The sequence below is a fragment of the Zootoca vivipara genome, chromosome 3 (assembly GCF_963506605.1).
Source record: "Zootoca vivipara chromosome 3, rZooViv1.1, whole genome shotgun sequence".
Lineage (NCBI taxonomy): Eukaryota > Metazoa > Chordata > Lepidosauria > Squamata > Lacertidae > Zootoca > Zootoca vivipara.
Window position 1 is genome coordinate 27,931,449 of NC_083278.1, and position 144,179 is coordinate 28,075,627.

General features: G+C 44.1%; 1 protein-coding gene across 3 annotated transcripts; it reads left to right on the plus strand.

The window, feature by feature from the left end:
* Positions 1–3,331: 3,331 nt before the first annotated feature.
* LPIN1 (lipin 1) lies at positions 3,332–83,179 on the plus strand. Of its 3 annotated transcripts, XM_035109829.2 has the most exons (22): positions 3,332–3,476; positions 24,813–24,869; positions 47,838–48,038; positions 49,732–49,827; positions 51,414–51,742; positions 52,291–52,398; positions 53,994–54,101; positions 58,758–58,887; positions 59,963–60,287; positions 62,065–62,158; positions 64,439–64,629; positions 66,022–66,115; positions 66,728–66,797; positions 69,367–69,459; positions 70,719–70,774; positions 72,354–72,495; positions 73,050–73,198; positions 73,905–73,991; positions 75,919–76,071; positions 76,694–76,808; positions 77,284–77,387; positions 78,282–83,179. In XM_035109829.2, the coding sequence occupies exons 1-22, from the start codon at positions 3,417–3,419 to the stop codon at positions 78,439–78,441; spliced, it is 2,922 nt and encodes a 973-aa protein (XP_034965720.2). In that variant the 5' UTR covers positions 3,332–3,416; the 3' UTR covers positions 78,442–83,179. The 3 variants fall into 3 exon arrangements, with proteins under 3 accessions (XP_034965720.2, XP_034965721.2, XP_034965722.2); XM_035109830.2 differs by lacking the exon at positions 53,994–54,101 and having other exon boundaries at positions 3,334–3,476; XM_035109831.2 differs by lacking the exons at positions 3,332–3,476; positions 24,813–24,869 and adding an exon at positions 37,825–38,014.
* Positions 83,180–144,179: the final 61,000 nt, after the last annotated feature.

The following is a 144,179-nucleotide window of genomic DNA, read 5'->3' on the forward strand; positions in this document are numbered from 1 at the left end:
TAGAGATGGGAAGCCTTTTGAAAGAAACTGGAAAAATGGGGGGGCAGGTTTTCCCCCATTTCCCCCCAAAGGTTTTGGAGGAAAGGGGGGGAAACCTGGTCGCCCCTCCCCCCAATTTTTTCTGGTTTTTTCCCTAGGCCTTCCATCTCTACTCCCAAATCTTGATTACTCTTGAATTCGAAGGCTCTGTGCACACTAAAATCGGTACTTCTGAATATTTCTCTAACCAATTTCTCTAACCCCTAACCAATTTGATTGCACCGCTAGTGGAGTAATTGCCAAATTAGGATAATATGGTGTGTGTTTTTAAGGAAAATCAAGCTGAACTTGTTTGGGAATTGTGGTCAAATACTGAACTCCACAAAGTGTATACAGTCACCATTATTTATTCAGCACTGACTCTGGGAATCGGCTTGTAACAGCTCACTATAAATAGTAACAGTAGTTATATAACCTGGTGGAAAGATTTCACATCCTTTACACATGGAGCAACAGATGTATCAATAAAGATTAGTGCACCAGTCTGCATTTCATTTCCATGATGAAATTATAATTATGGAGCTGACTTGATTGACTTAAGAGATGCATCAGGACAGAACGGACTGGGACATTTAACCAGAATCGGTGCAAAACAGAATCACAATGTGGGCATTTGAGCAGTGAGAGCTTTGACCCAGCGAGAAATCATTGCAGTTTTTAAGGATGCAAAGCATACATCCAAAGGCAGATCTCAAATCAATTGTGACATTATCCACTCTGTTACTGAAGTATTCTGCACATGCTAGGCTCTTCTTGGAAAAGATTGAGAGGTTGGAATGAGCTCTCCCAAACCTCCCAAACCAAGAGAGGTCAGTGTCTGCATATATATGCTGCTCTTGAGCTGCAAGGGAACTCTAGTAGCAGAGAGTATCTCACAGGGTCAGCCTTTGGCTTCCTGAAATTAATAGCTAAGCTGAAGCGCCCATTGCTTGCTTCTTATCAGCCTGGATTCTAAAGTGTGTGTGTGTGTGTGTGTGTGTGTGTGTGTGTGTGTGTGTGTGTGTGTCATCCAAGTACTAACCAGGCCATCTTCCCCCCCCCTCCACCTCTTCTCCCCTTTTCTTCCTAATGTCTCAACAAATGAAACTGATTTGTAAAAAAAAAGTTACATGGGGGGGGAATAAGAGAGAGAGACATTGCACAGACCTTTGTAAATCAAGAAAATCTTTAATAAAAATACATTAAAAATAAAGTGTGTGTGTGTGTTTCATGATACACTTCACCGCTTTTATTTTTCTACATTATCTGCTTTCTTCATTTGGAAATAGGCACGGTCACGGTCTGTATTGTTCCTATGTTTTTTTAACTTTGATTATGGGGTTGCTGTTTTTCTTGCTCATTTTTATTTTTGATTTTGTGTTCATGAAGAATAAGAATTTTAAAAATCTGAGGGAAGCTTCCACCCTACAACTTAGAGCACTGGAGACTTGAACATGGAGGGCGTGCATCCTCTCAGTTCAGTTAACACATCTGGGAATTGAACAGCAAAATGGCGTCCGGGCTGATTTTCGCTGAATCGGCAAAATGTCTGGGGAAAACACAGACAGGTAGGACTTTTTTTTTTTGCAGGGGCGAGGGGAGGGATGTTCCCCAACAAAAGCTCAACAACTTGGTCCAGATTTTCACTTTTGGGAATATGGCAACCCTAGCCAACAGCATACATTGATATTATGAGTGGCACTGCCCGCCCTCTCACAGTTTACAGGATTGTGCCTGGAGAATTGGCATTTATAAACTTTGCCACAGGCATTTAGACAACTATTTATGGTGTTTGGTTATCTCTACAATTACAGTAGTTGTGGTGGTGCTTTTTATACAGGCCTGTGAGAGGAATTAGAGCAAATGGGATTTTGAGGGATTTATACACCTGTGAACAGGCCCCTCAGAGACCGAAGGCCCTTTGCCTCAGGTTCATCTGCCACATTGGTGCCGGGTGTGTGCGCCATCATTATCTCTTTTTTTTTAGGGGGGACTACTTATTTTTTTTCTGTGTTGTTCCTTGTAAGAAGGAAGACACGTGGGCAGGATCAGCTTCAGAACATGATGGGATGTTACTTCTTGTTTTTGGGCACCATTGTGTGTGTTGGGAAGGGAGTTGTGAGGGGAAAGTTGTTCCGAAACAGGTTCAACAGAAAACCGAGCCCCTGTGATTCCTTTTGCTAATCCTGCTTACATCATTTCAGCAAAAATGGAAGAGGAAAGCCCAACAGCCTGCTGAAAGGGATAAAAGTAGGGTTGAGGCTGCTTCACAGTGTACACCAATGAAACCAGGAGGCTTGAGAAGTGCTTAACTTACAAGATCATGCAGATTATGCCTAAAAATATACAGATGTGCTTAGAAAAAAAATATCTCACAGGAACTTGGCTGCCTGGACAGAAATGTGATTCTTCTAATCTAGCACATGAAAATTATCTGGATACAAGTGCCCTACCATCTGAGAATTATGGAGACCCAAATTATCCATTTCTTCCCAGTAGCTAATAATAATAATAATAATAATAATAATAAATCAGCCTGCTGAGAAGCAAAAAATGGGGAATGAGACGGCTGCCAAAATGCTGTATTATGAAAATCATGGACTCCACATCAGAGCTCTGTTAGTCTGGTCTTGGCCAAAATGCTCTTGATCACTGTCAGTAAAATAATAATAATAATAATAATAATAATAATAATAATAATAATAATACAGTGAAGGGTTAATCTTTCTACAGACCACCTGAATGGACCTCAGCCCATTGGTATGAGAATCTAGGCTAAATGAAAGCATTTCTGTTTGTGAAAGGTGGTCAGCCAATTTTTTTTTGACTGACCCTATTCAGTGCAGCCACTGAAAAGCTTCTCCTGAGTATGGAGACTCCAAGATAGTTTGGGACACAGTGCTGAAGGATGGAGTGTGGGCAGAGGGATCTGGGTTTTTGTGTGTGGGAACCCAGATGCATTGCCTGATGCTAGCAGAAGTGTTTTCTGGCACTCCACAGAAGCCACCAACTGGATGAGGCAAGCTTGCACCCCTTCCTCACCCCCAGTTGAAGCGTCACTATCTGAATGGTCAAATGAGGTGCATCTTACTGGAAGCTCTTCCCCCTGCGTGTAGAATAAAGAAGAAGATAAACACCTCCATTTTTCAGGGAGGCTTATGACTTAACGATACTTGAGGCGTCAGTTGCGAAGTGAGTGTGCACCGGCTTACGGAGCTCATGTTTCTTGTCCTGGCTGAGGTTCCAAGAACTTGAGCAGGCTAAATTCGCAAGCAAACATGATCACAGGGAAATTACTTTCTCTGGATCTTTGTTGTCAACAACGCATTACTTAAAGGCAGCATTTTTTAATTCTAACAGAAGCTTGAACAGCCCCTGGGCAGAATATTTCTCTGGTAATGGAGGAAAGAGACCATCTCAAGATGCCGTCTGAAGACACTGAGTCACCTTGGTCTTGGGTAAGGTCTTTAATCTAGAGTTTCAGGAATAGCATGCTGAAGTGGGAGAAAGTTTGATTCCCCTCAGCCAGGTTTTTTTTTTAATAAAAAAAATCTGATTGTGTATTTGGTTGTCTTCTTTTTTTTTCCTGAGTAAAGATAGGATAATATAGTTGGGTGTAGTTGTTTTGTTTTTTAAGGTTTCCTCTTGGTTTTGTTTGTGATGCCATTCTTTGGGGCAAGCCCAGCTGTTGAAATGGCCCTTCCCCAAATTATATGTGGGGTAGATTGTAGTAGGACATTGCTGTAAGAGACATGCTGCATTGATTAGGCTTTATACTGTACCCCAAATTTAAAGATTAGCAAGGCCTTTCCTCACGATATTTGTACTCCTAATTTGTGGGGTTAACATTGCAGCTCTCTTTGCTCATAGAAGATGTGTACCATTCACACAGAAGGAGAACTCTTCGGAGAGCGGTTGGCCGCGCATTAAATTTTTGTAACGTTTGATGTTTTACTGTGGTTTGATAGTTTGTTGGAAGCCGCCCAGAGTGGCTGGGGCAGCCCAACCAGATGGGCGGCATATAAATGATGGTGATGATCATGGGGCGTACCCAGCATGGGGCAGGGGGGGGCAGCTGCCCTCCCCTAGAAGCAGGGCAGCTGGAGAGGACAGGCAGGGGCGCTGCCTCCTGTGCTCCGCCTCAGCCTGCTTGGCTGAAGCGAAACGGCAGCAGCAGCAAAGCTGCCTCCGTTGGAAAAAAACCTGGACCTGGACCTGGGCTAACTTCAGCCCACACTCCTTCAAGTCACAGTGAGCACAGCACAGAAAGTGCTGCCCCACAATGCTCCACGGCACTTCATTTGCATGTATTGTGGGGCAGCACTTTCTGTGCTGTGCTCGCTGTGACTTGAAAGAGTGTGGGCTGAAGTTAGTCCAGGTCCAGGTTTCCTTCAACAGAGGCAGCTTTGCTGCTGCTGCCTCTTTTTAGTCACTGCTGCCATTAAAGGAGCGGGCGAGGCAGGAGTGCAAGTGCGGGTGGCTCCGTGTGCTGCCTTGCAAACGGCCCCCTTTTCTCTGGGGGGGCGTGCACGTTGACCATGCCTCCTGGGGGGATCCTGGCCACGTCATTGCCAGCTAGCCAATCAGGTGGCTGGGGGCGTGGCTGGTATGCCCCCTAGCTTTGATCCTGGGTACACTCATGGTGATGATAATGATGATGACGATGAAGAAGAAAGGACTGCTCCTAGGTAATCATAAGTGTTGATGTTCTCCATCTCAGAGAAGTGTGATCCTCTCTATCTATGTACCATTTATAAAACAGTCGTAGGAATGTATACAGTCCTGCAGCCAGCCTTCTTTCTTAGGTGGGAGAGCCACATTTCATTTTGGGGAGGGAGGCGCATAGCACCAAGCCAGTCTCCCTGCCAGTCACAGGTGGAGGGGATATAAAGGTCAGGCCAGGGGAAGGAGAAGACAGGAACCTCCCTGCTCATTCCTCTGTGCAGACAGTGTGTTAGCTTACATAATGGGCTACGTAAGGGTTAAGTTAACAGAAAATTTAGTGTTTAGGATGTGGGAATGAATGAAGTTTAATCTGTTGAATTGTCTCACCTTTTTTGAGAGATGCCCAGAAATACCAGACTCAGAAGTTTGACTTTGCCCAGAGCTATAGTCCTCTTTCACCTGTGGTTGGACTCCGTGTTCTGATTCTTTAGGAACTTAACTGCTTTGGTAATGAGCTCCTGAGCTCGGCTTTGATACTGAATTAAGTATTTCAGTTTTACACCCCTCAAAACAACAACAACAACAAAACACCACCTGTCCAAACTTGTCAAAGTTTAGGGAAAGAAGGAGATTTTAAAATGACAAATTTTTATATTGTTTGGATTTGGGGGAGAAGAACTGCTTGATATGTGATGGTATTTAAACAAATAATCTTTCCGCTGTTAGAGATACATAAATAGAACGATCTATAGATCAGAAACTTGAATAGCAGGTTGCGTATGACCTCTCTTTGACTGTTCTGTCATATTTAGCAACACACCAACAATTCGAGTGTATTTTCACCCATATGACAAAGTGACATGCCCAGCTTTTAAAGCACAGTTGTGACGTCCAATTGTACAGGTGCTTATGCTGAAACTGAAACGAATAGCAGTGGAGTCAGAAGCTTACACGTTAGGCTTACTCATCTCACTTCTATGGGTTTTTTTCTTTGGAATGACCGATGCACAATAACATAGCTCAGTTTAAGCACCTGTGCCTCTCACTTGGTTTCTTCATTTCCATTCTGGCTCAAGAAAACAGCAAAGGCATTTGGGTTGGTCATATAATATCAAGGTTCAGTTAAAGGGCACCGTAGCCCTGGGCTGATTCATGTTCTAGGTTTAACATGTCTTTAGACCCTAAAACATGCTCTCTCTCCCCTCCCTCCCTCCCTCTCTTCCTCCTCCTCCTCCCTAACAGAATTCACAGACAGAGACCCACTCCTCCGTCCCTCTCTATCAGTCTTTGCCAACCCTCCACCCTCCAGCTGTTGTTGGATTATTCCTCCCCCCACCACTGTTGGTTGTGCTGGCTTGGGCAAATGGGAGTTGGAGTCTGAACAACATCTGGAGGGCACCAGCCTGGGGAAGGCTGCTCTGCATAACACAGAAATACCGAATCCCGATCAGAGATGACCCATTTTAGTGAATGTAGTGGCAGTGGGGTGAAGATGTGAGATGAAATCCAACTGACATTTCCACTATTTCTAAAAATACAACAACAACAACAACAACAACAACAACAGAACACAAGCTTTTAGACCAAGGCCCCATCTAGACTTTACATCTAAGCAGTATTGTACCACTTAAAACATTCATGGCTTCCCCCCAAAGTATCCTGTGGGGGCCGCAGTTTCTTAAGGGTGCTGAGCATTGTTAGGCGACCTCTGCTCCCCTCACAGAGCTACAGTTCCCAGCATGGTTTCATGAGGGGAACAAGGGTCTCCTAACATGCTCAGCACCCTTAACAGTTGCCAGGATTCTTTGTGGGAAGCTATGGCTGTTACGAAAGTCGTATGATACTGCTTTAAATGTAACAGAGCAGATGGGAACCAAGTCTGACCACTGGTCTACCTAGCTCAGCATTGCCCATACTGACTCCAGGGTTTGGGGCTGAGGACATTCCCAGATCTACCTTGAGATGCATGGAAATGAACCTGGGACTTTCTGATTGCAGAGCAGATGCTCTGTGATTGAGCTTTGGTGCTTCCACCAAACAACCACTTGCTGCCCTTTAATTGTAACCCGTGACCAGTGACGAACCTTGGGGACTGAAATTTCAGTGGCATCCTCTGCGACACCAAAATTCGGCGCCCCTCTGCCTCTCCTGCTCCATTCTAAATAATAGTTGTGGCATCCTCTGAGGTGCCCCTGAGGCTTTGCCCCCAGTGCGGCCGAACCGTTGGTGCTCCCCTAACTCTGCCTCTGCCACGGAACAGACTTCCCTACATTGGAGCTACAGGAGGGTTGACAGAGGTCCAGAATTTCCCTGACATAGCAGGGATTAGGCTGTCGGAAACAGTGTCCAGCTGGAAATCGCTGAAGGCCCGGGAAAATCTGGACGTATGACAACCCATGTCGGAAGTGTAGATTTTGGCAAATTTCCTTAAAAGTAGCTCAAAAACTTCTTTTTTTGAGATTTTGTAAAAAAAACAAAAACAAAAAACCACCCAACAATTTTTTGTCTGGATTTTTAACTTTTTGAAATATGGCAACCCTAAGCTATGGCAAAGAGTTCTTCTTTCCAAAAGATAGCCTTTGCGTCTCTTGGGAATAGGACAGCTGAGAGCTGAAAGGTTATTTATAATAGATCCGTTGTGCTGATCCAACCCACACAGTAGGAAGTATGGGCTTCTGTTCACTGTTTGTTGTAAATGACTGCCCCCACACTTAGCAGTGGTGATCACTGTGACACCTGTCGGCCTCAGCCTTATTTCAGTGTGAATTTTCGCATGGCTGACACATTCTCAAATCATCGTCGTTGTAAGATTTGATTTTCCATGGCTTAGATCTAGACCATGCTTCCTCCAGCAGAAATTGGGGTGGGGGTGCTGGACAGGTGGTTTTTATGGATTCCTTCCCCCCCCTTCTGAAAATCTGCTCTGGAGAATAGAGGAAACCTCCAGAAGAGGGCAGGGAGGGGGCTGCAGCGTTAGGGAGATCCAGTGAAAATCACCTCTTCCCCTTTTTGACAGTGGTATCGCTCCACTGGATCAAAAGCCTTCTGTGGTCAGAAGGAGCTCTTCTGCTCACAGCTAAATTTGGATCTAATCCCACATCTTTGAAAAATGGTTACATAAAAGAAAACAACAACAACATTTGCAGTTTATGGATAAGGGTAAAATGTGCTTCTATAAGACACGATTGGGGAAGTTGGCACTGGAGAGTACAGTAAACCAACCCAGCTAAAATATCACGTTCTGTCTTATGGAAGAGATATGTTTTTCTTCTGTTAACATGATGACATGCTTTGGAAGTTTAACTTGCTCCTCCAGGAACTAAGCAATTGCTCGAGAGTCCTCAGCATAGGTCCCATCAGTTGACGCCATAACAGATGATGCCGTATTGAGTTCCTGTTGCTTCAACTGTGACGACCGCAACCATTTTGATGGATCACTAAATCCTCTACTAGGAATTTGTGGGAGCAGGGAAGGTAAACGGCATTTCCGTGCGCTGCTCTGGTTTCGCCAGAAGCGGCTTAGTCATGCTAGCCATATGACCCAGAAGCTGTCTGCGGACAAACGCCGGCTCCCTCGGCCTATAGAGCAAGATGAGCGCACAACCCCAGAATCATCCACAACTGGACCTAACTGTCAGGGGTACCTTTACCTTTACCTAATGTTTATGCATGTTGAATTGGTTGTAGAGTTGGAAAGACCCCGAGGGTTGTCTAGTCCAGCCGCCTGCGATGCAGGAATCTCAACAAGATCATACGTGACAGATGGCCAGCCAACGTCCTCTGCTTTAAAAACTCCAAGGAAAGAGAGCACACCACCTCCTGAGGGAGCCCGTTCCACTGTCAAACAGCTCTTCCTGATGTTTAGTTGGAATCTCTTTTCTTGTACTGTAATTTGAATCCATTCATTGCCTCTTTCTTTTGTTGTGCCAAAAGTGCCTAACACAAACAGAAATGGTATAGGTCCAAAGGCCGATACAGACACAAGCCCCAGTCCACAGAACAAAACAGAACAAAACAAAACACTGCAAGTGACAATAAGTGAGTGAAAGGACACTGGATGAGAGGAGGGTTAACTAGTTTTGAAAGCTCTTATCCTTTCCCTCATAAGGCTTCCAGGGATTCTCAGCTTGTGTTGTGGCTGAAGTCCAGCTTTGGTGTTACAAAGCCTGAAGATGGGCTTTTTATGCCATGTCTACAGCAGTCCACATTTCATGCGAGCCACGTGGTGCCCTGTTGGTTTGCAAGTGTAATTGCTTTGGAGTTCATTTTGGGTTTGAAGCTGTGATTGGGAGCTTCAGTGGGCATTGGAATAATCTGGGATAAGGCTTTAAAGGGGGACATCTCAGCCACCTAAAGATGGAGCTTTAGTTTGGTTTGTTCTGCCTAGAAGGCACCTAACTATCTTAGAAGAGAACAGCCTGATCTCTTCAAACTCTGAGATGGCACCACGAGGCATTCTCCAGTGATCTCTATTTCTCAAAAAATGCGGGTAAGCTGGCTTGTTGTGACCTGATTTAGATTCAAATCATAAATTATTTCCTCTCTCAGAATATTGCTGTGCTGAGTGTGAGTGGAATGCTAAGCCATTTGTTGAGATTGCAGTTACTTGGCCCAAGGCTTCAGTGAATCGTTGTGCTCTCTATAGAGATGCAGGAAAATAAGGATGGTTGGGTTGGATCAACACTTGCTATTTTTCTAAAAAAAACTCACCATGATCACCTCTCCCTTGTTCTCTTAGAATGGCAATGACGTCCACCTGAGAGGTTCTGGAACTGAGTTCTGGCTGGGGGCGGGGGCTGGTTGGTTGCACCTATCCTTTAGGAAAAGGTGGATAACTGTCACCACACTGATGTATCGAAGCAAACTTGTGCAGCTTCAGTGAGAAGGAGTGTATCAGAATACTTACAGTGAAGTGTGCCATTTGGACACCCAAGCCAAGCCCTCCAATCTACATGGTGAGAAGCACCATCAAAGCTTGCAATATTTTTATTTTTTATTTTATTTTTGTATAGGTGGTACTTCTCACCATGCACATTAAAAGGTAAAGGGACTCCTGACCATTAGGTCCAGTCGTGACCGACTCTAGGGTTGCGGCGCTCATCTCGCGTTATTGACCGAGGGAGCCGGCATACAGCTTCCAGGTCATGTGGCCAGCATGACTAAGCCACTTCTGGCGATCCAGAGTAGCGCACGGAAACACTGTTTACCTTTCCGCTGTAGCAGTACCTATTTATCTACTTGCACTTTGATGTGCTTACGAACTGCTAGGTTGGCAGGAGCTGGGACCGAGCAACGGGAGCTCACCCCATCGCGGGGATTTGAACCGCTGACCTTCTGATCGGCAAGCCCTAGGCTCAGTGGTTTAACCCACAGCGCCACCTGCGTCCCTACCATGCACATTGGAGGGATGTTAATGCTGGCTATATACCAGTACTTAAGGCAATGTGCCGCTGAAAAGCAACTCCACAGCTGCATGGATGCTGGGGCCCTCTGCTTACAGTATACTCAAAGCCACAGATGGAGAGTCATGTTGTCCTAAGTTCCATTGATCCCCATAGTATGCAATTCAAGGTAGGTGTGAATAAGGCCAGAACCCGAATCAGGGGCTATCCATAACGCCATGCATTTCATAAATCACCAGGTATATCACTGTGATCAATTCCCTGAAATTCCACCAAGTATCAAAGGAGGCGTGAGGAGGGCTTGAATGGAAGTGAGAATGACTGTGGAAGAGGCAAAAAAGCTGTTTATTAATAGATGTTTGGCAGACATGCTGTTCCAATATTTCATGAGGCTGCAGAAGAGATGCCGGATCAAGTTTCTAGTTCAATTCCAATGATGCGTGCTCAATGGGTAATAGGTCAGAAGGGGTGGGGGGTGGGGTGGGGTGAACTATTTATCTTAGATATTTCACATCACTCAACAATTCCAAGCAAAATAATAGTCTCGCGGCCCTATCCTACCCATAGCTGCCAAGTTATCCCTTTTTTAAAGGGATTTTCCCTTATGCTGAATAGGCTTCCTCGCGAGAAAAGGGAAAACTTGGCAGCTATGATCCTACCCATGTTTACTCCGAAGTAATTCTCACTAAGTTCAGTGAGCCTTCATTCCAAGAAAACGGGAAGATCAACGAGAAATCAGTAATAGGTGGAAATGACTGAGCTCATCAGGAGAAATCTAAGGTGGAGCCACATAGGTAAGAGTGTTAGTGATAGAAAGTATCACATGAGGTTTAATCCCCCTTGACTGTGCACCCCTGGAACTCCAGTGGAACTCGTTTTCAAGTAAAGGTGCACATGATCGTTCTCTTAATGTTTTGTGTAGAATATACAAAATGTTGGCACCGAAGTCAAAGCCCTAAGAAGTATACATGGGTCTACATGTTGTCTCCAGCGCTGTCCCTGCAGGAGTTAATGGTCATGTGAATTAACACCACTAATTTCATTCTGTAGTTGGCTCTTATGGTTCCCTTAAAGCAGTGGTGACCAAACTTGGCCCTCCAGCTGTTTTGGGACTACAACTCCCATCATCCCTAGCTAACAGGACCAGTGGTCAGGGGTGATGGGAATTGTAGTCCCAAAACAGTTGGAGGGCCATGTTTGACCATCAATGCATTAAAGACTTTACTCTCAGGAACCATCCAGGGGGGAATGCACCCACAACGCATCACATGTGCCCCTTTCCGAGAGGTGGAGGAAGCCACTCGAACCACCCATAGGGGTGGGGCACACGGCACCTGGAGAGACGGGGCACGCAGTGCCCATAGGGATGAGACAGGATTTGTGTGCCCATAGGAAGGGACGGGACGGGGTGTGCAGCGCCCTACAGCTGGGGGGGGAGGCAGCGGGCAGACAGCGTGGAGCCTGTGGGCACTGGAGATACATGGCTTGGGCATGCTGCAGATCCCATGGTGAGTGCCGTCCGCCATTTTGTCACCCCCCTCAGTGGGGACCCCTGGGGTGGGCCGCACCTACTGCACCCCCTTGCTACGCCCCTGCCCTTGCCAAAATTGGGCTTGTGCCCTGGTCCCACGTGTTTACCACTGGAAAGTCTAATTTTATCTTCCAGTCTCAGATAATATGTTGCTAACGGAAGACTGGTGCACTGAAATTCATTTAAGAGGGGCCTGCATCATGCACGCTCTACCCAGCTGAAAACAACCCACGGCCAGCTGTCTGTGGAAGTCCACCATTGACAAACTTGCTTTTTTTTGCTGGCTGAGTTGGACTTAAAAAAACAAAGAGGTTGCCAAGATCATATCTGGCCCAATACAGGCATCAGACCAGTGTGGGTCATAACTTGCGTAGGCCTGACTTAAGAGGACTTCTGTTCAGGGTTACCTCAGGGGTGAAAATGTATTTTGCTGCTCTCTTCATACTTTGTACAGGGTTGTGAATGTACTGTGTCCCCTCACTAAAGGTGTTGCAGTCAGGAACAGCTTTAGCGAGGGAACGCAGTATACTCACAAACCCAAATATGCAAAGATATGCTAAATATACACCTCACTAAAGATGTTCTTGACTGCAGCTGCAGAGTGCAGACCCTTTGCTTGGAAATTAAACAAAGGGTCTGCTGGTTTCTCTTTAAGGTTTCCAGACTCAAAAGAGAGCAGGGCAATTAAAGGCACAGAAGTCCTGTCCACTATTGAGTCTGGCAACCTTATGGGAAGGTGGCTCTAGTTTGGAATTGTGTGTGTGTGTGTACACAATCTTTCCCCTTTTGTCCCAAGATTCTGGAGCAGTGTGTGGGCACACCCTCCCTCACTTCACATTTCCCCCCAGAAAAATCAGCAGCTTTTAAATTCTGACGCCTCAGACAACCATTAGCGCTGCCTCTTAGGCTGGGCTGGCCCTGTTTCTTCTGATAAATGTTGAGGCATCAGTGGGTCATTTTGTCTCCCTGAAGGGATTCTATTTTTAGCTACTGAGAAAAACAATTGTAAATGCTTGTTAACACCCGAGTGCTTTTTTTTAAAAAAAGCATTTGACCTTAGGAAAGAAAAAAAAGATTAGTTCACTCTCCTTGTAACCAGACCTACCCGGTGCCAGTATGTCACCTGACTGCTTCTCTGACTCACTGCAAGGGGACTAACTGTACATTTAAGGCATTATCGCTCAGAATCAAGTGGACTTCTCAGTGTAATTGCTTTACGACTCTCTCGGGTGTCATGTTACATGCATGGATGACTCCCCAACCCGTCGTGCCTTAGAGAGCTCTGCAGTTGGCTAGTAAAACTGCTGATTAAGATTTCCCAATCTCAAAGCGGCTCTCTTAAGGGCAGATTCCCGCTTGGCCTTGTTAGCGGGATAGGAGAGCTGAAAACAATGCCAATACGTATATTTCACATCCGGCAACCAATGCACCTCTTTGGTTTCAGATAGTACATGGGTAAGGTAAAGGTAAAGGGACCCCTGACCGTTAAGTCCAGTCGTGAACAACTCTGGGGTTGCGGCGCTCATCTCGCTTTACTGGCCAAGGAAGCCGGCGTTTGTCTGCAGACTGGTCATGTGGCCAGCATGACTAAGACGCTTCTGCCGCAATGGAACACCGAAACCAGAGCACACAGAAACACCGTTTACCTTCCCGCCAGAGTGGTACCTATTTATCTATGTACTTGTACTTTTTGGTATGCTTTTGAACTGCTAGGTTGACAGGACCTGGGAATGAGCAACGGGAGCTCAGCCCATTGCAGGGATTCGAACCACCAACCTTCCGATTGGCAAGCCCTAGGCTTAGTGGTTTAGACCACAGCACCAGCAGCGTCCCTTAATACATGGGTAGATGAGTCTAAAAAGCCTGGGACAGAAATTACCGTGACCATCTTCTAGAGACTATGGCAGGCTCATTTACCAGAAGTAATGTATTTTGCATTAACTCGAGAAATGTGTATTTGTGTATTTACTTCTGACCAAACTAAGCCTTCTGATGTAGATCTTGCAGTTATCTTTAATCTGTAGGATGATTTGAGTGCAGCCAGGAAGCTCACTCCTGACGTGATGTCCCATTCGCTAAAACCTTTGCTACTTTTGTTGACACTTGCTACTTTTGTTGTTAGTTGTAACGGGATGGCAGATGACCATCCCCTCCCCCTCCCCCTGGATCTCATTGAGTAAAAACAGGTAAGAATAGGTGCGGGTTGATGGCAATTTAGAATGAGTTGAGGTTGACAATACGTGTTGCCTTGGCAATTTTGAAGGAGGTTGAGACTGACAATATTTGTCGACTCTTTCCTAGGCTAAACATACCCAGCTCCTTTTACTTACTTCTGAATTCAAAATTCAGACTCATTCCCCCCCTCCCCCTCCCAAACTGGAATGTTGTAGGGGTACAACTCCCAGCTATTCTGATCATGGACCATGCTGGCTGGGGCAGATGAGAGTTGGAATTCAACATTTGGAGGGTCCTGGCTTAGGATTTCAGGTATAGTCTTAGGAGGGGTGGTGGTACAGCATTTTTTCTCAGTCTTTCTCACTTCGGAAGGGCAATGATCCCATTTGTAAACCCCACATTCTGTCACTAGGTGGTGCTCTTTCAGTATTTTGTCTGGTGTTCGGTAATGCTCTGTTCAAGTTCTGACTGAAATATTCTCTCTCTCTCTCTCTCTCTTAAATACAATAGACATCTTTAAAAATCTAAAGGGCTGACACATGGCAGCGCAGGATTTAGGGTGGTGTGGGTGGTTCCCCTGCACAGGGCAGCGGGTCTAGGGGTGTAAAATTGAGAAAACCCATAATTTAGAAATACTCATTTGGGGGCACAATATTACCAAAGACTCATGGGGGGGGGGCACAATATTACAAAAGATTACTGAAGTCCGCCTTGTACATGGAAGATGAAGCAAGCTTGTTTTCTCCTCCTCTGAAACCCGAGCTTCAGATTACAAGAAAGGAGATGCAATTTAACGTGAGGAATAACTTTCTGATAGTAAGGTTTGACAGTGGAATGGGCTCCCTCGTAAGATGGTGGACTCTCCTGCATCAGAGATTTTTAAGCAGAGGCTGGATGGCCATCTGCCATGGATGCTTTAGTTGCAATTCCTGCATTGCAGGGGGTTGGACTTGATGACCCTCAAGGTCCCTTCCAACTCTACAATTCTATTTTTCTATTCTATGTGCTGACCAGGAGAAAAAGGCCTGCCGAGTTCAGTGGAACCTACTGGGTTCAATGTAACTGAGTTCAACGGGGTGCAGCCTGAAAGTTCCTGCTTTCTGATGTTTGCTTTCCTTAACACAGTTTGCCTCTCTGCTTGGATTGTTATGTATTAACTTTCCCTGGCCTGAAGTGGTTTTGAAAACCTATTTACACCAGAGAGGCAAGGAAGCCAGTCAGCATATCTGTGTAAGGGGACATGGAAGAATGGAGTACAGTATGTAACTGCAGTTGGCAGAGGCCACTCAGTGGATTGTGTTATTTTGTTTTAAACAAGCCAGCAAAGTTGTGGTGTGCTTTGATTGGCCCGGATGAGCCACCTCCCACTTCTTAGAAGCAGTTCGGAACAGATGGCAGATACATGGAAAGAAATGCCGGGTGTGCTTGGCCATAAACTTGGAGTTCTCTTTCTGCTTGAGGAATCAATAGCTAAAGGACAAAGTGCCTAAGATTCCTTTCACATCTCAAAACCGGCCACACACACACACACACACACACACACACACACACACACACACACAAACTTGTATGACACAACTACAAAGCCCTTTTCTTTGACTGCAGCGCTCCTTCTTTTAATTCCATGAGTTGTTTTGTGTCGACTTCCGTAGTAGCAGGATTGCACCCGCTGTAGTTTTAAACGCTTTTAAATAAATCCTTTTCTTTTCTTTTCATCGCCACTGCAGCTCATTTCCATGGCGTCTCTTTTAATCCAGGCCTTGGGGGAATGTGCAAAGCTTGTTTACTTTCTGCATACAAATTTATCAGTAGGTTGCTGTTTTAACCGTTTACGGTCTATTGCAGGGGTCAGCAAACTTTTTCAGCCGGGGGCCGGTCCACTGTCCCTCAGACCTTGTGGGGGGCCGGACTATATTTTGAAGTGGGAAAAATGAACAAATTCCTATGCCCCACAAATAACCCAGAGATGCATTTTAAATAAAAGGACACATTCTACTCATGTAAAAACATGCTGATTTCCGGACCGTCCGCGGGCCGGATATAGAAGGCGATTGGGCCGCATCCGGCCCCCGGGCCTTAGTTTGGGGACCCCTGGTCTATTGTGTCTTACTGTTTCTTGATGCGTTGCAACTCACACCAGGCTGGACCTTTGGTGAAGCGCAGATAATAACTATGCTAAACGAATATAATAAATAAATGTGCCCCCCCGGATGTTAATTAACAGCTGCAAGCTAATTGCACAGAGGGTTGAGGAGGAAGTAAAGCTAAGGGTTATTTCAGGTGATGCCGATAGCATGCCCAGCCACAGAGACCCACCCCCCTCCCTCCTGGTGTGTCTAACTGCTGAGTGGTAAAAATGAATGGACACAACAACTGTCTGTGATTTAAACAGCCACAACTTTCAGATGTAGGAAGCTTTGGCATAGGCATTGCTTGGGTATTCCTCTCAGCCCCCCCCCCCCGCTGGAGGACTGAGGCATGACAGGGTCTAATTGGGGGTGGATCCATTGCAAAACGCAGGTTTACGCGGTTGGCCCCTAAATGCTGAGGGAAGCTCTATGGCCTGCTAGCCCTACGCACTTGGACAGAGATTTCCCTCCAGACCCCTCTAATGGGGTATCCTGTTAACGCCGCTGCAGGGATGAAAAACTATAGGATTCCGCCCAAGGCCTAAGCCGCCAAAGTTGTGACTAGTGCTATGGGGAAGACGAAACCTGCAGAGAGGGGGAAATCCCTTCCCGGCTCTGAATACGGCAACTGTCAGAAGACCACAGCAAAGCCCGGCTAGCTGAAAAGAAACGGTTAGAACAGTAATCAATGAAGGGAGGGGAAGGGTGGGTGATGCTCTCAACCGACTGGATGCTGTACAGAGTGGTTGGTCGGGCTAAGTCAATGGCCATGTCCCGCCCCACCACCAGGGTCGCCGCGGATTGGCTCGTTTGGTCAGTTCGATACAGTCCTGACTATGCATTCCTTCTATGGAACTGGGAGTTGTGTGAAAAGCACCAATGAATCAACCCGCACAATGCAATTATACTTAGGTCTTCGCTGCCCCAGTTGGGCAGTTGGGGCCCAGTTGGGGAGGAGAACCTAAAATGTTTCATGGAAAAGGTGGGATTTCAGATGGCAGCCGAAGGAGGAAAGGGAAAGAGAGGGCATCAGTTTTGAGCTCTTTTTGGGGAGAAGTTCCTCCTGATTCAGTGGGGGAAATCATGTTTTCCAGGGACGGCTGCAGAGCAAGTGCAAAACCGCTCGATTTTGAGGCACGGGACAAGGGGAAGTGTGGACAAGCCCTTAGATGCAAAAAGGGCAGGAAGGGAGATCAATTGCAGATATTTACCAATACACCATCAGATCTTTCTTTCTGCTTCCCTTCCTGTTCTCCCAGTTTTAGAAAGCTGCTCTATATATCACTAGCCCATCGTGTTCTCCATTGTGTATTCTGTTATCTGGAACCAGCTCTCCAGTTTTTCCTTGCCCTGAAGTCATATTTCTGTCACAATGCATCTACTGCAAGTCAAGGAGAGTCAGTGGGATCAATATGAGGCATCTAAGAAAGGGCTGGCAAATGCTGAGTCATTCAACAATTTTTCCACTTGGGCTTTATTGCACTGGCAGTTCTATAGCGCTGCTGCAGGCTACAAACACCATCTTTCCAATGACTCATAAATCCAAGGTCTTCATTACTTGAGATGCATCAAATGTTGTGACATTTGGCTCCTTGGGCAGCCTGTCAGCTGAGTAACTACTGTATATTTGTCCCTTCCTTCAGGTTCTCCCAACTGCTTCCTTAGACACAAAGGATTTTGTAATATGCTAGGCTATACTGTAGGTTTACAGGCTACATTTCCTATGTGTAATATAGGTGCGTGCAAGTCTGTCTCTGTCAGAGACTCTGATGAAAGTAAAGCCAGACTTAGGTCATCGAGTTCAAGGCTTGATGATGCTCTTGTGGGAACAAGATTGTCCTGAGTTCCTTCTTGGAAAGTCTATGAGAGAAGTGATGGGCTTGGGTGGTCCAAAAGGGAGCATAAGAAGCTTGGATGACTTTTGTGCATAATTTGGCAGATATTTGGTAATTCAATGCACTGCATTCTAGCTGGGGAAGAAATTCAAAGTTGTGTTTGGTGCCTGAATAGGAGATTCCACAGGAAACCTGCCTTTCCAAATGATCATCTTAGCATGTTACATACATCGAGAGAGGGACTGTGTGTATATGAGAGAGCGAGAGAGATTTGGTTTTAATTTATTTAAATGTGTGAATTGAATGTTATGGATTTAATATTTGATGTGAAATTATAATAAATATCTTAATATGAAATAATCAGAACATGAAGTGATTGTTAATATTTTTTCCAGAGGACCCCAATGTCTTCCCTCACGAGAAAGCTTCAGTTTTGTGGAAATCACATTTCTCAGCACATAACTTCCAAATTATTGTTGCTAATAGATGAATCCCAAGCCAGAATTAAGATTGCTGGAAGAAATATCAACAACCTCAGATATGCTGATGACACAGTCTTGATGGCAGAAAGTGAGGAGGAAGATACTTTTAATGAGGGTGAAAGAGGAGAGCGCAAAATATGGTCTGAAGTTCAACATCAAAAAACCCCAAAACCTACGATCATGGCCACTGGTCCCATCACCTCCTGGCAAATAGATGGGGAATAAATGGAGACAGTGAGAGATTTTACTTTCTTGGGTTCCATGATCACTGCAGATGGTGACAGCAGTCACGAAATTAAAAGATGCCTGCTTCTTGGGAGAAGCATCGCCGCTGCGGTGTTGGCGGGCCCGCTGGCCCTGTAGCCCCGCCCATGTTCCCAATTCGTGGCCCCTCCCCTCCTGTGCCTTGGCCACGCCCCTGAACGAGCATGGCTCCCCCCCCCCTAGTTTTGATCCTGGGTACGCCCCTGCTCAGACAACTTGCCTAGAGGATGGCCATCTCCATCTGTCCAGAGCTCAATCAATGGGTGGGGCAATGCTCTTACCTCTGTGATGTTTACAACTGTTTTAACAGGGGCTGAGAGGCATTGAATGGAGATACTATTAGGGTCTTTTAAAACTGCTGAAGACTTGTTTAGGTTTTCAGCCTCAGATCCATCTTCCTCTCCCACCCTGCTTTTCTTCCTTGTCAGCTTATTCCCAGGATACATTATTTGCCTGACACAATCGCAAAGAAACATTTACAAGGAAACTGGGAAGATCTAGACAAACATCTCTCCCAGCCATAAGCTTCCACAAGGCTTTCATACTCTGTTCATGGCCATATTTACTATCAAGTGCACATGGGCAGAAACAAACGGCTCACTGTGCTTGTTCCCAGAACAGTACAAGCTGAGTATTGACATTTGAGTGATGAATGCTTTTTGTTTCGAGTTCCTCCTTGGTGCCGTGTTGCCCGGAGATCCCGTGCCTGTGTTTTCATATCTCAAACCCATTCTTTGAAGCTTGTGTTGTTGTTGTTTAGTCGTTTAGTCGTGTCCGACTCTTCGTGACCCCATGGACCATAGCACGCCAGGCACTCCTGTCTTGCACTGCCTCCCGCAGTTTGGTCAAACTCATGTTCGTAGCTTCGAGAACACTGTCCAACCATCTCGTCCTCTGTCGTCCCCTTCTCCTAGTGCCCTCAATCTTTCCCAACATCAGGGTCTTTTCCAAGGATTCTTCTCTTCTCATGAGGTGGCCAAAGTATTGGAGCCTCAGCTTCACAATCTGTCCTTCCAGGGAGCACTCAGGGCTGATTTCCTTAAGAATGGATAGGTTTGATCTTCTTGCAGTCCACGGGACTCTCAAGAGTCTCCTCCAGCACCATAATTCAAAACTTGTAAACATGAGCAATGACCTGAGGTGAGCTCAGCTGTCAGGCTTGTCTGGCCACAATGTATGTGCCAAAGTCAGATGATACATGTTCCTCTTAGTGTGGAACAGGTTTAGCCTGAGTAAAAGCATGAGAAACAGGAAGAAAGGTCCTGCAGTCCATCTATACAGTATAAAAGCATAGGTGAGGGGTGGGGAACCTCAGGCCCACAAGCTGAATGTGGTCCTCTAGGCCACACCCCTCCCCAGGCCACACCCCTCTCTGGTCCTGTTTTGGGTTCCAAGGGTTTTTGCCAGGCTGGAATGTGTCCTTGAACTCTGATTGTGCTTCTTGCTTGCATGAATGGAGGATAAAGAGTAGCTGGGAGAAATGTGTAGGATGTAGAAAAAACTAGGCTACTATACAAAAGTGGAATTTACACCCCCTTTTGCTACTGGTCCTGACCACCACTGGCTTGTGTTCTGGGGTAGATGCTGCCAGGTTCCCATTCCAAAACACAACGAGGACTCTTACTTGAAAGCAAGGAAGAGATTTCCATTCGGGCTGATAGTGGTGAAAACTCTGCGGCGAGCACAAGTTCTAGAAGATTCCAAGGAACATGAGCAAAACAAGGAGTTCAAAACGTAACTGAAGATATGAAGCTGTCCCAACATTTCACACTGCCCTCCTGCCAAGCTGTTAAAGATGAGGCAGGGTAAGCTGACCCAAGAGTTTGCTGCGTGCCCACATGCACACTCCATTTGGATTGATATGTCTGATACCACCTATGAAGGCAATGCCTTGTTCTTCATGACAAGACCGTCTGCCTGCAGCTCTGCTGCCATCTTCTCTTGTTCTGCCCTCCCCTCTGGCTGGTCGCAGTCCGCTCCTCTCCCTGGTGAGGCTGTGTGCTCCACTGGAGGGGCAGAGGAGAAAGCCATCAGAACTACTTTCCCCTCTGTGACATCTAGAGTCACAAGGGGAGGACCAGTCTTCCAGCCCCTTATCTTCTCCACCTCCTTTTCCCTCCTCTTCCTCCTGGTCCATCTGGGGATACCAAGGGGCTCATGAGAGTTGCCCACCCACATTTTCCCTCTACCAAAGTACTGTATGCCCCCAAAGCAAAGTCTCTGAGCATGTGCATGTTTACATGTATATATTTTCTTGTAGCCATGTTAGTCTGTTGCAGCCAAAGCAACCAAGACTATACATTTTGTACATTAACAGGCTCTGGGCAGAGAATACACTAAAGGATAAGACTAGACTCAGTGATTCCAGAAACCATAAAGCCATGTTTGTTTACTTTAACCACATCGAGAAACAAAATAGTCTGGCATTCTGAGGTTTTCACTGTTTAGTGCACTTATAGATATTACTACCTTATAATTAAATGAGTCTTCGTCATCTTTTAATTTCAATAACAGCACCCTAAAGGATCCATAACTTCTCTTTAATGGAGCTATATATTGTATTAGAGAAGCAATTTTCTGTTTAATTTATTGCTCATCCTAAAAGGTTTATGGATCTCAACCCTGGTTTTTTCTGGGGTTTTTTAAAGGAATATTAAGCCATGTCTACTTTGTTGGATTCCCTCCCCGCCCCCCACGTTATCCACATGTTTCAAAAACATATTGCTAACAAAATTCACAACAATACTGTATAAGTAAATTATTGTCAGCGTGATAATCAGATCAGTTACCTCACTCACTCTGGAACATTTCTGAAACTCTAGGAATGTTATACATTTGTTCTTCTCAGAATGAAACATTAACACTAATAGCCAGGATCATTAATACAATTAATATCATTCTGCATCTAAACTGATTCAGCTGGAGTTTCAGTAATTGTTTTCTGATAAACTAATAAAACGTTAGGTAACTACTATGCCAATATTTATTCACTTACTGGCCTACGCAAGGAGAGGATATTCAATGAAACATCTTCAGAGGAATATTTAACTTTATGGCTGGCAAGGTTTGACAGTAGAATTTGGCAAAGGAATGTTTTTATTTAATTGGGAGAGATCAGTTTCCTCATAATGTAGCTGTTGTAACAAAACAAATGGATTTCTCAATGGCTATATGACATCATGTGGTCCCTACCTCATGCTCAAATAAAACAGCTGCATCAGAAATCAATAATTCAAAGAATTATTATGCCATCAAGTCCCTTTGCGTTGCCTCTCTGCGTCTCACTCTCTCCCCTTTCTTGGGTCGAAATCTAAACCTTATTTGTGCTGGGCTGGTGTCTGTGTGTGTATGAACTGGGCAGAGATGTCCCTCTGCTCAGGTCTGCTACTAGTGCTATCCATGGAGCACTCATGGAGAAGGCGTTTGTGTTGAAGCAAGAGTGGGGCATCTGTGTCAGCCCCACCCCCACGTCGCATCCCTGGACCAAACCCAGCCATGAATGCCAGTGTGTTGTAATTGTGGTCTCAACTGCAAGCAGCTGCGATGCATGGATGTCAGGGGGGTGGGGATGTGATGTCAGGAGTGGGGCCAGCAGTCCAGCTGCGTCAACCCATGAGTGCCAATACGCACAAGCAACACGTGACTACTGTCCAAGAGACAAGCTGCTGTTCAGTTTACAAAGCAGGTTGTGCCACATCGGCATGTGGATCTGTCGTGTAGAAACAAGATGCTGAGCTCTGCCCTTCTGCCCAGGTCTCTCTTGGAGACACAATACTCCTTTTGCAGTTTCTGATTCCCATTCTCTTTCAGTTCTTTCCTAGTTCACACCAGAACTTTTGATTGCTTGAGTTACTTTGTGCTGCCCATGTTCCATGTTGCATACCCCCCAACATTTCTCTGATGAAAATAGGTAGATCCTATTCCATCATCATCATCATCATCATCATCATCATCATCTTATTATTATTATTTATATAGCCACTCTGGGCGGCTTGCAGCATATATAAAGACATAATAAAATGATACAGGGCTGCCTTTGGATGTCTTCTAATGGTTATATAGTTATTTATTTCCTTGGCTCAAGAGTCGTATAACTCCATACCCTCCAAATTTCTCCAATGAAAATAGGGATATCCTAAGGAAAAAACGGGACATTCCGGGATCAAATAAAAACCAGAACAACAATAAATAAACAAATAAAACAGGGACACTTGGAGGGTCTGATGTTGCCTTTAAATCTATTTTCTTAGATCCTGTAATTATATCAGTCTGAACACGGATGTGTTTGCGCAGGTGTTTGTGAGACATAAAACAACTCGTTTATTATTATTTTTTAATAAATGAGAACTGGTACTTGGTTACAACCTGAAATCCTGTGTTCTCTGCAATATTACAGATTCAAATGTGACTGTGTGGTTCTGTATTTGAGTGTTGTGCTATCTGGATGTTATTTATAACTCTGCATTGCAGAGGAATGTCAACTGGCGTTCAACAGTGCCCTTGGGCAAGACGCCCAGCTTGTCACGGGCTGGTTATATCACTACATGAAGAAAGTTGTTTTTGAGACTGAGCATACAGTGTTGTTTTCAAAGAATTGCCATCGTCAGCCTGCTTCCAAAGGCTGTGTAATTGCTTCACGTATTGTGACATGCTGCTCTGCTGCCAGACCCAAACTGTATTGCTCCAAGCCCAGTGCCTGAGCTTTCGAAGTACATTTGAATGGATGTGCCACAGGCCCAGCACATTGATGGAAGAGCAATGTGGTTCACTGTACCTTTCAATGCAACCTCACATCATAGAATCACATAGCTGCCAAGTCTCCCGTTTCCCCCGGGAAATCCCCGTTTTCCCAGCTGTTCCTAGCTGAAAAAATGGATTTTTTTGTTTCCCCCCGGTTTATTCTGGCGCGGCGGCCATTTTGGAACTGGGCGGAGCATGCTCAGAAGCGACTTTTGATGCTGCTCTGCCCAGTTCCAAAATGGCTGCAGTGCGACTACTGGTGCGGTGGCCATTTTGGAACTGGGCAAAACAGCATCAAAAGTCACTTCTGAGCATGCTCCGCCCAGTTCCAAAATGGCGGCAGCGCTACTTCCGGTCTGCTATTTCCGGCCCGGTCCCTTATTTCTCTGACAGCAACTTGGCAGGTATGGAATCGTAGAGTTGGAAGTGACTGTGAGGGTCATCTAGTCCAACCCCCCTGCAATACAGGAATATGCAGTTGTCCCATATGGGGACTGAACCTGCAATCTTGGCATTATCATACTCTAACTGACAACTTTACATTTTTGTTTCAACGAAATAATGGGCATTATTCCAGCCAAAAATTAAGCACTATTAAGCCCCGTTGATCTAATCAGGAGAGATTTATGCACAAACATTTTAACCTCTCCTCTTGAAATCAATGGGACTGGAAAGCTCTCAGTTTGCCTGGATTTTACTCAGACCATCTATTGACCCATTGACATTTCAGCCTCTGCAAGTTGTTAGCAAAGCAACCTAATGAGAACTTGAAATTGTTTCATCAGAATCAGTATTGGTACTTCCGCCCGGTGGTTCCACTGCTGCAAGGCAGTATGATGACTTTGTATAACCATATGATGAAAGCAGAGAGCTGTTAATTGGAAGGCGCTCGGGCCCAATTATTTTCTTGAAAATATTGAGCAAGCTATTTAATACCATAGTTTCCTTGGTCTCTTTATCTACAATACAAGGTCAATGGCCACCTCTGGCCAAGTGTTGTAAAGCTCATTACAATGATTATTATTTTTTAATAAAAAAAAAACCTCTAGCATCTGCAGTTGCACACAGGAAACCTTTGCAGAAATTTGTGATGCTTTTTGTTACCCACAATCTAATTTCAGTGTGATTGTGACAGTATTTGTTTGCTGAGGCACTCTGAAATTAGATTGCAATTGAAGGCTGTGCTTGAAAAGAATGTAGCACATTTCTGAGTGCTCTTGAAATAAACAAAACAGGATTAGACATCTTTGTTCATTAGCTAAGAACTGGATGTGAGACAGACAGACAGACAGACAGACAGACAGACAGACAGACAGACAGACCGACCGACAAGCCCTGGTTGTGAACCTCTGAGAGGCATTCTGCTGCCGCTGTTTGAAACAGACAGACCTTTACAGTCCGATTCACCTGGGAAGTTGTTATGTTCTCAACAGTCATCTATGGAGAATGGAGAGGCCCTTTGCAGACACTGACTTGGATCCCAAGTGGACTTAACATTTATGCAAGGAAAGTTCCCTTGTCTCCAGCTCTCCTGAAGCAACTTCAATAAAGCCTATCTTTTTTGATTTCAGATTCCTCTGATGAAAGATCCTGGCTGGATACGAAATGTCTGGACTTGCAATCTGAATGTGAGTTATTTTTATTCTATTTGCATTGATTTCATTGATTTCATTGGCTAATGTAAGATTTGTAAGCGTTGCATTCTGTGGTTAAGCGAGTGAGTTGTACTATGCTCAGCAGATCAATAATTAGTAGATTCCACATAAAACATTATGGGGTTTTCCCCTCAATCATCTCACATTCACAAACAAGGAAGATTAGAATCTGCAAAACAGGCATGAGAAAGCCGTGAGCTAAACTTATTGCAACCCTCCATACTTAAGTTGTTTTCAAAATGAGTCATCTGTGCCACCTCATATGGTTCTTTGCATGGGCTGATTAGCTTATAGCCAACCACAGCCACTGTGTCACATGCCAGGAGGGAAGCCTATCAGAGAAGAAACAGTAGAAACAGATGTTCTCAGGTTATAATGCTCATGCTAAAGCTGGAAAAGAGCCACATACATTGGGAGGGAAATAGCTGCTGCTACTACTACGGTACATATCAGCAAATATGGACCTGCTTCAAAGGTTGATTATAAGTCAGTTTCAGTTTCTTTCAGTTTCCTGTTTCTCTTTTTCTTTTAAATAAGTTTTATTAGGGTTTATAGAGAAAAATACAAAGCTTAATATCAAATATCTTCCCCTCTTTTTATTTGAACCAAGTCTTTGATCTAAATACAGTGGACCCTCTAGTTAAGTACCGCTCTGGATACGTAACTTTCGGGTTACAAACGTGGCAAACCCGAAAGTGTATACTTCTGGGTTTCTCCGCATGTGCATGCACAGAAGTGCTCTGCATGCCGTGCGCGTGCGCAGAAGCAGCGCCTCTGCCTATGGACTTTTCAGGTTGCGGACAGACCCCTGGAACGAATTTAATTCGTATCTGGAGGATCCTCTGCCTATTAAAAACTTAAAGAAATAAAGGTGGGAGAAAGGAGTAGAAAAAGAGAAAAATAAAGAACCACCCTTTTGGCTCCCCCCCACACGACTCCACTGTTTCTGTCCCTCTACTTTCCCCAGGAAAACTCGCTCTTTAACACTGGCTCAGAACAAAAGGCAATTGGGTTTTCTGTGGATAACCATTGGCTCTGATTCAGCAGTAAAGAACAGGTTTTTGGAGGGAAATCACCAGAGCAAAAAGAAAGTGATTGGATGCAGCATTTTAAAGTGCAGACCAGTGCCTGGAAATGTGGCACCAAAGGGAGCCTGGGTGAGACCTGTGTTAGGGCTTACCCACAGTTACCTTTCCTGCACTCTTTCTGCGGACAGTCCACAATTTAAAGCTCTGTGTCCGATCCCCCTTGTGTGTTTTGTTCCAGAGCTCTCCCTATGAAAACCTGCTCTTTAAAGCTCAATCGGAGCAAATGTCAATCTGCTGAAAAAAGCCAAATTGACGTTTGCTCCAATTCAGCTTTAAAGAGCAGATTTTCACGAGAGAAGCCTGGGGTGAAAAAACAACACTTGGACACGGAGCGTTAAAGCATGGATCTCTGCCTGGACAGAATGGAGCAAAATATAAGTGTGGATAAGCCCATAGTCTGTTGCAACAAAGGGTTCTGTGGGTCTTTAAACACACACACACACACACACACACACACATATTATGGTGTAAGCATTTGTGCACTGCAGTCTACTTCATCAGATGCAGGAAAATATTATATTTGGCACACACAGCCACTCTCTGTTCAAGTCCACGAGGAAAAGGGTGGTATTATTAGCTTGTGGGATAGCACAAGTTTTGGCTTGGAATCCTAGGCACCCTTTATTTGAGAGTCAATCATGCTAGATTCCGTGGAAAACCTCTGAGTAAACAGGCACTGTATATTTCTTTTGTGCTTGTTCTTTGGTACTTTGATAGCTAAGTAATAGCTTTGGTGCTCCTAAGTAGGATTAGCAGCATCAGGAAATATTTTATTATCCTTGCCATGGGAAAATATTCCCTGGGAAAACAAAGGCTTTGCTTTAAAATGTATGAAGAAGTCTTTGCCTGGCATGCACTCAAGGTCTCCTAGTTTCTTCACCCCCTCTTTGATGTTGTCAGAAAGTATTTTATTTAAAACAAAAAGTGCAGGCTTGGGAGTGCAGTGCAAATAATAGACTGATGGCACTTGTCTGAAGTGGAAGGAAGCCACCCCAATTCCTCAATCCCTCAGTGTTACCGGTAGAGCTTTCAACAGTACTTCTGTTTTATGCACAGTTCTGAAACATGGGACAACATTTCAGCTCCCACATACACGTTATTGTATTATTACTTTCCCCGCTTTTGGGTGGGTGTAACTAGGGTCAGGTCACTGGAAGTGGTATATCTAATCAACAGATGCACCAGCTTCTCCAAAGGATCGGGGATTTTTTTTAAAAAAAGATTCATCATCACTTAAATAGAGATAGCGCCTGCCTGATATGTAATGAGACGGAGCTCCAAAGCGTCTCTAAAAACCCCAATTTGCGTTCTGTGCAGAACAGACCTGCTGATGAGATGGTATCTGCAGGAGCCTTTCTCTTGCAGAACCCAGTAAGCAGTTGGCTATATAAGGGGTGAGGCAATCTTTTTTGTATCCCAGTCCCAATTTTGTTTTAGATATCCTGGTCCCCTTAGCCAACCCTCCTAGTTTTTTCTCTCCTTTTTTTTAAACGGGAGAACCTGGACAATGAAGTTCCAATAGCTCCTCACTTTGGTCATGGCGTGTGTCATAAGCACACAGATATCCCTTAGTCTTATTCCAGCAAACGTTACATATTCTCCCATCTCCATGCAGGTGGGATTTCTTGGGATCCTCATTATCGCAGCTGCCAAAGATGGCGGCCAATCAGGCAGAGTTCCAACAGGAAAAGGAAGTGCTGAGCTGTTGCATAGCAACGCTGGCGCTAGTGTTGACGTGCTTTCTTACTGCGGGATGTCAGTGGTTCTTTTCTCCATTTTCTAGACAGGGCTACAGAAAGGGGCATGTGTTCTCAACCTTAAGAAGTCGTGGTGGCAAGTTGTAGTGGAATCGCGAGTCTTCTTGGTGTATATCTGCGAGGTATCTGAAAGGTGTCAACTGCAGCTACTGCCTGTACCAGGGATGTGGTTTGACTACAACTCGCATCATACTGAATCACTGTCTACGCTGGCTGAAGCTGATGGGAGTTCAGCATCTTCTGGAGTGCCATAGGTTCTCCATTTCTGTCTCCCCCCCCTCTTTTATCAGACAAGGGCTGCAAACCTATACAGTGATACCTCGGTTTAAGTACACAATTGGTTCCGGAAGTCTGTACTTAACCTGAAGCGAACTTTCCCATTGAAAGTAATGGAAAGTGGATTAATCCCGTTCCAGATGGTCCGCGGAGTACTTAAACTGAAGCGTACTTAACCTGAAGCGAACTTTCCCATTGAAAGTAATGGAAAGTGGATTAATCCCGTTCCAGATGGTCCGCGGAGTACTTAAACTGAAGCGTACTTAACCCGAAGTATGAGTGTCATTGGTTCTGGAAGTCTGTACTTAACCTGAAGCGTACTTAACCTGAAGCGAACTTTCCCATTGAAAGTAACGGAAAGTGGGTTAATCCGTAGGGGAGTGAGCCCCATTGAACTTAATGGCACTTAAGTAGATTTGCTACAGTGTAAATTACCATATTCCAACAGGCCTAAAGAATGTGCCAGTGCACATTCTCTCCTCTCCCCCCCCCCTTGGAATGTGACACCCTTAGGCTAAAGGGAAAGGCAGAGAAGCACTGTGGGTTGGAACCAGTTTTGCAGTTTGAATTTGGGGGAGGTGGAGAGACTGAAGAGTTTTAGGTGGAGCCAGCTAAAACCGGGATGCAGCCTGAGGTGTGCTGGGCTGTGACAGACAGGTTTTCAGTCTCCAGCTTCTATATTTGTTGATAAAGCGAATGCTAAATGTCACTATTAAGTCTTCGGGGAGGTCTTGTTCAAAATAAAACCAACATAGTAAATAAAACAGGACATACTTGCAATCCTTAACTGGACGAGGAGTTAAAATCCCATTGATTCTCTTACTTTCCCTTCCATATCTTCCTTTCCCCTCTCACTCTCATTGAAAGTACTTCTGAAAACATCATTGTCTTCCTGTGGATGATGCCACAATGAAGGCTTTGAACAATAGGGGTTTTCCTAAGGCAGGGGCAGCTGGGATGGGTGGAGGCCAGGCTTGAAGGATTTAAGGGGAGAGGGGCTGTGGTGGAAGGATGAAGAAAGAATAAGAGCTTGGAAAAGAAAGGATGGTCACCACACAAATTGGGAAGCCTACAGTAGGCTAATTCAAATGGAGATCCCCAAAGAACTTAAGACACCCCTAGTTCTCCACCCTCAAGAATACAGGTACAGACAAGCCCATCCAGCATGTCAAGTCTCCCAGTCATTATCAATTACAGGCAGATCTGATGAACTAGACCAAGGTGAGAATGCTGTTTGAAATGGTATAAAATGAGATATGTATATGTCCTTTGTTGCTTTTAAGATACAGTAGTCAGGTTTGCCAGTTTCTTTTGGGGTGATGGGGGAACCAACCCCTGTTCTTGGTAATCTGAAACAAAAGTGAAGTGTAAAAACTTGGACGATAGACACATTCTGAAAGGGCACAGAACTAAATATAGTCACCCCCTGCTCTGCTGTTGCTTGCATATGAGAATTTCTGCTAGAAAAATGCCCCCACCCCCGAAGGATTTCCCCCTGAAAATGTGTCAGGTGTGGAATAAAGCCCATTTCTAGTACCTGGAGTTCTTCCCCTCTTTTTCTGCTTGTATTTAGATATGTCCAGAGCAGAACAACCTTTGCTTAGATATGTGTTATACATGTGAAGGCTGGGGAAAAAACTTTAAATGCAATATGTTCTTTTGCATGCCATAGATAACTAGAATTGCTAACAGGTTCCTAAAAGCAAATGCTTGAGAACCTCAAGGTCTCCTTATGACACCAGTATTTGTTTCTGATGATCTTCCTTCTTCCCACTTGTTTACTGCTTCTGTCCATCTGTCCAGATTTCATTCTGGCCTCTCACCTGTTTCCAGTACTAAGGTTGTCTTTGAGCAACCAGACTAACCAGTTCAAGACATCATATTGTAACCTCCATGGCTGACCTAGCAGAACAGCAGAAATGTAGAAAGTGTGGCTGAGGGCAAATGCAGAATTTATTTGACCTATCTGCTTATGCTTGAGTTATCTATGCATCTGGGACCGTGCTGCTGGGTTATGTTAGCTGAGAAGTAAATCTCAATTGGTTGGAGCGAAATTCTGACGTTTGGCAGTCAATTTTTCAGAAGGCCTACTGCACATATGTGGAAAACTTAGCACACTTTAAGCGGGTTGGGCATGGAGCTAATTGTAAGCTCCCAGCCCCACCTGCTTCCATGTGTTCAGGATGATGCCTAAATTGTGTGCTTACCATGTGTGCTTCCGATGCATGGCAAAATTTACACACCATTTAGACGTTATGGTGAGTATGTCAATGTTGGTGAGATCCTACAGCAATCACTCCGTTTTGTGAATTTTGTGTACAGGGCCTATTAGCTATGGAGCTGATGAGTGAATGAAAGGGAAAGTATGGGAAAAGTACATGTACAGGAAGCAGAAGTTCAAGGTTGCACTCCCCAACATCTCCAGTTAAAAGATACCTCGGCAGAACTGAGAAACAGCCTTGGAGACTTGGCCACCAGTCAAAGCAGACGTCAGTAGGCTAGACAGAGGAAATCTGTAAAAGCAGTGTTATATGAAAATACTGGGTCATTGTGGAAATGGCAGGGTTTTTAGAACAGAGAACGCCTGCAGTTATTGATCAGAAATTAAGCTAGAGAAAACTTGTCTGTCGAAAATAGGTTTCTGGCTTGTGAGGTTGAACACAGCAACATTGCAGCTGACGTTCGGGGTTGGTGGCCGTACGACAGCACCCAGAGAGTAACAAGGACTGAGAGATTGGGGGGGGGGAGAGGCTTGTTTAATCTCACTGTAAACAAGTGGTACAGTGACAATAAAGTATTTCTATTTCTATATTTCTATAACCTTTTGCCAGAAGTGTCTGATTAATACAAACCTTTGCCTTCCCTCTGTAAATGAATATACTTGTGTAGGAATGATTGGTAGGAAAATGACAAAGAGTCAGCAAACAGCATCTTGAAGCGTTGCTCTCTGGGGATACAGCTACAATTCCTGGGATTCTAGCTGTCCCAGAAAGCATCATTTCATACAGTCTGAGCGTTTTATTTGATAACAGAGAAATTTTGCTCCATCAGTATCTTTGCATTTGGGAAGGGGGGCAGGACAGCGGGGGCAGTGACCCTCCCTGAATTTTAGATCATAAAAACCATAATGGAAGAATATAACAAATGCCTTGCTGGATCAGACTAAGGTTCCATCTCATTCAGCATCTCATCTATCTCATTTTCCCACTTTATTGTTCCAAAGCTATTGTTATTGCTGGGCTTAAGGTTTCTAGCTAACCTTTTTGGCTCACCACAATCGTTATGAACAAATCCAGGCTGCCCTGTGTTGATAATATTGGCATAGTGTAGTCAGCTAATGTAAGATATGAAGATAAAATTATTGCAACAAATGCTCTTAAAGCACATTAATTTTCAATTTAGTGGGCCATAAAACTTTCCTGTGTGCATTCTCCTTCCCATCCATCCATCCGAAATGGCAGCTCTACATCCACCCCTAAAAAAGAAGTCCTAAAAAAAGATTACTTGTTGAATTACTGAATCACATTTTGTTCCCTTACAAATCTTAACAGAACTGAATTCAGCAATTCACCTGCTTTATGAAAGCTAATTTAAAAATAATGCCATGGTGTCACTTTGTATAAGGTGTGTCTCCCATAGTTTTTAAAGAAATAGGCCAGCATTTTGCTCCTGTTAAAACTTAATAGCAAATCTCCCATTTATTTGAGCGGTGCAGGATTGCAACCAATTATGAGTAACACAGACCTTACCTACACTGGAAGATGCAGGTATAAAAACAGGCTGGTTCTTGGTACATAATCTGGTTTCTACCTGTTCATTAAAGCTTTTCCTGTTGTCAAGTGTTGCGAGACCTTTTACCTGAATGTGCCTGAGCGCATTGCAAAGGAAATCTCTCTGAAGCAGGCAAAATAAAACAAAACAAAAAAGAATTAGGAGTACAGGAAGCTGTCTATTTAGCTCAGTTTTGTTTACTACTCTGGCCGCCAGCAGTTCTCCAAGGTCTCGGGCAGAGAGTCTTATTGCCTTTCTGGTCTATTTTTAACTGCCGATGCCAGACCCTGATATCAGGTAGGCTCTACTGCTTGCCAAACATAATGCTGTACCATTGAGCTATGTGGCCCTCTCCTGAACCATAAATGTGATTTATCAAAGTTGATTATTTACCTAGGGACAAAATTTATGGAAGCTTCCTTGCCTCCTTCTTGACAAAAGTTGTCTTCAACTTCTGCCCTTCAACCTCTGGCACGGAAAAGTTGCATTGCTGATTACTTCAGGGGTATTGTTGTTGTTTTAAAAAACCCCACCGTGCTTTCCCGTCCTTGTTTTGTTATTTTTATTTTTTCGATGCGTGCATGTAGCTCCTCCCTGCCTTTTTGTTCCTCGGTCTTAAACAAGCGATCCTGCCCACACACATTCCTGTGAGCTTGGCCGAGAGGACATCCCTCCTCTCCTTTCCTTCCAAGATCGGCTGCGGTACAGTAGCTAGGAACGTGCATCGTCTCTCACACCATCCGGGCCTTGTTTTTGCTTCCCTTTTACACCAGGCAAGGGAGAAGCGATTGCTCAAACGCGAAGCCAGCACGTGAAAGTGAGACACTCACAGCAACGGAAGCGGCAGGGAAATGCGTTAAAGGGTCGGCTGTTAAGCTTCCTGAACTCTCATTTATTATAATGAATTTGCCATTAATCGCGACTCCTCGTCTTTCAGCCTTTTCTTTTCACCCAGACATGTGAAAGCACGATAGTAGGTGTACGATCCTGTTGGAAGAGGCGTCAGTTGCAGAAACGCAAACAAGATCGTATACCCACGACCTTGCTTTCGCGTGTCAAGGTTAAAAAACGCACAACGGACTTCTGGGCACTTTGAAGAGATCAGAAGTCTCCCCCCCCCACAACTTTTTTTTTTGGCAGGTTAAGCGATATGAACGTGAGAAAGACACCATCTTCATTAGAAGCCAAGCCCCATTCAAAACCCATCCATTTGAAATAGATATCCCTTTTTTATATGGAAACTACTGTACTGTATTCCGTTTCCATATCATGGGCGTAGCCAAGGGGGAGGGGCAGCTTCCGCCCCCCCCCCCACGCAATAACTAAAAACCAATAAAAATACAAAGCAATCTGAGGTTCTGCTCCCCTAACAAAAGCTCCCCCCCCCCAAAAAAAAATTCTGGCTACGCCCATGCTCCAGATTGGTTAAATTCCCCATTCGAATTTAATACCAGCCTGGGGACAATGGTGTTTACGCGACACGTGCCTGGGAAACTCATGCAAACAACCGTCTAAGGCCCCGCCCCCTTGCGTTCTGTCAGCTGCGCGCGGATCCGCCTCCCCCTCCCCTCCCCGGCCATCCGCGTTCGGCTGAGGACACGCCGCTCCCCGATTGGCCGCGGGGATCGCCTCAGTTCCCCTCCTCCCCGCGCTGAGTCACAGCACAGCAGCCAAGCAGAAAGGCGCTCAAGGTTCTACGGGAAGGGCCCTGCCAAGGGGAGACCCCGATGGCCAACTGCAGTCAGACAAACGTCCAGCAACCATTCATCATATTTCGCCTTTATAGGCTGAAGGAGCGCGGTAGTGATGAGTCCGACGATAAACTCGCCACGGCTAGCCCAAGCACAAATCCATAACATCGGTTTTTTACTTGGTCTTTTTTTGTTAGGGCTGCGTCTCCTTAGAACAGAGGTTTGGGACTACACCTCCCATCATGCCTAGCTAGCAGGACCAGTGGTCAGGGATGATGGGAATTGTAGTCCTATAAAAACAGCTGGCGACCCAAGTTTGGGCAACTGCTAGAACTTCAATCTGAGCATGTGCAGAGTACGTCTTCTTCACTTCTTCGAGTAGTAGTTGCAAGACTATGCACACATCTGGAGTATGGGTTGTGTGAGACAGTGCAAAGGAGGGTAGGGTTTTGACTGATGTGCATAGGAGAGGATTTTGGCAGGTGTACCTTATCGGGAAGGTTTTAGACATGAAACGACTCCAGAAATTTGCTGTTCTCCGTGGCTTCTGGGATGTGCAGGTGATTCCAGGAAAGCGACACCATTTTGAAATTAAGATATTTTACTGTAAATGCTCTTGTGGGAAAGAATATGTTATCTTTAGGTAGAAGAAACACAATCCAGTAAATAGGATTATATCTTTACTCCCAATGGGGTGACATTCTGAAATCAGGAATATATATATATATATATATATATATATATATATATATATATATATGTATGTATGTATATGTATGTATATGTATATGTATATGTATGTATATGCACGCTTTGATATTCTGGATTATGGAGCATCTTTTTTTTAATGCCTAGCACCATCTATTTAAACAAGTCAAGAAATGCTGTCACCTTGGACATAAAGCCATTTTCATAAGTGATGCAGTTTTATTGCTTATAACCCATAATTCATCACAATATAAAACAGGGGAGATGGACATATAACAAATGAGAAAAGAAATACAATTAATTAAGTATAAACCAAAGTGAAGGAGCAGCACTATTTAAACTGGATTGCATCCCTTGTGATATGCAATCTATGCACAAATGGTGCTTTTAATTGCATCTATGCCTTCCTTGCACCTGTAATTTGAATATATGAATGGCAATAACTAATAATGTACATTTGATTTCAAAATATTTCATCTCATCAACCACATTCATTAATCACACATTCTATATCAAGGCTACTTAATATAGTGCCCACCAGTTTTTCGGATGACAACTCCCGTCATCTCCAGCCAGAAAGAGCAATGGTTATGCATGATGGGAGTTGTAGTCAACCACATCTGGAGGTGGCTACCTCTATTCTGGACTAAAACATATTGTTATTTAGGGCTGGCACCAGATTGGAAAAGCTGGGGAAATTACTGGGCAGTGAGTCATGCAATATTACTTGGCTGTGATGGCAGTGTGGGCAGCTGGGTCTATATATTAATATTTTATTATTATTTTATTTAATGTGTATACCGCCCTTCATCCGGGAATCACAGAGTGCTTTACAATATAAAACTACAAAAATATATGCTATACTAAACAAAACAATAACAATAACCCTCCAAATTTAAAAGGCCGTAGATTGTCTCATTAGCCAAAGGCCTGGGAAAAGATTTAAATTTTGCACAATGTTCCAGAGCAAAGGCAAACATACTTGGTACATTCTGACCATTAAAACATTGCTGATGAAGAATTGTCGAAACAGGGCCTTGTCGTGGGATTTTTTCACTGGAATTTATTTTTATTTGCCTCACTATCATACTGGAATTGTTTCCTATTTGAATTCATCATTACATAAAACCTTTTGAAGATTTACTTGAAATTCATCTTCCTCCTGGCCCGAGTTCTTTCAATTTACTGTTTATTTCTAGACTTCACAAAGAACTCCAATTTCTACAATGTTCCAGAGCGACACAGGTTTGGGGGCGTTGTGGGAAATTACGAACGACTAGATTTAGCCAATCTGATGCTGTTCAGAGTTTGGCCCTCCAGATGTTTGGACTACAATTCCCATCATCCCTGACCACTGGCCCTCTTAGGTAGGGATCATGGGAGTTGTAGGCCAAAACATCTGGAGGGCCGCAGTTTGGGGATGCCTGATCTAGAACAAAACAAAACAAAAAACCCTCCACCCCTTGTGATAGCTAGAGTGCTTCACTTAAAGAGATATGTACTTGCACATCAAACATTTAAGCTACTCTGGGTTCTGGACACCCACATTTCCAGCAGTGTCCATCATGAGGACTATTTGCACGTAGGCCCAGGCACTTAAACAAATTACGTCATGATTTCAGTGTTTTCATATGCCAAGAACCTGATCACTCCAGTCATCCGCCATATATTCTCTGATGATCATCCCAAACATGTTATTACTGCCCACAACAGATTAGTTTCTGGCAGGAAGGACTTTAAAGTCCTTCATCTTATGTACATCCTCTCATACCAGCCCTCTGATGTTATTCCCATTTTACAGGTCAAGGAAATGTGACCAAGAAATTGCTATTTGTCAGACAGGTCTGTAGGGAATGCCCTCTACTGTATACTCCTAGCCGTAGGTATACTGTATACTGTATACTCCTAGGCCTAGGTGCCTTTGAATCAAAAACTGATTCCCTTCCAGGGCCGTCTCAAGCATGTCGGGCGCCCTGGCGCCATGGTGCGGAGATCGTTCCGGCGCCCCTGCCCTAGTGGGCGGGCGCAGTGCGCGCACACACACACACAGAGTAAAACAATAAAATTCCTAGGTCAATAAACTCCCTGTTTGAAACCCTGAGGAGCAGATACCAGATAATAAGTTTCCCCATTCAGCTGTCCCCCCCATACAATCCTTAAAATAAAAATTGTTATCAGAAGCAGTATGCAAAGAATTTTATGCCTCTAAATTTCGCGCACGAATATTAATTTTAGAACTTTAGGAAAGTGATTTGTGGTTCTCGGTGGTTCTACAAATCGAGAAGAACCACACACATTTTCAGTTCTATAAATCGAGAAGAACCACAGTATTTTCGACCACAAGAGGTCAAAACGCTAATGAGCCTTAGTAAAAGGCAGTAAAAAAGCCACTTTCTTTGAACCCACAGTGTTCTGTTCTGTTCTAACCCACTTCACAGAAGGCAAGCCAATCAATTTCTCGAAATCACATCTCAATAAAACTTTGTACTGCATGCATATGCCCATCCTTTTTCTCCCTGGACCCATCTTTCCAAGGCCCTGAGTTCTCATCCCACAACCCCTGAATCCTCCATTTTTTGAATGGTGGCATTCAGTTAGAATGGCCTTTTCTTTTCTTTACTGGTGGCATCTAATTAGAACTGGAGACTAGAGAGACAACATGGAAGAGTTCTAATTGAACCGTCTGCTGGTAATTTCCCATAAGAACTGCTCTTCCCCTTCTCTCCAGTCTGCTGACCAAATGTGCTATTTAAGAAGTGCTCAAGCATTTTAAAGAGTTGAAGATGACATGCCCCTTAACACTTGTGCGTGCTGAACTATATTTTGTGAATATCTGACACATGGCAAATATCTGCCACATGGCAAAGTGTCAAATCATTCACAAGACCACTTCCGGCAATTTAAGCATATGCATGACCCCTGAGAAAGGCAACTGAGACATAGTGATCCTTATGTGGATGAGACCAATCTCTCTCTCTCTCTTTGGCTCTATTTCAATTTGTACGAATTGAAAAATAAATAAAACAAAACCCGCAAACGACCGTTCTTACAGGAACCGAAACCGTCATGACAGACGCAAGACACTCGCAGTTTTGTTTAATGACCAAAACCCAGCTTGTTGGTTTCAGTTTGCAACCCAGAACCTCTGGTTTTGACTCTCGCAAAGCTTGCTGCGTCCATTTTATTAGGGTAACCACCCACCTGCATTTTGGGGCAATTTCACAAGCGACAGACGGTTTTTTGCCACTGTCTCAGTGCTTGCCTGTCAAGAATCCCCATGAATTTACCATGCTAGGTTGGGCCTGCCTGTTGTGGTCTGTGGCTTGCAGCAAACTCTTATGTACACGTTGCAAGATATAGCTGGAGCATAGCTGCCAAGTTTTTCCTTTCTCGCGAGGAAGCCTATTCAGCATAAGGGAAAATCCCTTAAAAAAAGGGATAACTTGGCAGCTATGCTGGAGTGGGGTCAGAAGTGGGGCAAATATAGGAAGATGCTTCCGGTAGCTCTAGCATTGGGTAACCATAACCACAGCTGTTGCGGCGGATGGCCTGAATTCTCCTTAAAAACCCCCTTCCTGCCTCCCTTCTCGAGGTCCCTCCTACAGGGCGGTTACCAGGCTGCCTCCGTGGGATGAATTGACATCCCTGCAGCAGCCTGTTTGCATACAAACCAAGCCTCTGGCCGGCGCCTGACCTGCCAGTAGCCTCATCCGAAGCCCTTCATTGCTGTGGAGGAGAAGAGCAGGGTCAAGCAAGCAGCTGTCTCTCTGCCTCTCTTGGGGAAAGTTGCTGATGTTTCTCACGGTTGACAGACGGTGCAAAGACAGGTATAAAGCCGATGAAGGATGTGGGGGGCAGGCGGGGGGGGGAAGTTAAGGAGATGGGATAAGTATTGATGGAAATAGTACTATTATGACAATTCTGCAGGCTACTGGATTTTTACCTGCACGGTGTTTTGCTTAAGATGGTTGCAATGTTTAAGCTTGGGGACAAGTGCCCCTTTGTCTCATGGTGCCTTGCTTTTTGTCTTCCTTCTGGAAAAAGTACATGTTTGTCCTCCAGGAGGACCAAAGCTCTCCGCCACATATGTATTGGATATTAATCTGCATTTTAACAAGAGCTCGCATCCTAAAATAGCCGCAGTGGGTGAAGTGGCCTTTCCCCTGATTCTCTGGGTTGATGACTTAAGATGCATTTATCGAGGGATATGTGGCGGCAAAAGGCTCTGATGCAAGACGGGGGGGGGGGGAGAAAGATACGAGTATCCCTTTGAGCATGCCTATGGTGGCAAGCGGCAAAAAGATTTGCAGGCCTGGCATAGATTTTAGGCCTCTCCGGAGCCTCGTTGGCAAGAAGAAAAGGGTTAAATGTGAATTCAGACACTCCGTCCCTTGTCTTCCTGTTTACTAAACTGCTGCCTTGGTGTAAAAAGACAGGCTCTTTTGGCCTCGGGAATGGAGAGTTGCGTGACCGTTTTGAAGTTTAAAATCAGGTTTTGTAGCAATTGTTGTTGATCTGTGAAACCTGGCTAAAAGCGTGTGTTGTACTGCCACAGGATTTTTAGTTTTGGTCTCCTTTTTATCTTTGCTAGCGCATATTCTGTTTTATTGCACAATTGTCTGATATAGATGTGCTTAGACAGTGTTGATAAGCCCAATGTTATGTGTGGGTTTTGAACCTCCGATCTATATATCCACTCCTATGGTATTTACTTTTAAACAGTGCTTTTTTTGTTGGGGTACTCAGGGGTACGCATACCCAGAAACATTTTGTGACTCTAAGTTTGGCCTCATTGAGGGGCAGTATTTCAATATGAGTAGGAAAATGAGAGTAGTACCCCTAAACATTTTTTTAAGAAAAAAAGCACTGCTTTTAAATACATTTTGTTTGGCTTCAAATGTCAGTAGAGAGACTTCATATTTCGCAGACATACACATACATACACACACACACTTGTTTATCAGTATTACCGAAAGGGATGTAATCAAAGACTCTTTAGCCCTTAGGTGAGGGATTGTTCCCAACAGTTCTAGTATAAAGTCAACTAAAATATTTCGGCATGATCCACCTAAAGTTGTCCCACTGACTTCATTTGGAAAGCACACACCGGTAATTTAACTGTTGAAATCAGTGGGACGTGGTTGTTTTTTTAAGTGCTTACCTTTGATTGGAAACCCCCCTTTTTTTTCTTTTGGGAAAATTCATGTAGAACCTGGAGATAATTTAATTTTTAAAACATTACCGTTTCCTGAATAAATCATTTGCTTCTCACTGAGGGGAAAAACAAACAAACGGGGATAAGATACCCTTTTCAGATCCTATGTTTTAATTCATTTGTTTATATTGAAATAAATTAAACCACATTAATTGGATGGTACACACATAATAAATTGTCAATGAAAATTGAAATAGGGATGCTTTTTCTGTATTTTAGAGACAAGTTCCAGTGGAACCAATGGGGCAAGTTAATGGCAACTGTTATATCCTGTTGAGAGTCTGTGGTTAGACTGGGGGACATAAGGTTCAAAGTTTACTGGATTGTTAGTTACTGTCCTGCAAGCTAACATAGCTGAGAGAGTTGTTGACATCGGAATAATGGTATTGGTCAATCTGGAATGCTGTGAACTCTGTTTTTTTTTTTTAAAAAAAATCCTGTGTTTTGATTTTTACTGTAAATAGAGTTTCTCATTGGAGATCCAGCAGGGCAGAATTCAGAAAGAATCACTACTACAAAAGCCTTTTAAAGAAAAGAATTGGGGAACTGTCCTTGATGGACTGTGCTCCTGTTTTCCATTCCAAGTGTATTTATTTAACCAATTTTTGTGGGTTTGGAGTGGCCTTCTTTGTGCACTCAAATATGACTAAACAATGCACAAAGAGCTCTTTTGGAAGCACTTGGGACCATTAGTGGATTTTGGAAATGTTTGTAATTTCAACCATGCCCATACATGCTTTAAAGGTTGTTTTTATCACATTGGGAAACGGTATTCTTGTTTGATACATGTTTTGGCTTTAGAAATGGAACTGTGCAGAAGTAATCTGGGATCTTTACAAAGTTCTTTCAGATGCCTAACTGGGCTTATTTTATCAGCAGTGTTAAGGCTTGTGGCACATCATCCTACACAGGGCCAAGGCATGCTTAGAAATAAGATAGAAATTAATTTCAGGCGTGAATAATTTGTGATCGCAGGTGCTGAGCTTTCCTCCTGGGGGACATCCTTTGCTGGAAAAGTATCTTTTTCCTTTGGTATTGACTTTTGTCTCTCTTTTTTTAAGCCATCAGAATGAAACACTCCCTCCCACAGTTAAGAAAGTAGATGCCATTTGTGAGGAAGAATTGGGCATGAAAATGGGACTAGGTTATGAGGGGTGGTGGGATCTTGCATAGGGTCCCTACTGGTGGGTCCCATGAATTATGCAAGTTCTCCACATGTTTAGGTATGCTCTTTCTATTCTGTTTTGTTCTATGGAAAGGGCGCCTGAAAACAAAGTGCTTTTTATTTGTCACATTATCTATGATTGTATTTCTAAATTCCAGACACACCCCTTATTTAACCACTGGAAAATAAACAGACTAATAACGTCTCAGTGAAAAAATATATATCTTTCTTTCTTTTAAGAATTGCTGTTGTTCCCCCATGGAGATGTCAGCTCTCTTTGATAACTGAAACAGTTCGTTCAAAGTGAGGAGACAGTGGCAATTTCAAGATTTATTACCCTTTCTTGTAAATTGAGGAGCATCCAGTTTGCTTTAGGAAACAAAAGCAGCTTTAGGAAAATGATTCCCCGGTCTTCTGCTTTTCTGCCTGTCCTCAGTATTTCTGCATGTCGGAATAGTAAAAGCACTTCCATGCTATGCTTCAATTAGCTGCTTCCTCTTTGACACAAATTGTGTTTATTCTGACATCTGAATTTGGCTTGTAAGTTTACTAGCCAAGCCAGGGCTGCAAACCATGGTTTCGTGGATCATGTGTAATGGCAAACTATGGTTTGTACCAAATAGGAATAATTTAAATCAGAATGTGTGAGAAGAGTGTCTGTGTGTGCCTGAGGCTTATTGACAAACCATGGTCCAGCTCTCCGCCTGAACCGAACCTGTGTAATAAAATCAGGTTTCCTGCCATGTAATGGTGTGGAAAGATGCTTTACACAGCACTGTCATATTGTGTGTGTATTTAGGGGGGCATTCATCTCTTGAGAGTCCCATGGACTGCGAGAAGATCAAACCTATCCATTCTTATCCCTGAGTGCTCACTGGAAGGACAGATCCTGAAGCTGAGGCTCCAATACTTTGGCCACCTCATGAGAAGAGAAGACTCCCTGGAAAAGACCCTGATGTTGGGAAAGATTGAGGGCACAAGGAGGAGACGGCAGAGGACGAGATGGTTGGACAGTGTTCTCGAAGCTACCAACATGAGTCTGACCAAACTGTGGGAGGCAGTGCAAGACAGGAGTGCCTGGCGTGCTATGGTCCATGGGGTCACGAAGAGTCGGACACGACTAGACGACTAAACAACAACAACAAAAATGTATCTCAGTGGCAGTATCCGAAGCAAACAGAAAGTCCTAAGTTTTATTCCTGCCATCTCCAGTTAAAAGGATCTGGTTAGCAAATAGTGGGAAAGACCGCTGACTGAGGCTATGGAGAGCCAGTTCCAGTCAGAAAACATGGACAAATAGCCTGACCAGACATAATGCAGTTCCCCATGTCCCATGTAACCAGCCTACATAGCATAGAAGTTCTTTGGATGACGTCTTCGAAGGACTGCCTTCTCATGACATGAGCTTGCCCGCCCACTGCACTATTCCTCAAAAGCCTTGATCTGTTTTCCACTGCCATCAGAGGTTCAACTGGATGATAATGCGTGACAGAATCTTTTTGGTTGTGGCACCCAGATTACAGAACTCCTTTACCCAGGAAGCCTGGTTGGCCCCCTCCTTATTGGCTTTTCGGCGACTGGTAAATATTTTTCTGTTTTGCAAAGTTCCTGTTTTGGATTCTCTAAAGCTTTTCTGGTCCCTTTTGTGGAATTGTACTTTAGGTGGCTCTGGATATATTTTTTAGTTCATTGTTCATTTTGTAGCTTTACTTATTATGTTTTAGACTTATGATTTAAGCTGCTTTGGGGAGGCTAAAAGGCAGACCTCAATTGATCTTGTAAATATTAAATGAAACAATATCAGTTCATTTCTGTAGGTTGATCTTGTTATCTGTTACCTGGTGATTTTTATCCTAAAGTCTTGAGTGAAGAGGGCAGAACAAACCATTGAGAAGAGCTCAAAAACCATATTGTGTCACTTTTATAAATTACAAAAAGAGGAAGAGAACAGTATGGTTCTTTCAGTGGGGTCTAATTTTCTCACTGGAAACTGCTGCTCTAAAATGTATCAAGCTACGTGCATTATCTTGTTCATCACTTTTGATAACAATGCTCACAAATTTACGTTGTTGTATATCGGGTCTAAACCTTTTCTAAACATATTTTGTGAACACTGTGAGTTGGAACGAAGCAGCTATTATGGTGGATTCTGTCAAGGCATGTGCAGCATTTAATCATCATTTTGAAAATACTCACCCAGGGAATGTTCAGAATGAAACATTTCCTTCCCTTCTGCATGGCTTTCTGAATTGTGGATAGATTCATGCTTAATCAGCTTTATTGGCAAAGAAAAGCATACGGGATAAACACAATTCAGAAGAATTGTAGAGGAGTTTGTGTTTAATAATGCAAGCAACATTGATTTTGTGGAAAGAAAACCCAAGAAGGAGAGAGTGGTGGTCACGAACTAGCGCAGAGTTAAGGATATTATTATTTTGCTCTTTCATTCTGACTGGGTTTTGCTATGTATGTTGGGGCATCTGTAACCATTGATGTGACTGCCCTTACATTTAGGAGAATTCTGTGTGACTCAGCCACACAGTGAAAGGGAGAATGTTAAGGGAGCCAAGGTTGCAGGCATGCTGTCAAAAGTACCAGGCAAAAGTGGGTTGCCAAGTCCTTTGAGAGCAGGTCTGCACAACTTGTGATCCACGTGTTAATGACTGGAGAACTCTTTCCTTCCTGATTAGCCCCCCCCCCCCACGTTGTATCTATTTTTTAAACATCTTATTTTGACCTACAGCCCTACTCCCTCATGTCTGCTCCTGTTTACTGTTCTTATTAACAAAAAATAATATTCCCCTCCCCAAAAAGCTTCATTGTGATCTACCAAGCAATACACCGTAGCCCACCATGAATTTTTATAAGCTCCATACTTTACCAAACCGTGGCTGCGAAATCAGGGTTTTCCAGACACTGGTTGCAATACATGGTTTGTGGGCCACATTTGGTTCTATAAACATGCTCAAATAAACTTATTCTGCAGAATTTCAGAGTATCCATTTTCATCCATTTTCAGACTTATTGCTGGCCTTCTCACATTAGAACTTTCACATTTTATCTGCTAAAGTGTGACGTTGTTTTTATAACTAAATCAGGCCAGTGGTCTGTCTTGCTCATTATTATTATTTTAACTGCCACTGGCTGTCCATAGTTTTTTGTTTGCTAGCCCTGCTCCCCGAGAGCCATATTTTCACATGCTGGGGATGGAGCCCGGGTTTTTAATCTGCATAGAAAGAAAGCATGTGATGTTCTATTGTGCCATGACCGCTTACCAGAGCAAGAGATAAGGACAGGCTAATCTACTGTATTTTTCCGTGTATAAGTCGATGCTTTTTGCTAAAAAAAAAAAAAAGGCAAAAATTGGGTGTCGTCTTATACACAGATAGTGAATGCAGTGGGGGGGGGGTTGCAATTAATGGCAGCAGCAAGCAGGAGATTCGCAGCGGCGATTGGGCGGGTGATTGGTGGCTGCGGCAAGGCCTGCTGATGATTGGCTGCAGCTGCGGCGATTGGCTGCTTCGGCAAGTGGGCAGGTGGGCTGTTGGTGGCGGCGAGCGGGCAGACAATTGGTGGCTGCGGTGAGGTATGCGATTGGCAGTGGTGGGCAGGCGGGTGAGCGATTGGTGGAAGTGACCTCCCCCCCCCCAAAGCTAAACAACTTAATTTCTTAATTCTGGGTTAAAAAAAATTGGGGGCCTCTTATACGTGGGAGTGTCTTATACATGGAAAAATATGGTATGTCACTTCCAGACAGTTGATATTTTGTGGGTGAGAATTCAGCAACTTACCAGCAAATTCAGGTTGCACAACTGAAGCAGAGTTGGCATCCTTTCACAACAAACCTGCTTCCCCTCCACCCCATTTCTGTAGTAAGGAAAGTGACCGGAAAATGAGCTGGAAACCAATTGCTTGGTGCAACAATACCATTACCCCTGCAAACAAACCAGAGAATGAATGCTCAATAAACAACCAAGGAGGTATAATCTCCCCATGCACTTTGTGTAAAAAACATCAGGATATATGTTCACAGGTGTGTGGAAGGGATCCTAGGAATGTATTACTGGTCACTGGCTCAGTAGCATACAGTACAGGGAGAAGATGCTACTGTTAAGGACTGATTCTCACCCCCTTTTCCCAAGTATTGAAAATATGAAAAAATGTGAACGAGAAACGGAGACCAACTTGTCTCTGCAAACATTCATTTGGGAGCCTGAACTGCTTCTGAGTATCGTTTTCGTGGCAAACGCCCATGTGTAAGAAAAGTCCTCAAGTTGCAAGAAACTTTTCCATGCACAGCTTCTTTCAGGTGATGGCCTGAAACATCCCTACCTGATTTTACAGAGCAGTTTATGCATTGTGTGAAGAAGTACTTTATTTTGGCTGGAAATTTAAAGGGAAACCCCAGATAGAAATGTAGGTTGCAGGCTGACAGAATAGAAGTAGCTCTATATTTTACTGAGTTGGTTTAGTTTATTATTAGCACTCCTGCTCTTGAGTTACCAGCAGGCAGGCTTTCTAGGATCAATCAGAACAAAATGTGTCGTGCAGACCATTCCTTAGGAATTGGGGAACGTTCCTGGGGACGTGAATATTTCACTGAGAGCTAATGCGTACTTCAGCAAGCTGCAAATGCAGTTTCAGCACTCAGAATTCCCTGTTCCCAGCACCCCTGACACTTGGCTGGCATTTACCATGGATTGAGCCTTTAGTGTGGCAGCCTTTGTGTGCTCTGTGGAACTCCTTGCTGGTAGAGGTTTGGCAGGAACCACTCCTCCCTTTCAGGCATCTTTTGAAGACTTGCGTTGTTTCAACAGGCCTTCGCTTTATGAACATTCTCTCTTCAACCAATCAGTATTTCACTGATGTTTTATTGATGTTTCTCATGAAGTTTTCATGGATACTCTTGTTGATGTTATTCATATTTGTTGCATGCCACCCTGATATATGGAATGAATGAAATGAATGAATGTACAGAATTAACATTTGGCTGGGATTCTCGTGCATCTATTTTATAACCATTAGGAGAAAGCTAATTTTGTAAATGACTCTTGTCAGGTTTTTTTTTAAAGCAATAGCAAAACATTTCTGCTATCCCAACCTGCTGTGTCATAGGTATTGGCAGAGCTGTGCTTTTGTGTTTTGTGTGGTGGGGGTAGGGTTCCCAGCCAGATTTTGATAATTATCATGACTGCTGTTTCCGTTGTTATTTCATGTGCTCCCTTCTAATCTATTTTACGATGACGTTTGCTGGTTTCAGTTTATATTGTGTTCTACCCTACCCTGGTATCGCACTGCGATGAAGCGTGGGTGAAAAATATTTTTAGCTAATAACAAAATCATCTCAACCTAACAGGTGGGCTACTACAGTGACCCTCACTCTGCAGTTGGGGAGCCGAAAGGCTGAGGGGTCCTTCGTTTAACAATGCATTTGTAGCTCACCTTTTCTTCCACTGGATGGTATTCATATTTGTTTCCCTCACAACATTGTTGGGAGGTAGTTTATTTTAGGACTTAAAGACTGCTCAGAGATCTTGCAGCGAACTTTGTGGCTGAGCAGAAATTTGGATCCAAGTCTCTCAAGACTTGCACTCTAATCGCATGGATTTACTTAGAGCTACCTAAATGTTTTAACCAGAGACTTAAGTGAGTTAATGGTTGTGGTGAGATGTGAATCTGGGACTAACTGGCTCATGTTCCTCTGCTTGAAGCTTCATGCCATGCTGGGGCATTGCTGGGCATCTCTTGAGGAATGTGGATGTTGCCTTTTTAACTTTCCATTGCTCATTGTTGTTTAGTCGTGTCCGACTCTTCGTGACCCCATGGACCATAGCACGCCAGGCACTCCTGTCTTGCACTGCCTCCCGCAGTTTGGTCAAACTCATGTTCGTAGCTTCGAGAACACTGTCCAACCATCTCGTCCTCTGTCGTCCCCTTCTCCTAGTGCCCTCCATCTTTCCCAACATCAAGGTCTTTTCCAAGGATTCTTCTCTTCTCATGAGGTGGCCAAAGTATTGGAGCCTCAGCTTCACTATCTGTCCTTCCAGTGAGCACTCAGGGCTGATTTCCTTAAGAATGGGTAGGTTTGATCTTCTTGCAGTCCATGGGACTCTCAAGAGTCTCCTCCAGCATCATAATTCAAAAGCATCAATTCTTCGGCGATCAGCCTTCTTTATGGTCCAGCTCTCACTTCCATACATCACTACTGGGAAAACCATAGCTTTAACTATATGGACCTTTGTAGGCAAGGTGATGTCTCTGCTTTTTAAGATGCTGTCTAGGTTTGTCATTGCTTTTCTCCCAAGAAGCAGGCGTGTTTTAATTTCGTGACTGCTGTCACCATCTGCAGTGATCAAGGAGCCCATGATCTTGGTTTTTTTGATGTTGAGCTTCAGACCATATTTTGCGCTCTCCTCTTTCACCCTCATTAAAAGGTTGTTCATTACGTTGCCAAATATCTCGACATGCTGAAATGTCAAGGCCGTTCAGTAGACTTGGATTGATTCTAAGTGCAGTGCTATCAACTGCGAGCCTGTCTTAGGCTGAAATCCTGTACACACTTACCTAGGAGTAAGTTACATTGTAGACTACAAACCAAGGGCCACATTATTTTCTGGTCAACTTTCTAGGGGCCACTTGACCAGGAGCAGGTGAGGCTACCGGTGAAAGCAAACAGAGCAAGTACCGAATCTTACCTTTTTTGTAGGCTAGTTCCACCCAACACTCTCTAGCCTGCAAGCAAGAAGCATGACTAGGGTTTCAGGATACATTTGAGGCATGCGAAAACACTTAAGGAGGGTGTGAAGCCTAGGGTGGTGAGGGGTGTGTGGCTCAGGAAAATTGGAGGAAATCTGATTGCCACAGAAGTCAGCGCTTTCAACCAGCACAGGGACAAGAGAGGAGGAGTACAAAAGAAGTGTCATCTGTGGCAATTGGGTTTTCTTCCTCTGTCCATTGGGGCAACTTTGGGGTGAGAGAGGAAACTGTAAGCTTTTGCCTCTGACACCATTCTCCAACAGATCTTGCAAGAAACTTTGGGTAGGGAAACTCCACAGTTCCTGTGGGAAGCCAGTAAGCTAACCAGTACTCCTCATGGGAGAGGGGGGCAGGATTTGGCCCAAGAGCCTCCAGTGACTAGAACGAAAAGAGCTCTGAAATCTTAGGTTGTTTTGTAGAATATTTTTGGTTGCTTATCTTCTGCAGTTGCCAAATCGTCTTCATGTGTTCTTCCAGATTCTGATGCTTCCCTCTGTCCTATTTTCCTCTCCAGGCACAAACCATGAATTACGTTGGGCAGTTAGCAGGCCAAGTCTTTGTGACTGTGAAGGAGCTCTATAAAGGATTAAATCCTGCCACATTGTCTGGGTGCATAGATGTCATCGTTGTCCGCCAGCCTGATGGGAACCTCCACTGTTCGCCTTTCCACGTGCGCTTCGGAAAGATGGGAGTTCTGCGTTCGAAGGAAAAAGTGGTAGGGAGACAGAAGATGTCTTGACATGTTGTTCGTTTTTTGTCAGAATCTCCCTCTACACACAATATATTGTACTGGGGGCAGGGGTGTTTTAATCCTATGCGCTCTCAGGACCACACTTGATGACACATTGCATGCACAGTGATGTGTGTTAGTGGTTACTAGAACCACTTCAGCTCAGGCCCCATAACAGCTCCCAGTGGGCCTTGCTGGCTGAGCTCTGGAAGATGCTGTCTCAGCAAAGGCCCAGAGTCATTTGAAAGCTTAAGAAGGCCAGTCAAGGTCTGGTCTTCCAGTGGCTTCCCCCACCCCACCAGGAGGGTTGGCTGAAGCCCTTCAAGGGCACATATGACATACTTCTGCAGGATTGTGGATCAGGAGAAGCTGTAGGAGAGTTGAGGCATGATGGAAGAGCCATGCAATTAGGCTGAGGTAATGTAGAAGGTGGTGCTCAGCACTCCCCTCCCCATAGTATGGTGACTTGTGAGTCATCTGAGTTTGAGTCCTTCTCATGGAGACACTAAGATGTAGATGCAGAGACAAGGCAGTGCATATATCTGTAGCTGTGGCGTCCCTGATCCAGATTGGGATAGCAGCTTCCTTTCTGGGCAAATGGTTGCTTTGACGGGGGCGGGACGGACGACAGGGACGGACGACATTTTCATCAGGAAGTGTTAGAACCTCCTCCCCAATCTTCCTCACACCGCAGTCCCAGTCTCAAGTTTCCACCCTCAGCTGCCATTGTAAAAAGGAAAGCACAGGCAAATGTCATTGCGCAAGTCTGCTTTGGCCCTCTGGGCAGATCTGTGATGCATGTGCTGGAGCAAAAGAACCATGGGAACTGGAATTTGGTGTCCTCAGCACTTTCACCAAACAACAAAAACCCAGAGAGGTGGTAATAATTGTGTGTCAGATGGGTTGTTTGCTCACAGATTCGGTTTTTTTTGGGAGGGGCAGGGATAAGGCCTTTTATCACTGGGAAGGCCACTGTTTATTTACAATACTGAGGCTATCAATGGGCAACGTATCACCTTAAGCACTTTTATGGATTCAATAGGGATTCGGTGGGCTTAAGCTTATCTCTTTCACTGTTGAAAATGCCACTTAAAATTGCTTATTTGGAGCTCAGTGGCACCTGGGACCAGGAAGCTGGTTGATGCTTAACTTTTGTTAGATCAGGCACATGCCACTGTGAGGTGTTGCCTATGAAGATCACCTGAGAAGTTACCTGCTTCAAATTGTACCCTAGCTATGAACTTGCTAGATAGATGTCATTTGATAAACCTCTATTTCACGCATCCCCAAACTGCGGCCCTCCAGATGTTTTGGCCTACAACTCCCATGATCCCTAAGCTAACAGGACCAGTAGTCGGGGAAGATGGGAATTGTAGTCCAAAACATCTGGAGGGCTGAAGTTTGGGGGTGTCTGCTCTATTTTCTCCCTCTCAGCACCTGCCCCCCTATGAAATATGGGGATAATAGCAGTGATGTCCCTTACTGGGCTGCTGTAAAGGATTGCGAGATAATGTGAAGTACTTTCATCACTTGAAAAACCTTACATAAACGTTAAGTAGGATGATGTGAATTAGCCCTTTTCACAGATATAAGAGAATGGTTCATTCACGCGATAACTCTTTTCCGGTGCTCTGCAGTGAAATTATACGTTTGTTCAAAAGTTGTTTGCCCTCCCCAGGTTGACATAGAAATCAATGGAGAACCTGTGGATTTGCATATGAAATTAGGGGACAACGGAGAAGCATTTTTTGTAGAGGAAACTGGTGATGACCAGGTAAGACAAAGATCCGCTTCCTAAACATCTTTTATTTCTGATAAATTATGGTTACAGCGCAACATCTGTAGTGGATCGTCAAACCCCATGACTGCTATGCCTTTAAGAGATCCATTATAGCAGGCATGTCAAACCTGCGGCCCTCCAGATGTTTTGGCCTACAACTCCCATGATCCCTAGCTAGCAGGACCAGTGGTTAGGGAAGATGGGAATTGTAGTCCAAAACATCTGGAGGGCCGCAGGTTTGACATGCCTGCATTATAGGGAGAAGGCTGCTAGATCTGATTTCATTTACAGTTCTCCATTTATTGCACCATTCAAGACTTGATTTACACACAGTGACAGATAGAAGAAGAGGGTGGATGGCAAAACCTAAAGGCCAGTTCACATGACCCCATTATTTCTGTAGTGATTCCGTTTGTTGCTAGGGTTGCCAGACTCAGTAGAGGACAGGGCTTCTGTGCCTTTAATTGCCCTGCTCTCTTTTGAGTCTGGAAACCTTAAAGAGAAACCAGCAGACCCTTTGCTTGGAAATTAAACAAAGGGTCTGCTGGTTTCTCTTTAAGGTTTCCAGACTCAAAAGAGAGCAGGGCAATTAAAGGCACAGAAGTCCTGTCCTCTATTGAGTCTGGCAACCCTATTGTTGCTGTTTGCATAGAGCTGTCATTAAATGGAACGTTTCCCCATCTGATTGTCGCTTCCTCACTTGCTGGCAGTAGTCATTGGCAGAGGAAAACTTGCATATTGTGAGACTGCTGACTGTATAATTGATTGTTACCTGATTGTGTGAACTGGCTATTTTTGGTAGCAAGGCATTCATTGGCTTGGCTGATTTGCCTAAAGCCAAGGTGATTGGATTTCCATTGCTTTCCTGATCTGTGCCCTGAGCATGCTTTCCCCCAAAGGATTTTTTTATATATCAAGCAGGACTTCCATGTTCCTGCTACAGAACTAGTCAGTGCAAGATTATATAGCTTGGTCCCTCTGCACAGAGGAAGGAGCCAGTTCTAGGAAGGGGAGCCCATTATGGCACGTGAGATGGGCAGGTCCAGCTCTTGACAGTTCCATAGCATGTATCTTGCATTGATTCCACGATTGAAGCTGCAATCTCATATATACTTATTTAGTCCAAAGGGACACACTTCCATGAAAGCGCGGTGAGAAAGGACTCAGCTACATTAGTAAAAAACAACAACCCAAACCAGCGATTTGAATGTGTTATAAAAATGCAACACCAGATAGCACCAGAGAGCACAAAACTTTTCAATAGTGTTTTTACATAGGGTTTTTTCCTCCTTTTGTTACAACGATTTAATTTCTGACTTATTTATAGCGTTTCCCACCCCCTGCATGTAGATCCACTCAAATAGCCTAAATGAAGTTTTATGCTTTGCAAAATTTGAAAGAGCTGCAAGGTGGAGTATTTACAAAAGCTTAACTTATGTGAAGCTTGAGGTACATTTTGGGGCATGTGTGTGTGTGTGTGATGAAGGGATAGATTAATCTTCGCAAATGTCAAAGGAAAGGAAATAAGGAATATCAAGGGAAATAAGACGCTGCTTTGTCTCCTCCCTCTTTTTTTCTAGGAAGCAATTCCGTACCACTTGGCTACATCTCCCATTCTTACGGAGGGAACAGCTCTCATGGAGTTACAGCTGAAGAGAAACTCTGTGGACAGGTTAAGAAACATGGACACTGGAAGCAGTTCACAGCTACCAACCTCTGTTTTGTCATCTGCTGTTGAGCCAACTCCTTCTAGTTGTTCTGTGAAGAAAAGGAGGAAACGTAGAAGGAGATCAGCCCACAAAATAGACACTTCAAAAAGAGATGAAAATGACGATACCACCGAAGATGAAAACATGTTCCCTATAGAAATCAGTTCCGACGAAGAAAATGAGCTTTTAGACAATACAAGGTATTGATCCTGCTTAAACTCGGAGAAGTGATTTATTCAGAGGCATTAATGTTCTTTAGGCAAATACCTATGAAAAGATGTCATGTGGATGAGAATAATTGGATAAATATGGATTTTATTCTGGACAAAGTTTTCTCATATTGCACCATGTTCCTATATGCATACTTGCTCCAAAGAGTCAGTGGATTATTCAAAAGAGAACTGAATTCATTTTAGGAAGTAGAAAAAGTTTTCATCATGAGTTCTTAGCCCAGGTGGTTAAGGAAATTTAAGGAACCGCTAATTTCTGACCACTAGAGTTGTGTTTTTTGTTTTCAACTTGTGCTTCTTACCAGAAGCGTCTGGATTTCCAGTCATTTTGAGATGACCTTTGAGCATAACAGTGCTTAGAGAAGGGAAGTAGTTTTCTCCTTGCCAGTGTTGCAATGCTATTCTAGCTCTGAACGAGAGGTTGTTGGGTTTTTTTAAAACACACACACACACACACAACAAACGAACAAACAAACAAAACAAAACCTCTTTTCCTCTTTTTGTTTGTTGATATTCAGAACATTTGCCTCTGATCTGTGTAGAGATGAAGTGATTGAGATAAATACGTCTTCAATCAATGTGCTCCCACACCACCATTCGGATGGAGAATGGTCCCCTTCACCAAGGTATGGTATTTGTTAACTGCAGTACTTTAGGTCGTCTTCTGTGCTAAGTGCCTTCGTCCAGCAAGTTCAGACACTGTGCAGCAGTTGAAGGGAGTTGTGCTCCTCCCGCACTTGTAACATTCATGAAATGATTGTATATTTCTGGGCTCGGCATATGCACACCCATACCATAATTAGGATAATCAAGCATTCCAAGTTTCATCCAGACGTTGAGCTGGTTTGTGGCCGTAACTCTAAGCCAAACCATGGCTTAGCATGAATGTGAGGGTTCCTGGAGAGAACATGGTGCTCCTTTCCTGGTCTTCCCGCTGCCGTAACGTCATTCATCCATGGTTTGGCTTGGCATGTCGTCTTGAACTTCCTTCAGGCAGAGTTCAGCTTGGTGCTATGTGCGTGGAAGCCAACTCATTGAGTGCTCAACTACCTGTTACACGTGAGTGTGTGTAACCCACTTCTTCATTTCAAAGCACAGGAAGAGGAGTAGATTTGGAGTAGAGTTTCAGGGTAAAAGTGGGTGAAAACAGTCCCTGCCTGTTTGTAGTCCAACATCTCTCCTGCAGCTGATTTGAAGTGAAAAAAGTGGGCTTTCATGCGTCTCCCCTGACATCTCCATGTGATGTTTAGTGTGAGGCTGAACCTTGTAAAACTTGTTGATCTTAATCATCCATTATTAGTTGCGACTGAACATTCTGCGACACATGGATGAAAACCCCTTCGGTAGGCTGTAGCAGTCCTGATAGGATCATGTTGATGGGAACAGAATTATTTTAACTCCTACATACTGGTTTTACGATTGAACGAGGCAAGTGGAACATGAATGCAAGTGGAACTTCTCCATTGCTGGTAATGGAAGAATAAAGAACCTCACGTGAGGTCTGCCTTCCATAACACTGTGTACATGTGAGACTTCTGATTTTTGATCATATTATACTGTGGAAGGGTACTTAATCATAATATAGGATCCTTTTACTGCGATCGTTAGGTCGTGTTTCTTGCAGACCGCTCTGATTTGGGGGCAAAAATCATACAGGTGTAGGTTTTTAAAATAATAATAATAATAATCATGCAAGGGTATTAAACTTTCTCTGTTGATTTGAAAACACATTTTCTTATAACTAAAAACACGTTTTAGCAATCTCATGCTTAATCCAGTTGATAGAGAAAGGTTAAACGGCAGTGGAGCATGTTTGTGCAACACACATATTTTAGATAACATTTCTGCCTGTTTCCTCTGATGAGATCAGTTTATACTCTTCTCCCTCAAATTCTCAATTGTTACACCAGAAGAGCCCAGGGTGGATTACTGTTTTGCATATATTATTTTAATGGTGGCTGTCATATTTGCAAATGATTGCAACCTTTTGTGTGCTGTAGTTTGGTGTCTCTCTGAATGGTACGCTGACTTACTGTACATTTGCTTATAGCGATTCCGGATCTTGTCGCTTAGAAACCCAGTTCTCTTTAAGCCGAGTTCCTTGTTTTCAAGCGGGTGGGGATGTCAGTGTGTGTCCCAGCAGCATGAGTTGATTGCAGCATATCGTGGAATAATGATGCCTGTTTTTCCCCTTCCTTTTACTACACCTCACACTGTCCAGTAAGCCCAGAATTTGCCCAGGGAAGTCCTCTCATCTTACTGTTCCAGCAGATGGAGGCTTATCTAGTTCTTGCCCTCAGCAGTCTTCTCACTATCCTGCTACAGAAAGGTAGAACAGCAACTCTCCGCAAAGTTCTCGTTTGGTTTGTTGGAATGCTGATTAACCCTTTTAACACTTTTTAACAGTTTTGCAGCCTTCCTCAGACTTGCCAAACTACTCCTTATTACTAACACAGTTGCTTGGCAGCTTTCTCCAGCTCCTGTACATCTCTCCTCCTCTTCCACTTCCTTTCCCCTTATTTCTGTTGAGTGCCTGCATTTCCTCAGCATCCTTCACTGCCAAGCCCTTAGGCTACTGTCTTATCCGACACTAGGTCCCCTTTGGTCAACCCAGCTCGAAGGCAGGTAGTTTCCTCCATGGTATAACACAGGTGTACATTGCCAATGATCTTTTGTAGGCACAGGGGCTCTGATACACCTTTGGAGTTCCCCTGACCGCAGGAGCTTACTCGTTACTTCAGTGAGAGGGGAAAGCTCCACACACGCAGGTGATATGAGCACATAACCATCCATTGCCGACTAAGCGCATGTTGTCCTCTCGATCAGGGCAAGAAAGTTGCAAGAACCAGAATCTGAGGTAGACGTTTTTAGGGACACCTAAATTCAAATCTCTCTTAAACAGCAAGGGAGTTTGGGCACTTAAAAATAGCCTGATGGTTTGCTTGCTTGTTTAAAAAATGCATGTTAGCACTTCCTGTTGAAAGTTAATATGTTGAAATATGTATTTGTTCCCACAGACAAACTGCGGTGAATAGATATATAGTTTGCTGAAAAAAGAGAGAACAGGCTCTCGAGTTATAGAGCAACTGTGCTTCCTTTTCAAAGCAAGTTGTGTTTAAAAGCGGTTCGTGTTTGCGCTGGGGAAGACCGAAGCAAAATCCCAAAGGGTGCACTGCGATACAAAACGTTGTCATAGTTTAAAACAAACAAACAAGGGGAGAATTATGTTGGTGGAAGACACAGTGATGATGGCAACCCACTGGTCGTTCTTCCTTTCACAGTGCTAGCGGAGGAAGCTCCTGCATATTATTTTTTTTACCATGCTTTCATGTACGGAGGGGAAATAAGCAGCATTTAGCATCTTCCAGTACTTTCTAAGTTAAGGGAGAAGAACAGGATGTATGACTGCGTGCCATGTTTCTATACAGTGGTACCTCTACTTACGAATGTTTCTACTTACGAATGGAGCTCCGTCCGCCATCTTGGATGCGGTTTAGATAGGATTTTTTCTATGTTAGGAATCAGCAACTAGGACAGGAGTGAGGGAACGTGCGGTCCTCCAGATATTGAGGATTATACCTCCCATCATCCTTGGTGTCTGGGACTGATGGGAACTGAATTTCAACAACATCCGGGGGCACACAGCTTCCCCAGTCCCCCCCCCCAAACTAGAGGCTCTTGAGTAATACCAGCCCTGTTTCCTCAGTAATCTTTTGAAGCGAGAGAGGTATGCAGAGGATGTGGTTGCAACAGGCAACAGGGCTTGCTGGCAACCAGTTGATGTGGGTTTTCGGGAATGTTTTGAATTAGGGTGCGTTGCACAGGGTGATTTGCATTCACAAATGTTCTGATCCCCCGGTGAGTTGCTCTAATTTTGCATGTTTATTTGACTTGCATTCAGTAAACAAAGCTTGCCAAGCTTTGACGGCACATCGTTTTCAGTTGGCATCCATGTTTGTCATTCCTGATGAACTTCTGTAATAAGATTTTTGTGTACATGGACAAATGAAGCAGCGGTCTACTTTGGGGGGGGCAGTGGCGGCAGGGGGAGCAAGGCTTGCCCCTCCATCTTTCATTCCCATCTTTCATTCCCTCCCATGTTGCTGGCTGCTGACCTATATGCTTTTTGAACTGAGGGAAATCTGTAGGCAGCTCTGAAAGAAGTTCCTTTTATTCTTGGGCTTCCCCTTTGACTTAGTGGGTCCTGTAGCATTTATAGGTTCATAATGTCCTATCTGGACAGTATGTTTTGCCCGTTTTTCCTTTTTGTTGTTCCTTTCCCACTGTCTCTTGTTTAGAAGATAACACTGTATTTCCTGTTTTATGTGATGTTGCAAAATTGCCAGGAGTAGCCTGAGGTCCTTTAAATTTGCCAGAAAGTCTGCAGAAAATACAGCCACCCTTTTAGAGTAGGTGACATTTAAGCAGTGCCTGTTGGCAATGCATACATTCTGGATATAAATTTTCCCTATCTATCATCTACCATCATCTAAAGATGTATTTATTTAACAATATGTTCATACATGTTGCTTGCTTGTAATTGCAACCTCTACAAGCAAAACAGAGACATTAAAATTGTCAGTGAAATATTTTTTTTAAAATAATAATAATAAAATCTATAATAAGCTAAAAAGAGATTCAAACACACAATGGCTGCTACATTCCCGGATAGCCTTGCCTGAACTTAGCAGGAACCAAAAAGAGCGCAGTGAAAGTTCCTGTCTGAAGTTGAGTGGGTGTATTTGGGGTAAATCAATCCCTCAAATAAACAGGTTCCAAGCTATTAGGAGCTTTATATTAATAGTGATACCTTGAACTTGGTGCTGCAGTAAATGCATAACCAGTGCAGCTTTCTGAGCAGACATATTATATGCTGACAAGGTTTCACTCCACGAAGCAGCATTCAGCACTAACTGTAGTTTCCATAGCAAGAGCAAGGGAAGCTCCGCATGGAGTGCATTGCAATAACCCAGTCTTGGAAGTCACCAAGGCCTGAACTCCCTCCTCCTGTGCATTTCACACACTTCACTCCATAATTTACTTGGGAATATCATAGTCATTGTGAATTGTATCCTGAAGCTGGAATGGGTGTGATGAGCTGGGAGGTGCATTTTCAAGGTGTGTCGAGGAGCTTAGTTTGAGGAACAGTTCCAGCCTTTTAAGGCTTATTTTGGGTCCGCTCAGCTGGGTGCCAAAATACATTAGAGAAGAACAGACTGCCAACATCCAGTTTGCTGGCTCACAAACCCTCCACACCCCGATGATTCCAGATTTCTGCAGTTCCAATGAAAACGTAATCTAAGATCACACAGAACTAGTGGATGTTCTGGTGCTGTCCTTCTCCACACAGTCTAAATGTGTTTGGGTTTTTTTCCGCCCTGGGAACCTGCTTTCTGTCAAACTCCAATTTCAAACTCTTTGAGGCAACGGGGCTGTGTTATTCGTTGCAGGACGGCTTTTAAGAAAGGGATGGTGTTCTTCTGGGGGATTGCTAATACAGTACAGTAGAACACAAACAATGATCTAATGCGTTTTGATCTAATGTACGGTAGTTGGTTGGACAAACTAGTTTGTTGTATCCTAAAGTTCTTCACTAGTTGAGGTATTGTAAGAAAAGTAAGAAAATGGATCGTTCCTCTTGTTTTGCGTAAGCACATCCATAGATTCAAGTTTCAAATATTTACATCCTGATCCTCTGGGATCAACACAGTAATTTTCTGGATCAGGACATGTTTGCACAAAAATGTTTGTGCAGGGAGGTGGGGCAATGAGTCAAAGGCTGCCTGTGTAACACCCTACACAGATTTGACACTGCATACCTTGTGTGTTTGTGTGTGTGTGTGCGCGCGCTTGTGGGAGAACTGAATCAATACACCAGTTCCTTCTCCCTTCCTTCCTTCTCATCAGTCAGTGCTGCCCCTATGCATGAAAACGTTACTTGCATAAATTGATTTTTATTGCGTTCTTTGTTTTCCAAGGCAACCGTTTCGTCCACAATCAGATTAGTGGTTCATGTGACCTGTCCATTTAGGGCTGATTCAGGCATTTCCATGTTGCAGGGCTATTCTGTGTCTCCCTATGGAAGAGAATGCACTGAGTGAATTCATGCTATAGGGGGGGGTCTAACTCATTCTGTCCCAGGATATCCTTGTGATAAGGAACCTTGGGTACCCCTTTACCCTGGCTTTGGACACCTGAGGTCTAGAATTCAAGGAGTCACCTTATTTTTGGCATTATAAGTTGCTCTTAACTGTTTTTAATATTGTGTTTCAATGTTGTGTATCCCGGCCTGGGGACCTTAGGGTCAAGGGTGGGTTGTCAATCATCGTCATCATCATCTCCTGTGGCCTTTTTTTTAATGTTATCGGAACCATTGTGTGTGGCCAGCCACATTTGCACATTACCTGTTCACAAAATGTGGCTTTCCCAGGGTTTCAGAATACTAACATAGATTAGCATTTATTTGACTTTTCTCTGCAAAAGAAAGCTATGGGAGTGTATTTGTGTGCTGGCAAACTACTGATTTAGGTTACTAAGCTTTAAACCCTAAATAAACTTTCTTGGAAGTATACATCCCATTGGAAACTAGTGGGATCCAACCCCTACCCCCTACATAGGGGTAGTGGGATTCAACCCCTACATAAATGTGCTTGGGGTTGCTTGAATATTTATATTGCATCCATAGACCCACTAAGTACTTTGGAAGCAACTTTTATATTACTAGGGTTTTGAGTCTCACAAAATACTTTGCATCTAGCTTTAAAACTGTTTTAAAAGTTTTCTTATCTAACCTCATGCTTTTGGCTGCCTATTGAACTGGGCCTGTACTGCATTTTAAGTCTGAAATGCATTCAGTATGTTTCAGTTCAGATTGCCGCTAACAATATGGCTATATAAAGCATTTCAAATTGCCTTGAGGTTGTGCTTACGTTTATTGTTGTTTAAAGCATGTCTTCTCCCATTTCCTCCCCGCTTCTTTCTGCAGTCCTTCAGGTTCACGGCCCCCAACGCCTAAAAGTGATTCCGAGTTAGTCAATAAATCTTTGGAAAGGGGCGTCCAGAAGAATAATCCACAAATGCATTGGGACTGGGGCGAACTACCTCAAGCCACAAAGGTATGAGGGGGAAACCCCCACCCTGGAATATTTTCAAATGCCTATGATAAAATAGCTTCAATCTTTCTTCTGTTTTTAGAGCTGACTATCTTAAGGTAACAGAGAACTAACTAAGATATTTTAAAGGAGGCTGAAATCATAGCACCAAAACATAACTTAGTGCTATGTGCACAATCCTTGAGCTAGGATGATTCCCTCTTCTCCTCTGGTGTGGCTTCAAAAAGTTTTAAACTAACTGTAGTTTGTCATTGCATCCAATTTATATTTTATTCATTTACAGAAATTTTAAAAAATGTACCGCTATTCATTAAAAAAAAACACCAGACATCAGAGCGGTTCACAGCAATAATATATAGAACCACACATTAAAAACCATATAAAAATTTAAAACTGGAGATCATTAACTTTTACAGAAGGATAATTTCTTAATGGTCAGCAGGTGCTTGTTGGCATAGGAAAGTTTTAACATTTAAACAGGTGTTTAAATGTTAAAACAGAAGGTGCCTGCTGAACAGCTCATTCCACGTTCTTGGTTTCTTGCCAACTTGAGGGACTACCAACCAACCAAGGTGTTCTATGGGTTATGTATGTGTGTGTGAATTCCCAGGTGGTCTTCCATCCAGGCACTTCCCAGGCTCATGCCGTCTTTGCTTCAGCAGGGTGGCTGCATCATGTGCTGTATGGGTTAGCTCAGTCAGTAGAGCATGAGATTCTTCATCTCAGGGTTTGTGGGTTCGAACCTCACACAGGGCAAAAAAAGATTCCTGCATTGCAGAGCGTTGGCCTAGATGACCCTCGAGGTCCCTTCTAACTACAGTTCTGTGACTTTGTGACTGTGCCTTGGGAAAGTGGTTTTCGTAGACACAACTATCAGACTGGTACCCTGATCAGAAAGTAAAGATTGGCTGTTTCTCCGTTTTTGATCATGCACTCGGCAGCAAACCCAGGGTTACTGCTGCTATGTATTAGTGTGGGTGTCGTGTGGGTGTCGTGAAAGTAGTGCTTGCTTTTCACAGCATCACATTTCTTCTTAATCAGGAAAGCATTATTAAACTGGTGTGTCTTTTCCCCCCAGACTGCTATTCCGCTCAGGCTAAAAGAATCCAGCTCTGTGGTGAATGTGAATCCTTCTGAAAGCACTCACTTTCGAGTCATTCAAAACAATGTTCTGGAGGATCTTCAGAGTAGTACTCCCTTACCTGTCCTCGAACAGGTGGATGCTGCGCTGACTCTGGAAGAACCTGAGCTTCGAGAAGGAACACCTGAGATAAATGAGCCAAATGTAGAAATGTTAGGGGCAGCTGCACCTCCACTCCCTGCAAATGAAGAAGTCAAGCAAGCTATGGCTTGCTTGGCACAGCCAACAAGCAGCAAAACCGATTCTCCCTCCAGGAAAAAAGGTAAAAGCTGCTTGTATGATTGCTTCTGGTTTTGAACCCAGGCACTGGAAAAGTTTAAGCAGTTTCTTAAGAGAAAAACTAATTGTGCATGGTGGTTTTTTTAAATGAGATAGTTGGGATGAAAGGAAGAAAGAAGTTTGTATTTTGTATAAGCAGCAGTGGAACTTAATTTGCAAAGAGGCTTTTGACTGAGATATGGAGGAAGAAAGGGAAATGTCTTCCTTAGATGGATCCAAATGTGCAAGCCTAGAGGGGATAGGGAGCATGGAGGGGGGGGTGGAAGGGAGGAAAACTGCAGATTTCTGAATTCCTCCCAGCGCCCCAAAACACACTGGCTGAATTGGCTGTTGCAGCGAAAGATGCACAAAATGTCCCGAGAAACTGTCATATTCCCATGGGCTCCTTTGGAGATTTTGTCAAAGGTTTTGTCACTCTACCTCAAACAGGTTCCAGAGTAGTTGCTAACTATGTGCAGACAGTCAGAAGCAAGTTTTGTTCAATTTACCAGGGCTTGCTCCCAGACAAGCAGAGTTGGAGGCCAATTTGAAGGTGGTCCTCTCTACCTTGCTTCCCAAAACTGACCTCTTAATTTCACTTTGGGTGAAATTCAGCAGAAGTTCCAAAAATGGAAGAAGGGCAAGCTTTGGTTGTGGGAATGTTCCAGTAAGTTTCCATCGCTTAAGCGTCAGGTGCTAGAGGAGTCCCTTGGTGGAAAGTCAGGCTCTGAACCTCAAAGGGGGAAGAGACTCGGTGGAAGAAATGCATGGAGATCCCTGGTTGTTGTTGTTGTTTTTAAAATGTATCTTGTTTACCTTGTTGTGGAAACTCGAAGCATTTCGCCTTCCACGCAGCTTTCTCAGGCTCTTACGTAGTCACGTGCTTGTGGAGCTGTGTCTTGCGTAAGTTCATTTGTTTACAGCTGTCTGTGAAAGCGAAAGATCTCTCGTTCTCAGAAGCATGCAACAGGATACAGACAAGTTTCCGGGATAGCTAGAACCCCAGCCCCCTTGAAATCAGTAGGAGGTTTCCTATTCTCTCTAGGTTTCTCCTCTTATCTTCAAGCAGAAATAATTATGATTGCTTGTTCTCTAATGTTCTGGGTGGGGTTCCCCCTCCCACCAATACTGGAAGCTATTTAGCTTTTATGTCATTGGGGCACATTTCCCCACTCCATAGCTGCACCCCCCCCCCCGGCTTCAAGAAAATAATAAAGAGCCCTTCTGGATCAGGCCAAAGTCCAGCATCCTGTTCTCCAGTGGCCAAACTTTAGATGCTTATGGGATGGCCTCACATGAGACCAGAGAACAACAGCCCTTACATTAATTCTAAGAACATTCCGAACCAGTTTGCATGTAAATCCAAGCCAAACTGTGACTGTGCAAATGACCAAACTGGCGCGGATGCAAAGCAAAGGCTGGGGTTTGGTGCTCTTTGTTTGAAAATACAAATTCTGCACCTGCCTTTGTTGTCTTCCCCTGCAGCATTGCCCTCTCGTTCTATATTATGTTCCATCAGGAAGGGATAACTCACATGCTCCTTCCTAAACCGAGACAAAGCCCTATGGCCAAGGCAGCTTTGATGGAGATGTGGGTTGGTAGTTGCTGCCATGAGAATTAGATATTTTGCCAGTGGACCGACTGTACATCCTCAAACAGACAGACAAACAAACAAACAAACACCAGGCAAGCAGAATCTGTGGCTTCCCCTGGAGGAGAGAAATGAGTGTTCAAATCGAGTGCTTTTTTATTAATACCGTGCTTTTTTTTGCCTTTCACAGATAAGCGCTGCCGACATCTTGGTGCTGACGGTGTTTATTTAGATGACATCACAGATATGGAGCCAGAGGTTGCTGCACTCTATTTTCCTAAAAAGTACGCATGGTATTAATTAGCACTTATAATGCATCTGTCTGATTCGACAGACCACAATGGTGTGCGCATGGATCAAGAAGCAGTTTCCTAATGGTTGCAACAATGTTGGTGGAGCTTATATTCTCCAGTAATGGTGAATGATTCATTCATTTCCCCCCATAGTATTCTTCAGAGGTTGTTTAGGAAATCAGATTCTGCCGGATTATTTGTGGTTAACTATAATTTGTTGAAGCAAGCCACCTTCAGAGCATAGTTTATGAAACTGGTTTGCTTGAAACTAACCACACCTGAGATTTGCCACAGTTTAGGATTCAGATGATACAATTAGGACAGACCTGAACATTCCTTCTCACCTTCACGAGGAAGGAGTGAGAACTTTGTGGACGGTCAGAGGGTGGTGGTGGCAAAAGGTGCAGTGAGGATTCTGCCATGCATTTAAAAAATGAGGCCTCGGTGCTCCTGAAAAACGATGGTATGCGATGATGCACCTTTATTCCTATGAATATTGTACAGGCCAAAAGATAAATCGTGCAATTGAAGCAACTTTTGTATTTTCTTTGTTTTGAATTTTGAAAGTCTTAAGGGGTGGGAAGAATTTACACATGCCACTGAGTCCCTACCTTGACCCACTGCAAGTATGTTTCTTTATGCACAGACAGTTGCCTTCATGATTACTACTATTTCTATTTCAGTTACTTTTGTTGCTGTTTTTAAAAGGTATTAACAATTAAAAACAGAAACATGGGGCAGCTGGAGATATATATGTATGTATGTATATACAGTATATATATATACTCAGAAGTCAGTCTCATTGAGATAAACAGAGCTTTCTCTCCCAGATAAGAGGGTTTAGGATTTTAAGCAAAGTTGGTACCAAGCGTACCAAACTCCGTGAAAGCTCTGCTCAAGCACGGAATTTTGCATGCGGACATCCTGAAAACATCAGCTTTCATTTTAAGTGTGCTGGCAGCGGAAGGAACCGGTTAGGCTTAAAGGTGTGTGGATAATTGCTTGGTGAAACCTCAAAAGGCTGAGGGCTTTAGAAGGATTTATCACACCTTCAAATTTACCTATCCAGCCGTCAAGGCTAGAAATGTAGCTTTTTAAAAAAAGGAGTGCTGATAGCTGATGTTCCACGCTAAGAGTTTCAGGGGTAATAATAATAATAATAATAATAATAATAATAATAATAATTAATAATAATTTATTTATACCCCGCCCATCTGGCTGGGTTTCCCCAGCCACTCTGGGTGGCTTCCAACAGAAAAATGAAATAAAATAATCTATTAAACATTAAAAGCCTCCCTAAAGAGGGCTGCCTTCAGATGTCTTCTAAAAATCTGGTAGCTGTTTTTCTCTTTGACATCTGATGGGAGGGCATTCCACAGGGCGGGCGCCACTACCGAGAAGGCCCTCTGCCTGGTTCCCTGCAACTTGGCTTCTCGCAACGAGAGAACCGCTTGAAGGCCCTCGGTACTGGACCTCAGTGTCCGGGCAGAACGATGGGGGTGGAGACGCTCCTTCAGGTATACTGGACTGAGGCCATTTAGGGCTTTAAAGGTCAGCACCAACACTTTGAACTGTGCTCGGAAACATACTGGGAGCCAATGTAGATCTTTCAAGACCGGGGTGCAGCAGACAGCTCGTGTCTCAGTCCTGATAAGTGGGAACGAGCCTGGAACCAGTGTAAATAAAGCACAATTCTGTCAGTCACATACCAAGTACAGTGGTCCCTCGACTTTACAAACTTAATCCGTTCCGAATGCACATTTGTAGGTCGAAAAGTTCGGAAGTTGAAACGCAGTTTCCCATAGGGAAAAAAATATTCGGGGAAAAACGTAAGTCGAAAAAACCGCATGTAAAAATCCGTAAGTCGAAAAAGCCGCCAGCGGTTTCCGTTTGGATGTAGAAAAATTCGTAAGCGTGCAGCAATTTGTCCCGTTCGTAAGTCGAAACCTACGGATGTCGAGTAATTCGTAAGTCGAGGGCCCACTGTACATTTTTATGAAGTTCCTCTGCTCAGAAGCTTTAACCATCAGGCGAGTTGGGGGAGCCTGTTGGGCTCCAGCTCCCATTATCCCTGACCATTGGGCCGTGCTGTTTGTGGCTCGGGGAAACTGCAGACCAACAAATGTCTTCAGGTCACAGGGGTCCCATCCTGGCTGTTGTGCACAGGCCGATGCAATGCTGGCACCAAGGGAGTACGATTCAAGTTTGGGCGTGTAAGATGAGGAGCTTGTATGGGTGTTGCAGACGGCTAAGCCAGTCTTCTCTTCTCAGTGACGAACAGGCCGCCCAGTCAAAGGTTGCGAGTGAAAATGTACCCCGCTCAGCGAACCAGTCCCCTCAGACAGTCGGAAGTTCAGGTATCGATAGCGGCATCGAGAGCACCTCAGATGGAATAAGGGACCTGCCGTCCATTGCTATCTCACTTTGCGGGGGACTTAGTGAGAACAAAGAAATATCTAAAGGTATGCAGAGAGCTTCTGCGCTTCTATTTTTTTATAATACCTCTTTGTTTTACTCCTTGGCTCCTCTACTGGAAAACTAAACAGCGACCTCTTGTGGGTGTTGTACAGCAAGGCATGAGGGAACCCATTTGGGCTGCGAACCCATTGAACTTCGAATCAACACAGATTCCTCCTCCCCCCTCAAAAAATTCTGGGCATTGTTGTTTGACCCTCACACTGTTCACACAGAAACACTTAGCAAATTAAAATGCCCAGAATTCTTTGAGGGAAAGGGTGCTCTTCGAAGGTGTACGCAGCCACCACGTCACAATGAATATTTGTTCTGCAGTGAGGATCATAGGAACCTGCCTTGCGCCGAGTCAGGCCATTGTCTACACCAGCGTTTTCCAAACTTGCGTCTCCAGCTGTTTTTGGACTACAACTCCCATCATCCCTAGCTAGCAGGACCAGTGGTCATGGATGATGGGAACTGTAGTCCAAGAAAAGCGGTTTGGGAAAAGCTGGTCTACACTAAATGGCAGCGGTCCTACAGAACAGGAAACATTCCCAGCCTTGCCTCGATATGCCAAGGATTGAACTTGGGAGTTTCTGTATGCAAAGCAGATTCTCTACTGTTGAGCTATGTATGGCCCATCCCAATTCAGGTCAAACTATTTACACTGGTCCCTCCCCCCTGTACTCAACCCTTTGGGAATCAGCAAAATGCACACCACATGCTGTATTCAACATTCGTACCGCCTTTAAAAATGCCTTTTGTATCTACAATTTGAGGGGCACGGCTGCAAAAGGCACAAATGTGTTTCCTAACCATGTCTGAAGAGTGCTAAGCTTGGGTGCATAACTGCCTTCTGCTGCAGGCCAGCAAGCCCAGTTTCCCTTGAAATCCAATCTTGGACCAGGCGTTGTGCGTCATATGTCTTGCACAGTGAATGCGCATCTGCAGCAGTGTGATTTCTCAGACAATATACATCTGCATGCACTCTTGTCCCCAAAGAGGATTAGCACTTTTTATTTTTGTCCCCACCCATGCCTGTCCTGTGTCCCAGTCAGCATAACCAGTGATCGGGGAAGATGATAGGAGTCCCAACAACATCTGGAGCGAAGGATTGATTGGTAGATTGATAAATGTTTTGGTTTTCCTTCCCACTGACGCTGCAAAAATGTGCTTGTCTGTCACCTGGCAGGCTGCAACCCTCTTCTTCGGAGCTACGCTTGGCTCCAGGGATGGGATGTTGCTGGTTGGGTGGACCTGTCTTAAGGGGTGCAGTTACCCTTCTTTGGTCCCGTTATTGTCTGCTATTCAAGCAGTAGTGACGAGGTCAGCTCTGCCATATATCCCATCACTACCTGCGTCTCATGAATTCTTTCCTCCCCGCCCTCCTCTCCCGACAGAAAAGTTCTTAGAACAAGAAGTAAGTTACCAGCAGTTTGTGGACAATCCTGCTATTATCGACGACCCTAACCTTGTGGTGAAGATCGGAAGCAAGTAAGTATAACTCAGCAGAGTTATAGAAATAATGATTTTATATATATATATAAAAAACTAGCTGAGAGTATTTGAAGCTGTTTCCATAGTTCATAGAATTATAGAGTTGGAAGTCCCCTGCAGTGCAGGAATATGTAGCTGTCCCATACGGGGATCGAACCTGCAACCTTGGCGCTATCAGTGTCACGGTCTAACCAACCGAGCTGTAGCCATACAGGAGCTTCTCCAGAGAAGTGGATCAGTACATTATCCATCTTGCTCTCAGTCTTACAGATCAGTCCCGGCGCAGATGTAACTCAATGCCACTGCACTAACCTGATGGTATTATTATTATTATTATCATTGTTATTGTTGTTATGTTTGTACCCTACTTATCTGACTTGGTTTCCCCAGCCACTCCGGGTGGCTTCCAACATATATAATAACACAACAAAACATTCAACATTATATATATATATAAATAAATAAAACCCTCCCTGTAAAGGGCTGCCTATAGACGTCTTCTAAAAGCTGTATAGTTACTTAACTCCTTGAGAAGTTGTGCATTGAGGCATGTGTTGATATTTGGCAGATAGTTTCAATAATGGTGCATCAAATGTGTTTTTGACATAGGTACTACAACTGGACTACAGCAGCTCCTATTCTGCTGGCCATGCAAGCGTTCCAGAAACCTTTGCCAAAGGTGAGATTGACCCTGGAAGCCTTTTGGGGGAAAAAAATACAGGCCACCGTACCCAAGGATATAGCAATAAATAAATAAATAAATAAATAAATATCATAGGCACTTGGGACAGTGCTGGCTACCATTCGTGAATCATGCTTTTACGTGACTGTGCTTCCCAAGCTTCAACAGACTTTGGGGAAATATGGTCCTGCTTTTTTTTTCTCCTAGTCTTCCTCTTCCTGGGACTGGGATGGGAGAAGAGTTTCTGTCCTAAGCTGTGTATGTTCTGCTTGAGACACTGGCCAGGTCGACATTTAAGAACCCTTGCAAAGAGAGTTGTAATTTCAATTCTGTGTGCCACCTCCCCCCCCAAACTCACGTGGTCGAAAATGGTCCCCAGGCTAACTGCTTCATGCATTTCAGTGACTATATTGCCTTCCTTGGTCACTGCTGGGGCTACGAACCAACATTTTCTAGACTTTGGCTGAGGATGCGCTTGCGACTTCATGAATCTGACTTGTATTCGAACAGCAAACCTTGGCTGGAACTATATATACCGTGTTTCTCAAAATAAGACATGGCAGGCTTTTCACGAGTTGATTAAATATAAGACATACCCCCAAAATAAGCTGTAGTGGGGGAGCAGGTCTGGCAAGGAGAGGAAGGCGTTTAAGCGCCTTCGGAAGAGCCGGCAAGAGGCAACAGCGTGCTTGCTGGCGGCCTTCTTCTTTTCATGCCACTCGCAGTGGCCGTCTCCACCGCCGTGCTTTGGCGCTGGGCGCGTGCCCACAGCCACCTCCGCAGCCGCTGGGATCACCGTTGCTGCAGTCGCGCTCCTGGGCGCTCTCGGCGCTTCCCCCGCGGCCGCCTCACTGTGTTTTGCAGGGGCTTCCCGACGATCTGCTGAGAGGCGGGCTGATCGGGCGGCTCTTTGCCGCTACCGCAGCGCTCAGAGCGCTCGCCCCCAGTCGCCCACGCAGATCAGGGGCTTCACCTGCAGCCACAGCTGCCTCTCACCAGGCTCTTCGCGCTGCGCTCCCCAAAGCGGCTCCCATGCAGCCGCCTCTTGCCGGGCCCTCCGCTGCCGCTTCTCTCACAGCCGCCTCTGCGGCCGCTTCCTGCTCCGCCGACGCGGCCGTGCTCCTTGGATCACGGCGTTTCTTCTGCTCCCCAGCAGCACGCAAATGGGAGGGCCGGAACCCCGCTGAGCTCCGCAGCTCCGCAATATTATTATTGTGCTGTGTTACAAGGGCAGCCTTGCCGTTTTTATTTTCTGCTCCCCGGCTCTCACCTGGTCCCGTGCGGTGCGCTGCTGCCGGCTCTCACCTGGTCCTGCTGGGTCGGGGCTCGACGCAGCGCACTGTTGCCGGCTCCCACTCGAAAAAATAAGTCATCCCCCGGAAATAAGCCACCATGGGGTTTTTTGAGGAAAAATAAATATAAGACGGTGTCTTATTTTATGAGAAAGACGGTAGCCACCTGCTGTCACTAGTGCTGATTTAGGATTATTTGGAACCAGGTCTGAATCATATTTTGGAGCATTCTTTTTGCCACATTCTCTCCTGCGACATTGCTCACACAGGTCCAGTTCACACATGCATGTAAATAACCCAACTTTGCGGCATTTTTGTTGTTGTAAACGTTGGCATCAGAATATGAAAATACTATCTTGGAAGGCATTAGCATTTGAGGCAATGGAAGGGGACCTGAAAGTCTCTCTCCCCCCCCCCCCCCGCTGGCCCGGTTGCTTTATCTGTAATGGTCCATTTGTGCATGCATATCATTGCTTTATGGTTGCAGCCATCAAGTAGCAAATGCTCCTGTGTGCATCAGCACAGATATTCTTTTTTCCAGAATTTATCCAAGTGAATTTGAATAGGTTGGGCTTGCTTTAGTTGCTTTAGTCAATACCGACATAAGGCCACGTGGAGAGAATATGCACTGAACTTGCATATTTGTTTTTTGGATAAAACAAATTGTGCACTTAGGAATTTTTTTGCTGTCCAACATGTTAAGGAAATAAACTTCCTCACCATCAAGAAGCAACTAGTGGCTATTTTGGTGCTGAATGTTTCATTATACTGTATTATACCCCTTAGCCTGTACTCTCCTGAATAGCTTTCAAGAGACACTAAACCAACCATCCTGCTTAGTTTCGTTATTTTTTTACTGGGGACAGCTTACCATCTTGCCTACCCATGTTTTCTTACCAGCAGAAACCCATTATGATTTTTACTAAACAGCTGTGAAGTAGAGACTTCTTTCTCCCCACTCTCCTAAACATTATACTAATGGCTTATTATGCTTTTGTTTCGTTTTGTTTCGTTCCCATTTTCTCTTCTTCTTTTTTTAAATTTTGTAAGTGTTCTTGTTTAAGTTACTTCCGTACAGTTCTGGATACCATTAGGTTTTGCTTTGACAAGATTTGTGGTCCACAGACAGTATGTTTCCTTTGACTCTCTTTGCTTGAGTTTTAAATTGCGTGTGGTTTGTCGTTTTTTTTCTTAAAAAAATATATTTTCGTTTGCATGAGTTAGGTTACTTTTTGTTCTGTTCCATTATTTATGTTACCATCCATTTATCACAGGCCACTGTGGAGTCTATAATGAGGGATAAGATGCCAAAAAAAGGTGGAAGATGGTGGTTTTCATGGCGAGGGAGGAATAGCTCTATCAAAGAGGTAAGTTCAGAAACTAGATGGACCAAATTTTCCCCCAGGTTAGAAAACCATATATATGAGGCTGTGTGTAATGCCTGATAACCAAAAGTTTGCATTTTTGACTTTGTTCCTAAGCAAACTAAATTTAGCAGAAAGAAGAGTTGAATTCTGTAACCTGCAAACTTCATGAAGAATCTGTGGGGCGTTTTCGATAAAATTATCTTACCTATTTTGCCATTTTGCTTAATTTATTCTGCTCCTGCTCATATGAGGAGGGGTTAAGTAACGACGCAGAGCACTGAGACCTTGAACATTGAAACCTTCAGACATAGCTGAGGGCATTTCATCCGATGTTGCCTGCAGACGTTTAATTATATTCTTGCAACAATAAGGGCTAGAAACTTGTTTTAAAAACAAAAGTGGAGGTTTTCAGGATGCTGAATTCTGCACGTGATATTGCACTTGGTGTTGTTTTTCCCCCTGCATCAGCGCAGCATGCGCACAGCCCTGCATATATATGCGCTCAAGTAGTGTTCTCAAGCCACTATCTAAGAACCTAAGAATTGCCCCATGTAGCTGAGCATTATGTCTCCGAGAGTGTTCAGCCTGATTCCATCAGGAAGCTTTCAGGCAAGCCATGCTGGTGAGGGGCCTCCCCTCTTCGTACCTACCCTATATGACAGATTGAACACAATTGCTACTTGAACATTGGGCTGCCTTTTCTGATGACCGCGGGTGGACCTATCCTCCATCAAGCTTCTAAGAGCTGTGGTCTGCCAGTAGCTATTAACCATAACAACTGGTGCTCCCTCTAGGAGCAGGAGCAGCCAGTTGCTGGGAGGCACTGCCGCCCTCCCAACGGTGTTGTTGCTGCCACTTACCAGGGCAGGGCAGAGTGATGCTGAGCTCTGGAATCATTGGCTCTGCTGGTGTGCCTCTGCACCTCCAACCTTGTTCCTGCCTCATCTTGGTAAGCAGTGGTGATGCTGCTGTCAGGGAGCAATGCCACGACCCGATCCGCCATGCTGTCTGCTCCTGCGTTTTGAGTTCTGCAAACATGCAATTCACTGAGATCAGGAGGACAGAACAGAGCAGGCCCAGCGATAAGAGCAGGCCTTGCTTTTGCTTCATTCTCGGTGTTCCTCCTATCCGTTTGGAAGCCAGGGAGGTGGTGGGCTGCAGTTTCCCCTCTTCCATGCACCAGGGTAGTTCTACTGTGATTGCGTGTGTAATTTTCAGAGCCGGTTCTGTTCTTCACCTTTTTAACGTTTCGCCTACAGGAAACGAAGCCCGTGCCAGGTCTGAGTGGAAAAGAAGAGTTGAACATTCAAGACAGGTATCAGCTGTTTCTGTCCTGCTTTTCAGCTTATGTTGTGCTTTAGAAGTTTTGCTTCATTTGCCTTCTCAATAATAGCAGCAACGTACTACAGTTATATGGCCAGCCATCAGTTACATTTTCTAGGCAACGTACAAACAGTCCTGTGAGGTAGGTTAGGCCCCATGAATTTTGTAGCTGAGTTGGGATGTGGGTCTAGTTCTCCCATGTTTTGTGTGTGTGAGGAATGACCAATAAGAGCTGATGTGCAGATTCCTAATAATAATAATAAACATGATATCTTACTTCTGTTTTAACTGTACCACTTCAGATTGCAGGTGTGAATGTGAAGGAAAGTTACACCAGGAAGAGGGGGCAGGGCTAGAATTTCTGACCCCAGTGTGCCTCCTTCCTCCCTTCCTTCCTCCCTTCCTTTCCCGGTAGTTTTTCTTCATGGGGGAGACATTAACTTCCAACATATCACACTGTTATTCTGAATGTGTAGGTACAACTGTGTTGTGTGTTTATTTGTGTACACAATTGCCAGGATGTGTGACAATTTTTTAATTTAAAGAACCCTCCTCAAGTCAGTATTATGAATATGATAGCAAGCCACTGGGGTGGGGTGACTGGAGAGACCTGGTTTTAAATCCTTGCTCAACACTGGGGGGCCTCAGGCCTCTCTCTCTCTGCCTATAAGGGTGTTGTTGCGGCTACTTTTGAGTAAAGATGCCCAAGTCTGCTCTGTCTTTAAGAGTTTTATTGTGCATAGTATTTACAGTGCAGAGATAGCAGAAAACATGACCTCTCAGTCACTCCCAGAATCCAGGAGTGGGACCAGCATAAGAGTTTGGGCACCCCGAAACGCCTCCTCCCGACCTTACGTTTAGTGGCGCGCCTTAATTCAGGCGCCGGAAAGGGCTGCCTGTTCCCCTCCACCTCTTGGTGCTGGCGGCGCAGGGGCTCTCCCACATCGCTGAGCCCTGACACCTCCGTCCCGCTCACTTCCCGATTCCCCTCACCTGACCCACTGCTGCTGCTCTTACTGGGCAAAGTGCTGGTCAGCAAGAGGGGGGGTGAGGTTCCCTGTAGGAAGGTCCCCCAACACTGCCTAATCTACCCCACAGAGTTGTTGTGAAGATAAAACAGAGAGGAGGAGAATATTGACCCTGAATGTTGTCCTGAACTCTTTGGAGGAAGGATGGTATACATTTGTAAGAAACAAAATAAAAAGTAGTAAATGTTACATTAATAAACATGAGCGGCTTTACAGCTCATGCATTTACTGTTGCTATGTTTTATTGTACAGTGGTGCCTTGGGTTACAGACGCTTCAGGTTACAAACTCTGCTAACCCAGAAGTAGTACCTCAGGTTTAGAACTTTGCTTCAGGATGAGAACAGAAATTGTGCTCCGGTGGCGCAGTGGCAGCAGGAGGCCCCATTAGCTAAAGTGGTGCTTCAGGTTAAGAACAGTTTCAGGTTAAGAACGGACCTCTGGAACAAATTAAGTTCTTAACCAGAGGTACCACTGTATTTCAGTAGATGCCTATATGCATTTGCTCAGGATTATATATAATGTGCCTGTGTATGATGTTTCAGAATCAAAGATGAGTCTTCTTCAAGTGATGAAGACCCTAGAGCTTCAAGTCAACCCTTTGCATCATCAGCAAACCCTGGTCATCTTCCATTATTGTCTGGAGTGGGTTACAAAAAGACCCTTCGACTCAGTTCAGAACAGCTTGTAAGTTACGTTCACATCAACTTTTCACTCCAACTATAGAAATTAAGACACTGGGTGAAGGACAATGATTCTATTTTGGGGTGTTGTTAAAGAAAGTTTGCCTTAATGAAGTGGTTGATGTAAGAGAACATGGGGCACCCAAAAAGCCCAGGAAGGTGTTACCCAACCAGTACATTGACTGACGTTTAAAATCAATAAGAAGATTGGTTTTTAATTTTTTTGAAAAACAAAATTTTCATACTGCTTAATTGTGAAAACCTCTAAGTGGTTTACATAGCAGCTTGCTGTTGCTGAGCCTGGTATTTTATTTTCTTGTTTTACCTGCTTTGCACATTCCAGGCCATTGGCTATACAGCAGAATTCCTTATTATGCTGACTGTAATTCTGCATCCTTGTTCAGTAATGCAAGAGAAGGGACTTAAATGCGTGTGACTAAAGCGATTTACTGCCAGACCTTTAAGAACTGTGCTTTAATAATATTCTGAGCCATCTGGTTTGTCGACGCGCATAGCTTGAAATCTGGGTTTTGGTTTTGTTTGTGCTTTTTTTGACAGAAAAGCCTGAACCTTAAGAATGGCCCCAATGATGTGATTTTCAGTGTTACAACACAGTACCAAGGGACGTGCCGCTGCGAAGGCACCATTTACTTGTGGAACTGGGATGACAAGGTCATTATTTCTGACATTGATGGCACAATTACGAGGTGAGCGGTTCGCAAGGCACACAGTATTCCAAGTTCCCCTTGAGGGAAAACCGTTTTGCCTGCTTCATCAGAAAGTTCGAAATAGCAGTGTGGAAAATAATGGGAGACACTTGCAATGCTCTCTTTGCACTGGGGCCATTTTTTAAAATTGTTTAATTCAAGTTGCCCAAAAGGAGAGTTCAGCTAAACAGGAGGAAGAACTTTCTGGCAATTAAAGCTGCTCAACAGTGGAACTAACTCCCTTGGAGAGCAGCAGACTCTCCTTTGATGGAGGTTTTTACGCAGAGGTCAGATGGTCATCTGTCATGGATGCTTTAGTTGAGATTCCTGCATTGCTTAGGATTGGACTAACTAAGCAATGACTCTCAGGGTCCCTTCCAATTCCAGGACTCTTGCCCAGTTTTGGTGGCCCAGTCCAAGCTGATCATGGAACAGAAATGGAATGATGATGATGATTATGATAAATAAAGTGTTCGTATTGATTCCAATGCTACTCTAAAGTTAAAGAGGGATAAAATGGTTTTCTCTTTTAAGAGTTCTTAGAAAGAGACCACAGAAGAATTTACACCGAAAGGCAAGACTGAAACAGTGTTAACAAATAATAATTTTAAATAACTATATAAAATTGCATAGCATTTTTCTGTATTACAGTGGGCTGTTGTATTTCTTCTAGTCTATTCAATCAATAAATCCTCTCTTTTTCCAGGTCAGATACTTTAGGTCATATTTTGCCCACTCTTGGCAAAGATTGGACACATCAAGGGATTGCCAAATTGTACCATAAAGTGAGCCAGTGAGTATTATTGGGTTGTACTTGTTTTTGCTTTTATTATGTATTTTGTGGTTTTTTTAAATTGTGATTTTATACTGTGAACCGCCCTGAGACCTGCGCATATATGGTGGTGTGCAAGTTTTAATAACAATAACAATAAAAAAATATTACGTAGTTAACCTTTCACTGAATCTGGCCTTTTCTGAGAATGTTTGCATCTATTGCCTTATGCCAGCACAGAGGCTGCTTGCACGGAAAAACAAAATGGCTCTAATTAGGCTAAGAGTACTCCTGATCTTTTCTTAAGATGTCATGTAGGACCTTTGTCTTCAAAGTGGTTAATTCCAAAGTGTGTTTGGCATAATCTAGAGCAGGCTTCCTCAGCCTCGGCCCTCCAGATGTTTTTGGCCTACAACTCCCATGATCCCTAGCTAGCAGGACCAGTGGTCAGGGATGATGGGAATTGTAGTCTCAAAACATCTGGAGGGCCGAGGTTGAGGAAGCCTGATCTAGAGGGAGGGTCTGTCTGGGCCTGGTAGGTAAGTATTCGGATGAAGTGTGGCTCTTTAACACCGATGAGCTCAGCAACAACAACATACCTTTCTGTCCCTCCTGACAGAAAGTTTGGTGCCTGAGGCTGTAGTCCTATAAGAGTTACCTGTGAGAAAATTCAGTGGAATACAGCAAATCCTGCTCCTTAACAGACATGCATAGGATTTTACTGCAAGGCAGAAAACCCAAATGGTGGTTTGTCCACAGTGGCTAAAATATAATAAAAAGCTGGTGAGATTCCACTCTGCTTTCCCCTTCAAGCTTTTGTTTTAGGTCTCACACACTCTTATCATTCACCGAGAAGTTCTGAGGAGTCTTTTATTCCTCCAGGAGAAAGTCCAGGACTTTTCTCAGCGTAGTGGAACCCAGCCCACACTTTTTTAAAATCTAGAATTTATATAAACAGCGTCATCAAAAAGCTGCCCAAAGTGGAGTACAGTGGTACCTCAGGTTACAGACGCTTCAGGTTACAGACTCCGCTAACCCAGAAATAATACCTCGGGTTAAGAACTTTGCTTCAGGATGAGAACAGAAATTGCGCGGCGGCAGCAGGAGGCCCCATTAGCTAAAGTGGTATCCTCAGGTTAAGAACAGTTTCAGGTTAAGAATGGACCTCCAGAATGAATTAAGTTCTTAACCTGAGTTACCACTGTATGAATAGAAAACACTGCTAAAAACCATAAATGAAATGAAAACAGCTGTGCATAAAACCATCATAATTAAAAACGAAGATAACATCTACCCAGTATAGGTGTCTAAAATATACAGTGTGAGTGTGTATGCAAGGGGTGTGTGTTCATCTGCCCCTTACAGAATCCCTCCCATTTTCTGTTCTTGTATTCAGGGAGCTGATTTCTCTCTGCTTATCAGATCAGTCAATTCCCCACTTGACTTGCAGTCAGTTCCCTCTTCGGTGTTGGTTTGTAGGCCTAGTCTGCTGCAACACCCTTTGGCTTTCAGAGTCATTTGCTCCCTCAGACACATGCATCGAGCCTTCCTTTGGCTCCCCATGTTCTATCCTTCCCCTGTATCTGCACCTCCTCACAAAGCTAAATCATTGGCAATTTGCTGCCAATGAACGGTGCCCTAAAACCTGCTGCTTGAGGCAGTTGTTTCCCCCCGGCCCAATGACAGAGCCATCTTTGCCCCCTTGTTCTGTGCAGAGTTTTTATGGAAATCAGTTGTACTAAACACCCTCAGACTGGAACATGGGACTGCAGCCTTAGTGGCTCTGAATGCTTAAATCTTATGGCTGGAAGGAAGTGCTATATTCCATAATACAATTTATCCAATACAAGGGAGATATTAAAAGGCAATATCAGCTCACATGCTTAAAGCTGATTCTGGATAGCGTGTTTCTAATGACGATGGCAACTGTTCTCTCTTTTTGAAACAGAAATGGGTATAAGTTCCTATACTGTTCTGCACGTGCGATAGGAATGGCAGATATGACCCGAGGATACTTGCACTGGGTTAACGAACGAGGAACAGTGCTGCCTCAAGGTCCTGTATTACTGAGTCCCAGCAGCTTGTTCTCAGCTTTCCACAGGTAAGAGAACACGGAATCTTGCCATTCTAGAAATTTCACTGGGTTGAGGGTTGCCTTGCTTGCTAGTTGTTGGAGTTGCTTACTTGTCCGAAATATTTTCTGAGCTTGCTGTAAGGATCCTACATCTTTATTACAAAATGAGACTTGAGTGGGCCAAACCATATCTGCTAGTTATTTATAAGGGTGTGCTCAAAATGGATTTTGTGGTTGCGTCAATGATGCTATTTCCTTAGAATGCAGAGGCTTGCATAAAATGCACAAAAACGGGTTTACACATGTGACATAAGGTTATTTTCAGTCCTCAATCATAGTACAATTAAATCCCTTAATGTTAGTGGGCAAATTAGGCACACCCTTAACTCTTTTTAAGTTAAATCAATCAGACTAAAGAGGTGAACATTGGCCATATTATTTGTGCCTCATCTTTAACCATGTCACTTAGGTTTGGAAACTTCCAATTTTTTTAAACAAGGAACCATGACTCGATTTACAATTCTTTTTTGGTAGGAACCTGAAGTTCAGTCACTTAAAAGGTTGTGTTTAGCCTAAGAAAAATGACTGTGTTGCATTGATAAAGCACTTCTAAAGCACTTCTGTTTTTGTGTGTGATGGTTTATTTTAGGGAAGTAATAGAGAAGAAGCCAGAGAAGTTTAAAGTTCAGTGCCTAACGGACATCAAAAACTTGTTTCATCCCAGCACAGAACCATTTTACGCTGCTTTTGGCAATAGGCCTGCTGTAAGTACCTTTGTGATATTATTTTATGAGGACTCATCCAAAGAGGAGCTTCTGCAGATAACGTTTGGGGTTCATGCTGTAGTTTCAAGCTACTTGCTATAACATGTTACTTCTATGTCGTTTTGTGAAACATTTCTTCAATCCATATCCATTGGTCAAGTGGAGAGGAATGTGGAGATCTGCACAAATGTCTTAGGGGATTGGCAGAAATGTCTTGCGGTTTGTGGGTCTTGACTCTCCTGGTTATCCTCAGTCATCAGATCATGTGAACCCTTTCTTCCAGAATACTCCCATCAATCTGCATCACATTCGTGCACATGGGGATTTAGCAAGCACATGACTTGACCCTTCTCTGTTTTATCCTCACAACAACCCTGTGAAGTGAAACACATAAGAATTTTAGAAAGGTAGACTGTTTTTGATTTATACTGAGGGGGGACCTAACGTTTGTGTTTGTTGTTTCCCCCCCGCCTAGGATGTGTATTCATACAAGCAAGTGGGAGTTTCACTAAACAGAATATTCACTGTTAATCCTAAAGGAGAGCTAATTCAAGAGCATGCAAAGACCAACATCTCATCGTGAGTATCAGTCCACTTGCTCCTAATGTGGGGTGGAGTTCTCTTTCTCTAAGCCCTTTGATGCTGGGTGTTACAGTAAAAATTAACTGGACCGCCTTGAAATCACAGAATGGCAGAGTTAAGAGGGACCACGAGGGTCATCTAGTTCAGATTGTGATATTATTAAGATTTACTTCAGTTATGTGCCGAAGGGACACAGGTGGCGCTGTGGGTTAAACCACAGAGTCTAGGGCTTGCTGATCAGAAGGTCGGCAGTTTGAATCCCTGCAACGGGGTGAGCTCCCGTTGCTCGGTCCCAGCTCCTGCCAACCTAGCAGTTCGAAAGCACGTCAAAGTGCAAGTAGATAAATAGGGACCGCTCCGGCGGGAAGGTAAACGGCGTGTCCGTGCGCTGCTCTGGTTCGCCAGAAGCAACTTTGTCATGCTGGCCACATGACCCGGAAGCTGTCTGTAGACAAACGCTGGCTCCCTCGGCCTATAGAGCGAGATGAGCGCCGCAACCCCAGAGTCGGACACGACTGGGCCTGATGGTCAGGGGCCCTTTACCCCTTACCTTATGTGCTAGCTCATCACTCTGTGATTCAGTAGTTAAAAATGAGAAGTTCCCAGTTTTCTTTATTTGAACAGAAAAGCTTATTTTTCAGCACATTTGCAGCTGTGCTGTTGCATTTAAGCTCCCAAGGCAATCCTATGTTAGCTCAGCAACGCTTCAGCAAATTGTACTGTCACACATCAGATTCAGAAATGGGATATATGACTGTGTGGGTCTGATGTAATTTCCTTAATTATTCTGTCTTAAAATGTGGATAAAATAGCTGTATTAATGCAGCCCATGGTATCAGCATATCCAATTTATTAGGCAGTGGTAATAATAATCTTTTTCCTTTTGTCCAGGTACGTAAGGCTCTGCGAAGTGGTAGATCACGTATTTCCCCTGTTGAAAAGAAGCCATTCTTCAGACTTCCCCTGTTCTGACACCTACAGTCAGTTCACATATTGGAGGGATCCGCTGCCACCTTTTGAAAACCAGGAGATGCATCCTCATGTGCCATAAACGGCTTCTGAACCTTCTTGGCAGCAGTTCGAACGCTCTTCGGTGATGCACCTGGGTTTTGCCATTTGCAGTTCACCCGGAGTTTGGGATGTAGTGAACATTTTGTTTAAATGTGCAGTTCAGAAATTTCTTTTTTTCTTTTTGTCCTGTAAAGTAACATTTCTGAATGTCACGCTCCCAGATCTCCTGCAGCAGCAGGCTCAAGATACATGCCATATAGTCTTATTACAGAAGGGCATTTCTGAGTGCCTTGATGATGATGATGATGATGATGGGATTTCTAGAAAGCAATGGGTTTTCATTTTTCCCATGCCGGCTTTTTTGTGTGGGATGTGGTTCCAGTCTGAGGCATCACTTAGGGTCTTCCGGCCCCTAGTTTTCAGGTAGAGGAGGAAGACAGAACTCGAAACCTCTGAGCGGAAATGCCTGCTTTGACTAGAACCGCCACCCTTTGATCCACAAAGTATGATACAATTTATTGAACTAAAGTCAATTGGTCTACACACTCTACAGCTAGTCTATATAGCACACAGCTATCGTCACTATTGCTGTACTAGCTTGAACTGGCTGAGTGTGTGGCTCCCAGTTCTATAATGCCAATGTGGAGCGGCCAAACTGGATTTTAAACTTGAGGGTTGTTGCTTTTTGTTTTTAAAAAAGCTCTTGTGGCGTTTGCATAAGAAACATTGCAGTGAAGCTCCTTTAAAATGAACAAAAGAAGGGGGTTAAGCAGCATTGAGTGCTGCCTGATGCGTGTGCATGTTGGTTGATTCATCTGGATCAAGGCTATAATTTACAGTAAGAAAAGGATTGAGACTGAAGCTGCTGTTCCTATTCCACATCAAATTGTGCCTGAATTAAGGAGTAATTGGACATGCTGGTTGTTTTGCATTACAATACCCTTCAGGCCATTTCATATGATACAATTGCTCCGATACCTTATGCACCCTTGAGCCAACTGGGCATGACATACGTGCCTGTAAATTGAGAGCAGGCCCATTGAAATAAATGGCCTTAGAGGTTAGTCATGACTTTGTTGTTTGCCAATCAGTATGTTTCCCAGCAAAATGTACTGAGGTAGAGACCTGGGCCTTCCCACGTCACTGCTTCTGTGTGTGTTCACCATGAAAACGGGTTCCATTGAAATGCATTTGTACCATTCTCGGCAGGTACACGGTACATTGGTTTCCGTCCATAACTGCGAAAAAGAAAAAGAAAAAAGCATTTTCAGAAGTGGCCTTTATTTGCTTGATAAACTTCAAGGGAGCTGTGTTGCTGGGCCAACACTTTTTTTCCATTTGCACTATCTGTTGCTGTGATTGATATGCACTCCTTTGTTGAATGGGGAAGTAGAAGGATTTCTCTTGCTATGGATCTCTCCCCACAACTTTAATATAATTTGAGTGCCGTATAATACTACCAACTGCCACCGGGAGTTTTCTTTTTATGTTTCAATCTATGTCTTTTTCTTCTCTGCATGATTGCAACAGGTCCTGATCCCCCCCCCCCTTTTTGGTAGCTGATGGCATTTGACTGCCTTGAGATTTAATGGTATGCATTACAAGTGAATGTTCCAGGTAATTTTTATTTTATTTTTCTGAGGAGCTGCTTTTTACAAGTTGCCAGCCTTTGTTAAAAACACAGGCTTCCACTCGCCATATGCCAAATAATACTAAAGCAAAACAACAAAGAATAATGTTTTATTATATTTTTAAAGTTGCATTGTTTGAAATAATATTTATTTAATCAGGTCATTGGCCTGATTCAGCAGACTCTTCTTGCATCCTTGGGGGTTATTATCTGATGATAGGCCAGGCGTGATGGTGCCAGATCTGTGGGTTGCTCTCAGATCTCTTTAAATTCAGGTTTTTTTGGGGGGGGGGGTGATTTAAAAACAATGAAGTTGCAGGCAAAAGAACATTGATGAATTCTCCCCCCGAATGTGCTTCCCCTCTGAAGCTGGTTTGCCCCAGCCATTTTTCTCCTCCTGTCCTTGGAGAGCAGAAGTACTGTAACCAGGAGAAAAGCAACTGGGAAGGAGCCATTTTGGAAGCCACCTTCAGATACACCCCACCCTCAGTTTCTTTTTTTAAATCAGGAGGTCCTCCGTTCATTCGGGCAGGTTGTACGGCCATAATATGTATAAAGAGCCTAACATTGTCATCTCTGTATTCTGCCTTTCAAAAAGATTGTATTTCATGATTATAGTTTTAATAGGTCAACGGTAAAGAAAACAGTTCCCCTTGAGTCATAATGATTAAGTCACATTACTTTCTTCCTTTAGCATGTGCCCTTTTTATTCGTACTATGTTATAGGGGGGGTATTGTACCAGTAGTACCGCTGGTGAGTTAGGGACTTCCCCTGCATGCGAAGACAGGCTCTGGCAGACTGAGCGGGTGAGATCAATTGTGGGCTCAATGGTCAAAACTGCAGTTTCTGCCTCTACTACTGACGTGAGGTGCAGATGGGTCTCATTAACCTGGGAAGGTAGCTCATCTAGGAGAAGGGAAAAAACTGGTCCTAAACCTCCGTTGCCCTTGTGGGATAACTTTGGGAGAGTAAAAGGCTAAGGAGTACACCCTACACAAATATGGAGCGGAGACCCCTAAGATTGCTCTGCTTTCCTTTGGACCACATCAGTGAGGTAGAAAGGGGGGGGGGTGTTCTGACACCTCCTTACTCACTGCCCAGGCTTGGAAGACACTTTGGTACTGCTAATGTAACAATTTGCCTTCACCCCTGGAGAGGCATACCATGGTCTCTCTCGAAGCACTCGGATGCCAACTTTCAATGGAAGTTCACCAGGATGGGTAACCTGTTCCGCTGGATTCAGTGACTTAGGCTGCAATTCTGTACCCTCTACCCTGGGAATAGGTCCCCCTGAAGCCAGTGGAAGCTTACTTCTGAGTAGATACGTATACGGTTGTGCTGTTTGTTCCAGCTCACTTTAGCTGGAATTGGCTCCAAATGCTGCAATCCAGCACACAGTTAAATATATATATATCAATATGCCTCACTCTGTACTGGATTGCGGCCCTAAGTCTCTCTTCCTCATATCAGCAGTACTTTTGCCACTGGTAGTGAAAATGAAATTGGCACCAGAGAGAAATTAGTAGCACTGTGAAACTGCTCTTTTACAGTTCCCACTAGAAACTCAGTGGAGTGACTTCACTTTGGCTTCCGTGGTCCCGGGTCCTGCCAAACAATTACCCTTCTAGGTTTTACAGCACAAACCTTATGCATATTTACTTGGATGTAAGTCCCACTGTGTTCAATGAGGCCTACTTCCAGGTGTGTATATCAGATTGCAGGCTGCAGTGCAGTTCTATACATGTCTTATTAGAAGTAAGCTCCAGTACTGCCCCCCCAATAAGTGTATAGGGTTGTAGCCTTAATTCTGGAAGACATGTAGCCCCCATCTAGTTTTCGAATAGCCCCATGATTAAGGTGTATGCAGTATATATACAGATGGTGACCATTTTGCATGGGGGTTCTGTTCCTGGCCCCTGTCTGTGTTGGCGAAGCACCCATAAGTCCACCCTGCCCCACCCCTGTTCTGCCCTCTTCTGGGTCCAAAAGGACCCATGCGCCAGCGGTCCCGTGTCAGTTGGACACATGCAAAACTGTATTTACAGAGTCTGGTCTCTGCTTACAAGACACAGAGTCTTCCTTTGCTGGGGCAGGATGCTAAGTGCTTCCAAAGGAGTGTGCTTGCCTTTATTAAATTTACTGGTCCTCCATGAGCCAAAGGGGCACAACACTCTGAGCTAAAACAGCTACAAAATCCCACTGATCGGCTGTTTGACTGGGAAGAAGTGGGGCTGGCTAGGACACCTTTCCAAACAGGTGACCAACAGAACTGTAGCATTAGAAAATAAAATTCTCTTGTCATTGGAGTCCAAGCTGAGGAGGGGTTGTGCATACACAGGCCTTGTTTCCACACGGGGTCCCCCTCCTTTTAATGCTGAGGTACAGGCACGGAAGCCTGCTACTTTGTGCATCTTGCCCCGAGCTGTGGGAACTAGCTCAAGCATTTTCTCAGTCATTCATGAGAATGCACCGATTCCCACAGAAATGAATTTGGAGAATAATTGGGTGCATGTGCACAGCGGCAAAAGCTTGCCAGTGCTGCATAGAGAAGTCCAGGCATTGATCTGATAAATAGTGGAAATTTAGACTGTCAAATTTACTAATTAAGCAACATGGTATACAGTTTTTAGCTTCCAAATCTCTGGCGATGTTTTATAAACAAAAAAACTTCAGCTTGGGAACCTAAAAAGCCATAGATAGACCACCTGCAAGGATAAGAGGTATCAGCTTTAGAGAGACATTTCTCCTGTTGCAGACGGACCCATTACATGCTGAACTGTAAAAACGCAATTGCCAATATTTGTTTTTCCAGTGGTTTAGAACATACTGGCTGTGTAACCCAACTAGAGTTGAGCAATTCTGTACCACGTTGCCTTTAACGGGCAAGTTTCTTGACTATCACAGATGAGTTAAGCTCAGCAGCACTTAATGTGGACACTGTGTGTGTATCCTAGCTATTTAAGGAGGAGATTTTGAGTTTTGTAGTCACTTAACCCTTGACATTATTTATAGACACTCACATGCCACAAAATGTTCGTTTTTGAGGACCCCAATTGCCTTCCAGCTGACCTGGAACTGCTTGGGTCTGCCATGGTTATAAGTGATAATAAATTATCTCCTCTAACTGCATTGGGGTTGTTACCTAATGGAAGCTGTGGATTTTCTTCAGGTTCGTGTGAAACTATTTGCAGAGAATACAGCTGTTACTAAGCCCTGTTACACATTTGGCTTCAAGTTACTTTTTAAAGCAGATTTGAAGATCACTTTGCATATACCCTGTTGAATGCAGTTGCATAGGGTATCTGCAAGGACATTTTCCTCAACTATTTTTGATGGCATTGGCTGTTGGTCATTGGGAATAATAGATGTACAACTTTTTTAGAAGCTTTGTTCTAATTTAAAGATGAAAAACAGCAACAGGTACACAGTTTCTAAATAGTTTCACTTTGGCTGAGCTGTTCTTATGCACACATTTCAAACTGCATTGTTAAATTCCCAAAGAACAAAATAAACCTGGAATAGCTGAATTACTTCATATTCTTTCTGTGAAAGAAAAAGAAAACTGTTCACTTTGCTTTCAGTGTACTGGTGGTTTTCTGTTACAGAAAAACGTACCTTTTCTAATGCACTCAGAATGCAAAAATGCAAATCCAGTATATGCTCTGTTTGTATGTTTCCCCATCTTCTAAACTAGAATATGCCAAAAGTGTATCCTTCTTTATTTTCATACATTTAATGGCCATTTAGCTCCACAAGTGCTACATGAAATGAAGAGTACCAGGGTGTTGAAAATTACAACCATGCTTGATGTAATTTGAGGGTCAGAGGAATGATTTTTTATTTTATTTTTAAAAATTATATATTTTAGGACTGTTAATGTTTCTGGAAACTATTTCCTCTGTATATGTATGCACCAGTGCAATAAATTACAGAAAATAAGGTAACATCTCATTTTGGTGATGAGCCGAATGTATATATTGTAATAAATGCAATCCAATTAGAATGTTTTGAAAATCCAGCTGCTGGGTGCAAGTTTTTTTTTTTAAAGTGCGTACCAGACAGGATCCAGCCCAAGTTAATCACTTCACAGTCTTGAGTTCAGCAGGAAAGATTTTAGGCAGATACTTAAACCCCTTGAAATTGTCAGAAAGTAAACTCTGTGGTCCTAAGCATCTTTCCTTAGAACAAGGGTGGGGAACCTTAGGCCCGAAATGTGTGTCAAATGCAGCCTTCTGTCTGACCTTTGAGACCCCCCCCTAAACTGTCCCCCCCTCTTCTCAAGCCACACACCTCACCAGCCATGCTTTGCACCCTCCTTGAAGATTTGTGTGTGATTGGAATGTGTCATTGAGCTCAGATAAGGTCCTTTCCTTGCCTGGGTGACAGATGGAAAAGTGAAGGCTTATCTTTTGCATGAGTGCTCTCTCTTTGCTCTGCAGCGTTCCTCCCCCAAACCCCGCTTTTTAAAGTTGAAGTGCCACAACAGCCATTCGGGTTTACCATAAATGGTTGTTTGCTCCAATTCAGCTTTAAAGAGCAGGTTTTTGCAGGGAAACCTCTGGAGCCAAATAAGAGAGAGAGGGAGAGGGAGGTCAGGCACAGATCTTTAAAGTTGCAGACCATGCCTGGAAAGTGTGGAGGTCAGAGGCGTAGCAAGCCCAGGTGGTACCCAGTGCAGAATCCCCCCCCCCACGGCTCTGGCAAAAAGTGAAAAACATGAATTGCAAAAAACCCCTAGAGCTTACAGAACAAAACCAACTTCAGATATGAAATCAGCATTGAAAGAACATATAAGAACAGTTGAAAAATCTCATGAACAGAAAATTTTAAAAAAATAGTTCCGGGGGGGGGGGGGGCGCCGAGTGTCACCCCCCCTCCAGGGTGATCCTGGGGCGACCCACCCCCATTTGCTACACCACTGGTGGAGGTAACATGGATAAGCCCCGTGTGTGTGTAGAAATTAGTCTGCTGCACAGAGGTAGAGTCACATTTGCCCATTTTTGCCTCTGGTGCAACCCACTGCTCCCTGGTGGCCCCAGCGAGAAGCCCACAGCCTGAAAAATGTTCTTCACTCTTGGGCTTAGGAGTAAACCTCATCGAACTAAGTAAGGCCTAGTCCTTAATAGCTGCATTTAAGACTGTATGGTGTGCTGTGCTTGGGTGACAATTTTTGACCCCTGTTCTGCTGTTTTCAATGTGTGTGTGTATTCCTGTCCTCTATCCGGAGTAAGGAATGACTCAGATGTGGTGCTGGCCTTTTTGCTGTAACATTGGTTCGAATCTCCAGTGTAGGAAACTCGACGCTACCTGCATTTCTTCGGCTCCTGCCTTCCTTCCATTTCCCCCAGGATAGGGAAGCGGCTTCTTTCAGCTTCTCCATTCACTGAAACATTTCAGACATTTAATGAGATGCTCCAGGCGTCTCTCCCCCCTCCCTCCACCCCGGGGGAAGCACAGAAACCAAACGCACCTTTAGCTTAGGCTGCTTTTAGTAGGAATGATCGACAAGTTAGCACAGCCAGCATACAAACACCCCCCCTCCCCAAACCCTCTAAATTCATTGGAAGCTCTTATCATACATAACTGAGGGAAATGGAAGAGTTGGGTTGCTATCTTAAGAGCGGGTCACTTCAAAAGCCGTTTTGACTTCCCTAAAGCCTGATTTCCGAGGGTTTTTAAAAGCCTCTTGCAATGTCAGGTGTTCTCTGTGCTGACAGGCGTCTGTTTATTGATTCAGGAAATCCATCTTGCCTGGCTTTTAACAAAGTCTGCAAGCAAGTCGGCCTCTTCCGGATTCTAATTCAATGTTTTTTCTGAATGGGAGACTGCTGCGGAGGTGTCCGGTTTCACGAGCTGAGAACACACCCTGTAGTGCCTCTTCCTTTTCTTTTTTTGTTTGCTGCAACCTTCACAAGGAAGTTATATTCTCTGGTGGATAATAATAATAATAATAATAATAATAATAATGCAAGCAGACTAGAACAGCTGTTCAAGTTTCTTTAGCAAACCATGCAAACAGCCTTTTCCAAAAAAGAGAGGCATTTTAATAAAGGAAACGAAAAGGAGGCAAAGGATAAACCCATCAATTCTCAGTTAGTTTCAAACAGAGACAAGTGATCAGAGGCGGGTGTGCGTGTGTGTGTGTGCGCGCGCGAAGATTCTGTGTTGGTCTCAGAGAAATGGTCTTTAGGCACTGTTAATAACCTGAGTGCCATTCGTTTGCCAGGAAATAAAAGCAACAGAGCCAAATAAGTCGGATCCAAAGGAACAGCTTGCCTTTGACTAATATGTATTTGAGCTTCAGCTTGACTTTGCCCTAAGCCAAGATTTTGAATTGCTGAATTAAGTGCAAACGTAATGGGAGAGTTGAATCAAAACAACCTTGCACTTGCTTGGCCAAGGTGTTATTTGCGAAAAGATGCTCTTGCCAGCTGTTCCTGCGACCTGGCTCTGAAGATTTCAAGAATCCCAAACATGCCATTTATTTTTGGGGGGTAAATAAATTTTATTGGTTTGACAATTTCAACTTCAAACAGTTAGTACTCTTTATTCTGCCTCGTGGCAGAGATAGGCAAATCATAGAATCGTAGAGCTGGAAGGGACCCTGTGGATCAGCTAGTCCAACCCTCGGCAATGCAGGAATATACAGCTGCCATATGGGGATCGAACCTGCAACCTTGGGGTTATCAGCACTGCACACTAGCCAACTGAGCTATGCAGTGGTATAAATCTGACAATTCAGTTTCTCATTTTTGTCAGTCTTCAGTTCTCCACATTTCAACACCAGTGTGTGGTGGTTTTATTTTAGAGTCCCCATCAGAATTCACCAGCGGTTTTAGTGCGAACTTCTTCTAATGTGCACCTTTTTGCAAAGCAGTTTGGAGAAGTGTGGCTTGCAAACAATGCCAGTGTGTCTGCTCCTCTATAAGGTAGGCTTGCCTTTCCATGTGAGATCAGGTGAGATTGAAGCCCCTTTAAAGCCCTTTACAAAACCGCAATATGCATATCTATCCAGAAATAAGTCCTGTCGAGCTTCTGTGGAAGCGGCTGTAGGTCACCAGCTATAGGATTCCAGCCATCCCTGTTCGGGGCTGCTGTGTTGGCTTCCGAGGCTGAAGGGGAAAGCGAAAGAGGGAAGGTCATTTTGCACAGCGACCACATCTGCATCCCAAGCCAGAGACGGTTACTGTGCTAGACAAAAGAGCGAGACCATCAGTCATGTGAGCCTGGAGTTAAAGCCATCTGGCTTGTCTGAAACAACACCAGGTGTTAGCAGCAAAGGCAGATTTCCTGTGTTGCAACATTGACTCAGAGGGATAAGCAGGCAGCCTGCCTCTACTGCAGCAATGCAGGGAGCTATAGATCATTGGTGTTTAAAAAACAAAGAGAGAGAGAGGTGAGGAGCTAGGCTTTAGCTATGAGGAGGGTTTAGGATAGTTTCCCTTTCAACCACAGGGCTTTCAGAGACACAAGGAAAGGGGAAACTAATGCCAGTTGAGTGTGACTTACTCCCAGGTAAGGGTGGAGTCCAATTAATCCATTTGCACCCACTGAGGGGCTTTTGAAGTACAGTAGACCTGTGTCTATACATACTTGTGCAACCCGCTCTATCCTCCATTTGCACGAGCAAGAAGCATTAGCAGAGGTCGGTGGCGTAGCGTGGGTGGCTAGCGCCCGGGGCAATGTGGGGAGGTGGGAGGGAGGGAAACCAAAGGAGTACGCATGCACATTCAATTGCCCAACAGCATCCACATCACCCAGGAGATCTCAGCCACATAGATAAGAAAAGGAGAGAGGCTCTGTTGTCTGGAGAGGTCACTTCCCGCTTCGCATGGAGAAGCCATTTTCAATGGAGCTCAGCAACGGAAGCACACCGAGGCTCATTGAGGCAGCAATGGGTGTTGTAATTTTGCGCCCCTCACAATTTTGCGCCAGGGGCTACTGTCACTGTGTCTCCCCCTCCCATGCTATGCCACTGGCAGAGGTTAAGGATACATTCCCACTAGGCAAAAACACTCATGCAGGGTGCAGAGCAGGGGTCAGGGTGGTCTAGGGAAACCTCAGAAGCCAGAAGCATTTCCAGAAGAGGAGGAGAGGGGAATTTTGCTGGTTCCTCCTGTATTCCCCCAACAACAACACCTTCCACTCTCTTCTGCAGGGTCCCCCCACAGCTCCCTGGAGCAGACTTTGAGGGTGTGATGAGCACTGCAGGGCAGAGCGAGAATTGGCCAAATTTCATTCCCTCCTCTTCTGTTAGAGGACTTCTCATGATATTCCATGAGAGCAAGGGCACCAGTTTGGATCCCACACTAAGCGTGCATAGGATTGTTGCCTCACAGTGCCTGCCTACATGTGTTTCCTCAAACGCAAGAGCTGAGGGGGGCCTGCTCTCTGGTTAGGTGGCATGTAAATGCAACAAACACATAAGCAAATAGGAACTACATGGCTCCGGGAAACGATGTGGTTATGCCTACAATGAAAAGGAACGCAATGTCACCACATGGCAACCGCTTCAAAACAACTCCCATTCCATAATGGCAAAGGTTAGGATGAACTGGGCTACAGAAACACGCCATTAGCATCTGTGTAAGCTGAAATAATGGATTAGAAAAAGAAAAAGCTAAGCCTGCTGACCTTGGCTGTTTTTGAACCACTTTTGCTTCAAAGTCTTATATCAGCTGCTTATAATCATTGTTTTCTGCATTACCTGCAGTTTCTACATTTGACCACGAGGTGCCACTGTGTAACTCGTGCTGAAACCAGTGGTATTTGTGTTCTCTATATTCCACCCATCCCTTCTGAGGGACCAAATCTGAGGGACTGGGCTGTTTTACCATGCCCAGTGCCACTAGAGTAGTCTATTTTTGAAAGGTCTTTGCTGATTGGATGATAATTCACTAATCATAAGGCCCCCAGTGTACCATGTTAACGCCATCTTAGTCTACCCTAGTGATGGCTTCACGATTGCTCTCCCCGCTACTGTAGATAAGGTGGCTTTTTTCAGTCCGCGAAAGCTCCATACCAGGGTCCAGTCAGGAGTAGGGAAAATGGGGTGCTCCAAAGTTGTCCAGGGCAAACAATTATATTTAGGAAGTGTACCCCAAATGCAGATTTATTGACCCTTAAAAACCCGTAAAGATAGATAGTGTTCATATTTTGTAAAGTCTTCTTGAATTTCCTAACCACTCCATTGTTTATATGTATTCCATTCCATTACTTACATCATTTGGGGGAAATCTGGTGTCCCACCAGCACCTGAAGTCTGATTGGTGGGAATGCATGACACACCTACTTCTGTTGCCATGGTTATAGTCGGACCCTTGGAGATGCATTTTGCTACCTGCCTGCTATCCTTCCTCTCCAAGTTGGAGACTTTTTGCTCCTGCAGGATTTTGACTGGCTGGTTGTTTGGTATTAGGTTTATTTTTGCTTTTTCCTGCTTCCTGCTATTGCAATATATATATATAAAATATGTTGATGTAAGCTGGCTTGGGCACTGCTGTTAAACTTTACACCAGTGTTTTAAATAAAGAAATAAGACAAAACTCGTGTGTAGCTAGAGATGGATAAATTCACCAATGTCCGTTTATCATTTTTTTTTTTTAGTTCAGTTCACTCCTTTTTGTGTGTGTTTTTTTTTTAAAAAAGTCTGCACGGAAATTTGTACACAGTTCTGTGTATATTCCTTCTAATATACAGGTTTGTACTGGCAATTTGTTTGCAATACTGTACATATAATGATTCCCCTCCCCCTATGCTCCTCTCACTTTTTGGTGCATACTTTCCATGAGTACACACATTTTTTCTACTTTTTTTTTGCTGGGGAACTGCCTCACACCAATTGCCCCAATCTGCAGATACCAGGGTGGTCCACTTTATGCATGACAGCTTCCACGTTGTAGGAAGGCCCACATTCAGACTTGTGTATGACACCATGTCTGAAAACCATGCAAGAGTCTAATCTGCCATTGTTACACATGGTTGGAGACAACACCCATAGTACTCTTGTCCCCACTTCCAGAGACATATTTATTTCCTTTTTTGTTTGCTCTGGAGGGTAGGACTCGAACCAACGGCTTCAAGTTACAATGAAGGAGATTCTGACTAAACACCCAGAAAAACTTGTGGAACTTGTAGACTCTCCATCCTTGGATATTTCTTTCTTTCTTTCTTTCTTTCTTTCTTTCTTTCTTTCTTTCTTTCTTTCTTATAATTTTTATTAGCTTTCTTTTCTCAAAACTAGTATCCACTATCATTGCTGAACGTACATTTTCCAATTACCCCCCCCCCCCGCTGACTTCCCTCAACTACCATTTCTGGTTTATTATACATTCTGCTGTTTATTTATTATATATTATGTTATCACATTGTTGTACTTCTTGTTCTCTGTAAATAAAATTGCAAATGTTTATTTAAATCCTGCCAGTGAGACCATTTCTTTCTGTTGTTTCTACAAATATATTGTAAAGAGTTCCCATTCTTTTTCAAAGTCACTATTGTCCTTTTCGCACAGTTCATCCATTAACTTTGGAGGTTTCTAAGCAGATGTTGGATGTCCACCTGCCATGGATGCTTTGCTTGAGATTCCCGCATTGCAGGGGGTTGGACTAGATGACCCTCGGGGGTCTCTTCCAACTCTACGATTCTATGGTTCTAAGGGAGAGCCTGGGGCCTTGACAGTTATTCCCTGAGCAGGCACACCTGGTCACAGCTTTGCCCACTGCCGTGAGATGGATTGCATTTCTATTTAAATCACAGCCATTATTCCTCGCAAACGCAAATTTAATGCAAACCCACGCACTCCCTCATACTCTTTCTTTTTCCTTTTCCTTTTCAAGAAGGGATGCATTTTCTTCCTTTTTCCTTTTCAGGGAATCTGTGAGTGGCTACCCTCACCCTGAGCCGTTCTTTGCAGCTTCCAGAAGGTGGTGCCCTGCTGTCAGGAAACAGACATGAAACACACACACACACACACACACACACACACACACCCACACCAGTACCACAAAAGAGGGTTTCTAGCAGGGTAGATTCCCAGTGCAGTTGTAACCCCCACCCCACCCCTATAAAGTGGGTGGACTGTGGGGAATCAGCACAACCAGGGCTCACCTCTAGGTCAATCTTCAGGCCTTGGTGGTAAACCTCTGTCTCAAAGGTGATGAGATGGAGCTCTTCTGTGACGATGAGGGAGGCCTGAGGAGGAAGTGGAAAGTAAATGCGGGGGAAGATAATAAATATTTCTCTAGGGTATTTTTTTTGTCCCCTTGGAAAAAAACACAGCAGCAACCTGCAATTTTGGTTTCGTTTTTTAGTTCTGCTGAGCTAGGCTTAAGCGGAAGAGACCAACAAAGGAATCAGCCCCGTCACAACCTCCCCCCTTTCCAGGGCTGAATTATCCTGTGGTTCTGGTTAGCGCTCCCTCCGGATACGCAGCCACCAGAAGCATATGCGCCCCCCCCCAACCTCCATATGATACAACCGAGGCTCGTTCGGCATAGCTAATTCCGACGGGGGCTTTATTTAGACGGAAACGTTGAGCAGCCTTGCTGTGTGGACTCCGGTCGTTTGACTCGACTGCGTGTCTGGATCCTGAACGGAAAGAGGAGGCTTCCTCCGGCAGTTCCTGCCACTTACGTTGCCACCGGGCTTTGCATATGTTTTGCAAAATATTCAAATCTAATGAGCTGCAGCTTTGGCTCGCTGAGTTGCCTCGCTGTTTCGCCTGGCTTGCTCTCTGCCTTTTGCTGTCGCAACCCAGAACGATGGGTCGGGAGCAGCGCTTCTCATTTTTCTAATTTTAAATTCAGCACTCCAGGTTTCTGCAGCAATGTGTGTGTGTGTGTGTGTGTGTGTGTGTGTGTATTTAATTCTTCAGGGTGCATTTCTCCTAATAAGCATGATTTGTCTGCAGTTCGGGCTCCTCCGGTACACATTTTGGCAAGCGATTTCTCCTCATATATTGCTTGTTTGTGTGCATAGCTGTCAACTTTTGGATTTGAAAATAAGGGATCAGGAGCCTCACCTGTCCACTTTCGGATTTGAAAATAAGGGATCAGCAGCCTCACCTGTCCTGGGGACAGTGTGCGGTATATTTAACAATCCAGGATAGCAGCGGGAAACGATGCTGGAATAAGGGAATTTCCAGCAAAAAAAGGGAAAGTTGACAGTTGTGGCTTGGAATAAGGGAGTTTCCCGCAAAAAAGGGAGGGTTGGCAGCTATGTTTGTGTGTTGTTTTCATTCTAATACCGTGTTTCTCATATTATAAGACATGTCTTATATTTATTTTTTCCTCAAAAAAACATACTATGGCTTATTTTCAAGGGATGTCTTATTTTTTTCCTCCTCCTCCTGCCGCGGCCGGCATTGCTGCTGTGCCTATCACTATGTCTTATTTTCGGGGTATGGCTTATATTCCTTGAATGCTTAAAAATCCTGCTATGGCTTATTTTATGGGTATGTCTTAAAATATGAGAAACAGGGTATCCACTTCCCTCTAACATATGTATATTTGTGGAGATTGGTTACTTGGAGAACTGCACTGCAATAAATGCAAATTTCAAAGTATCATAGAGTTGGAAGGGACTCTGAGAATCATCTGTTCCAACCTGCAATGAAGGACTATGCAGCTGTCCCATACGGCGACCGAGGCTGCAACGACTGTTACACAGCTCTCATATTGTTACAGAAAGTGTGAATTTGATAAACTCAGCTTGAAATGTGAACTGCATTGCATTTCCCCCTCACCCCTAGAGGTTGAACTTGTCCCACTTCTTTTCAGGATGACATAATTGAATCTGACCTAAACACTCCTCGCCCCCCCCCCCCGCCAGTTCAAAACCTCCCTCTTCCTTCCTCCATAACTCTGTGTCGCAGGCTCAGTCCTGTGGGTCAGTCTATGCTTTGACCATTGTTTCCCCAACCTTTCTTGTTCCACGCCTAAACCACAAGATGGACCTGATCTTCATTTCTTAAATACGATACATAGCAGCCGTTGTAGTTGTGAGTGCTTCTCCCACCCACAGATGTAGTGCAGGGCCTCACCATGACAGTAGAATCATAGAATCATAGAGTTGGAAGAGACCACAAGGGCCATCCAGTCCAACCCCCTGGCAAGCAGGAATGTATGGCCATACCTTCAAAAATAGTCACACCCTCAAGGAGAGTTTGAAAATGGAAACAGTTGTGTCAGTCCGTTGTATTTCTACAGAGAGAGTGGGGTGGGGAAGTTGGAGTCGCGCGTGCACACACACAGCTGCAGTATATAACGCAATAACCAATTGGTTTGGATCACCTCTCTGTCTCCATTGAACTTGGTGGTGCTTCCCAACATGACCAGATACAATGAAGGCTGGAGGGGAAGTCCTCTGTTGTAATTCTACAAGGGAGAATTTTGTCAAGTGTTTCTGGTCATGAAGGACAGACGGGGAGTTACACTTACTGCAGTTCCCTGTCCTTCCTTCCTTCCTTCCTTCCTTCCTTCCTTCCTTCCTTCCTTCCTTCCTTCCTTCCTTCCTTCCTGTTTAGCATCCTACTTTTCTTCCATCAGCAGGCATGTGGTTCCTAGGCATGCACCAATCCAGACCCAGACCCAGACCTGTTTAGCTTTAGCAAGGTGGTGGCCTCCTGACCACACACAACCATGGAGGAATTTGTTGCTCTGTTGGAACTCCTATACAACAGGTGACCCTCTGACTCACCCTGCTTTCTCTCCTCTTCTCTACAAAACAATCGGTCTCTGTTGAGGGGGGACAGTGCCACTGGTGCAACCATCTTAGGACTTGTGGTCCCCATCCTACCTTGAAGTCCAACAGCATCTGGAAATATTGGGAATGTCTGTGCTGAGAGAGTTTGAGACGAAGCTCACCCACCTTCCAAAAGCCACCGACAGGTTTTTATGGGCTGTTATGATTGTCTAGCACTGCACGAGCCACCTCTCCCCCAGTTGATTGCCAGTACAATTGGTCCGAAGTAGGTCAAAGATGGGGAGCAGTTTACCGGCTAACACCGGACCTGTTGTTCATTTCTGCTGTCTGCTTGCTTATGAGAACAATATGCTGAACTAAATCAGCCCCTGGGGTTGCTCCATGCAAGGCTGATCATTGAAAACACTCTGAATTACTTGATTGTTGCAATAGGAAGAGAGGAAGCGCTGCGTGAAGCCAATGAGGTGGCATCAGATAATGTGTGACGGCTGTTTAAATGGAACTTGTGCAGAGTGGAAGATGGTAGGGGAGGGATTTGCTCTCTCCTGGGTGACTTCTTCCGGTGCATCATCATCATCATCATCATCATCATCAACAACAACAGCACCAACAACATGGTGAGCTGTTTGTGGTAGCTGACCTGCTCACCACCCACTTTTTTTCCAGATTCTCACTACTCCTTCAATACCAAGGAGGGGTTGCATTGACATGCTTAAAATCCAGTTTGAACGCACTGAGGGAGGGGGGACTGCAGACAGAGCGCCACCCCCTGGGCTTGCCTTGCAAATGGCCGTCCACCTGGATGGCTGCACATCATTGAATCGTAGAGTGAGAAAAGACCACGAGGGTTATCTAATCCAACCCTCGGCAATTCAGGAATCTTTTGCCCAATGTAGGGCTTGAACCTGCCGCCCTGAGATTAATTAGTCTCATGCTCTACCAACTAAGCTATTGCAGGAACGGGATCTACATGGTAAGCGCCAGGACATTCCTAAAGCAAGCCTCTTTGAAAGAAAAAGCGAAGTGTATGTGCCCCTTGTGAAAATAAATAAATCAGGGTGTTTCTTTGTTTCTGCAGCTCGGTCTGTTCTTGGCATGCAGGCCGTTTACTCATATTATTGCAGTGAAGTACAGTAAGCTGTCCACACTGTGCCTCAACGTCAGCTTTCCTGGGTCCATTCAAGGCATTGGAAAATAATGAAAAGCACATTGTGTAACTCAGGAATGTGTCTCTTTCATCAGCCATCTTTCAGAATTACCACTTTGTTTGCGTTCCTGACAACTTGTAAATTACTTAATGCCGCTGGCAGATTGAGCAGATTCCCCTTGCTCATTCAGACCACATTTTCTACTGCTGCAGAAACGGATAATATAGAACCAAAAAGAAATGAGCAGGGCGGGGGGCAAAGAAAAGAAAAGAAAAGCCAGCATGGTCAGACATCCTCAAACCAATTGTTAGCATCTCTGGAAGCGCTTCAATTTCACTAACTTGGAGCCTGCCTCTAAAATACACAGTTGACAGGCTGCAAGACTTTGCCTCGCCAAATATAACTTGTCCAAGGCCTAAGTAAAAACACATGACATATATCCTGTTTACACTTCCACAATTATAATAATTTCAAACTGCCGAAGAATTATGAAACAGCCTTTCCATTTTAAGACTTCAAACCCTTATCCACACAGCTGTTTGTCAGCCTTTGTCACTACTGTGGGCAAATGGGGCCCCACTTTTCTTCGATACGGTCAGGAGGTCGACCAATGGCACATTGCGAGGCCAGGAACCAGAAACCTACATCGATTGGGATTTGTGCCGATGAGATAACTGAGGGGTAGAGTGTGTAATTTCAACATTTCTGACATCTCCAGACGATGGGTCTGAAGTAGGAGGGTCAGGAAAGACATCTGTCTGCACCCCTCCCCCTGAGAGCTGATGCCAATCTCTGTCGATCAGCTGTGCCATTGGTCTCGGTCAATATAAAGGAAAGACACGGGGTGGGATCGGATATTCATGCTGGTTGCAGAAAGGAGAGTTCAGCGCTCCTTGAAATGATTGCCAAATGACCCCACGGCACTCTCAGTTTTGCAACATATTACTCTACTCTATTTGCTGGCCATCTCAACAGTTGCTTCTTTCATTTTTATAAGGGTTCTTCTTCTGGCAAGCTATTGAGCCCATCCAGTTGGATATCATATATAGCCAGCTTGATGACGCTGTGGTGTCACCTACTCAACGACATCATGATCGGGAAAGCATTTTCTCCCCATGGCTCAGGCCTACTGAGCTATTACTGCCCAAAATGGCAAACACCATTTGGGCTCAGCCTTTTTTGAGAAGCAGAACCATAGAACTTGGAGTTGATCATTGCTGCTAGCGTGTGGCTTAAGTTGTCGCCCCAAAGTTATATAGACTCAGCAAGCAAACCACATTGTTTGCTCAGATACTTTACACAGGAGCATGGGCGTACCCAGCGAGGGGCAGGGGGCTGCCCCCCCCCAGCAAAAGAAACCTCCGTATTTTACGGACCATAACCCACACTTTTCCCCCCCAAAAACTGAAGGGGAAAAGTAGCTGCGGGTTATGGAAATCGGGCTGTTTCCGCCCCCTCCGTGGCTGCAGCCAGCGACAGGGACGTGGGAGGGGGGAGGAGCAGCCTGAGCTGGGGGGCGGACCGGACGGGAGCTCCATCCTTCCTTTCCCCCTCTTTCTTTCTTTCTTCCTTTCTCTCCCTCCCTCCCTTCTCTCTCGCTCTCACCCCTTCCTTCCTTCCTTCCTTCCTTCCTTCCTTCCTTCCTTCCTTCCTTCCTTCCTTCCTTCCTTCCTTCCTTCCTTCCATCTCTCTTCTCTCTCTTCTCTCTCTTCTCTCTCTTCCCTCCCCCCTCCTTACTTCCCTCTCTCTTCCCCTCCAGTTTTGATCCTGGGTATGCCCCTGCACAGGATGCCTTCAAAATCCAGCCGAATGGGTGGGGTATAAATGATAAAATTATTACTGCAATCAGTGTTTGGTTTGCACAGGCTCTTACATACAGCACTCAAATGTACACCTCAGCATTCACACAGTTATTTCCTCTGTATGATTGCTTTCTCCCCATGAAAGCCCGTCAATAGGCCTCTGCGGGGCATGAGACAGACAGCAGGCCCTCCAAGTGTCCCTATTTACCAGGGACAGTCCTAGATAAACAGAAGCCATGCCAGGTTTCTGATTTGATTCCGGAATGTCCCACTTTTCCTTAGGACATCCCTATTTTCAATGGGTAAATGTTGGAAGGTATGGAGTTCTGCGACTCCTGAGCCAAGGAGATAAGTAACTAAACAACCTTTAGAAGACATCTGAAGGCAGCCTTGCGAAGGGAAGCTTTTTAATGTTTAATGTTTTATTATTATTTTTATATATGTTGGAAGCCACCCAGAGTGGCTGGGGCAACACAGTCAGGTGAGCAGGATATAAATATAAATAATATAAATATATATATAATAATAGTGGGATAAGTTGTTCCTATTTTCATCAGAGAAATGTTGGAGGATAAGAGGCATGTAGAGGCTTATGTAAACCAACAATAGAAACTGAGTTTATTTCTAAGTCTCTCTGACTCAGGCTAGATCTAGACGCATCAAAGAAGCGTTTAAGTTAAATGCATTGCAAACTTTGTATGAGAAATTGGGTTGGCAAAAACGGAGCTCCACATCGCCATCTGGTGTCACAGTGTTATAATGCATAAACAACGCATATAAAGTGCTTTCTCTTTGCCAATGTAGCTGGGTCCTCAATTTCCCATGTGTAAAAAGAAAAACCAATAGCACAGCGATGTACTAGAGGAGGCTTCTTTTCGGGGCCTGTGCAGGACAGACTGTAAAGTGCTTTGTGGATCTAAAGTGCTATATAAAAAATAAACAGTTGCCTCTTGTATGCAAAGCTATAAAACGGATATTGCCATTTCGACAGGTGATGTTGCTCTTTGGGCTAATAATACATCTGCTCATTTCGTAAGCAGGAATGGGTTTTGGAAAGTCTTGTTCAGATAACTACAGAAATACAGCAGGAGGGAAACTCCCTGAATGTGTTAAACGTTTGTGGCTCAAGTAACTCAAGTAAGTTTACAGGCTTACGTGGCTTTCTAGCCTCTAAAGGGGAGTCTTGTGGGACTATGCAAATGACGGCATGGGTGAGTGGCTTGCAGTGTGTATTTTGAGACAGCAAAACCCCGTTGGAGTGGGGGGTTACAGGTTCTGAGGGCCCTTGGGCAGCCTCTCCTTCCACAGACTCCCTTCACACAATCCTTCTTTCCACCATTTCCACCATTTGCTTCTCCATACCCTCCAACATCTCTCCAATGAAAATAGGGATGTCCCATTCCATCTGAAACAGCTGAAACAGGAGCGGCAATCCAGGCAGGCATAGCTGCCAAGTTATTCCTTTTTTAAAAGGATTTTCCCTTATGCTGAATAGGCTTCCTCGCGAGAAAAGGGAAAACTTGGCAGCTATGCAGGCAGGCTATGATGACTTCCAGACCTGCTTCGTTTAGCTTCCACAGCGTGGTGGCCTCAGGTGCCTTTAGACCAGACCATGAGAGTTTGCTCTGAGAAAAGCTTATAGATGTGGCACGCAGAAGAATGTTGGCTAATGGCCACCCCCAGGAGATGACATCACTGACCTGGCTGTGAAATAAGTGGCTGTGCTTTGTCCCTGCTCCGCTACACCAGTGTTTCTCAACCTTTTTTGGGCCACGGCACACTTGTTCCATGAAAAAAATCACGAGGCACACCACCATTAAAAAAGTTAAAAAATTTAACTCTGTGCCGCCCTATATTATAATTATGACTGTAAGAAACACTTGCCAAATATTGCTTTCCGGCGGGTCAGCGTTGCGTAATGGCAGCCACCAGGCTCGTTTGCACTGAGCTTTGGGAAAGAGGAGGAGAAATATTGCTTTCCGGCGGGTTAGCGGTGGTTATTGGCGGCCGCCAGGCACATGACAATGCAAATCGCCCTTCTCGTCGCCGCACGTCGCGGCACACCAGCCAGCGTGTGTGCCACGGAACAGCGGTTGAGAAACGCTGCGCTACACCATGGTGGTCAGCAGACTGGGTGGTCGGGCCGGGGGGATGATTCACAGGGACAGGGCACTATATCCCTGCCACTGCAACATAGCCAGGACACGGACACACACACACACACACACACACACACACACACACACACACACTTCTAGAGTTTAGAAGCAGGCAATTAAAGAAGCCAAAAGGCATTATTCAAGGCAGTGAGTCACTTTTCTGGAGACACTCTGCATCTTCTAGTGTACATAAATAGCAGGCACCTATCCTGAAGTCATATTATGTCAGGGCTGCAAATCACAGTGTTATCTTAAGAATCAGATGATAACATGTATACTGCTCCGTCTGCAGTGAGATCAGACTTACTTTGCCAAACATGTCATATTACCAGCTGTTCTGCGTTTCAGAGAACAAGCTGCATTTCCTGTGTTTGGTCAATTTTTTTTCTCACTTATTCCTTAAGCTTTTGCATGTTAGATTACCATACCTTTCATAATAAAAGCTGGATTCAAAAATACAAGAAGACACCAGGTTGAACATAATAAAATGACCCATTGTGTGCTGTTAAGAGTAACCACATTTCCTAAATGATATGTTTCAATAGCAGATTCCCCCCCCCTTTTGTTGGCATAGCAACTCACCAGGTCTGAACCAGATAAGCTAATATGCTTCTCCCTGTTCTCTCCAAGGTATTCACAGCAGGAAATTCCTGTTCCATCTGGTTAACTGCAAATGCACATTATTATTGATACACAGTATTGATGCCAGTTTTGATTGCACTAAATGACACTGCATTAGCATTTGCAGCTTGAGAAAAAGAAAATGGGATTCATTTATTTTTTCCGGGGGGAAAAGATGGCGCAAAATAGGCAGTGACCATTAGCACTACTTTCCTTGTATAAATTTGATGCGTGATTTAGAAATAAGAGAAATTGCCTTACTTGAGCAAATATGTGGTTGGCCTAAGCTAGCAGCCATATATTTGTTGCCTTCCTACAAAGGCTACATTTGCTGCATTGGCTCACATTTATCACTAGATGTGTTGTCTCACCTCCTCTCCTCTCCCAACTATGGGGTGGCCAGTGGGTCCCCCAGACAGTGGTGGACTTTGGGGTCTCCAATTGCAGCAGCACCCAAATAAAAGGATAAAATGAGTGGGTGGAAGAACCATGTATGTAGTCGAAGCAAAATTCCAAGTATGGTTGATACTTGGCCAATAAATTATTCTATTCTATTCTATTCTATTCTATTCTATTCTATTCTATTCTATTCTATTCTATGTCCTTGGAGGAAGAGAAACTTGTGTACCCCAGGGAATGTTTTGTATTTCTCTTACTTTCTATCCCTTCCCCAATAATTTATGACTCTCTTATGTTGATCACAAGGCTGCCTTGAAGAAACTGGACAAAGTAGGATACAAAAGTATACTACCGGTATATAGAACACAATTATTTTCTCACTCTCTGTGAGAATTTCAATAAATCACTTCCAAGTTCTTCAATTAAGTGTCAACAAACCATCCCTCCAACTCTGGCCATGATTTTAAAAGATCTGGCTGGCTCTGTAGGCATGTCGATGGGGAAAGCAATGCAGTGCAAATGAATGGCAGTCACAGGCAACAGCACATCTTCATGCACCCTGAGATGCACATCAGGTTTATGCTTGCAGCTCCTGACCCTGCATGGTAGTATGCTTGAACATGCAGCTCCACTTAAACAGATTGGGATGAAATAATCCTTATCCTTTATATAAATGTTTCTCTGTTCACAGTTGTGCAGTTACTGCGTCCTGCACCTTCTCCTTTATATATTTCCCTCCACTCGTGGTGCTAAACAGCACCGTTCATGCGCTGACCTTCATGCGGCAAGCACATTATTCTCTGTAATGTTCCCAAGGACCATGGGATTGCTCAGGCTTCAGCAACCTAACTGGCTCTGACAGGTAAATTTCCCCTTAAATATGTTTCAAACTTCCTCTATATAGGCACGTGAGTCACTCTGACAGGTTTAATTTGTCCTGAAAAATGAATGTGTTAAACTCATTAGCCATTTCGTTTGGAAACATTGTAAACAGTAGATTGATTACTTTTCCATGTGCCTCTGATATACGGTAGGATATGCCTACAAAGGTAAGAAATACTTAGCCAGCAAAACTGCACACCAATTGTGTCATAGGAAATTAACCTTAATCCAGTTTTCTCCTGTTTGGTTTCATGTTTCATTTTTTAAAATATGAAATGTTAACATATAGTCACCCTGCTCTACAGATACTACATTTGTGGCACATTATGCCTTTTCTTGTGGTAGAAAACAAGCGATACATCACCACCAGCTTTGATTTTGAGATAAAATAAAGGTAAAGGTAAAGGGACCCCTGACCATTAGGTCCAGTCGTGACCGACTCTGGGGTTGCGCGCTCATCTCACATTATTGGCCGAGGGAGCCGGCGTATAGCTTCCAGGTCATGTGACCAGCATGACAAAGCCACTTCTGGCGAACCAGAGTAGCACACGGAAACGCCGTTTACCTTCCCGCTGTAGCGGTTCCTATTTATCTACTTGCATTTTGACGTGCTTTCGAACTGCTAGGTTGGCAGGAGGTGGGACCGAGCAGCGGGAGCTCACCCCGTCACAGGGATTCGAACCGCTGACCTTCTGATCAGCAAGCCCTAGGCTCAGTGGTTTAACCCACAGCGCCACCTGGGTCCCTTGAGATAAAATATCTGATTTAAAAAATCCCAAATTCAAGGAAAACTGCCAACCTTTCTTTAGAAAAGTATCAGCGCACAAACATCCCCCCCCTCATTCCTGTAAACATTCCTGGCCATAAGAGCATAAGAAGAGCCTGCTGGATGAGGCCAATGGCCCATCTAGTCCAGCATCCTGTTCTCACAGCGACCAAGCAGTTGGCTCTGGGAAACAAGCAAACAGGATTCAACCACCAGAGCACTCTCTCCTCCTCCCCTGTGGTGCCTAGCGACGGGCATTCAGAAGCACTGCTGTTTCCAGCTGTGGAGGCAGAACATAGTTATTGTGGCTAGTACTGTAGCCCTCCATAGCCTCGCCTCCATGATTTTGTTTAATCCTCCTTTAAAGCCCTCTGAGTCAGTGACCATTGCTACCTCCCTGTATAGTGTTATCCTGAATTGCATGCAGCGTCAAAGTGCTGTGCATCAATTTGATCAAATCACAGCACAAAGGAATAAAGAAACACAGCTCTGTATGCCAAAGGTTTTCAACCTTTCTGAGTCCTCGGCTCCCTTGACCAACTACATTCTTTCTGTGCCCCCCCCCGGTGGGGCTCAGGAGTCCAGTTACAGCACCCTTTGCCTGCAGAGCTGGCAACCTCTCGCCCCTTTTTTCAAACACCCTCCCTAGCCTCAGCCTCCTCTTCCGTCTTTTGGGGGGCCTTCTGGGCAGCTGCTGCTGCCATCCCCAGGGCCGGTGCTAGGGTTTATTGCACCCTAGGCGAGATCACCTTCTGGCACCCCCCCCAATTAATAATAAAAAATTAAGTAGAAAATAGAAAAAATAGAAAAAATAGAAAAGGAGAAAAATAAAAATAATAAATAAATAAATAAAAATAAAATAAAAAACGCACGTGCCTCAGGATAGCGGCCTGAAGCCGCTCAACAGGTGACAGGTGCAGTGGAGGCAGCCCCAGGCAGCACCGGGGGGTGGGGGGTGGCAGGCAGACTGGCCAGCGCCCCCTCCATTTAGGCGCCCTAGGCAACTGCCTAGTTCGCCTAAATGAACGCGCCGGCCCTGGTCATCCCTCATCTCTGAGCTGCCTCCCACCCCGCCCTAAAGAGAGGTGCCTTCTCACACTGCCCCACAGGGGTGTGGGACTTGCCTGTCCATTCCCAACAGCAAGGGCTGGTGGACCGGCTGGCTGGGATCCCTTACCCGCTTGCTTGCTTACTCCGAGGCCACCTCATCTCCTGGCAACCAGCACCCCCGGCCAGCCCCAGAGGCACCATTCACCTGTGGAGCTTAAAGCCAGGGCTGCTGCAACAAACAGCTGTGCAAGCCATTGGGAGGCAGAGAGGTGAGACGGCATCAGAGGAGGGAGGGAAGGAAAGAGGGAGAAAGGCCAGTGCTGCCCACAGCACCCCTGACCATCATTCAAGGCACCCTAGGGTCCCACGGCACACTGGTTGACAACCACTGCTGTATGCAATTATATAGAACTTCTCAAAGGCAAAATGTAAAAAAAGGACTTTTTTTATTCCACCAAGCGTGGAATATATATGCAATTTGAAGCTTGAAGAATGCTGTTTCTCGTAGTGGTGGTTGCTGTATTAATTCTTCCATCATGTTCATTTCACAAGCTGTTGAGTTGTACCTAAACATTAGGAAGAACTTCCTGACAGTAAGAGCTGTTCGACAGTGGAATTTGCTGCCAAGGAGTGTGGTGGAGTCTCCTTCTTCGGAGGTCTTTAAGCGGAGGTTTGGCAGCCATCTGTCAGGAATGCTTTGATGGTGTTTCCTGCTTGGCAGGGGGTTGGACTGGATGGCCTTATGATTCTATGTAAACAGAACAGAATTGGTTAAAAAAAAAACACCACCACTGTGAAAGGGGCTGTAGGATATTTTTCTGGAGGGTTATTTTGGAAGTTGGTTAGTATGTGATGGATCTCGCTTTCCTGAGCATTTTGGTATAAGATATGCTTCAATTTATTAGATTCAGTGGACCTTGAGACACCTCCATACATTTTTTCTGCCATGTTGGATTGGCGGTATTTGGAGATGCACACCTTGTTTCATCAGTGGCGTTTTGTGGAACAAATAGTGGAGTAACAGTGGAACATACCTGGAGTCTTTGGAGTCAAATTAAGGCACAATGGCTTCCCCCTTGGTATTGCTTCAGACCTTGCAACCTAGGCAACAACATGCAGGTTACTCTGCAGATACACACCCATTAACAAGTTGGTTTGCTTCAACACTCAGAAACAGGGAAAGAGGAGAGAGAAATCTTTCAGCTCTGCTGCTCAGAAACTTTGTGTGTGTGTGTGTGTGTGTGTGCGTTTTGTTATGGAAACTGTAAAATTCAATCTGCATAGAATTTCCTGGGGGGTTGGGCTGAAGGGAAGCAACATTTGAAGAGTTTATCACAATTTTAAGTCAAGATAAACAGAAATCCTTCATGCAATAAAGAAGGGAATATATATATATATATATCTTCTCCCTGAAGGCATTCCTGGAGAAAAAAATGTTCACATGTGGGAATGATTTCCTAAACATTTCTGCAATATGAAACAAAGTGCAGGCACAGCATTTTTGATACTAGAGATAGAAATCAAATTTATCACTCTGGTAGTGCCACCTGATTATGGGATTATGCCTGAGTAGTGAGTTAAGATGGGAATCTGCAAATCTGTTCTTTTCCATCTCTAAGGCTTCATTCACACCACACATTTAAAGCATCCTCATACCACTGTAAACAGTCATGGCTTCCCCCTAAGAATCATGGGAGCTGTAGTCTACCTTTCACAGAGCTACAATCCCCAGCACCCTTAACAAACTGCAGTTCCCATGATTCTTTGGGGAAGTCATGTGCTTTAGATATATGGTATGTACGCAGCCTTAATCTGTTCTGGTCTTGGTGGGATGAGCTCAGCGGTACTCCTTCCCTGAACGAGAGGGTATAAAGGTTTTTGTTTTTGTTTTTAAAAAAGGTCTGATAGATGGATCAGACCATAGGTCCATCTAGTTCAGCAACCTGTTCTCATAGTGGCTTTCTGGGTGTATCTCTTGGGAAGCCCAAAAGCTGGACCTGGATACAACAGAACCTTCCACACTCAGAGGCATTTTTTTGTTTGGTTTCTTGAATAATCAAAGTTGCTTTTGAGCCGGTCTAATGTCAATATTGTCTGCTTAAGAAAAACAGGTGCTGGTAATTTCTGTTCAATTGCTCACAGGTGTGGGCTCTACTCCATGTATATAAGGCTCTGTGGGAAAGCATTTTGTGTGGTAGTTGTGCGGGAGTATGGTGGGAGGTTTGGAATGTGGGTATGTAAAGTTGCTGGGAGAGAGAGCATTTATCTTTAAAGTCTCTTCCGAGTCAGTTTGTTTTTCTGTTAGAGAAAGCCAACCTTTTGTTTTTCTTCTGTATACTTTAAACAGGTATACTGCTAGTCAGGGGTTTCATGCTAGGTTGGTCTTTAAACTCTTGGTGGTGTATTTTAGCCAAGTCAACTTCTGTTTGCATATTTTGTTTTTCTATAAACTCTGTGTGAAGCGTACTTTGAAGGGCCACTGGGAAACTGGGGTATATGATTTATGTTAGCACTCTTAATACCCAGTGTTCCCCAATATTATTTCCTAATATTTTCCCCATCTCATCTTGTGACATTGCCTCCAGTCTAATCTGGGAGAAGAGGTGCAAAAGTGGAGGGTTAATTATACAAGCCTCAGGGGACACTGAACTAAACCAGATCCCTGCATTTCCTTGTGTTGGAACTACTTGCTTGCTAGATAAGAAAAATATTGGATATTAAAAGTTGCCTCAGTTGGAACATGTGTGACGGTTGGGAAATGGTGTCAATATTTACTTCGTTCACTGAATGAAACAATGCTTTCCATATGGAGCAGGGTGAAGGGGGGGGGCTTTGTTCTGTTTTAATGATTATTTAAGAGTAAAGTAGGGCCTGCTGCTTGAGTGAAATGTGTCCAAAAGGCATCAGAGCTGACAGGAATAGGTCTGCTGTGTTCTTCTGTGACTGTCAAGGCAATAGAATCTGACAGGAGACATTATCCAGCCATATCCTTTTGGCACCTACGAAAATTGACAGCGGGGGATAGTCTAGCAAAGTATTCCACCCCCACCCCCCTTCAAAGAAGCCAGCCATTTAATAAACCCAACAGACAACATGTGTGCATCCACAAGAGCAATTGATTATTCTCATCCTCCTGAAAAAGCAATCAATTTAATACACACTACCTCTCAGCTCGCCCCCGGCTAGTCGCCTAATACCATTAGAGTTTCCTGTTCTAATACTGCCAATTAAAATCTAGTTTCACTGAGAGCTTCTCAACACAATTTCAACGTGAGGGAAAAGCAACAGTACTCGTGCTGCCGCCAGGATGATATGATTCCCAAATACAGTCAAACCTCGGCTCCCGAACGCCTCCGTTTTGGAATGTTTCAGCTCCTGAATGTCAAAAACCTGAAAGTAAATGTTCCAGTTTTTGAACTGGACATATATTTCAGCCAGCCAAAAGCACAGGCTGTGAAGCAGGAATTCTGTGTTGCCCTTTCAGAACTCAACCAGAGGAGGACAGGGACAAAACGAGGATTCCTTGGGCGGATCTACATTCACGGTTTTTAACGTTAAGGAACAGTTTTGATAACGTAAATGGACCTACTTTTTACATTCATAATGTGTTATTGCCTTGCCTTTTTTATCACTTCATTTTTAATTGTTTGATGCTGCTGTATTGGTAAAGCACTGCTCCCTACGTAGTGTTTTACCTTTTTTGTTTTTTTAAACTGCATTCAAACCCCGACTCCCCTCCAGCGGTATTCGATGGGCAGATAACAAAGCACACAGAGGGAGGGAGGAAGAATTAAAATGTGACACCAGTGGGTGGAGCAGAGCGACCAGCAGCAGGGAAAGAAATAGCATTTTGGAAAGTGGTGTGGCCGGGTATTACTTACATTTGACGGAAAACGCCACGGTGAAAAAACATTTTAATTAACAAGTATGCCCTGTGGCGTTTTAGAATGACATATCTAATATCGTTCTAATAGGTGGAAATAACGTTAAACAGGTCAGTGTAGATCCAGCCCTTGGCTCTGCCTGCTATTGGCTCTGGTTCCACCTGCTGTAGGCTACCTTGGCTTCTGCCCTTCCAGTCCCAATGGCCCCCAGCCACCGCTGGATTAATCTATTCTATTGGATTTCTTTCCCACCTTTTAGCATAAGACTGGCAGAGATGCTCAATTCCTTGCATCTTCACACAAGACTACGAAAGACCTTGTCCCAAGGACCCCGTAGAGCTGCTGCCAGTGTGAACAGCACTGAGCTCGCCATCTAACATATGGCAGCCTCTTATACTGGCAGGCGCAATACTGACTGATTTCGATGCCGAAATTCAGCATCGCTTGAGCTCTGCGAGTGCAGCTTTCTCCTGATTGACGTGCAGAGTGTTTGAGGACTGGGAGATTCTCAGGGAAAACAAAATGCTTGCTTACAAAGCTATTGCACTACCAACCTTTCTGTATGCTTGTGAAACATGCACCACTTATAAACGCCATCTCCAACGGTGATTCCAGCAATGGTGTCTCCGAAAATTTTTACACATCACCTGGGAACACAGGCGAACTAATACCAGTGTTCTGGAAGAAGCAAAGATCACCAGTGTCAAAGCGATGATTCTTCAACATCATCTTTGTTGGACTGGTCATGTTGTTCAGATGCCTGATGATCGTCTTCCAAAGCAACTGCTCTATTCCAAACTTAAAAATGGAAAGCGCCATGCTAGTGGTCAACACAAGAGGTTTAAATACCCTCTCAATGCAAATCTTAAAAAAAGTGCAGTATAAACACCGATAACTGGGAAACACTGGCCTGCGAGTGCTCCACAATTGGAGAACAGCCTTTACCAAAGGTGTCATAGGCTTTGAAGACACTCGAACTCAGGATGAAAGGGAGAAATGTGCTAAGAGGAAGGAACACTGGGCAAACCCTCACCGTGATCAACTCCTGCCCAGAAACCTATGACCCCAGTGTGGAAGGACGTGTGGATCCAGAATTGGCCTCCACAGTCACTTACAGACTCACTGAGTAAGACTGTCTTACTCAGCCATGATTGATCGCCAAAGAAGAGGAAGAAGAGGAAGAGGAAGAGGAAGAAGACTGATAAGTGAGAGGAACACACAGCTGTGATAGCAGCCTTGGGCTGGTGTTGAACTGCTTCCCCAGTATTTTGACCTTAGAGAAAGCAAGGCGTTCATAAGGCAGGTTCATTTAAAGTGGGGGGAAGAGGATACTTAGGTCTTCAGTACAAATTTAACCATCAGTAGAAACTAGACACCTACGTGCTAATTTGGTCTTTTGAAATTCTCTCCGGTATAGACAGTAAAATGCCTTGAGTGGGTGGCAGGATGGACCGATAATAGGCTATCTACCAGGCTGTCAAGCCAGCACATTTAACAATTTATGACATGCTAAACTACATGCACAATTACTCTAAAAGTTTCAAAACTGTTCAGTGTTTCAGAAACTCCTCAGGTGTTTTTCTTTTTTAAAAAAAGATGTACTAGAAGAGGCAGAACACTAAAAAAAGATATTCATGCTCAGCATAAATGCATTGATAATATGCATTGATGAATGCTCAGCATAAATGCACAGATAATACTTACATGATGGTTGCTGTTATTAACACAATGCTTAATTAGATAAGCAACGACACTTTTATGCAAATGCACTCCATTAAGAACCATTTACTTGGCCAGGGAAATGAATATCAGAAGCCTGTTGAGGGACTTGGGAGTGACATATTTTAGAAGTAAATACGACGGCAATCTCTGTGTGCAAATGTAAGCTATTAATTTTAGTAGCCATGCCGAAAAGCCCAAATGGGGGTAGAGGGGTGGAGGAGAGAGAGAAATGATTTTCAAAATGAAGCAATTTGATAGCCTTTCGTCTCATTAGATTGTCATTTTAAAGTCTAATGACTCAAAAATACAAGATGGACTCGTTACTTAATTACACTAGGGATCTCCCTTTATCTTGAAGATTTGTGGCATATAACTATAGCAAGAACAGAGGATACATTTAGTCCCGGGGAAACAATACGTTGGAGTTTAGTGCTGCTTGTTGCCTTAAATCAGGTATATGGAACCTTTGTCCCGCCAAGTCTTGTTGAACTACAACTCCCATCTTTCTGGGCCATGCTAGCTGGGGCTGATGAGAGTTGTAGTTTGGAAAAAATCTGGAGGGTCAAAGGTTCCATGCAGCTGCCTTAAATCCTCAATGTAGGGCCAGTTCATGCACAAAAGCTGGCACCTTCTCCCAAGTGGTTTTGCCTGACACTCTGTGTGATTGTATAATGGTATGCAAAGAACCAACAGTGAATAACTCCTTATTAAAGATCACATCTACTGAGAAGTTGATGGCTGTTTCTTATTCCTTGAGTATGCAGGCCGGCCACAGAGAGTGTTCACGACATCAAGCCAATAATATCATGAAATGTTTCAAAAGAAAGCTGAAGACAACTTTCTTGGGTGCATATTATGCCTTCCCAAATTTCTTCCTTCCTTCCTTCCTTCCTTCCTTCCTTCCTTCCTTCCTTCCTTCCTTCCTTCCTTCCTTCCTTCCTTCCTTCCTTCCTTCTCCTATCCATAATAATCAGAGCACAAGGACCAATTAAGCTCAGCATGGGCCCAGCAGAGAGTAAGTGGCAGCTGTTGTAGCAGTGCGTAAATTTAAATCAAGTGACAGCTTATGGGATGCTAGGTTTCTACCGGCAACTGGAAATGCATCAGCTGTATTGGGGACTGTGAGCGCATCTTTGTTTGGTGCAGCAATGCTTAGCAATGTGAGATTCATGGCTGGTGTACTTGGCAGGCGCCTGTAAAACTTTAGGGTGAAACTTTAAACCACAACAAGCCAGCATTTGTGGGACTTTTATTTTTTTTTATTTTTTTTAAATATATTTTTATTAATTTTCCAATTAAAACCAATTATATCACATTCATTATTTCAAATTATACACATATATATATCAATCAAACCGAATGTTATGCCAAATCGTCTAGAAATTTTTTTATTTGGGTTCCCATGCTTCAAGAAATTGGGGATTCCTCGCAACCGTCCACTGCCGTCTTTTTTCTAAAGTTCAAATCGTCCTCCAAGTTCATAATAATCCAGATCTTCCCCTTACAGTCACATAGATGTTTTCCACTTTCAACCGATTGTTTCCCAGCTGCTGAGATAAATATCAAACAAGGTTTCACAGATGTTCTTTCTCCTGTGTGGGTTAATCAGTCCAGCCTCCCCATAAATCTTCTTGGTCTGGAGCTCCCTGTTGCGTCGACTCTCAACACGAAGCAGCGCCATCTTAAAAAAACTCAAATCACTTTCGTTTTCTCTCATAGCCATGAAGATTAACGATCTTTATAGAATTTACAGCTTTTCCAGGCAGAAGACCCAAACATCAAACCATAAACTCTTGGTAAATTAATGGATCTCCTTGCCCTATAGCTGAACTTAGCTTCAGGTCGCTGCTCCAATTCAAAGTGCGTCACAGCTCATAAATCCTCCGAACGCGTCCAGGACTCCTTCCGTCCGACTAGGGGGGGGGGGCTTTTCTCATCGGCAACTCCACATCTTTAAAAAATATGCGCAGTAACAACAGTTTATAAAGTTCAACTCACACAGTCTTTTGCTTCTCTTTCACTCCAAACAAGCCAGGACATCGCGTCTGGGAAGGTACGAAGTATGAAGAAAAATAAAAAAAAAACTCAATTCCCTTATCGCTCCGTCCCCATCAATCCTTCTTCCAGATGATATACAGCCTTTGACTCCTCTCCCTCAGCAGCATAAATTTCTCAGCAGTAAACAGCGCTTCTTCCCCTCCTTCTGAAGTATGTCCATAGTTTTAAGCCTAATTATCTTCTTTAACCATGGAAATCCCCGCCATGCAGATTAGCGTCCGGGAGTCCTGGCCCTCGTAAGTGCTTTTCAGCCCAAGCTCCCCCCACTCCATAAACAGTCGGAGTGGGTCTGGGGGCATCGCGGGCCAGCGGCCCCTCTCCGTAACCCCCGGAGAGGGTAGGGGGTTGCCATTTACTCCCCTAGCAACCGCCAAATTCCTTACGAAGGTCAGAGGGATGGAAAACAGGTCCGCCATTCCTGCCGGCGGAAACCGGAACCCCCGCATTTGTGGGACTTTTAGCAGTGATTTCTCAAACGCAAGTCTCATTGATTTAAGAGGGGTTTACTTCTGAGTAAATAAGCTTTGGGTTGAAGCCAGGTTCTTCAGTTTTGCAGCTAGTTTGTTGCATTTATCAAGGTCAGTAGGACTGGATTCTAGAGCAGGGGTGGTGAGCTACCAGTTTGGGGGTCCTGATCTGGCCTAGCAAGGCTGATCTGACCCAGCCAGCTCCGCACTGCTACATTGGCTTAAGACCTGCAGCGGAGTGGTAGAGGAGGCCCAATATAAGCTTTTCTTCATTTAATAACCAGGCCCTTTCCATTAGGTCCATACTCCATAGCTGCCTTGGTGGCCTAGACCTGGGGTGGCCAACTCCCCAGACACTGCGATCTACTCACAGAGTTAAAAACTGGCAGCGATCTACCCTCCTTTTTGGGGTTCAGGTCAAAGTTGTTGAACTTTTTTTAGGAAGGAGGAAGACCGATTTTTTTGGGGGGGGGATTAAGGTCAAAGTTGTTGAGTTTTTTCAGGGAGGAGGTAAAATGTTGAGCTTTTCTTAGGGGAGCCACAGTTGTTCAGCTTCTTTGGGGGGAGCCAATGATCTACTAGTGATCTACTGCAGACATCCAGTGATCTACCAGTAGATCACGATCTACCTGTTGGACATGCCTGGCCTAGACTATGAATGCCAATGTGATGACTACTAGGGACCACCAGGGACAGGGACAGACTTTGGCAAAATTTGTATATGGTGTTCGTACAAGGCCCAACTCATACCCTCCAACATTTCTCTGATGAAAATAGGGACATCCTATTTATTATTATTATTATTATTATTATTATTATTATTATTATTATTAATACCCTGCCCATCTGACTGGGTTGCTCAGCCACTCTCGGTGGCTTCCAACATATACAAACATATGAAAAAAACATAATAAAACATTTTTAATTAAAAAAACCTCCCCTATACAGGGCTGCCTTCAGATGTCTTCCAAAGGTTGCATAGTTACTTGTCTCCTTGGCTCGGGGGTCGCATAGCAAAATACCCACCAGCATTTATCCGATGAAAAAATAGGGATGCCCTAAGGAAAAGCAGGACTTTCCAGGATTAAATCAGAAACCTGGGATGGCTTCTGTAAATCCAAGGCTGTCCCTGGAAAATAGGGACACTTGGAGGGTCTGCAAAATTTGGCGCCCCCAAATGGATCTTCTCAATTTTGCACCCCTTCAGCATAGCTCCCTGTGTTGGGGACCTGCCTGCACCACTCTAAATCCAGCACTGCTAGGTGTGCAAATTGTTGTCTAAACCAATCAGAGAAATCCCTTTTGCCAACTTAACTTATGTCACGTTGCCAGATCGTGTGACCAAGCTGACGTTGCTTAGGATCTTAGCCTAAGTTCCCCCCTCCAGTCCCACCTCTGCCAGGCCCCCAGAATGCCCCTTTCACTGGGGTTATGCCAGTTTAAATTCCCACCAGTATCGGGGAGATACGCTGGCATATCTCCAACTAAGCTGGGGTTGTGGAGTGACACTGGTGTAGCCTGGCTGCACCAGGAACCTCCAGGCCAGGCACCCCCAAACTGCAGCCCTCCAGATGTTTTGGCCTACAACTCCCATGATCCCTAGCTAAGAGGACCAGTGGTCAGGGATGATGGGAATTGTAGTCCAAAACATCTGGAGGGCCCGGAGTTTGGGGATGCCTGCTCCAGGCTCAGCTGGAGATCTGCTGGATCCTAATCCCACTCTTTCTGGTGCATCTTGTTTATAGGATTGTTCCCTAACCTTCATGGAACATAGTTGGGTGTGATCCACAAAGAAGAACCTAGTTGTGTGTGGATCCAGCATATGATAACTCAAAAAAGTAACATGACAAAGTCACTGGAGAATGGAGGGGGGGGGGAAAGACAACCGATATTCACCCCAGGAAAAAAATGGCACTCTTTTTCAAGCCATGCTTCTGTGGGAAAGGCAGCAATCTTTCTGCTGCCGTCTCTCTTGTGAATGTGGATTATGATACTTTATAGATCAAACCCCTTAGGTTGCAACAAATGGCTTTCGACCGCTGAAAACATGGTTTTAAATGAAGAAGAAAGGGCACCGAATCCAAAAGAGTGCTATAAAAGACAGATTTTTGAAATGTAGAATGGGTTTGCTTTTTGTTTGTTTCTTTGTTTGTTAGAATTGGGGATGGGAACCAAAACACAATGAAAAGAGAGAGAGAGAGAGAGAGTTGTTGCCATTCTCGTCACACAATGTAACAGCTACATAATCCTCTTCAGAATTGGTGCATGGAGGAAATTGGAGGTTGGGGGTGGTGGGGTGGCAGGAGTAATTTGCGAAATCATTGCCATGTGCTCTTGGTTCCCTGTGTTTGCTTCAATTGTGTGTTTATTCACCAGGCCCATTAGAACAGCAGTGGCAATCAGAAAGTGGAAATGGTTTCCATCTATCATCCTGATTGTAACAAGAAAAGGAAGCAGACCATTTTAGTTACAGTGCATTAATGCTCATTACTCCTCTAATGAAGATTTGTGTGGCTTTTTCAAGTACCTCGGAGCTAATTTGTAACTTATTTGCAGCAACCCAAGTCATCCCCGAGCTGATTTCACTCGAATCTTGCTCACCGGGGTCTGGTTGACACATGCGAAAACCCTAGGAACGCTTGCCAAATTTAGGATGAGTCAACACCACAGGTTCGCCCATGGTGACTGGGTAGCTTAGGTGTCTAGATGTGCTGTATGCACATAGGTTCAAATCATGCATTCCTTTTGCATGGACTTAGCAAGCCAGTTGTGTCACCTGTTGCCCTTTTGTAATGGAACAGAGAAACAAGAAGAGGAGCAAGTCTAAGGCTGCTGTCCTAGCAGAACACACTGTGGGGAAAAGCTCGGGCTTTAAGTAGGCGCACTCTGTATTTCAGTAAATCAACTCAAATATTTGAACTCCACCATCTTCTTCATGTGAGCCATGTATCTTGGCTGAAATCCACTGTGAGGCTCTCTCACACTATTCCAGTTTTCCCACTTCCCCTGTTGGCCAGAGCCCCTCCCCCTTTTGGAAATATAAAGGTAAAGGTAAAGGGACCCCTGACCATTAGGTCCAGTCATGACCGACTCTGGGGTTGCGCGCTCATCTCGCATTATTGGCCGAGGGAGCCGGCGTACAGCTTCCAGGTCATGTGGCCAGCATGACAAAGCTGCTTCTGGCAAACCAGAGCAGCACAAGGAAACGCCCTTTACCTTCCCGCTGTAGCGGTTCCTATTTATCTACTTGCATTTTGACGTGCTTTCGAACTGCTAGGTTTTGGAAATATAGATTTTTTAAAATAAAAATTAAAAAAGAGGTATGTCAAAATATTGTGCAATATATATTTCCATGAACGCTAAACAAAATATTCAATATATGCACAATGTTACGCACTTCTGAGTTATTATACTGTAAACTGACTTCCCTGTGATCCTAACTCCATTAAGAGAGTTATATAAATTGAATCATCATCATCATCACCATCACCATCATCACCACCACCATCATCATCATCTTTTTCTCCAAAGGAAAACAAACTCTGGTAATTTCTTGTGATTTCTTGTAATTTCTCACTGCTCGGGGATGTGGGCGTGTATGTAACAATGCATCATTTTATTGACATTTTCAAGCTGGAATTAGTACAATAACTAACTAAACATGCGATAAAGCCTGGCAAAGACCTGGGATTCTTGAAGGGCATTTTGCTTTGAACACAAATGACACTTTCCAAATCTGCCAAATTTGGAGAAAAAGTCTCTTCAATGTATCTTTCTCTTCAGGTTTCTAGAGGGCTTCTCCATTCAAAGCTAAGAGATATTTCATCATTTAGGATGGAATTTCAGCTGTTTTCTTTTCTAACAAAAATAATGGGAAGCAACTACGGTTGAAGTTGCTCATTCAACATACATGGTAGTACGTCTTCTAAACACAGATCTTCCAAAATACTCCTGAGACTTTAATTTGCGTATATCAAGATGCTATATTGGCTTTGGTATATTGCGTTTATGGTCAAAAGCAAGTTCTTGGTGTCAGTGGAAAGTGGCTTATACTCGATATCACAGAACTCCATAAAACAACATCATTAAATAATCCACATCATTGCCCATCATCATGAAAATCTGTTGTTTTATATAAAAATACCATTGATGAAATTTGGCAACAGACGCTAAAGAGCGTTTATTACTGCCACTGAGTAATAAAACACTAGATTTTTCTATTTGTATTATACTGACCAACGGCAATAGGATATATTTTCTGTCTTCTGCAACCCCAAAGGTGACGAAAGAGAAAACATTAAAATACTTCAATGAATCACAGAGTTCATTTGTTAAGCTGTGAGTGTTCCTGTGCCTATGAGAGTGGATAATGTTTCCTTTATGTGCCTCGAGCACATGCACTTTCATGGAAGTTTTGTTATATGTAAATCTTCTGCTAAAAGTCAGAAATAAGAGGCAATTATTAGTTAATTAGGTGAAGGCTGCACTGGAAGCGTCTAACGATTATGCAGGTGCTGGAAAATAGATGGATCGGAGGCATTGCAAGGGATTTGGGAGTTCAGAAATTGGTCAAAAAGGAAAACCAATTACCACGTTGCTAGCAGCATTTAACATGCCTAGCATGGGCTTCTTGAAACTTAAGGAGTCATTTACGCTTTCTAGACCTGCTTTATTCAGTGTCTCCTCTTCTATCTACCCATGTACCTAAATATTTCCATGTGGTATGGGTTTAAATAAGACCAAAGGTTGAGCCATGTTCAGGAGCAAGGCCAAAGTGACTTTCTGACCCAGGCTTTTGGAGTCTGTCTGTTTCCCTGGTGTAGCCCCTGATTCTGCCCTCACTGTTACACAATGCCCTCTTTCTAGGGAAATGAAAAGTGCTTCAGGTGGGCTTTCTGCATTTGCTGGAAACCCCCGAGAGTGATTGGTCCCATGCAAGCTTTGCCGGCCTGTTGCTGGCACCTGACCCTTTAAGTAGGCCCCGATCCACACCACCAGACGCCAACCAAGCAGACTTCTGAGGAGGCCACATTTAGACATTGTCTGGGGACTCCTCCCAGGGGAGGAGAAGGGGGGGCACTCTCAAACAGCTGCCTGGTGGCAGAGAAGGAGCCAAGCTGCTGTGCTTTAGGCAGATTGAGCGGCAGGAAGGACATTAAAAGGTTAAGAGAGAGGGAAGGTGGGAGAGAGGCCCAGTGATTAAAAATCAAGGCTGCATTGCATTCATTATCACCACCATCACCATTTTATTTGTATGCCGCCTTTCCACAGCTAAAAGCCATGCTCAAGGCCAGGGGTCAGCAAACTTTTTCAGCAGGGGGCCGGTCTTCTGTCCCTCAGACCTTGTGGGGGGCCGGACTATATTTTGAAAAAAATAATGAACGAATTCCTATGCCCCACAAATAACCCAGAGATGCATTTTAAATAAAAGGACACATTCTACTCATGTCAAAACACCAGGCAGGCCCCACAAATAACCCAGAGATGCATTTTAAATAAAAGGACACATTCTACTCATGTAAAAATATGCTGATTCCTGGACTGTCTGCGGGCCGGATTTAGAAGGCGATTGGGCCGCATCCGGCCCCCGGGCCTTAGTTTGGGGATCCCTGCTCAAGGCGGCTTACAACATGGCAGGATATACATCATTGCAAAAGTCATAAACAATAAATAAACCACATCAAAAAAATACACAACCAGCGGTGGCAGCAGTCCTTTATGGAGCCTGTCAGGCCCTGCCCTAGGCCAGGTGGTGAGTGGCAGGACTGGGGCCCTCAGGCGCTCAGCAGGGGAGTCCTCTCTGCTCCCATTTCCTTGCTGCTCAGGGCAGCCCTGCCCTCCGCCTGCCCCACAGAGCTGGTGCGTCATGTGGGGCTGGGCCTTGGTGGTGGCAGCTTCTCCTCCTTGCTCACTCGCTCGCTCTCCAGCAGCCACTACAAGCTGCCCAAGGGAGAAGGCCAGCCGTGGAGAAGCTCCCTCACAGCTACTACTGCTCCTTCTACCAACTGGGGCAGGTTCCAGCTCATCCTCCTCCCCGAGCTTGGTGGCAGCAGCAGTGGCAGGGGAAATAGGGACATTCTGGGATCAGATCAAATTCTAGGGCTGTACCTGGAAAACCGGGACACTTGGAGGGTATGCACTGCGAGAACAAGGTGCTGGACGAGATGAGCCATACGTTCTTATGTCCAGCTGCAGCTATTATTTAGGAAGCCGTTTCCTGAGAGTTGGGATCACATCAAAGGGCAACATTGGCTCAGGCAAAGGGATGATTCATTGAGCAGCTTGTTGTTGTTTGTTGTTTTGTTTTTGTGGCCAGATTTCATGTGATGCCTCTTGACTCGTTTGTGTCACTTCCCTCCCCTGTGAGCCTAATGGGCACATTCTCAGTTGCCTCGCAGATGAGAAGCACAGCAGGCAAATGGCTGGATGCTCCCTCCGGCTCAACAAAGCCATAGCCTGGAATGTATTCCACAGCTCCGTGTTTGCCAGTCATTAGGCAGACAAACATTCTCCTTCCTTGATATCAGAAGAAAAAGCAATAGCTGACCTCATTAGTCTAAAATGAGCATTTGGGATCCAGTACTTTGAAAAATGGCACACTAATGAAAGGAAGCATTGATGGAAAGGAATGTGACAGACAATGAGAGAGCAATAACATTTGTGCACACAAAAAATATATTATCAGACAGCTAGACTAATGCATCAGGCTTTTTGTGTGTGTGTGTGAGGTGGAGTATTTCTATCAAATGCAAATTCTCCATTTGTACGATTCCTATGCGTGGGAATTATCATCACATGCTGGAAAATCAGTCAGGACATGCCACTTATACACAGCCACTCAACAAGTCAGAATTCTTAGGAGGATGCATTAATGCACAACATTCTCAAGCAATGTGCTGTTAACTGGCTTGGTGATGTGTGTTTGTGGCATGTTGCGTTATGCTGTGTACTTTTGCTTGCCATAATGATCCACAGCAGAAATTGCCTCATTGGTGTAGGGTTGAAAGGAAAGCTCTCAGGGAGTTTGAATGGTTCACACAACTGCTAAGAGTCCTTTGCTAAGCTAATAACTAAGATCCATCTTCTGACTTGGTGGAATTCCACCCATGAGATTATTCCACTGAGGAAGGGGGTGGGGGAAGGTGGTTTTTTGCTGATTCTGCCTTCCCCTAATCTCCAGTTGTTCCCCCTGAAATGGTGCTCCAAAAGGTTCAGTGGACCATTCAGAACTGTGTGGGAGGTGGCCATGGTTGTTGCAGGAACAAAGGAGAAATCTCAGTTCTTGGGATTGGTCATTTGGTCTAAATTCAGTTTGTGTCTATGGGCCCTTCCAAGGAAACATTTTTAGTGTTATAGGTGCTGCCTGTCCACCTGTCTGTTCCTCAGAATTTTCTACATGCTTCCACTTGACATGACATGCTTCCAGATGACATTCCAGAATATAGCAGTCGTCTGACTTCCCCCCCACCCTCTGTCACAAAAAAAGATCCAGAATAGTTCCACAATATTTTCAATGTGTGAAAGGTGTATTGCACAATTTAGCTCAAACCAATACAGTGAACTCAAGGAATTCCTGCTATCTATTCTCCCAATTGCCCACAGGATCAGAATTCCAGAATACCATGTATTATACACAAAAAAGGAGAACAAAGAAAAGCAAATGGGCTATCAGTAACATGTGGACTTGCTCATAACTCTTGACATTTGCTGGTTGGTGGAATGAGGGGATGGAAGGGGTCACAGGCACATAATTTTCCCAATCTGAACATATGCCATCGCTGGTGTGGATGCAAAAATGCAAAACCACCACCACCACCAAAAAACCCAGCAACATGAACCAATGCTGTGTGGATGGGCCACTACAATTTCATTCCAAAAAATGATGGAACAAGCAGGAGCTATCACACTATAAATTGTGACATTTGTTTTGCTCCATTTGTCTGTGCATGTGCATATTTTTTAAAATGTAGAAGAAAAACATGTGCTTGCAATTCTATCCTGCAGGTTTTTCTGTTTTGGTGCCCACCTTTCTACATCTGAATGGCTTCTGAGCGGAAATCGTTGGAATGTCCAGGAAAATCAGAATGTATGACCACCCATGTCGGAAGTGTAGATTTTGGCAAAAGTAGCTCAAAACGTCTTCTTTTTTTGAGATTTTGCAAAGAAAGCTCAACAGCTTTGTCTAATAATAATAATAATAATAATAATAATAATAATAATAATAATAGCTCAACAACTTTTGTGTCCTAACCAATCTTCACCTTCTTCTCAGATCTATTTGTATGCCTAGCAATCAACACACTTCACACTAAGAAAAGTAATCAAGACTGCTATATTTAGCAAACCTGGAATGACAGGGTAAGGGATGAATAGAATGCAGGCATCCATTTGTGCAGACAACAATCAGAACACTCTGGAAGAGTTGCGGAAGCAGGGACACATTATCCAAGAACTAGAGAATTTGATCTAACTCCATGTGGTCTTGCTGTCAGGCTGCAGGTATAAATAGGACTTGTGGGAGGTGGTTGAGGAAGCTGAGATAAGGTTTCTGATGAAATAGTAGAAAGCGATAAGGGTGTGAGCCCCTGGCATGAACACAAAGAGTGTGTTGTGGGGGAAAATGGTGGCCCTCCTTCACACAAATTGTTTCTAGCATAGAGAATAAAAAAATCTGATGCAATTTAAGCTATTAAAATGCAGGAACGATGTATGATTATCTTGATAGTCTATTACTCTATTAGAACAGGCAACTCTATCAGCATTACTAAAAAGCAGTGAAAGCTATTTGCGTTTCATGCAGACTCAAAGCAAAAATTAATCACATAGGAAAATGCATCCGTCTTAGTGGTGTGCATATAGCTTTTTTTCTTCTTCAAAGAACAATAGAAAAAGAGAAGGGTCAAACAATTGTACCAACCAAGGCACTTTCTGCTTCTGATATACCTGCTGTGTTTCAGAAACTGGCCTGAACGTTGCTATACTACTTCTACATGACTTCACTGTATATAACACATGTTAACATAAATTCCAACTCCCGGATATTTGTAGTCTTTAAAATGTAAATGATCTGAAGCGCCAGCTTTGAATCCTGTAGATGGACAAATATTTTGGTTAAGCTCTTAGCGAGACAACTGGCAACACGTCGCATCAATAATGAAACTGGAGGTTTAGATCCTGGCACCCAGGATGAGATCGTAGTCTCTTGGAAGGTTATAACCTTTAATTAAACAAGCCTGAAATGGAAGGCAGTTGAATGAGCTGGATCTGAAATGCATTAAGATGACATAATGTTCTTTTGGAAAGCTTCCACCGATGTGTTCTACAAGACAAGTCTTCAATGGAAATGGAAAACAAAATTAAACATTCGGATGGAATATGACTCATACAGAAAGGCAAGCTGCGGCAGGGTTTGGACATCTGAGAATCATGCCCCACTAACTAAATTACTTGGAAGATAAGTTTCACTGATGAAACTTTCACGTAGTTCCCTTATCCTAATGGGCATTAGTGGCCTCTAATGTATGTGCGCATGACCTTTGCACAGGGAGGAACCATTTCACTTCTATATGTTGGGGAAAGCTCTGTTCATGGAATGAGTTAGCATTAGGTGTTAACGATAATGGTTTTATTTCCTGAAATGAGAATGTTTATTCATGTTGAATTGCTGTGCATTCTTTAGCATGGTTCCTCCCCCCTTTGGCAATAGCTCTCTCATGTGATTGGCTGACCGTGAGTCACATTAGAGAGCAGTTCCATTCTGTTGTGACTGTTATTCAAGTAACTGTCGTTCTTAACTGTCTTCTTCTTCTTCTTCTTCTTCTTCTTCTTCTTCTTCTTCTTCTTCTTCTTCTTCTTCTTCTTCTTCTTCTTCTTCTTCTTCTTCTCTCTCTCTTTCTGAGGGAGAATGGCTGCTGAGAGAGACTTCTCAAGATATGGCTGACAACGGATTGTGTGTCAGTGTGATCTGTCTGAAGTAAAACAGACGGAAGAGATCCCTAAATGTTAATAGGGAGAAACCTGAGCATGAGGTTGTAAATATATTCTTCTAAGTTATATGTTTATGAAAGTAAAGGGTGTTTTAAAAATATATATATAAAGAGTCTGGACATTACATATCATCTAAATTTATTTGTGTGTACACACACACACACACACACACACACACACACACACACACACACCATTAGTTTGCTGTATAGTGAGCATTCTTGGATGTACAAAAGAATGAGGCAGCCACATGTATTTATCGGACCTTCACAGGGTTTATGGTGGGGATTGAGAACCTGTGGCCCTCGAATATAGTGTTGGACTCCAACTCTCATCAGACCCTACCAGCATGGCTAGTGGTTAGGGATGATGGTTTAATCCAAGACCCAACTGGAGGGCCACAGGCCCCCACCCCTGCTGTTTCTATTTGTTTATCCCCAGTCTAACAATTCTTGAGAAGCAGATTTCATGTTTCATTTATTGCCGCCCCAGATTTCAGATGTGCCCAGCTGTTAACTTCATGTCTGGCCAGCCAGACAAACACATCAGGGTTCTAGGCATATTAATGGCCTTGTTTCCTGTTGCTTCCCAGGGCATATGGTTACAAAATCTATGCCAAAGCACCGGTGAGCCAGGCATTTCAATGCATATGGATCCAGTTGGTTCAGCTTCTAAATATGGAGCCAGCAATGACTTGTTTGTCTATACTATGATCTGGATGATGTAGGCTGATATTGTGGGTGTGTAGAGGGAAGGGAGCTGGGATTGGATGACTCCTTCTAATCATACAATTCCTGATGCAGCTATACACACACCAGGTTTCCAAAGAGTCCCATGGATGTAACTGGTGCACCTACTTCCACAAGCATGCAGAAATCCTGTTGATTTTACTTTCCCACTGCAGTTCCATGCATTTCATTGAATCAGATGAAAGCCGGCTCTATATTCTGGTGGGTCCTCACCAAGATACAGTTCTGCTAACCCCTGTCCATCAGGCAGGGCTATTGGCTCCTAATCCTTCCAGCAGAAGCCACTCTACTTCCACCAAAAGCAAGGGAGAGAGCTTGAGTAGGTGAAATATCAGAAGGAGCCTCCCTGGCATGTTGAGGTCTCACCAGTTGCCTGTAGAGGCTGCCCTCTGATCCCAGTTTTGGATCAGATGTCACTCCAGAGGGTCCTCAGACCCTTGAGAGTTGCCTTGGTGAGTGTGTGGGTGTGGAACTAAGAAAGCAAGTGATAGCTTACACAAGGCATTCAAATAATTGTCCTTGCTGCCTCAAGGACACTCTTGGTGAATGGGGCTGGAAAAGACCTGCATGGGTTTCAGGCAGGAATATTGCTGCCAATCTTCCATTCATCATTTATTTAGAGTCTGTCTCTAACCCCTGGGTTTTACAATCAACAAATTTTTTCAAAGATGAAATGAAGCCATTTGTTATGCTGACACAATTGTGCAGAACCTGAAACACAGGAAGGCAAAAATCAATACTGAACTTCACATGTCATCTTGAAAGTTCATCTCATTGTCCGTATCCTTGCTTCACACACACAAACCACCTATATCTATATAACATCTCTCTCTCTCTCTACATATAGGCACAACTCTACATATAGCCACAAAGGCAACTTTACCGTGATTTTGTTGTGATTTTTGTTATGATGTCAGCAGATAACTGAATCCTAAATGAAATGGTCTATTTAACTCAAATATGCATCAATAGGAGTACTGTATAGCACAGGCATCCCCAAACTGCGGCCCTCCAGGTGTTTTGGCCTACAACTTCCATGATCCCTAGCTAACAGGACCAGTGGTCAGGGAAGATGGGAATTGTAGTCCAAAACATCTGGAGGGCCGAAGTTTGGGGATGCCTGGTATAGCATCTAGATCTAGGGAAGTAATAGTACCACTGTATTCTGCTCTGGTCAGACCTCACCTGGAGTACTGTGTCCAGTTCTGGGCACCACAGTTCAAGAAGGATACTGACAAGCTTGAACGTGTCCAGAAGAGGACAACGAAAATGGTCAAAGGCCTGGAAACGATGCCTTATGAGTAACGACTTAGGGAGCTGCGTATATTTAGCCTGGAGAAGAGAAGGTTAAGGGGTGATATGATAGCCATGTTCAAATATATAAAAGGATGTCATATGGAGGAGGGAGAAAGATTGTTTTTCTGCTGCTCCAGAGAAGCGGACATGGAGCAATGGATTCAAACTTCAAGAAAGAAGATTCCACCTAAACATTAGGAAGAACTTCCTGACAGTAAGAGCTGTTCGGCAGTGGAATTTGCTGCCAAGGAGTGTGGTGGAGTCTCCTTCTTTGGAGGTCTTTAAGCAGAGGCTTGACAGGCATATGTCAAGAATGCTTTGATGGTGTTTCCTGCTTGGCAGGGGGTTGGACTGGATGGCCCTTGTGGTCTCTTCCAACTCTATGATTCTATGAGCAGAAAAATGAGAGTACCCCATATTTTTAAAAGAAAAAAGCACTGACTAGAACATTAGCAAACTATCCACAGCAACAAGCCAATAATAAAAAAAATCCTAGTTTTAAACATAGAATAACAACACATTCCTATGCAAGTCCTGTTGAGTTTCGTTGGATTTGCTTTCAGGTAGGTGAGTATAGGATTGTAACTGAAACCCTTTATAGCAGGGATCAGCAAACATTTTCAGCAGAGGGTGGGTCCACTGTCCCTCAGACCATGTGGTGGGCCGGACTATATATTATTATTTTTTTTTTGGGGGGGGGGGAAATGAACAAATTCCTATGCCCCACAAATAACCCAGCGATGCATTTTAAATAAAAGCTCACATTCTACTCATGTAAAAACACCAGGCAGGCCCCACAAATAACCCAGAGATGCATTTTAAATAAAAGCACAGATTCTACTCATGTAAAAACATGCTGATTCCCAGACCATCCGTGGGCTGGATTTAGAAGGTGAATGGGCCGCATCTGGCCCCTGGGCCTTAGGTTGCCTACCCCTGCTTTATAGGATGAATGTAACTGCTTGAAACTTCCTCTTCTGCTAAAACTTGGAGTAGAACATAGAATTTGAAATGGATTTGACCATCAGTTTCAGATATGCAGCTACAGAGATGTCCATGAGGTTTCTAGCATGCTCAAAACCCTTTGGGTATGGTAAGGTATTGATGATGTCACTGACCTACTCGTTGTGCCTGAATCTTCACTATACAAGAGACAAGGCTATGCCTAGCCTGGGGACATTCCTAGGCCGCACTCCTTGAATGTTGTTTAGTCGTTTAGTCGTGTCCGACTCTTCGTGACCCCATGGACCAGAGCACACCAGGCACTCCTGTCTTCCACTGCCTCCCGCAGTTTGGTCAAACTCATGTTTGTAGCTTCGAGAACATTGTCCAACCATCTCATCCTCTGCCGTCCCCTTCTCATTGTGCCCTCAATCTTTCCCAACATCAGGGTCTTTTCCAGGGAGTCTTCTCTTCTCATGAGGTGGCCAAAGTATTGGAGCCTCAGCTTCATGATCTGTCCTTCCAGTGAGCACTCGGGGCTGATTTCCTTCAGAATGGATAGGTTTGATCTTCTTGCAGTCCATGGGACTCTCAAGAGTCTCCTCCAGCACCATAATTCAAAAGCATCAATTCTTCGACGATCAGCCTTCTTCATGGTCCATCTCTCACTTCCATACATCACTACTGGGAAAACCATAGCTTTAACTATACGGACCTTTCTTTGTCGGCAAACTAATGTCTCTGCTTTTTAAGATGCTGTCTAGGTTTGTCATTGCTTTTCTCCCAAGAAGCAGGCGTCTTTTAATTTCGTGACTGCTGTCACCATCTGCAGTGATCAAGGAGCCCAAGAAAGTAAAATCTCTCACTGCCTCCATTTCTTCCCCTTCTATTTGCCAGGAGGTGATGGGACCAGTGGCCATGATCTTGGTTTTTTTGATGTTGAGCTTCAGACCATATTTTGCACTCTCCTCTTTCACCCTCATTAAAAGGTTCTTTAATTCCTCCTCACTTTCTGCCATCAAGGTTGTGTCATCTGCATATCTGAGGTTGTTGATATTTCTTCCGGCAATTTTAATTCCGGTTTGGGATTCATCTAGTCCAGCCTTTCGCATGATGAATTCCGCATATAAATTAAATAAGCAGGGAGACAATATACAAACTTGAATAAAAAAGGTAAAGGTAAAGGGACCCCTGACCATTAGGTCCAGTCGTGACCAACTCTGGGGCTGCGCGCTCATCTCGCATTATTGGCCGAGGGAGCCGGCGTATAGCTTCCAGGTCATGTGGCCAGCATGACAAAGCCGCTTCTGGCAAACCAGAGCAGCACATGGAAACGCCGTTTACCTTCCCGCTGTAGCGGTTCCTATTTATCTACTTGCATTTTGACGTGCTTTCGAACTGCTAGGTTGGCAGGAACAAACTTGAATACTCCTTGCTATTTCACCGACAGACCAACTTCAAAAGTTTCCTTAATTGAGCAAAGATGCATTTTGCTTTCCAATCACCCACCCTTCCTGTAATGTTCTTTTAGTTCATTTATTTACTATATTTATGGAATGTTTCTCAGACCAAAAGATTATGAGGGTAAGGTATAAAGGACAGTGAAAGGGTTATAGGTAACTGTTCAAACTATCTTGCTGGGAGACTATGGACCCGAGGAAAATCCCAATGATACAAATCTTTCTGCACTATCTTGAACAAATTGACCCTAAAAAAATCTACAAGGATTTTCCTGCTGCCAAAGGTAGCTACTGAATGAGGAGCACTGGAAGTAAGGGTCATGTAAACACAGAGCTCACTGTCACAGTTGGATCAGCAGAATTAAGCGGATGAGCTCTATCTGACTCAGTGCTAAGCTATTATCTGGGCTATCACCTGGGCTTGCAAATGATGCCTTTAGGAGATGTGTAAAAACATCCTAAGGAATTTTGACAGTGAAGGTGGAGCTCACAGCAGGACCTTTTTGTTCAATTCTCAGAAAGCCCCATGAAAGGAATCCTAGAGCAAGAAGGCTGGAGATATTCATTAACTTGAATTGCAAATGACAACAGGCTCTGGCTAGAATGATAGTGCTTATTCATGATGAATGGTAGAATAATTATCTAAGACAAGGGTGTGATAAATATTAATAAAGCTTTAGTATGGGCCTAAACTTGATCTTTTAGGAGGCATACCTTAGCTTTCTGTGCACTTGGTAGTCCCATTTCATCCTCTATTAATCTGAGATATGCACTGGAATTAACTCACGGAATACTGAAAAGGGGGCAGCATTGTACTGCATACCAGTTATTACAGTAAAACTTCTGCTCCTTTGTCTCTCGCATCACATCTAAATGCTTCTGGCTTTCATTCAACTGTTGAGAACTTCATCAGCTGAAAGCACAGAGAGCCCTGGTTCACGCGTAATGCTAAGTTAAACCACGGCTAAGTGGTGAACAGATGCGTGTGCAAGTACTCAGAGGAAGAATCGAGGCCACTTTGCTCAATTCCCCAGTCCTGCTGCCACCATGCTATTCGGAGCTAAGCCATGGTTTGTCTCGGTGCTTGAAATCAGCTAATTTAGATCAACTAATTGACTTGGTGGCACTGTGGGTTAAACCACAGAGCCTAGGGCTTGCTGATCAGAAGGTCAGCAGTTCAAATCCCTGCGACGGGGTGAGCTCCCGTTGCTCAGTCCCAGCTCCTGCCAACCTAGCAGTTCAAAAGCACGTCAAAGTGCAAGCAGATAACGGCGTTTCTGTGTGCTGCTCTGGTTCACCAGAAGCGGCTTTGTCATGCTGGCCACATGACCTGGAAGCTATACGCTGGCTCCCTCGGCCAATAATGCGAGATGAGCGCGCAACCCAAGAGTCGGTCACAACTGGACCTAATGGTCAGGGGTCCCTTTACCTTTACCTAATTGACTGAATTACTTCCAAAATCTCGGAATCATACCTGAAAGTAGTTCCTATAATTTCCATGTGAGATTAATGTGAATCACATTCCTTTTTGCGGTGGAAATTTCACTGGTTCTTTTTTTTAAAAAAATTCAATTTTAAGCACATGAGTTTCCCCAAAGAATACTGGGAACTGTAGTTTACCCCCACAGAGCTACAATTCCCAACCCCTTTAATGAATAACAGTTCCCAGGATTCACGAGGGGAGGAGTCATGTGTTTAAAAAATATGGTGTCTATGTGACCTAAGGTCCTTACCACTTTTGTCCTTTATTATGGTAATCTTTGTACGAAATGTTCCTTTCATATCTCCAAAATTTCATATCTCCAATATTTCATATCTCCAATTGATGCTTTTGAATTATGGTGCTGGAGGAGACTCTTGAGAGTCCCATGGACTGCTAGAAGATCAAACCTACCCATTCTGAAGGAAATCAGCCCCGAGTGCTCACTGGAAGGACAGATCCTGAAGCTGAGGCTCCAATACTTTGGTCACCTCATGAGAAGAGAAGACTCCCTGGAAAAGACCCTGATGTTGGGAAAGATTGAGGGCACTAGGAGAAGGGGACGGCAGAGGACGAGATGGTTGGATAGTGTTCTCGAAGCTACGAACATGAGTTTGACCAAACTGCGGGAGGCAGTGCAAGACAGGAGTGCCTGGCGTGCTATGGTCCATGGGGTCACGAAGAGTCGGACACGACTAAACGACTAAACAACAACAATGTGGCCTAAGCCAAACCATGGCTTAGCTCTGGGCAGAATGGCAGCCACAGGACTGTGGAGGAGCATAGTAGCTACAATATTTCCCATTGAGTACCTGCATGCTAACTCATTCTTGCTAGGCCATGGATTAGCTTAGCGTTACATACAAACAGGGCTACAGATTAAAAATACACCTTTAAAATACAGTATTTCTGGAACAAAAGACCTGACAGTCTAGCAGCCCTGTGTTTTGTTTAGGGCCTAATTTCTAGCCAGCACCCCCTTTTTTGAACATGTAGGTTGTATCTTCCTATAGACATAAAAATGTAAGGACGCCGTCACGCTGCAGTTTTGAGCCGTGCCACCTTCAGCACAAGGAACAACAGTGAAATGAAATGCAGCTGCAGAGAGGTTTAACAGGCCAGGGAGATGCTTCACTCAGCAGTTAAGCAAGGCAGTCTGTGAAGCATCTCTCCTCTCCTTTAAAAGTGAGTTGGAATGAGGTGTGAGGGGGAGTGAATTGATCAGGTGTGTGGGAAGGACAGTTGGCAAAGGGGTGGGCAGGACTGGCAAGTGGAGAGAGAGCAGGGGCTAGTTTAATATATTTACTTCTGAGTGGGTAGAAAATCGGATGCAATATTTTTCAAGTGCGATCTGGAAAACTAGGTTTTGTTTTCTTACTACCATTTAGTGAAGGAAAGTAAAATAAAAGTTTTTTTTAAAAAAATAATCTGTATTTCAGCTGCTCCTTGAGAACATGTTATATAAGAATGTCTATTTATACAGGAGGTAAATGAGAAAGAGCAATGTTGCTCACCCATATGTGATTGATTTAAAACTGGCTTCCCGCTCATGCAAGCATGGAGAGAGAGAGATGAGTCAGCTAAACACACACAAACATACTGTGGTACAGGCCTTCATCAACCTGGTGCTCTCTGGAGATTTTGGACTACAAGTCCCATCAGTCCCACTGAGTTAGAATTGCTGTGCTGGCTGGGGCTGATGGGAAATGCAGTCCAAGACATCTGAGGGGGGCACTAGATTGGCAAAAATCACTGTGGTACATAGAATTATAGTAGATCCATAATATGACAGGGGATTTAAAACTAGAATCGGAGATGGTCTGGAACATTTTGCACCTGAAGGGAAAAGTAAAAGTTAAAACTCTGTCTCTCTCATACACATGCTATGGACTGAATCTGTTTTTTTAAATGACGCACCAAGGGCATATTTATACCAGACAGTTCCACTTAAGCAGTCATGGCTTCCCTCTAGGAATTCTGGGAACTGTAGGGGTGTTGGCAGTTGTTAGGAGACTCCTATTTCCCCCACAGAGCTAAAATTCCTAGAGTTCCCAGGGAAGAGACATAGACTGTTTAACCACTCAGGGAAGGGAATAGGAGCTGCTGAACAATTCTCAGCTCCCATAATTATTTGGGGGAAGCCATGGCATCGTAGTGCATTAAATGCATGGTGTGAATAGGAGAGTTTGGAAGAAGGAGTGTGACTTTTCAAGAGGGCTTGTTTTTGTTAATTTATTTGCACAGTTGCATCTAGGCAATCCTGGGAGGAAGGAATACAAGCATGGAGACCTTAAGCATGAAGCAATTCTGCCAAATGCTAAAGAGACTTCTTACAGGACGATTGGATCCCCATGTCCCTTGCACTTGCGTTTTCCTTTCCAGTGCTAAATCCTTTATCAAGGGAACCTTTGTCCCTCTCAACATTGTTGGACTATAACTGCCACCATCTCTGACCATTAGCCATGCTGCCTGGAGCTGCATGGTTCCCCCATACCTGCCTTTTATCATTTCCTTCAGCCATACTAACCAGTAAACTGGAGTTGTAAGCACAGCAAAACCTGTCTTCCACATAACCTTGAATTCTGAACCCTGGGCCTTTCTTTTTTGAACTGAGGATGCAATCTTTCATTTCTGAGTGACTTCTAATAAGGTCCAAAGATAAACACACAAAAAAGTAGAAGCACCTCAGGGAACATTTCAAGTCCTTTTGGAATCCAATTTTGCCCTTGCATTTCCCCAAATACCACCAAGTTAGGCATCAGTAAGTGATTAATTTATTTTTATTTCCCCTTATTTTCCGAGCTGCCTTTTAAATTACCAAGGTCTTCAGAGACAGTTAATGCATGCAGACACAAGGGTAGGTTGAAACATATATGATTTTCTTTGCCTCAATGTTTTGGGAATGATACCACATGTATTTATATGTAAGACCTTTGTGTTTAAAATAACCACTTTTCCCTATCTCCTGGAACTCAAAAGATTAACTTTGGCTTGGGTATTTAAACATGCTTGCGGCATTGGGAAGTGGATGCAGATTCCAGTATTATTCATAGACCTCTCTGAGCCTTTTGTCCAATGCCATCTATTTAGCCTTAACTGAAACCAGACCCTCATATAAGCCTAAATTGTATGAGACCAAAATAAAAGGTATGGGCTGACTTGGCAGACAAAATATGAGGCAAAAAATGACTTGCATTCCAAAGTTTCGCTTGTGCCAAATGCAATAGTTTATATTTTCAAACGGGGGCTGTGATTTGGATGCCATACTTGAGAAATAGGACATGACAGTCTTAGGAACTATGTTCTGTACCTCAGCAGATTTGGGGTTTTGAGTTTTGCAATATATATACCCCATCTCCTACATCAAATTTTCTCAAGGAGGTTTATACCGTAATACATTTAACACACACTAACATAGACAATAGGGTGGTGCTGTGGGTTAAACCACAGAGCCTAGGGCTTACCGATCAGAAGGTCGGTGGTTCGAATCCCCACGACGAAGTGAGCTCCCGTTGCTCGGTCCCTGCTCCTGCCAAAGTGCAAGTACTAGATAAATAGGTACTGCTCCGGCGGGAAGGTAAATGGCGTTTCCGTGCACTGCTCTGGTTTGCCAGAAGCGGCTTAGTCATGCTGGCCACATGAACCAGAAGCTGTGCGCCAGCTCCCTTGGCCAATAAAGTGAGATGAGACCCTCAACCCCAGAGTCGTCCGCAATTGGACCTAATGGTCAGGGGTCCCTTTACCTTTAACATAGACAATCGTACAATAGCTCCTTAAGTGGGGGTGAACATACTGTATATAAGTCCACATGCCCTCACATTCTCCCATGATCTAACAACCAGATGCTGGATAGCTCAGTCAGTAGAGCACGAGACTCTTAATTTCATGGTTGTGGGTTTGAGCCCCACGTTGGGCAAAAGATTCCTGCCTTGCAAAGGGTTAGATCAGATGACCATGGTGGTCCCTTCCAACTCCACAATTCTATGATTCTATGACTCTTAAGTGCCACTAAGGGCCATATCTCCTAGTATGGAATTGGCAACCAAAGCAGTCAGCATCTAGGCTATACTAGGCTGCTGCATCTCATAGCTTCTGGTGGCCATTGCAGGAGGCAATGGGGGATCAAAGATGGTTGAAGGCACCCAAGAAACCCTGAGGCATTTGAGATCAAAGATGGTTTATTTCATGGCTCTGCTCATTGCTTGCTGCAGCATAACACATTCCCAGAGTAGAAAAATGAAAAATTCAGCCTCACATATTTATTGGGGATCATAGCTGCCAAGTTTTCCCTTTTCTCGCGAGGAAGCCTATTCAGCATAAGGGGAAATCCCTTTAAAAAAGGGATAACTTGGCAGCTATGTTGGGGATAAACAGAAGCACAGGTCATAGGCATATTTCTTTTCACTTAATTCTAAACAGATTTATTTGGAACTAAACCCAGCCAAGCTCAAATGGCTCTTAGCTTAAAGCAAGACTGTGGCATTGGTGGAATTGGGCAAAGGACCACCTGCTAATTGTGCTGTTTTGAAACACAGCAGACAATCTCCTTTCCACATTAGAAGATTCACCTTGTTTTCTCCATTAGTGTTTTAAAGCTAAGAAGGTTTTGTAGGTCAGGGGTGGTAAACCTGTGGTCCCAAAGATTGCAGGTGCTCTACATTCCAGGCCATTGGCCATGCTGACTGGGCCTGATAGAGTAACAGCCTCAGGAGCTTATAAGTCCACCCATCTAACCTGCTAAGCCTGTTGTCTTCTCAGAGTGGCAGTGGTTTTCCAAGGTGATGGTCTTTCTTCTTGAGATCCTTGTACCTGGAGATGCCAGGGATTGGACCCCGGAGCTTGTGAGCATGGAAAGCAGGATTGTCTTATCACAGAGGTATGATGAGTCCTTCCCACAGCGTGTTTCAGAGACCATAAGTGAAAAACAGCTGAGGCAGTGGCGATAAATACTCAGACTGACCCAGGGCAAAGAAAGAGAATATGGCAAATAATTACTGCAGCCTTTCTGAGTTGTGTCAGTCTGCAAACACACAGCTCTCTTGGAAAGTTGGCTGGAGGGATTAGCCTGTGCGCGGGCCTGCTTTCGCAGCAAGCACTCGCATAGTTGGAAACATGAGACTAGACCAATACTGGTAGCATTGCAAGGACAATATTTATGTAAGACTGTGTGATTCATGGGCTGTTTCTCCAGGCGAACATGCACACATGATGCTCTCCAATTTGTACCTGGTTCCAGTTATGTCTAAAAATGCACATATTTGTTGGATAAGTGCAAGGAAGTTTCCACTCCTTTCCTGTAGTTACAAAAGTACTCTTTTGTAAGCCTCGGAATGGTTTGTGCCATAGCAACTTTTTATATAACTCATCAACAATGTGCCTATCACATTTAATGAAGAGGGCACATAGAAGGCTTGGCTCCCTCCCTCCTTCCTTCTTGTAAATACATGAGGTGGGCCCTGATCTCTTGCTGTCTTTTGTACGTTGGTAACTAAAGCTTACGTTGCAAGATACTGGGTGGTTAGAAAAATAGAATTGTAGAATTGCAGAGTTGGAAGGGACCCCAAGGGTGAACTACAACACCCAGCCAGCCCAGCCAGCAAGGCCAATGGTCATGGATGAAGGGAGTTGCTGTCCCACAACATATGGAGGGCCACAAATTCTCCATCCTAACCTACTGTACAGCTAGAGTTGGATCTCTGTGCTGTTGGAAGGAACATTTTGGATCACAACCATTGGAGAAACACTCCATCCCCCCAGTGTTTTCCTAAATTCTGTAGATTTCTCTTTCCTTTATTTGCCTGTGGAATTTGGGTCTCGAAACAGGGAGGGGGCTACAGAGAGAGCACAAGCTGCCTTTGGGTAGCTGGTCATACTGCAGATTCAGTACACAGCAGAGAAATCCAGCTTTAAATTGGTGAGTGGAGGAGAAAAGTCTCTTTACTTTTCCCTGTTGAATGAATGTTGTCTGTTTATAAAATGTAGCAAAAGAGTTCTGGTCCACTGAATATTAGTGATGACTGAGCTCTCTCCGTTTGATTTGGAATTGTTATTTATGGGGAACTTTAATTGAAAAGCTTTATCTGAGAGTTCTCTCCTGATTGGCAATGTTGGCACAGACCTTTAAGTTTTATGCTCACGTGTTTGTGCATGTGTGCGTGTTTATATAAAATAAGGCTAGTTTTTAAAGTAAGTTTTTAACTTCCCCTCAAAAAGTTCATCTATTTTTCATCTAAGTTCTGGACACTTAGCTCAAAGTTGGGGGGAGGGGAGCTGATTTTTAAAAAAGGTATTTAGTGAACCTCTTAGTCCACTGGCCTAGTCCTCTTGTTGTTTGTTAATGGCTCTCCTTCTGCACAGACTTTGCTCAGCTCGGTCCACTTTTACCTCTCTCTTTCTCTCTCTCTCTTTCCTCTCTCTCTTCCTCATTTCTAAGTAGCACCCTGAGCAGCTTCCATTGATGAAGAAGAAATCTCTTTTCACTTCTCATTCCATGGAAGCAAAAGGCTTAGAGGAAGCAATGCACCTCAGGAAACTTTCAGCTTCTTGCCGCACATGAAAAAAATATGTGCTGGCATAGTCACTGCACAGCAGAGGATGTGGGAAAAGCAGTTCGATATAAAGAAACCCACAAAAATAAGTAGTTCCTCTTCTTCCACTTCTGTAATTATAGTCCACGGTGCACACACTTCCTACATTTTACGAAAAAGATACAGCTCCATCTAAATCCACACCTCAAGTTAGAATTGGGAAGCCGAGGCAAGAGGTGGAAGCAATGGTGCAGGCTCATATTTGTGGCTACTGGTTTTGGTGGTTTGCATTCGGAAATGGAAATTCTGCTTTTGAAACGGTGCAGATAAAAGATTTTGAGGAGCAGGCATCTTTTCCTGCAGTGTTCTCAGTATCATCAAATACACTTCAAAACTGCAGGCTTTCTTCTCTTGGCTGAGGCACAAGTAGGGAGAAGACAGGGAGAAAGTCTCTCTGCCATTTGTCCTCCCACCCATGGTTGGGTCTTCTTTGCCGCATTCTCCTGCAGATAAGGAGAATTAATGAATGGGATCATTCTGTGTTGGTTATCCTGCAAAGCAGAAAGGTTTTGTGTTCTGTTATGTTAGAGCCTGCTGTGTTGATGTTTCTGAAACCATTCTTCTTCTTCTTCTTCTTCTTCTTCTTCTTCTTCTTCTTCTTCTTCTTCTTCTTCTTCTTCTTCTTCTTCTTCTTCTTCTTCTTTCTTCCTTTATTAAATTCACAAAGAAAGCGTACATTCAGAAGAAGAAAAATACATATTCCCATATTCTTAGTTTTCTCCTTATACATAATTTCTATAATGACTTCCCACCACCCCATGGTGGATCCTAAATGCTTTAACATGTCACACGTTTCTTTATCAGTCCAAATCAATCTCCTTTGTTTTACCTTCCTATAGTTTTCTGTATTTCTGCAGCTTCTGAAACCGTTCATTGGCGAGCAAAATTCCTTCTTCTCTTAGGATTCTTACATTCTTGGATTGGCACGACCTCATTTAGCCTATCAGACGTAAAGTGGGACTGGTAAGGATGATATTGATCACTGCCCTCACTCTTAGCTAAGAGGGCTTGGAGAATAAGAATAGAGCCATTTGAAACTAACAGTTCTCAGCAGAGAACTTATGGTACCTTTCCCTCGGCTGTAGATGCAAGTGGCACAATACTCTCATGCAGAAATGGGACGGCAGCAGCAGGAAATATGCAGGCGTATGCTAGATGAGATGTGACACTTGCCAGGCCTACAGTTTCTGGAAGAGATCAGTCTCATGCTGGTCATGCTCAGGTGAATCGGAGATGAGCAAAAGTAGCATCCTCAAGCTTTTCCATATCAGTTGCTGCTAGGACCCATGAACCAAGAGACAAAAACTGCATTCAGACAACACTCTGTCGTGTCTTCCTAATGTTTCCATATCTGTTGATTTTCATGTTTTGTGTGATCTTTCACACAATGCAAAAGCCACTTCTGGAAACCTAGCAGAAGTTTAGCACTCGTTTCTGTTCTGATTGTTTCCAGACAAAATCCATTTGCAACCCTGGGGACCTGGAATAACACGGGAGTTTTGCATTGCAAGTTTCCCATGTGTTTTCACGGGTCACCTACCCACTGCTTGCATAAATAAGTTTCAGACAGTACAGAACTGCACATGAGTGGAAGGAGTATGGGAGCAACAATATGCCGAATGATATTCATTGTTGTGTTACACCTGTCGCGCTGCAGGAGGAAAAACTTCAACACAATGCAGAGTTCCTAAAAAATAGACCAGAGGCAATTGTACTTCATTCAGCAGAGCTTTACTGCTACTGAAGGCAAATGAGTACAATGGTCACAAATCCAATACATTCAGGATCGGCACTGTCCATAAGAAATCCAGTTGCAGCACTTACAATAAAACTTACAATACTTATAATAAGACTAAACCTCAACACTATAGCATACAGAACACCACACTAGAACAAAGAGACAGAAAGAGAAAGCGTGTGAGACCCAGGCTCCTTCTGGCCTTACTATTATAGTCAGCATGACCTTGACAGAAAGATAACAGAACCAGTTTAAGCCAGCTGTACTCAGCTTCTCAGAAGGAATAAGCCAAACAAGAACCTTCTGCCTGTTTCTTTCACATAGAACACTCTTGAATTAATCAGAACAGGAAAGATCTCTACACATTAGATCAATATTCTGTACTAAGATATGCAAACTGACAACACCATGGCCACTGGTAGGAATGAAATTTAGCATGACATGGCAGTGTATCGATGGAAAAGCCGCCCCTCCATAGAGCAACAGGAATATTAGCAATCAGGACACAAGCGTTAGCATTATAACCAGAAAAAACTAACAATTAGTTAGCAGTAAGTCCCACTTCTGAATGCAGCCAGTGTTAAGTGCCATTTCTGAAAGGAATTAAAGCAAGCCTGCCGGGGCAGCACCACAGGGACTGTTGCTTTCACGACACACGGGAACTTTTCAGCCCACAGGATCAGCAAGCTCTGTATGGCATGAATGAAGGTTTGTTCTCAGTGCCACAAGTGGAGTTAAATGTTTACAAGCAGTGGATTCTGCCAGTATGTGGCAAATATCCGACATCAATGAAAAGAAACCTGCTCGGTGATAAGCCCTAGTAGTGGATATTGGAGCACTCGACAAAATCACTGCACCATCTGGCCTGGTGGTTTAGAAGATCCTGAGGATTAGAAGAGAAGGGTTTCAGGGATAATGGCTAAGGGGATGTGTTAGCCCATATATATTTCCCACTTTCCTCATCACTACACATGACCTCAGACTGAAAAAAGAGGGAAGAAACCATCCTTGCCGTTTCTTCAACTTCACCTTTTGTTTGGCAGATCACGCAGCATGTGCGGAAGACCAAAAACGAAATTCTTTCACCTGTGTGTATTTGTGTTTTTCAGCACCATTAATCCCCACTTCACTGCAGCTGAAAGACTGGAGGAATTAGTTTAGCTGTGCGCATCTAATAAAATATATGCATTGGTCTTTGAGGTGCTACAATAATTTTGTTGTTGTTTTTGCTGCAAGGGACTAACCCCTCCAAATGTATATATTTGGAGTAACGCAATGAAGCCGGTACTGTTGGGATGCATGTTAACAGCACAACGAAACATAGAATCGTAGAACTGTGGAGCTGGAAGGGATCCCAAGGGTCATCAAGTCCACCCCCTGCAATGCAGGGATCTCAGCTAAAGCATTCATGACAGATGGCCATCCAACCTCTGCTTGAAAACCTCCAAGGAAGGAGAGTCCACAACCTTCCGAGGGAGACAGATTGACATAAGGCCCATCTGGACATTCCCCTGACACAGTCAACAATTCTGTGAGTGAGAGAGTAGGGCTAAGCTTGCCTTCACTGTCATCACATCCCCATTGGCTCTTCCATGTACTGCCCATATGTTTGGGAGATTGTCTGCAGAGGAAAACCTGCTCTATGTATGTAGACCACTCCCCTTGATGTAGAACCCTGTGTGACTTGAGGAGCAGCTCTTGAGATTCTTGGACAGGACTGTTCCTTAGCACTGTGAATAATCATTTTAACTGGAGGCACCCAGGGTTCATTGTGCCACTGAGTTAGTGAGCTCCCCCATTTTAATCTAACTACTGCTTTCTTTTAAAGGCTCCTATATACAATATAGCTGGATGCTACAGTTCTGTTTGTTAGCAATTTATTCCTAATGTATTTTGTAAAAATGTTCCCAGATAACTTATTAATGCATTTAACTATACCTAGCCATTATTTCATAAATATTAAGATTATATATGAATGCCTACTCTGAAAACACCAGCAGACTAGCTAATCGTCTGCAGCAAACCCACAAGATGAAATTGATAAATTCAGGGTTACTTGACTTTCATCGTTCACTGAGGAAACAAAGCAAACACTAATTTGGAAAACTGTTATTCATTGACGCAGGAGAGGGGAACGGAAAATTAGGTTGATTTTGACATAATCCTTAAGCAAACATCTCCTGCGATGCATCCAAAAAATGTAAAATAATAAAATCCCCAAACCCAGTTTCCTTTTCTAGAAGGAACAAAACAAAATAAGGACATTTATAGTGCATGTCTTGACCTATGCTGAGCCGAAAGCATGCTTGCTCTTTACCCTTCAAGAAGCACACCACCTTTTCAGCTTAAAGACATATTCTTTGCCTTTGTATTTTCTATAAAAGGTGTGTTGGCAGAGTAGCTAAATTGCAGCTAGGAAGCCAAATCATGTGCAATACTGACTTTCCTTGAAATTAAAACCATGTCCAAACCACTGGTTAAAATTTTCATAAGCTGAACATATAGCTAAAGAAGAATATATGCAAAGTATTTACATTCACATGGTTATCCAAGCATGGGCTTAGCTTTTACTTAGTTGAAGATTACAGCTTCTTCCTTAAACATTAAAGCAAAGTGTGTCTTTCTCTCTTTCCTGTATTTGCCTTCTGTACATTCCCCAGCTAGGCCATGCCGTTCCTTCTGAGAGGTTTCCACTTTCTCCTTCCAACAGACTTCTCCTTACTGCTTCTTCAACTTCTGTATTTCTTTCTAGAGGAGACAGAAGCATTATTGCTTAAACTCATTCAAATGACTCAAGATGTAGAAATAGCTGCCCATGTAGATGGCTTTCAAAGGGGATCGGAGAAACCCATGTATGATTAGCAATAAATAAATAAATGGCTACTTGTCATGATGACTGTCTGCTGTTACGGATGTTGGAGAATTCTGACAAAAACAGAAATGGGGAGTGGAAATTGCTGCCGTCCACTTATTCGTCCCATGTCTGGAATGGAAACTAACCCAGCGAGAACGATTTACAGCAGGCACCCCCAAACTTCGGCCCTCCAGATGTTTTGGACTACAATCCCCATCTTCCCCGACCACTGTTCCTGTTAGCTAGGGATCATGGGAGTTGTAGGCCAAAACATCTGGAGGGCCGCAGTTTGGGGATTCCTGATTTACAGCATTTAGTGCTGCTGTTGCTTTCAGTCTGCAAATGACGAGCAATTGATTACACCCCACCCTGCATTTCCTTTGCACCAAAATGAACAGGGTGGTGCAACCTAATGGCATTTATGTAATTTACGCATTGTGGACAGCGAGACGTTGAATGTCATTTTGGGCAGAAGATGAACTTCAGTGGAATAGGAAGCAGTGCCGCATGTGATGGATGCAGATTGGAAGGTATTACTTCCAGTACCGGAAGTGATGTGCCTCTGAATACCAGTTGGTAGGAAGTTGCTAAGAAGTGCAAAGGAAGCACAGTGAGAATGGGTGAAGCTTACAGATCCTTTGTGGACTGAAAGCAACAGCAACAGTGAATAGGATTCGCTGGGTTGATTTCTGCTGCAGACATGGGACAAAAAAAGTGAGCGCTGGCCACTTCTGCTCCAGTTTCCCTTTCTGTTGGAACTCTCTGGTGTCTCTTCACATAAGCAAGCACAATTTAGTTTGGTGGCACTTATTCCCAGGTGAGTGCCTTTAGAATTATAGCCTTAGCACCAGGGCTTTTTTACCCCCAGATGGAATTTGCCTCCTCTCAGGTGGGCACCATTGCCATAATAAGAGAACAAGGGAGGCGTTCATGGTGAGTTCAGGCACCTCTTTTTCTAGAAAAGCAGCACTGCTTAGCACCAATGTAATTATTACTGCAGTGGGGATATGAGATTTGAAATGTAGGTCCACATGTCAAGTCAGGTGTTGGAAATTAAATTTCAGACCTGGTGGCTCTCATGCCTGCCGCTTCTAACTGAATTCAGATTTCTGTTTCTGATTCAGGCAATTCCCTCCTTCAGGCCGCAAACTCTTTCCCATCCGCCCCTTCCCCCCATGGCTTTACATCAGGCACAGGCGACTGCATTTGGTCGCTGTTCATTTGAGTGTTAAAATTCAATTTACAGTTCCACAGATGTTCTGGGCTCCTTTGAATTTAATGAGGATGACTCAGAGGGATGAAAATGGACTTGGAGACCTCTAATGCTTCCTGAGATCAATGGGTTCCAGATGAAAACCATCGAGCTTGATCATGGCTTTCATTGTGGCCCATCCATTATCTCCTTTAACCTCTTTGCTTGCCTTGCTGCTTAAAATACAGTGTATTCGGAAATGTGTGGGTTCCAGGAACATTTGCCTTCATTCATAGCAAAAGCCATAATACTCTCCGGCTTGTTTCTGAATTGGATTATGAATGGAGATAAATGGGTCACGAGAAGTTTTGGCAATTTTAGTCGCCAGAGAAGCCATTTCCTTATTCACAGTTAGGGTACTATTTTGGTTTTCATTACTGGCTTCAGATGAGCTATATTGATGATTAAGTAATTAGCCATTACAACATCGTTATCCACTAAAACGTGAGCATCGTGAAACTGCCCCTCCCAACACGGGCATTCCTGTGGCTTACCTGAAAGGCACTTGGTGGGGCAGGGCAGGTGAGGTTGCAGTTGTGTATGTTGGAGATTCATTCCCCGTGTCTGCAGTCATGGGATTGTTGTCTATCACATGACGGTGTATGTTTTCATTCCACAGAGTGGGAAGTGACGGAGACAGGATGTTTGTGTTACTGTGTTCCGTGAAGTGGGACTATTGTCCTTTGTCCTTTCTCCTTTTGCTGTCTGATGCTAGAGAGAGAGAGATGTTCGGGCAGAAGAAAGCTTTCGAATCTCCCAAACGACACATGCCAGTCGGGAATGTGTCTTTGCCAGGGTCCTCCTTGTGTGTAGGACACTCCTGTAACAGTGTACTTGCGAGTGGGAGTGCAGGAATGGCTCCCCCACTGTGTCTGTAGGGCCCCTACCTCACTGCTGCTTTGTCCCAGGTGTCCTGGAGTGAAGTTGGTGTCATGAGGATAGCTCCACAGTGCTGCCACTCCACACCAGCTGCTAGTGACATAGTGCTCTTCAAATGTTGCTGGACTACAACTCCCATAATCCCTGACCATTGATCATGCTGGCTGACTAGAGTTGATGTTTTCATTTCCAAAATACTTTGTAAACCAGCCTGAGACCTTGTTGTTGATAAGTTGGTGAGCAAATCTTGTAAACAATCAATCAAGCATGCAGATAAATGCTAAGTATTGCTAGATACAAACTTTATTGCTTATAGACAAAGGCTCCCACAGGTGAAGTTTTTATGTTACCATCATTCCTGTGAAATGTTTGCCCTGTACTAATGGGATACTCAGTGTTGTACAATGTAGCCATTATATGGTTCCTGCTCAGTGACTTCACAATCTATGCCAGTTGGAAAAGATGGTAGTCCTTGCTGCAGTATCATATGCGTTGCTGTGATCACTTTTTTTATTTCCATGAATTAGGCAAGGATGTCTTCCTAAATGAGTAATGAAGTGAATTCATGTAGGTGGGCAGCAGTCTTAGGACCCCTGGAAATCTCTCTGCAAGTGTTCCATGCTTGATGTGTGAACAATGTGCAAGGAAGTGAATTCACTTTGGTGTGCAGCACTCTTGGAATCTCTGCAGATCTCACTACGCATGTAGGCTTCAGTCTTCTATGTTTGGTATGTGAATATTGGATAAAGGGAGGCATGCAGTTTTGGAGTCAGAGCTATCCACCAGGGTGAAGCTCACTTCTCATCATTGCAATGCATGAGCAAAACTTCCAAAACGGTCTAGAGAAGGGGGCCTGAAAATATTGTTCTAGAATTGACAGGTCTATCCTTCTCTCAATGCCAGTCATTTATGTACTTGCTACCCACCAGGAATAGCTATGGGGTGGAAAAAGTGGTGGAAAATAGATAGTACTGTTGCTTAGGAGTTGGTTGTCCTGATGCCATCTGCAGAATGCTTACTGAGGAGCAGGGATTAAGAGAGTTTCATTTACAGCTATCTGAAGTGGACTATACTGAAGTAACAAAGTGATACTGAAGTAACTATACTGAAGTGTATTTTTATCCAGTAATGTCTTTGTTTTGGTTCTGGTTTGTATAGCTAAACAGAGATAATGCTCCACCATTTAAAAACAATTATATCAGCAATTTGAAATATTGTGATACGTAGATATTTTGCAATTTCACATGCCTCATCCCTACATGAAGGCAAATTTGGATCCCTGGCCATGCCAATATCCCAAAGACTGCATATCCTTCATTCTGTTTTCCCCCCTGAAAGATAATCAAAAGAAATAACCGTTTCCCATTTTCTCTTCTGAATAGTTCCCATCTCTTTTCATCCATGCCTGCATTGTTCCAGCCCAGCACGCCACACAAGCTAAAAATAACATTTCGTTGGATGTGTTTCAGCTTCAGGTCGATGAAACATTTATTGATATTCTGCTCAGTTTGTACGGCATTCATTGTCGCTGAAAGACGAGGGGAAGAGGCGGGAACCATCAATAAAGAGGGAGGGTCTTCCATTCTGGTGCAGAGGGGCAAAGTGTTTTGGTAGGATAGGGCAAAAATGACAACATGCATTAAAGATCTGCTCTTGGATATATATGTCACTTCAAGCTGTAGAAAAGCAGCACATTTTAGAGCATTTGCAGTGCCTATTCCATAACAACCAGAAATAAAGATGCTGCTGAGGTATAATTACACGTAGTCCAAAATAAGAGCCCTCTTCGGATGCTCTTCAGTACTGTAAAAGGGGGCTGCAAGTCCCCATTGCTATTCCTGCTGTCCTCTATAAGTTGGGGGTGAACTTCTGAAGTGGAGAGCCTCTTGTTTGCTGGTGTCCCAGGGGCAGGGTGCATCTAGAATGCACGTCCCAGCAACCCCTCCCTTCACAACACATTAACGCCAAAGGAGAACACCTGTTCTCTGTCCCTCCCTTGATGGTTCCCTTTAGAGTTAGCTTTTAAAATATGGGGATCCTTACATCTTTTTTTTTGTTTGACTAGTCCACCTACCACAGGCACCCCCAAACTTCGGCCCTCCAGATCTTTTGGACTACAATTCCCATCTTCCCCGACCACTGGTCCTGTTAGCTAGGAATCATGGGAGTTGTAGGCCAAAACATCTGGATGCTTGGGGATGCCTGACCTGCCACATAATAGGTGTGGTGGATTTTGGGGCCTGGCTGCCTCCTTCCCCGGGGCTGATCCGATGCTGTCTGGATGTGGTAGAGGATTCCCAGCAGGTGGGGAACCAAACGGAGCCTGCCTCCAAATTTGCCAATGGACGGGCTCTCATGCGGGGAGTGGACCCAACTGAGCAGCAGGCTCCACTTGGGTCTGCTCCCTGGGTATAAAGAGAAGAGGGTTTAAGTGAGACTGAGAGGATGGCACAACAAACTATGGTTTGTTAAGGGTGCTGGATAATTATAGCTCTGTGAGGGTTCCCCTAACAACTCTCAGCAATCTTTTTAAAAAAAACTACAGTTCCCAGGATTCTTTGGGAGAAAGCCATGACTGCATGGTGTGGATGTGGCCAATATAACAAGAGCAACAACAACAACAACACAGCTGCAATGATGCTGCTTGCCCAGTGATGGAAAGAGGATAAAATGCCGACAAAAGCAGACTGGCAGATGAAATTATTGGAATATGCAGAGATGGATAGACTGACTGTGAAAATCAGAAATCAGGGGGATCAAAACTTCAATAGAGAATGGGACAAATATAAAGGTAAAGGTAAAGGGACCCCTGACCATTAGGTCCAGTCGTGACCGACTCTGGGGTTGCGCGCTCATCTCGCATTATTGGCCGAGGGAGCCGGCGTATAGCTTCCAGGTCATGTGGCCAGCATGGCAAAGCCGCTTCTGGCAAACCAGAGCAGCACATGGAAACGCCGTTTACCTTCCCGCTATAGCAGTTCCTATTTATCTACTTGCATTTTGATGTGCTTTCGAACTGCTAGGTTGGCAGGAGCTGGGACCAAGCAACGGGAGCTCACCCCGTCACAGGGATTCGAACCGCCGACCTTCTGATCAGCAAGCCCTAGGCTCAGTGGTTTAGCCCACAGCACCACCTGGGTCCCTGGGACAAATATAGATAATATTTAAAAGAACACTGTAAACACTTGAACCCATCGGCAGGCTTTAAATAACTCTTGCAATGTTACAAAGACTTTGGATATTTTGGAGGACCGTAACACAGAGGAACTATAATATGCAGTGGATTAAGATGTATAAAGGACCCACGGAGGGAAGTCTCAGGATTCGGAGGAATCTTGTTTTATTTTAAGATGTTAAGGGGGGGGGTTAATTATGTGATTTGTTTTGTAAAACCAATAAAATTAATTCACACACACACACACACACACACACAGTATATGAACAACAAAAGGCAGCATGAAATGCTAATGCACAACAATGCATGTGAAGAGAAGTAATTCTGTCAACTAATGGGAGAGAGGTGCACATATGCCAATTGTCAAAGAGCTCATAATGATGCCTGCGGAACACTCTTGTTTCACAAGGATGACTGGGACTTGACTGCAAGCCTCAGGATCCCAAGCAGCACCAGCAGACACATTTGCTGCGAAGGTGATTCTGTTTGCAAGAATTTAAGTAAAGGCACCAGACTTTGTAGGCACCCCTGCTTCAAATCCCTGCCACACCCTTATTCTGAGGTGCCTCGTCTTATGCGGGAAGGAAAGGATCATAGCTCAGTGGGAGAAAACCCGTAATGGACAGCTAAGCCATTTCATATTTGTTCTCTCAAGTGCTAGAATTTTGTTTTCCCATGAATACTGAAAGTTTTTTTTAATTAAAAAACCCCTTTCCTACTCCTGATTCATGTTTTAGATTAGACATTTCTCGTCGTTCTCAGTTGATCTTGGACCCAAGCTGTATAAACAAGCCATTCAACCACCCAAAGTGAAACTGAATAATGTAAATAGTACATCTGTTTCTTTCAGAGGACCGAAATGGCTGGGTTCAATAAAAAAGAGGTACTGTAAAGGTTTAGTAATAGGTACACTCCAAGAGTATTTATTTAAAAGAGTTGGCTTCAGTTGGGACTGAATACTATCAAACATCGATCTATATATATTATCCTGGCAAATATATATGCAGCACCAATATGTATTCTACAGGAAGTATGAAGTATTTCTAATACTTAAAGAAGATCACCCGGTGACCTTCATGGCTGAGT

Bases quoted from the DNA above. Each gene is read 5' to 3' on its own strand.
- LPIN1 (XM_035109829.2), top strand. From the start codon at position 3,417: ATGGAGGAAAGAGACCATCTCAAGATGCCGTCTGAAGACACTGAGTCA. The intron at 24,870-47,837 runs GTGAGTTATTTT...TTTCCTCTCCAG, and splicing joins TCTGGACTTGCAATCTGAAT to GCACAAACCATGAATTACGT. The intron at 72,496-73,049 runs GTAAGTTACGTT...TTTTTTTGACAG, and splicing joins GACTCAGTTCAGAACAGCTT to AAAAGCCTGAACCTTAAGAA.